General features: G+C 37.8%; 1 protein-coding gene across 4 annotated transcripts; it reads left to right on the top strand.

Annotated features, from left to right (window-relative positions):
* Positions 1-9490: 9490 nt before the first annotated feature.
* HEATR5A (HEAT repeat containing 5A) lies at positions 9491-105663 on the top strand. Of its 4 annotated transcripts, XM_052659443.1 has the most exons (38): positions 9491-9584; positions 11528-11594; positions 24482-24667; positions 25927-26138; positions 27063-27171; positions 30312-30461; positions 31120-31294; positions 37525-37685; positions 38933-39188; positions 39779-39934; positions 41327-41577; positions 42582-42693; positions 47120-47272; positions 48230-48329; positions 53861-53970; positions 56013-56176; positions 56387-56562; positions 61872-61977; positions 62601-62791; positions 64619-64775; positions 68633-68822; positions 69698-69867; positions 72355-72381; positions 74650-74788; positions 78954-79133; positions 80598-80837; positions 83370-83551; positions 84808-84876; positions 86398-86577; positions 88318-88540; positions 90704-90952; positions 92000-92127; positions 93602-93749; positions 94590-94862; positions 96635-96859; positions 102820-102974; positions 104077-104290; positions 104697-105663. In XM_052659443.1, the coding sequence occupies exons 3-38, from the start codon at positions 24542-24544 to the stop codon at positions 105002-105004; spliced, it is 6165 nt and encodes a 2054-aa protein (XP_052515403.1). In that variant the 5' UTR covers positions 9491-9584; positions 11528-11594; positions 24482-24541; the 3' UTR covers positions 105005-105663. The 4 variants fall into 4 exon arrangements, with proteins under 4 accessions (XP_052515403.1, XP_052515406.1, XP_052515405.1 ...); XM_052659446.1 differs by lacking the exon at positions 72355-72381 and having other exon boundaries at positions 102823-102974; XM_052659445.1 differs by lacking the exon at positions 72355-72381.
* Positions 105664-107362: the final 1699 nt, after the last annotated feature.

Here is a 107362-nt window from a genome sequence, read left to right as displayed (position 1 = left end):
AGTGAACTCCAGGACTTGGTGATGGACATGGAGGCCTGGCGTGCTGCGATTCATGGGGTCACAAAGAGTCGGACACGACTGAGCGACTGAACTGAACTGAACCACGTTATCTTGTGTGATTAATATTCCAGTGCATTTAATTTTTAGGTGGATGATCATCCATCATAAGTTTTTACATTCGAATGTCTGCAATTGGTGAATAAAGTTCTGGTGGGATGCCTCATATGCTACTTATAAAGGATGCTGCTGCTGCTAAGTCGCTTCAGTCGTGTCCGACTCTGTGCGACCCCATAGACGGCAGCCCACCAGGCTCCCCCATCCCTGGGCTTCTCCAGGCAAGAACACTGGAGTGGGTTGCCATTTCCTTCTCCAATGCATGAAAGTGAAAAGTGAAAGTGAAGTCGCTCAGTCAAGTCCGACTCAGTGACCCCATGGACTGCAGCCTACCAAGCTCCCCCGTCCATGGGATTTTCCAGGCAAGAGTACTGGAGTGGGTCACCATTGCCTTCTCCGTATAAGGGATGAAACATTCCTAAATTAAAGCACTAAATTCCTTTCTTAAGTTGCCTGTCTGTAGGTAAACAGTGTACCTGCCTAAAGAACTTGCAGCTGAAATTGAGGATTTGTGTAATATTCTTCTTCAGTCCTACCTCTGGCTTGACCTATCCTGTTCCTTGGGCTTTGGCTCATGTTTAGAACTGAGCAGCTAATGTCATTAAACTTTGCTCCTTCACCTTGATATATACTCCATGATTAATTTGGCTTATGATAGTGTTTCCTGTGGTTCCCATCAGGAACTTTCTGGCAGGGAAAAATTGACAGGCCGACCAAGGAGTCTTCTGATTCCTCTCAGCCCCACTTTTATTGATTCCCCACAGACACCTCCTTCCCACTTCCTGGAGTCAGCTCTGGATCCCATCATCGAGAGCCTCTCTCTCTGGCCACAGTGAGTTTGTTGCTGCTTGGTCCTCCCTCTTTCCACTGAAACCTTCTGGTCCTGCTGTTTACTTCTCCAGGGTCACAATCTGCCTATCTTCCAAGGTGAAAACTCTATGAAAGAAGTAGCCGGAAGAGGTCTCCAGGATTTTCTCTCCTCAGGATACAGCATTCAACATGGACTTCCTAAAACCTCTTTCCTTGTCTTTCTAATGAAAGCCAGAGGAATGGCTCCTAACCATGAGATTTTATTTATTTATTCATTCATGGCCATGAGGCCTGTGGGATCTCAGTTCTCTGACCAAGAATGGAACCTGCACCCTCAGCCATGGAAGCGCAGAGTCCTAGCCACTGAACCACCAGGGAAGTGCCTAACCATTTGATTTTAAAGTCAGATATGAAGGAAAAGGGTATCAGCAAACTACCGAACCATTTTAGGTCTTCATTCCTTGCCAGTTATGCCTCCCTATGAGAAGACAGATAGCAGTTTTCCCCCTCAAGTCCATGTGATTGACTGATACCAATCTCATACACAGAAGCTTATGTTTATATGGCCAGTGGTAACAAAATTACTATCAATACAAATTTGATGTGCCATATGAGTATGACTTTGCTTTAACATATGACAGTAACAGTTAAAAGAAAAGCAAATAAATGAAAATAATTTCATGGAGGTAGCAGGATCCTATCTTTGTTTCTTTGAGTTAAAAAAATAGTTGTATTTTCAAGATGATGCTAAAATTTTAAAATATGACTACAATTAAAATTTTTTATATGACTACATACCTATAAAAGAAAGACTTGTGAAGGTGTTTAACATATCTTATACAGTTTTTAATATATGTGGTACTATATTAAATATAGTGGACAAGATAACAGACAAGGATTCAGAAGACCTGGTTTTAAAATCTTACTTCTGGAATCTTGTTTCAAACATAGACAAATCACTTAGCTATCCTGGGGTTTGGTTTCTATTTCTGTTTACTGTGAAGGGATTTTTGTAAGAATAACAATAGAATATTTGAATTTTAAAATTGGAGAGCCATCCTGTAGTACAACATGCTTGTGTTCCAGAGGAGGAAATTGAGGCTCAAAGATATTAACTGACTTGCTTATAAAATACATGCTGGCAACGTTAGGACAAAACCATAAAGTTTATGCACATTTAAAACACTATTAATCAAATAATGAGAAGTTGAAAGAGATATTAAGGGTCCTAGTCAAGTATGAACATAATTTGCAGTCGATTCTTATGTAACAGCTATGTAGTTGCAGATTTACCTTTGCTCCATATTCCTGCTCAGAAATACCAACTCTGAATTTAACTGCTTCTTTCCAGGTTACCCTGAATCCCTTATGGCTCAGACAGCAGAGAATCTGTGAGTAATGCTGGAGACCCGGGTTTGATCCCTGGATAGGGAAGATTCCCTGGAGAAGGGAATGGCAACCCACTCCAGTATTCTTGCCTGGAGAAGTTCATGGACAGAGGAGTCTGGCGGGCTACAGTCCATGGGGTTGCAAAGAGTCGGACATGACTGAGCGACTAACCCTTTCATTTTCACTTTCCAGGTTAGATGGTCTGCTATTACCTACTTAGCCTCATGGATCAAGGTCTATACTATGTTGTAAGTACTTCTTGGCTGAATATTTAGAGTAGTAGATTCCCTACTGAAGAAAATCCTGTCTGTAGCCAAAAGTTCTTAATAGAAACTTAGTGCTAAAAGCAGTCACAGATTACAGCAAGCTCAGCAGTACATTGACAAATAATGCTTGATAGACCAAAAAGTAGAAAGCTGTATCACAAAAGGCCAGCAGATCTTTTGTTGGAGTGGGAGGTATCAGTGTCATTTAAGGCTTCAGATCACACTGAAATTGACAGAGTGGAAGCTGTGCCCAACCCATGAGTTTTGTGACATGAGCTTGCCACATGTATACTCCAGTCTCCTTGACGGCTTCATAAATATTGAGGAAACTCTGCTCCCAGGAACACTAGTTCTAAAAGATATTGGTGTGCATTCCTTAAAAAAAAAACACACATATTATATTCCATTGCCAAATAAGAGTGGGAAACACTGCTTGAAATGCAGCCTACTAATATGCCTAATGACTCTCTAAGAAACAGCTATAAAATGTTAACATATAGGTTTTCTCAAATTTATTTAAGAATGCCTTTTTAAAGGAACAATTGTTAACATCTTGAGGAGTACAATCTATAGCAGGACTGTAGAGCTTCATGGGTACACAAGAGTCCCATTGTTTGGGTAATACTGTTCTACTATCATTGAATTTTATACTCTAAGGGATAGAAGCAATCTTAAAGGGAATCTATCATTTCCAGTTTCCCAAATGTATAGTGGTTGGAACCTAGAGTTATATCAGATGGGTTTGAACAGTAAATTAAAGCAAGATATCACGTAGCTGGTGAAATGGGTAACTACTGGTTTACTTCTTCATTTTTACATGCACCATTAATCACCAACAATTCTACTTCTAAGAATGCTTCCTTTATTGTGGGGAAAATTATTCCTTTACAGAAAGCAAGAAAATATAGTATGATGCAAAAGTGCTACACTCAATATGCCAGCAAATTTGGAAAACTCACCAGTGGCTACAGGACTGGAAAAGGGCAGTTTTCATTCCAATCCCAAAGAAAGGCAATGCCAAAGAATGCTCAAACTACTGCACAATTGCACTCATCTCATATGCTAGTAAAGTCATGCTCAAAATTCTCCAAGCCAGGCTTCAGCAATACGTGAACCGTGAACTTCCTGATCTTCAAGCTGGTTTTAGAAAAGGCAGAGGAACCAGAGATCAAATTGCCAACATCCGCTGGATCATGGAAAAAGCAAGAGAGTTCCAGAAAAACATCTATTTCTGCTTTATTGACTATGCCAAAGCCTTTGACTGTGTGGATCACAATAAACTGTGGAGAATTCTGAGAGAGATGGGAATACCAGACCACCTGACCTGCCTCTTGAGAAATCTGTATGCAGGTCAGGAAGCAACAGTTAGAACTGGACATGGAACAGACTGGTTCCAAATAGGAAAAGGAGTACGTCCAGGCTGTATCTTGTCACCCTGCTTATTTATATGCAGAGTACATCATGAGAAACTCTGGACTGGAAAAAACACAAGCTGGAATAAAGATTGCCAGGAGAAATATCAATAACCTCACATATGCAGATGACACCACCCTTATGGCAGAAAGTGAAGAGGAACTAAAAAGCCTCTTGATGAAAGTGAAAGAGGAGAGTGAAAAAGTTGGCTTGAAACTCAACATTCAGAAAACGAAGATCATGGCATTCGGTCCCATCACTTCATGGGAAATAGATGGGGAAACAGTGGAAACAGTGTCAGACTTTATTTTTGGGGGTCCAAAATCACTGCAGATGGTGACTTGCAGCCATGAAATTAAAAGATGCTTACTCCTTGGAAGAAAAGTTATGACCAACCTAGATAGCCTATTCAAAAGCAGAGACATTACTTTGCTGACTAAGGTCCGTCTAGTCAAGGCTATGGTTTTCCAGTAGTCATGTATGAATGTGAGAGTTGGACTGTGAAGAAGGCTGAGCGCCAAAGAATTGATGCTTTTGAACTGTGGTGTTGGAGAAGACTCTTGAGAGTCCCTTGGACTGCAAGGAGATCCAACCAGTCCATTCTGAAGGAGATCAGCTCTGGGATCTCTTTGGAAAGAATGATGCTAAAGCTGAAACTCCAGTACTGTGGCCACCTCATGTGATGAGTTGACTCATTGGAAAAGACTTTGATGCTGGGAGGGATTGGGGGCAGGAGGAGAAGGGGACGACAGAGGATGAGATGGTTGGATGGCATCACGGACTCGATGGACGTGAGTCTGAGTGAACTCTGGGAGTTGGTGATGGACAGGGAGGCCTGGCATGCTGCGATTCATGGGGTTGCAAAGAGTCGGACACGACTGAGCAATTGAACTGAACTGAACTGAACTGATAGAATAAAGGGGCTTCCCTGGTGGCTCAGAGGGTAAAGCGTCTGCCTGCAAGTAGGAGACTCAGGTTCCATTCCCAGGTTGGGAAGATCCACTGGAGAAGGAAAGGGCAATCCAATCCAGTACTCTTGCCTGGAAAATTCCATGGATGGAGGAGCCTGGTAAGCTACAGTCCATGGGGCTGCAAAGAGTCACATATGACTGAGCAACTTCACTTCATAGAGTAAAGAGAAAGTATATAAAAGTCTCCCTTGCTTCAGCAGATAACTGATGAATGCCTTCCACGTGCCCAACAGGGACACCCAATAAGTTGACCAGCTGGAGCAAGTTGGGAGTAGAGAGGTAAGGTAAGTGCCCCAAAATGCTGCCTATCATTTGACAGTGGGCAACATGCCAGCTATTTCTATTATATTTTGAATCCTCAGTACACCTTAGAGAGGGAGATGTTGCTCTCATTGGAAAGGGAGGAAACTGAGATGTGAAGCAGTTTTTCTTAGATCAAGCCTACTAAGTGGTAGAATTAGGCAATGAACATGTTACCAGATTCCAAAGCTATATGATACAAGCTTCATCTTTATTGTGACTTAAAAATCTCAGCTTGAGATAGAACAAAGTATACTAGTATTTAGTTGAGAGGTGAAACATTTCCGTTTGGTTAAAACTAAACTCATTTTTCAGAATTCTGTCCTTGTTATTGTCTTTTTCTCTTTCATTGTGTTAGCTGTCCGCCCCATGTAGAAAAGTTCTGAATCTAGCGCTGTCATTCTGACCCCTCTCCTATGCTGTAGTCCTTTCTCCATTACTCCTTGGATGCTCTACTGTCACCTCAAATGTGGCATATTAATAATTAAACTTATTACTTCCTCCTCCTAATTTAATTTTCTTAGTCACTTGGGCTCAAAGTTTGTAGCCATCTTTGAATCTTTGGTAAAATTAGTTGTTGGACTCAACAATACTATTATGTATCCCATCCAGCTCTAAAATTCTAGTGTTGTTATTCTTATACCAAATACTCAGTCAAAATGAATCACTTTCTCTGTTTTGGCTCAAGAATAAATAAATTTGTGCTCAAACTGTTTTCTAGGATTATTTCTATATCTAACAGAGCATATTCTAGTCATCCATTCTTATGCATTCCCAAAGTCCATTTTAAATGCCATCTTCTTTTTTTTAAGATAGATAGCTGCTATTTAATGAACACATACTATGTGCCAAGCACTTGATATATTTTCACTTGTTTTATTTTTAGCTGTGCAGCACATCAGATCTTAGTTTCTCGAACAGGGATTGAACCCACACCCAAGCATTGGAAGCATAGAGTGCCAACCACTGGAGTGCCAGAGAAGTCCCTAAATGCCATCTTTCTTGGAGCCTCCCAATTGGACTTCACAGTATTTGCTCTCTCCTTCAGGATCTAGAATATCTTTGTACCTTTCTCAGCATAGTTTACAGTACCCCCCCCCCACACACACATGTGTTAAAATGTGTGTGTGTGTGTGTGTGTGTGTGTGTGTGTGTGTGTATCAAGTGGGAAAAGGAGGATGCTTGGTGAGGGATGGAGCCTGAACAGGGTGGGGAGGGCTCCACGACTGGGATGAGGATAGAGTTTGGGAGAAGGGGTAAGGGAAGAGAAAGAGGGGCTTGTGGTGGGCTTTCACACCTTAGTGGGGGTAAGGGCAGCATCCTCCAAAGGGAGAGATGGCAGCAGTGGTGATTGCTTAAATATAGGATAGGTGTTCAAACAATAAATATCTGAAAAATAGGATCTAGAATGTTCTCTGTAGTAGAAAAGAGTTACAAATGTGGAAGGGAGGATAAACTATGACTAGAATAAACTATGTGATGGCTAGATTGGAGGTATTACTGTGAAATACAGTTTTCAATATATGTTGTTAAAAAAAGAAATAACAGCTGTAAATGTATATGTGAGTACACATACACAGATGTACTGTATGTGTGTGTTAAGGTACAAGTATTCCCTAGCTGGAAACCCTAAGACAGCCTGAGTGGTGATACCCCAGTAATAGTGAGCATGCCTGCTGCTGCTGCTGCTGCTAAGTCACTTTAGTCGTGTCCAACTCTGTGTGACCCCATAGACAGCAGCCCATCAGGCTCTTCCATCCCTGGGATTCTCCAGGCAAGAACACTGGAGTGGGTTGCCATTTCCTTCTCCAATGCATGAAAGTGAAAAGTGAAAGTGAAGTCAGTCAGTCGTGTCCGACTCTTAGCGACCCCATGGACTGCAGCCTACCAGGCTCCTCCGCCCATGGGATTTTCCAGGCAAGAGTACTGGAGTGGGTTGCCGTTGGCTTCTCCGGTGAGCATGCCTAGTGTTTCTAAATACCTTTCTCCACTAAAAGGAACCCCAGGCTCCCAGATCAATGGCAGCCAGTGCTGGGATAAGATGAGGCTTATCTTGTGCCAGGAAGTAAGGGAGTGCACCAGGAATGATGCAGGTGTGTCAAAGGACACAGAATAGTAAAATGTTAATGAAGAATATGGAGGCTGGGATAAATGTTATATAAAACTTTTTCAAATTTTCCATATTTAAAAATTGTTTTACATTGTGAAAGGATTTAAAACACACAAAGACATAGGAGCCAGTGTGAATGGGTAAATCCCACTGACCAACCTTGGGACACATTGAACACCAAAGTAAACAATGATAAAAACAGATTATTACCCATTTAATCAAATAGGAAACTCTGAATTTATACTAATAGAAATAAATTAATTGAAAGTTTGATGAGTGGAAAAAACATAGTCTCAAAGAATTAACCCCACAAAGTAACTTATTCATTACAAAGAGGAAAAAAGTAACTACTGGAGAAGTCTTATTTTTGTTGTTTAGTCACTAGTGATAAGACTAAGAGTCACTAAGACTCTTTGTGAGCCCGTGGACTGCAGCACACCAGGCTTCCCTGTCCATCACCAACTCCCGGAGCTTGCTCAAACTCATGTCCATTGAGTCAGTGATGCCAATATTCATCTAATTCTCTGTTGCCCACTTCTCCCCCTGCCTGAAGTCTTTCCCAGCATCAGGGTCTTTCCCAATCAGTCAGTTCTTTGCATCAGGTGGCCAAAGTATTGGAGTTTCAGCTTTAGCATCAGTCTTTCCAATGAATGTTCAGGGTTTTTTCCTTTAGAATTAACTAGTTTGATCTCCTTGCAGTCCAAGGCTCTCAAGGTTCTTCTCCAGCACCACAATTTGAAGTATCAGTTCAGTGCTCAGCTTTCTTAATGGTTCAACTCTCACATCCCTACATGACTACTGGAAAGACCATAGCTTTGACTATATGGGTCTTTATCAGCAAAATGATGTCTCTGCTTTTTAATATGCTGTCTAGGATCGTCATTGGAAGGACTGATGCTGAAGCTGAAGCTCCCAGGCGGCCCTAGTCATAAAGAGCCCACCTGCCAATGTCAGAGAGATGCTGGTTAGATCCCTGGGTTGGGAAGATCCCCTGGAGGAGAAAATGGCAAGCCACTCCTTGCCTGGAGAATCCCATGGATAGAGGAGCCTGGCAGGCTACAGTCCATAGGGTCACAAAGAGTTGGCAACTAATGAAGCAACTTAGCAAGCAGGCATGTGCTTATTAGGAAGACATATAAAGTATTTAACCTTCCCTGGTGGTTCAGACAGTAAAGCTTCTGCCTACAATTCAGGAGACCCAAGTTCAATCCCTGGGCGGGGAAGATCCCCTGGAGAAGGAAATGGCAACCCACTCCAGTACTCTTGCCTGGGAAATCCCATGGACAGAGGATCGTAGTAGGCTACAGTCCATGTGGTCGCAAATAGTCGGACACAACTGAGCAACTTCAAAGTATTTAGGGACAATGTGGCACCCTCTCAGTAACTTAGATCTCAAATGGTTTGGGAAGGAAAAATGTTCTCTATACTAGAAGCACTTTTCTAAGCTTGCACTTATTTCAAAATAAAAATTGTAAAATTAGATTCAAAATGCTGAGTATGCTAGAAAAACTCAATTGACTTCGGGGCCAAGAGGTTGTTAATCCTAATTTTGCCCGTGGCTGGGGTGTGTGACCTTGAGCCAGGCCCCAGAGTTTCGGGCTGTAGGACTACAAAGCTATCTAGGGTCCCTTCCATGTCTACACCCACCCACCTACACTCCCTGCCTGAATTTCTCCAGGCTCTAGTCGTGTTCAGATGCCCGAAGGCTGTCCCCAAGGATTCTGGCTGGCGTTAGAAACAAACAAAAATGGGTGTGGTCAAGCTCTCCGGACTGCAAAACTGCTGCCCTGGCCTCAACTTGAGCCGCAGTCTCCTTCATCGCTCTTTCGGCGATGGAGCACTCACGCCTGCCAGAGTGGGCGCTCGATAGCTCGGCCGCCGGCTGGCGGGGCCTTGGTCGGCGGTGCGGTGCGGGGCGCGCTCCCAATCGCTGGCTCCCGCCGCACTCCAGGCTCCGAGCTTTCCGGCCCCGCCCCGCGCGAGCCCCTCCCGCCCCGCTGTCTCGCAGTCGCCGCCGCCGGCGAGTCCCGGTGCTACCCTGCCGCACTGTGGAGCCGACAGCGTGGCTGGGCTGGGACGGGCGCTGAGCCGTGGGGGGACGCCGGGGGCGAGCAGTCGGGAATCCCAAGAGTGAAGGCGGCTCCGGGCGCGAGGGGGCGGTGTCCGGGCTGCCTGCTGGCGGGGAAGAAACACACACCGGGGCCCTGCACCGTGAGTTGAGCTGCTTGGGGGTCCGCAGGGTGGGCGCGGCAGCCAAGAGGTGGAGGAAGTTGGGACCCCGGGAGCCGGAACGGGTCGAAGGATTAGGTGTCCTGGTCGAAGGGACTGGAGCCCGCCGAGGAGGGGATGGGCGCGGGGACGGCCGAATGGCCAGTGCAGCCGGTCCTTCCTCCTGGGCTCTGGGAAAGTGTGTTTCACCCGAGCACAACAGGTAGGCGTGGACTCTGGCCGCGCGGGCTGGAGCCCCTGGGCGTGCGGAGAAGGTCGGAAGGTCGGAGCCCGCCTAGCGCGCGCGCCGCTCCCCGGATCCGCCCTAGCGGCGCCCGCAACGTCGGGGTTTGGCTGGGAGCGGGGCCCCAACCCGGGCTTTGGGCGAGGTTCTCCGGGCTCCCGCGAGCAGCCCTGGAGGCGGGTTTCCTGAAGCAGTAGAGACTGGATACTTGATAGTCCTTCCTCGCAAAGAAAGCGAGGCTAGCTTTTGCCGGGCTAGCTTTTGCTTAGTACAAGGAAACATTTCTTACCCTACTTTCGGTCAGCGCAGCGTCATTGCAAGGGATTGTAAAGTCTTTGGAAACTTTAAGAAGCGCCTTATGATACTAGTCACAGTAATGCACCTCTGGCAAGATGATTTTCATAACTGTCAAGTCGAATAGTGTGTCAGATGATTTGACCTCTTTTATGGAAGGTCATAATTATACATTCTTTTTCCGTGCAGTCATTTATTCAGCAAATATTCAGCGCCTTTTATGTTCAGGCTGAGCGCCCTTAAGGACCTTAGAGCGTAGAAAAGACGTAAAAAGGAGGGAAAGGGGGGACCCGTAAGTATGGTTTAGAACTTTGTCAGAGAAAATACTCTGAAGAGATTAAAGTGGAAAGAAAGCAGAAGTGTCCTTGAAGCTGGGCATTAGACGGATGGGGAAAGGAGAACTGTCCTGTTTCGCAAACATTTTAGAAAGTATGTCTTTGAGAAAATGATTTTAGATCAGTATTGAAGCCGACAGTTATTTACATTTTAAACACTATGGATTTTTTTTTTTCCCTTTAATGAAATGGGTAGCAGGCAGGGTTTATAACATAAGGATAGGGACAGTTGGAAAAAATAGTTATTTGTATAGAGAGCTTTAGTGCTATAAGACTCCTGAATTGACAACAGACCTGAATTTTAGCTTAAGCGCCTCCAATGGATCTTAGCTTACTTTTCTCTTCTTTTCTTTTAATCTTTGTATCTGACTTTAGTAACAGAAAATACATAGCCAAACTACTGCGCAAATAGTACATTCTCTAAGAAAAAAAATTTAAGAATTTTTGTCTTTAGGCAATGCACATATCTTCCTTTTTTCAGCTTTATTTCGAAAAGAGGACTGAGACAGTTTATAATCTTCATGAACTTACCTCTCTCCATGTCTTTAGGTGGTTAGGTCTCTTCATACTCTAAAATTCATTTATTCTAAATCCTGATTAACTAGTTTAAAGACGTAGCCTTTTTTTTAAAAAAAGACTTCATTGAATTTTCTTTCATTAACTATCCATAGTATAGTTAATGAGTTTGAACAGCCCCTTAGTGGGACCTTAGTCCTCTCATGTAAAAGCATTTCTACATTTTAAGGAGAGTGCCAAAACTGGGAAACTGTTACTAAATTTCACTTAAGAAATGAATTAACTGAGGCCTGAGGAATTAGTAGAGACTTGTTTGTATCATTTAATTGAAGCTTTTGTCTAGTTGTAGTATTAAGTTCATTGGAATTACACTAGGGGTCAGTAATTGACAGGCTGTGGGTCAGATCCAGCCTGCTGCCAGTTGTTATAAAGTTGTACTGGAACATAACCACACTCTTTTATCTATTTATAGCTGTTTATGTGTTGTTTATGAGTAGTCGTGATAGAGACTGTGTGGTCCATACAGCCTAAAGTATTTACTCTCTGGTCTTTTACAGGAAAGAATTGCTGACCTTGGACTAGACCTCTACAAACTCTTAGTCACTGTATCTTTTGTGAGAGGAAGTAGGTTAAGTTCAGTTTTTATTATTTTTCTTACTTTCTTTGTTGTGTCAGGTGGACTCCTGCATCCTACAAATGCTTCTGGATCCTAGATGTGTAATGTTGGAAAAAGGTCATGGCTTTTCAGTTATAATTACCTAGTAAGTTTTAATTTCAGCATTTCTCGCCTTTCGGAAGGCTACAGAAAGGGAAGGATTTTTGTGTGTTTCTGACAACTTTGTAACTTCTAGTTTTAATTTGGATCTGGTGTGGACTGTTTTTTTTTAAATTTAGTAAGCTCTTTTAAATGTATCATTTCTGTTTTTCACAAGTAACAGTTATTTTTACTTAAACATTTTTTTTTTACCATGAATCTAGTGACATTGATTAAAAGACTGGACAGAAAATTATTCACAGTGTAACTGAGCATGAAGTCAAAGATATATCTAAGTATTTCTAGAAAGAAACATAATATAGTCATATTAAAGCATAATGTTATGTTTATGCTGCATAAGAAATTAGAACTAGTTATGTGACAGGAAAGAAGGTAAAGTATGAGGTGATATTTAAGTATTTAAAGCAGAGTATATACTTTTGCCAATTTTGAAACCATGGTTCTAACTTCTCTAAAATATTTTGTATATGTACTTCTTTCCTAGTTTATGCTTCTCTATGGATGTATTACAATATCTATCTATCTTTTCTGTTGCACTTGTAGATTTCTGTATGTTGAATTTATGCATGTTTTTGTGTATTAAATATATAGTCAAAACATTACCTCATTTATTCCGTACATTTTTATGTAAGTAAAATTATTAGGAAGTTGAAATTACCCATTGAAAAGCACAAACATTTTTTTGAGATATTTTGGGAGGAAATCTGAAAAGCAAAAAAAGAAAAGAGAAGTATATACAGGTACAGAATCCCTTAAGCTTAATTACAGAGTCCAAAAGGCACTTTTCTTAACTCATTTGGCAGCAGAACATGACCTGACCTGATAGGAAGCTGTTTATAGTCATTATTTATCCTTTATGTGAATATGTTTATATTTTTCTGCAGAAAAATCAGTGAGTTTGATTGTGGAGTGCTGCCCCAGACCAGCTGGGGGTTAGAAGTAGTAGATGGTGTGTTCACTATATTACTTGGGTGGATGTGATGATGGCAGGTGGAAAACAAGGGAATAATGGCGTTGTTCCAGGGAGCTACACTTGTGAAGTTAAGAGCCCAGTTAGGCATCTGGCAGGGAGTCTGCTAAAACAAAACAAAATAAAAAACCCTCAGGTAGGGCTCCAGGAAGGTCAGAACTGTGGCTAAATTCTGGGCGAGGCACTTCATAAGATTTGTAAATTAGAAGTGGGGACCGTGAAGAAAAGCCAAGATGTCAGACCATAGTGGGAATAAGGGTGACTCTGAGTGCTCACCAGGATAAAAGCCATGAAATGAACAGTTAGAAGGGGGAAAAGGAGGGGATTCTAAAGCAGGTAGAGTCTAATGACTAAAGTAGGAAGTCCTAGGTAGCAGATTACTTGAGCACAAATACAGTGATATTTTGGAAAATTGAGCAAGGATTCCTGTTCTCTGCTGAGCTGGAGGAATACAGGCATCTTACGCACTTTGCTCTTGAACTAAGTATCCCCATATTGCCTGCTTTTTAAAATGTTTATATTAAATAGTATTTTGGTCTCTTCCATTACTGTTAGCTTCCTGCTCCAGCTTCTTCATGCTCTCAATTAGTCTCCTCCTTCACTTTTAATATGGCGCTCTACCCCACTCCAACTAGAATCCAGATAGCTGGATTATCAGTCATGTCTAGACTAAACTAAGAGTCAGCAGGCCCCAAGAGACAAGAAACTTATGTCAGTAAAGTTGATGATCTTTGAAAGAGTTAATTGCTGTGTATTTTTTTTAACTTTTTTTGTTTGTTTTTTACTTCTTGTTACTGAATTCTTTACTAGATACCAAGTAGTGAGATTGCTTAGGTAGTGACTTTCAGATGAGTGTGGTGGGAGATATTAGGGTAAAATTTCTCTTTTAAAACTTGACTTCTGGCACTTCAGAGTGTCCAGAGTGATATCTTTCTTCCCAGGGAGAGGTGGAAGAGTTGGTTTGTGGAATGAAGAGTGATTAAAAATTGTCAAGAATAGCCAAGGACTAAGCTAACACTGTTAGTCGCTCAGTTGTGTCAGACTCTGTGATCCCATGGAGGAGTCCACCAGGCTCATGGAATTCTCCAGGCAAGGATACTGGAGTGGGTAGACCGCCCCTTCTCCAGGAGATCTTCCCAACCCAGGGATCGAACCCAAGGCTCCTGCATTGCAGGCAGATTCTTTACCATCTGAGCCACCAGGGAAGACTGATGGTGTTAGTGTGAGTTACTTAGGGATTTGCTGTCTTTGTGGGAAGGGCCGTCTGGAAGTTGATGTCTCTAGTACACCTCACATTTCATCAAAAAGCCTCAAAGTACTGGAGACCTAAGAGGAGAGTGAACTGATAAGAGAAAACAAAGTTATAAAGATTAGATGCTTCAGTGGGCACGATAGTAACTGTCAGTGATTACAAACTGTATGGAAAGGATATATGAAGTAGTTGAAGGAGCATGGACATTGAAACTAGACAGCTGTAGGTGTTACCTTCTTTCTTCCACTTCTTTCTTCACTTAAATCTTGGACAAATTTCTTAATTCTTTATCCTCATCTGTAAAATAAGGATGATTAATATCTGAGTTTTAGTGTTAGGGAGGGGTTTCCCTGGTAGCTCAGTTGGTAAAGAAATTGCCTGCAGTGCAGGATACCCGGGTCCAATCCCTGGGTCAGGAAGATCGCCTGGAGAAGGAAATGGCAACTCACTCCAGTGTTCTTGTCTGGAGAACCCCATGGACAGAGGAGCCTGCCAGGCTACAGTCCATGGAGTCGCAAGAGACAGACACGATTTAGTGACTCAACTACCACAGTAGTAGGGAGATTCAATGAGATAGTGCATTAAAAGGTTCTAGTAAGGAAATCCTGAAGAAATGTTAAGTCTCTTCCTATCATTGCCTTGTTAGAGTTGGTTCTGCTGCTCAGTCCCCTGCGCCCCTCCCACCATACTTCCTTTTACCCTCTAAGGTTTTCTCTTTTGTAATCTGGAGGGAGAATGCCAGAGCTAGCCTACACCAGAGGCCCCTTCTGGCAGCCTCCTTCACTGAATCCAGCTTCTGCCATTGTTCTCATCCTCAGTAGTAATCTGCAGCACTTGAAGGGACACTGAGGAAGGCAAAGGAAATTGCATACCTACTTCTGGCCCTTTCTTACCTCACTTTGTCCATTTCTGTATAACTCCTGTTTCTTTGCTACTCCATTCTAGCTTCTCTGTCTTGTAGGATGTGCTTCTTAATCAGTTCTTCGAGTTGAGTGAGTCTGCCTTTCCAACTGATGTGTATTATGCAGTGGTAAGAAGCAGGTTTCTCAGCATTTCTACCGCATTTGCAGGAAGTATTCTTTGAATCTAGGTACACTGAATGCATTTTCATTATATTGTAAAACAGGTTATTAGTGCTGTGTGCCTGGGTCATGTTGTCATATGACTTAAGAAACATTAATTAAATTGATTTTATGGGAATTGTATTCAGAATTCCAAAAATCAAATATTAACATTTATAGTATAACAAGCCATTTTTAGCTCAGAAGGGGTGTGGTGAAACTTGGTCAAAAGTTATGAATAACACAGATTTTTATGTGAACTGAGAAATCATTTGGTTAATTAAAAGTATTCTTTTTTTCTTTACTCTTCTTCCAGGAGTAGTAGAAAAGATTGTTTATATTTAGAATTCTGAATGTTAGATAATTTGATCTAAAATATTAACCAGAAATGGCTACTTTTAAGTAGAAATATGATATTGTCTTGTTACATATTCTACTTGTTATAAAAATCCTATCATAGTATAACTAAAAGGGAATTTAAAATTTTTTGAATTATAGTGGTCTCTAATGATTAGTATTTAAAGATTGTGCTCTATAGAACACTGAGTTCTCAGAATTCCCAGCAGGGGGAGGAAAAGAAAAAGATAGAAATGGGGCAAAGGTCAGTACTTAAAAGATGCGGAGAAACATCAAGTGCCACACACACACACACACACACCCCCCCCCACATCAAGTGACACACACACACACACACACACACCCCCTCTGGCAGTATATAATGTACATTACATATAGCACATATGTGGAGACCCTCTGTAGGAAGGAAGACTGCCAACATGGTGTTTCCCCAAAAGATTTGGATTCCGTTCCCTCACATACAACACGAATCCTCATTTCCTCGTTGTTTTTCACTACTATTCTACACAACACTTTTTAGGAAACACTGCTTTACCTGTTGGAATGCTCTCAATAGGTGAACCTGTTAAAATTTATGCACTTGCAGTTTCTACAATTACAGTTTTTAATGAGAGCCTGATAGTGTCTGAAAATGTCGAACAGTCATTTCTCTAATGATGGACTTGCAAGTTTTCAGTTTTCACCTCTCATAATGCTCTAATCAATGCTTTCACTTCTGATATTTTCCTTTTCCTTTCTCTGGCACGAATTGTCAAAAACTCATGCTTTTGTCAAGTGGTTTTGATGTTTTTATGACTTATTTATATTTTCCAAAAGAGTTGAACCTATTTGTACTGTCACTATAAATCTGTCAGCTTTTCTAAAATCTCAGTTTTGGCTGCGAAGTTTTTGCATTTATAATATTTAGATTTCATGTGCGTATATTGAATCACTCAGCTAAATTCTTACTGAGCTTAATCAATATTGTACACTTAACATTTTAAGTATTTGACTAATGACAGCTGGTTTATTTTAGAGTTATTACAGAGAATTAGAAAGTCTAAGTTCATATCAAGTAATTTCATAGATTTGAAGTTCATTGTCATTTTGCTGCTATTTTCTAAAGCAATTTCAGTTTCTTTGTGCTTATCTAAAAATAATAAGTTAAATCTTTCTTACCTAAGGTAGTAAATGAATTATAGGAGCATAGGGGTCACTCACCAGCTATTAAAATATCTATATTATCTAGTTTCAGTATTCTTTGTACATGAATAGTGCTAGTTTTATTTCTTTTTTTTTAAGCATTTGGTTATTTCTAGTTAAAGAAAGACATCCTTTTACAAAGAAGACAAAGTGAAGTCAAAAACAGAAGCAAACAGGGTGTGGGCTTCTCATAAGTTCTTGGTCCAAAACCTGGACGTGATTTTCTGAGTGGACAGTAGGGGTGACTGGCCAGCAGAGGGATGACTTTGAGGGGTGGGTGGAGCTGCAGCCTAGTCGCCTAGTCACCTCATCGTGTGAGGATTAAATGGAAACTCCCATTATCATAGCACCTCAGCCTCCAGAGATTCTGTTAAGTTGGTTTAGGCTCAAAAAACTTTGTATTTTTAAAAGCAACCAGAGTTGCTATTAACCAGAGTAGTCTATTTTCTTATAGGTCTACTATTTTGACATGCTCAGCTTCTTAAACAGTTTACCTACCTCATCTATGTTCTTCCTTTTGCTGTTTTCCCAACACTGCCTTTTCAATTGTTTGACCCTTGTCCCTGAAGGAGTTGGGAGGTAAAACTGATTTTGTGATTTACTGAAAGGTGTAGGGCGAAATATTGGGGCTTCCCAGGTGACACTACTGGTAAAGAATCCACCTGTCAGTGCAGGACCTGCAAGGGACGCAAGTTCGATCCCTGGGTTGGGAAGATCTCCTGGAGGAGGGCATGGCAATCCACACCAGTATTCTTGCCTGGAGAATCGCCTGGACAGAAGAGCCTGGCGGGCCACAGTCCATGGGGTCACAACGAGGTAGACACGACTGAGCATGCCCACATGCATGGGGAATTCGGTAGAGAGTGAGCCCCAAATATAAAGTAAGGCCCCACCTCCACCGCCATGCTCTGTTTGTTCTGCACTTTTGTCCCTTACATCTTAATATCAGAAATGCTGTTTTCCCTTTTTTTCCGGTGGAAAGGTTTCCTAGCACTGAGGAAAGAGAATGAGTTTTGTTCCCAAAGAGACCTGGGTTTGTTCTTCTCTCCTGTATACTGGCATCAAAGTTTTTTTGTTTTTGTTTTTCTGTAATATGGGGACCAGTAATACTTGTTTTCTTTCCTGTGATGATTAGAGATGATAGTAATTAAGCACCTAAAAAGTTCCTGGCTCAGTGAATAATAGCTGCTTTTCTGCAGGGCAGCGGTAGAGAAGCAGACAGAGACCAGACTTGTGGACACAAAGCAGGAAGGAGACGATGGGACAAAAGGAGAGAGTAGCACTGAAATATATCCATTACCATGTGTAAAATTAAGACAGCCAGTGGAAATCTGCTGTATGATGCAGGGAACTCAAATCTGGTGCTCTGACAACCTAGAGGGATAGGATGGAGTGGGAGGTGGGAAGGAGGTTCAAGGGGACGTGACTGATTTCATGTTGATATATGGCAGAAACCAACACAATATTGTAAAGCAATTATTCTCCAATTAAAAATCAGTAAATTTTAAAAATTAATGAAATTTAAAAAGAAAAAGAATAGCTACTGTCATCAGTTTGTGATTTGGGAATTAGTGGGAAAGTGAGAGGCATTGCCATGAACTGCAGCAGGTAATAGGTGTGTCCTTTCCACTTGTGTTACCAAGGTGATGCTAACAAATGGTATTGTGAATTATAAAAGTAAGGAATCAGTAGAAGTTCAGCTTATTTATTGGTTTTTAAGGGTTTTATTTTAAAAGTTTTAAAATCATAACAAATTTGGAGACTAGAGAAAATAGCATTACCCACAATGCTACTGCTTTAATAATCATTGCTAACATTTTGAATTAGAAAAATACCAGGAGCACGATTTAAACGATGGCTAGAGAAGCCCACCACTTTATGAAGCATATCTATAATCAAAGAAATCCTGTACCAAGCGAACACGATATTAATAGGGGAATTAATCTTGAAAGACTTCCTGAAGGATTTTTTTTTTATAAAGGTAAATTTTGAAATAGTTTATTGTAGGAAGAAGCAAGGTGCTTCAGATTTAAAAAATAAGATGCAGATAGGATTTTCAAATCAAGATGAAACTATTAACTCTGGAATCACAAGTGACTTGCTTTAATATTTGTTTTACTCTACAACCAGTGAAGACTGTTGTAGAGAAGGGTATTTAAAGTACAGTGACAAAAAGACCTTATTTGCTTTCTACCAGGGGCAGCCTTCCTTAGGCAACATCTTAATTATGACCTAATGCTCTGTGTGATTTGTGAGTTCCTATTTTGTAACCTATAATTGTGCAAAGCCTGAATCACAGGTCATAGGGAGTATTAGGTCAGTAAAAAATGATCTATCTTCTTTTAGATTAAATCTTGTAGGGATTCAGATCGAGCTGCCCAGAAGGTGTCACTTTTGCATGAGGATTCTTTTGAACCCATAGGTTCAAGAGAAAATATTGTCCTCCCTCAACTACTTAGAATAAATTGGGGACTTATCTCAGGGAAGAGTTGTTATTAGAGGTAAATTTTTTTTAAGTAGCCCCGTCTCTGTCAGAGCAAACATCTATTTACCAAACATCTACTCCCCTTAGTCATCCTGTGACTGTTCCTGTCCTCGAAGCCGCAGGCTCCCTCAGCTTAGAGTGGCATAATACTGCATTTTACCTTTCTGTCTCTCAACACTTCATGTATCTGGGGTCTTTGATCCACTTGTGTGGGGGGTTCCTTATATCTGGAATTGAATTTTTTCTCCTGTTTATCTGTCCCATGCCAATTTAATTCCTAGACCAGAATTCAGAAAAACCTAGAAGGGTAGAGGAAAGTTTCCTCCTTCCCCAACAAAGCTAATTACTGTTTTGTTTTTTCTGTTTGTTTGTTTTGAAAGGTATGGATTTTTAAGATTTATGTGTGTACCCTGAAATATGGGAGATTCCTGAGAGGTTTTGTTTGTTTGTTTGTTTGTTTTTTACTCTATGCTCTTTAAACAAAACTGAGAAACTGAAAGCTGGAGGCGGAGTTGCAGCTGCTGTGATGTCTTTTAAAGACTTGAGAGGCAAAGAAAAGTAATTTAAATTTGAGACATTCCAAAACTTTAACTGCTTGATACATTCTAGATTCAGTTCCATTTACTACTGAATGACTTGTTCATTTTGTAAATTGATCTTTTATTGCTCAGGAAAGAAAGAAAACCAATTTGTCAAACCTCTCTTATTTGTGCTTGAGGGGGTCTCTTTATTTGTGATTTTTTTTCTCTTTACATTCTTCAAAATGATATAATAAATCATTTTAAGAAACTAAAATGACCAAAAATATGAAGAAGACTTCCCCCCCCCGCATGAACTTGAGCATATATGTTCCCCCAAATGACATATGTTCTCAAAATAGTTATGTTCCCCAAAATAGCATGTTCCCCAAAAGTCCTTTGTAGATATGGTGATCATTTCAAATGTTAGTAAATGTCAAATCATTATGTAGTACACTTGAAACTAACATAATATTGTACATCAAGTATATATTAGTAAAAATGAAAGAATGAATAAAATGCCTGGCCTGTCAAGGTATTTGATAGGCTTGATTGGATAAAAGGGTGGCAGCATAATATGTAGTGGTTAGAGCGCATATATCTCGAGTTACATCACTTTAGTGTATGACCGTTTTCTGTGTAACCTTAGAAAAGTGACTCAGCTTCTCTGTGCCTCAGTTTCCTCGTCTTAAAATGGTGCTAATAAAAATAACTACCCATGGACAGTTCTGCAACTTATTCAAGAATATTTAAAGCTCTTAGAGCTGTGCTTGGACTATAATTCATCATCAGTAATAATTAGTGTCTGCCAAAAATAATGGTTGGCATTATAGTTGGTACAGTGGTTTGATGGCATCTTTTTTTCGAGTAGCATAACTGTACCTTGAAAAATACATTATTATACATGTTCACTTTTAATAAATTAATCACTCTGTAACCTCCCCCAAGAAGCGTAAAAATGGAAAATAAGAGAAAAATCAGACAAATAAGCATTCTCCAGGTATGTATAGCCATAGGGCTGTAGTTGAATTAAAACATACAGTAGGTTGACTGTATTTGTATTCATCATCCTCAAGTTACACTGTAGATTATAGCAGGGACATCTGTTGTTTGCAAAGTGCATTTACTTACGTCATTGATAATACATATGTGGAGGTCAGAGGCCATTGTAGATGTGGGGGTTTGGATGTGGGATTACCAGTGTTAATTGTCTACTTCTTTAAGAGTAATTTATATGAGGAATGTATTGAGGGCATGGGAGATAAACTTTATGCCCTGCTTATAATCTCAAACTCTTTACTGAATTATTTATTATTGCATTGTGTTAGCTATTTTGCTTCTTGATAGATCATTTTACACCACAATATTGCTTCTGCCTAAGGAAAAAAAATGTCTCTTCAGCAGTCCTAATGACCTCTAAAAAGGGTAATTTGATTCTTAAGATAGGGTTTTGACTTGCCCTGGTGGTTACAAGAAATTTTCTCTGTGATACTCAGGTTATTTTTTTTTTCCTCACACAACAGCAGATATTGAGTACAAACTTGCTTTTCTCCTTTGGTATACTTAGAATTCTTCAGGAAATTATTTCTGTAGCATTTATTACCTTTATTGTGCATATTTTGATCAGTTCACTTTGATAATTGAAGAAAGAAAAGGAGGGTTTCTTGCCCAGCCAGAGGGCGAAAGTAAGGTAAAGATAGAGTAGGAGCTGAAAACTTGAATACCCAAAGAAGTTGGCAAATAATGTAAATGAATAAGGCAGTCCAGGTGGCAAGTGTACTTACCTGAGAGTCCCTGCTCCCCTTAGATTCAGTCATTCATTGCTGTATGGGATATGGACCCAGATTTTTGTGTAAAATCTTGTGTTTAAATGTTAGTAACCTATTTTTTCCCCAGTACATATATTGCAGGTGAAATTTGGCCAGCAGTTCATCAATTTGTAACTACTGTCTTTTAAAGAGGCTTCTTTTCAGTTATATCACAATTTTTGCAGTGTTATAGTCTAGGTAATTTTATACCCATAAACTCTCTAGGAGAAAAAAGAAAGAAAAGCCTTCCTCATATCTCCCATCTGATTTTCTAATACTACTTACTACACATGCATGCTTGCTAAGTGGCTTCAGTCCTGTCCAACTCTTTTTGAGACCCTGTGAACTGTAGCGCACCAGGCTCCTCTGTCGATGGGATTCTCCAGGCAAGAATACTGGAGTGAATTGCCATGCCCTTCTCCAGGGGATCTTCCCAACCCAGATTGAACCCATGTCTCTTACATCTACCTGCATTGGCAAGCAGGTTCTTTACCACTAGTGCCGCCTGGGAAGTCCACATCTTACTGGCTTCTCTGCAAAAGATTGAGGTTTATTTAGGGGGAATATGAGTTATGTATTTTATATGGTTTAGTTTAATTACCTGTGGCATTCTGTTTGTATTTCTATGCATTTTGAATTACATGTTTCTGCTTAGCTTAACCAGTTTATTTATAATGTATTAGTTATTGTTTATACTTTAGTATGGGATAGATGTACCCACCTTATATGTATATGATACCTTCTCTGTTGTTTAATGTTCTTGATGATAGCTGTTACTCCTGGAAGTAGTAATGTGATTTATTTTTAAGCCAGCTTATGTTTTTAAAAATTTTCTCTTCTTAAATAATTTTTCCAACTTTTTTATTGCAGTATTTTAAAAACAGAAAAATTGAGGAATAACAAAATGATTGCTCACATATGTACTACCTACAGTATTCATCTGTTAACATTTTGCTGTATTTTATGGCTAATTAATTGATGTACTTAACCATTTGAAAATGAGTTGCAGACATCATACTGTTTTACTGACATATACTTGAGCGTGCACCTGGAAATAAAAAATCCATAATCAGAAATGCCATCTTGTAAATTTGCATATGGGTGTGTATGTATTTTACCCACATGCGTATATGTTGTATATATTCTAGAAAGGTACTAGAGTGTACCCAGGAGATGCTCATGAATCTAAAAACAAAACCTCTTCTATTGATTATTTGTTACAAGAGAAGTGAAGGCTGCATTGGATCTGGGTCATAGCAGATAATGATCTGTGTTCTACAGTCCTTGGATGGCATCTATCCAGGTGCCTTCAAAAACATGAGTTTGCTTTCATAACAAGGTTCACAGGGATAGGGAGACTATCTGTACTGGTTGAGATGGGATTTTTCCTAAAAACTCAGCAGTGGTCACAGGATTGGAAAAGGTCAGTTTTCATTCCAATCCCAAAGAAAGGCAATGCCAAAAAGAATGCTCAAACTACAGCACAATTGGGCTCATCTCACACGCTAGTAAAGTAATGCTCAAAATTCTCCAAGCGAGGCTTCAGCAATACATGAACCGTGAACTTCCAGATGTTCAAGCTGGTTTTAGAAAAGGCAGAGGAACCAGAGATCAAGTTGCCAACATCCACTGGATCATGGAAAAAGCAAGAGAGTTCCAGAAAAACACCTATTTCTGCTTTATTGACTATGCCAAAGCCTTTGACTGTGTGGATCACAATAAACTATGGAAAATTCTGAGAGAGATGGGAATACCAGACCACCTGACCTGCCTCTATATGCAGGTCAGGAAGCAATGATTAGAACTGGACATGGAACAACAGACTGGTTCCAAATAGGAAAAGGAGTACGTCAAGGCTGTATATTGTCACCCACTTATTTAACTTATATGCAGAGTACATCATGGAAACACTGGGCTGGAGGAAGCACAAGCTGGAATCAAGATTGCCGGGAGAAATATCCAAAACCTCAGATACGCAGATGACACCACCCTTATGGCATGGTGAAGTGAAGAGGAACTAAAAAGCCTCTTGATGAAAATGAAAGAGGAGAGTGAAAAGTTGGCTTAAAGCTCAACATTCAGAAAACGAAGATCATGGCATCTGGTCCCATCACTTCATGGCAAATAGATGGGGAAACGGTGGAAACAGTGTCAGACTTCATTTTTGGGGGCTCCAAAATCACTGCAGATGGTGATTGCAGCCATGAAATTAAAAGACACTTACTCCTTGGAAGGAAAGTTATGACCAACCTAGATAGCATATTCAAAAGCAGAGACATTACTTTGCCAGCAAAGGTCCATCTGGTCAAGGCTGTGGTTTTTCCAGTGGTCATGTATGGATGTGAGAGTTGGAGTGTGAAGAAAGCTGCGCGTCGAAGAATTGATGCTTTTGAACTGTGGTGTTGAAGACTCTTGAGAGTCCCTTGGACTGCAAGGGGATCCAACCAGTCCATTCTGAAGGAGATCAGTCCTGGGTGTTCATTGGAAGGAATGATGCTAAAGCTGAAACTCCAGTACTTTGGCCACCTCATGCGAAGAGTTGACTCATTAGAAAAGACCCTGATGCTGGGAGAGATTGGGGGCAGGAGGAGAAGGGGATGACAGAGGATGAGGTGGCTGGATGGTGTCACCGAGTTGATGGACATGAGTTTGAGTGAACTCCGGGAGTTGGTGATGGACAGGGAGGCCTGGCGTGCTGCAATTCATGGGGTCGCAAAGAGTCAGACACGACTGAGCATCTGAACTGAATATGTACTCACAACCCATTTTAGTGAAAAAGTGCTTATGTTAACAGAGAAAACTGAAAGTCTTCACACTTGAGTAATCTTACCTGTAAAATTTTCAAATTTTTAATGATATGTCTCTTGTTTGGCAAGTTTTGACATATGAATATGAGTAATCCTACTCTGTTCTGCCTATCTACTCTCTGAAAAAGGGGTTTTGTAGCAATAAGTTTACTATTGGGAATTTTCCAGTTTCACTTTAAGGCTGTTAGGAAAGATGTCTCCATTTGTTTATGCTTTGTGCATTTCTTTGGAAGATTTCCAGTACTGTGATTGCATTCCTTTTCATTCTTCCTTTAAAATATTCTCCTTTATTGTAGGTATATGACTAAAGTTGAATGAGCAGAATCGTGACCAGCTAGGAGACTTTTCTGCAAGGAATGGAATTAGCTCATAGCTTATTGCTGAATGAAGAGGCATACAATCAACTGGGTGAAGTTCAGAAGGCAGAGTTTATTTTTGATTGGTTGAGATATTTGGAGAAGCTGTTGGTTGCAACCAGCAGGGTGAGTAAAACTGCAAAAACTGTTTTACAAGGTTTTGTTTTGTTTTGTTTTTTTAAGTGCCAGATAATGTTTAATTCCTTTGGTTTACTTTTCTAGTTCTGTCCAGCATAACCTAAATTAGCTTTCAAAGGTTAGACCTTAATAAGATTTTACAATGAACTAGTAGGTTTCTTCTGCTTAAAAGAACAGGAAGAAATTAACCAATATTTATAATATTACTTTAAAATATGTTAAAAACTAACTACAGAGCACGGTGTGTTAAATTTCATCATTGTTATCTTCTTACCTGTGTCCCTCCATATGGATGACGTCCTGGAACAGTATTGCACTAGATAATGTTATGGGAATTTCACTAAAAAAAAAACAGGTGTGAACTCTTGAAGGGGAATATGAGCTGAGGAGTCTTGAGTAAACATATTCTCTCTTAAAAGTGTATAAAATAGGTACTGCAGAGAAGAAAGCCAATCATTCATATCCTTCCCTACATTCAACAACTGTTAACATTTTGCCAAGTTTAGTTGATTTACAGAGCCATGCGCGTTGCTACTTTATTTCTAAATACTTTCCTATCTCCTAAAAATAAAGGTATTCCACAGAATAACAATACCTTACATAATGCAAAAATGTTGCAAAGACACTACTCATGGAGACATTTAGAATTTATAAATGACAAAGGTCCATAGCCTAAATTAACAAGTATTTTATTGTGAAAATTGAAGCCTCAGGAAGCATCTGAATACCATTACCACTGTGATAATATTCTGGTCTCCTTTTTTAGAGAGTAGGTAAGTAAAATTGAGTCACAGCATGGCATCTACATGCAGAAAATTCCACTTAACTTAGAAAAAGATCTAAGTAAATCAGGTAACCATTAAAAGGTCAGCTCTGGTGATAGGTTGTTCACTGATGCAGATATGTATCAGGCAGGGACTTAAGAACTAAGAAGCACTAGTTAAGATATAAATTTGTTCTACGTTTCAAACCTAAGAAGAAAGAAAAGCAATGGAACCCTTGTCTTTGTTGCCAGACTCCAGTATATTGTGGTCCAGAATTTATTCTCTGGAGATACCAGCAGTGCAGCAAACTACTCGCTTGTGAGGTGTAATAACTATGCCACCAACTTATTTGTAATATTTAGTTAAAATAATTTTTCATTTTTCTGGAGGCTTTTGGTTCTTAATTACGTGAAAGCAAAATCATATTAGAGAAGTACATGTAATTGCATTGATGAGAATCTTCTTTGTTCACTTCATTTGTAGAGTGATGTAAGGGAGAAGCAGAAGACTCTTGTGGAACAGCTCCTGTCTTTGCTAAACAGCTCCCCAGGGCCTCCTACTCGTAAACTCCTTGCTAAGAATCTAGCCCTTCTTTATAGTATTGGAGACACGTTCTCTGTTTATGAGACAATCGATAAATGTAATGATCTTATTCGAAGCAGAGATGATTCTCCAAGTTATCTTCCCACTAAACTGTAAGTTAATATTGAAACTGAATATAAGAAATCTTTGTTGTATCATATTTATAAAGAACTCAAACTTTGCTGTATAGTAGAAATTAGCACAACCTTGTTAATCAACTATATTTAGTAAAATAATTTTTTTAAAAGAACTAAACTACTTGATAATTATTATAAAAATGAATACAAATTGTTTTCCTCATTTTCTTAAAAATATGTAGCTTTTGAAAAGATCTAATATTTTCCCATTGAGAAACAGTTCTTTTAAAAAGTTTAGACATGTGAAGCTTAGATTTGGGAATCAAAACCATCTGATTAATATTTTAGCAGTTGAGTGTTTAAGGAACAAGTATGTTAAATTCTTCATGTTTTGGATGTTCTTTCAGTTTATTAGTTCTTAGTAGTGAAGATTAATAGTAAATATATAGAAAAATACTATTCTAAGATCCTAAAAGAACAACTAAGTTTCTTTCTCCATAGAACTCAGTTCATTTTATCACCTGTTGTTTAGAGAAGGCTATTTACGATGTATGGCTGCACAGTACTAATTTTATAGAAATTTTTTTATTTCTTTAATTTTTAGCTTAGGATAGAATATGCTTTTCCATAAAATTTTGAGACTTGATGAGAACACTGTTCTTTTTAAGACTGTCTTTGATTATCTAATATGTGAAGCTCAGTTCTATTAAAAAATTTGGGGGAATGGAATCTTTGGGCTGAGATTTAGATTAGTTGAAGACATATCTTTTTAACATTCTTATATTGAAAATGTAATCATTTGATACTCCAATGTCATTCCTTATGACTTAACAGTGGAGTAGATTCTGGGAAATTTATCCTTTAAAAATAAAATTAAGTGGTCATCTTTACATGTCCTAAGAGCCTTTTTTTCTTGTTTTTTTCATTCTTGACTGATTTCTAATTGAAATGTCATTTCAGCGCTGCTGTGGTGTGTTTGGGTTCCTTGTACAAGAAGTTGGGTAGAATATTAGGTAACACCTTTACTGATACAGTGGGGAATATTCTCAAAGCCATGAAGAGTGCAGAGGTAAATACAGATTTTACAGTTTCTTGAGCTAATAAAAGAGCCTTATCTATGATAAGCATACATAGTATATATGTAAATATATCCATAAATGACATATTTTTAGGTAGTGCACCTATCTACTTTGTATATTAAATCTTTATTAGAAAAACAATAATGCAGTAAAATTTTGTGTGTTCAGATAAATTCCAGTGGACACAAACTAAGGTGTTTCTGGCAGACCCATCCCTGCTCCTCCTTCTTGTTTCACCTTTTCCATCTCATGCTACTTACTAGTGCCAGAGCAAGTGCTTGCCACCAAAGGTTCAGATACACAGTGGGTAACGACCGGCTATGTGATGCATGGATTAGTATTCTCCCTGCATGAGCAGGGAGTAAGGAATAAAATCAGGGTAGGAAAGAGTGTGAAGGACATAAGCTTGACTAGAACCCGGATAACCTTTTAATCACCAGGGGTGAATATATTCTCAGCCTTAGCCTCACTGATTTGTTGGTATCATTTACCATTGTAAAACACCCTTTGTCTTTATTAGACTGCTAAGATATACTGCAATTTTTTGCCAGCTGAAGATTTACCAATCTCATTTTGAGATTCAAACATTTGTATGTTTGTATGTCAAAAATTTTAAATCTATGGTCCCTCATATTTAAGGATAACTCAGCACCTTTAAGTATTAAAAAAATCGCACTAGTTCTTATTCTTACATTACTTTGAAGAAGTGTAGAAAATTTGTAAAAATGCAGGCCTGTCACACACCTTCCTTTAACTATATCAGGATAAAATATGGGAAAATTCAAGTATAAAATATGCCAAATTTCAAGAAGAATGTAACTGATTCTAGAACTTTACAGAGAAGTGAAATCCATAATATAAAACTGGTGAGAAAATCAACTCAGCAGATTACTTCTTAGCAGTAGTAGCTTTCACAAAGATTGAAGAAGGTGATTAAGGAGGAGAAATTGTTAACATCCAGAAACATGGTTTCATTTAAAAGGACGTGTCTGTAAAAACTTTCTTTTACTGAAGTGTGTCCACTTTAAACTTTTTTTTCTCTTAGCTCCATTGATAAAGCTATACTTTTTAGGGCTCATGGTTAACAGAGAATTACTTTATAAGTCTCAGAAAATTTTAAGTTCTTGCTAAGTATTTTATTGCTCCTCCACTTTATAACATTTATGATTTAGCTGATTCATCAGTACCACAATGTTTTGGAGATATCAAAAGGGATTTCTACCTTTGATATACACCCATAGTGATAGACAGTGTTTGAAACTGGCAGTATTTGAAAAAAAAGTTAAGTTTCCCATTAGGACTCATTTTGTTATGTCTACCTGTAATTACTCACTATTATGCCCGTTTGAACAAAAATTAATAACATTACTATGAAAATGATATTGATGTTACCTTACATATAGTAGCCTTAACTTCCTGAAATATACAAACAGGTACTATTTTTTGAGTGTTTACTCTGTGCTAGGCACTATGGTGAATGATTTCCCCACAGGGGCTTATTTACTGGCTCTGTGGGATTCATCTTATCCTCGTTTTATTTTTATTTATTTTTGGCCATGTTATGTAGCATGTGGGATCTTAGTTCCCGGACCAGGGATTGAACCAGTGCCCCCTACAGTGGAAGCCCAGAGTCTTAACCACTGGCCCACCAGGGAAGTTCCTTATCCTCAATTTATAGTTGAAGAAATAAGTAAGAACAGTTTAAAGTCACATCGTTGCTAAGGTTCAGAGCCAGGATTCACACCCAGATCTTTTAAAATCTAAATCCAGACTTTAAACTTCTGAGTTAAAATACTCAGGCCAATAAATGATAAAAATATTCTGAACATTTACTGTGTGTCAGGCACTGTTCTAAGTAGTTCAGTTCAGTCACTCAGTCGTGTCCAACTCTTCGCGACCCCATGGACTGCAGTACCCCAGGCCTCCGTGTCCATCACCAACTCCTGGGCTTTACTCAAACTCATGTCCATTGAGTTGGTGATGCCATCCAGCCATCTCATCCTCTTGTCGTCCCCTTCTCCTCCTACCTTCAGTCTTTACCAGCGTCAGCGTCTTTTCAGATGAGTCAGTTCTTCGCATGAGGTGGCCAAAGTATTGGAGTTTCATCTTCAGCATCAGTCCTTCCAATGAATATTCAGGACTGGTTTCCTTTAGGATGGACTGGTTGGATCTCCTTGCAGTCCAAGGACTCTCAAGAGTCTTCTCCAACACCACAGAGTCTTCTCCAAAAGCATCAATTCTTCAGCGCTCAGCTTTCTTTATAGTCCAACTCTCACATTTATACATGACTACTGGAAAAACCATAGCTTTGACTAGATGGACCTTTGTTAGCAATGTAATGTCTTTGCTTTTTAATATGCTGTCTAGGTTGGTCATCTTTTCTTCCAAGGAGTAAGCATCTTTTAATTTCATGGCGGCAGTCACCACCTGCAGTAATGACATGTAGTAATTCGTTTGATCCTCACAACAACCATTTAACAGATAAAGAAACAGATTTGCCCAAAGACATGTAGCTAGTAGGTGGCAGACCATGCACTCTTACCATGTTACCTCATTTATAACAACCATTTATTGAATGCTTAACAACATGCAAGCTTTATGCCTGGTACTTCCATATAATTTCATTTAATCTGCATGTCAACCCTATGAAATTTGTATTGTACTGTAGTATAATATATATTAATACAAATAGCACTTTAAAATAGTAAACACTGGGAATTCCCTGGTGATCCATTGGTTAAGATCTGCCTAGCAGTGCAGGGGACTCAGGTTCGATCCCTGGTCCGGGAGCTAACATCCCATATGCTCCAGAATGGCTAAGCCCTTGTGCCTCAACTACTGAACCTGTGCCACAATTAGAGCATCCTCGCACCACAGTGAAAGATCTGCGTGCCATAACGAAGATCTGATGCACTCAAATACATAAGCTTTTTTTTTAAAGGAAGCATTAAAAAAATAGTAAACACTGTATAAAATAGAAATTATTCATGTTTTTTAATGTCAGAATAGGTTGATTAGTTTGTATAAAAATCCTACTATTTCTCTAGTATGTGAGATAAATTTCAATGCTCATGCTGTTTTTCACAGTGAGTTTTTATTCCTGATCCTTAAATTTTTTCCTCTTTGATAGTCACAAGGTCGTTATGAGATTATGTTGAGTCTGCAAAACATACTGAATGGACTGGGAGCTGCTGCTACCCCTTGCCACAGAGATGTTTATAAAGCTGCTAGATCTTGCTTAACAGATAGATCCATGGCTGTTCGTTGTGCTGCTGCAAAGGTAAAACAGTCTAATAAGCAGAATTTGTAAAAATTAATATAAAGACAACTTAATCAGTTAATCCCAGTGAAAACACTAGTAACCGCTACATGATCTCAGAGCTGCTACCTTGGTATTGAGGTGAGACTGTCTCATTTTAACATATGAGGAAACCAAGGCTGCAAGGCTTATGTGCATTTCCCAGGGTTCTTAAAGTAGTTAGCAGCACATTGTCAGAAGTGGGGAGGTCAAGCTGTCAGGCTCCTAAGTATTCCTTCCATTCCACTGTCCTTCCTCCCCATAGGTGTGTAAAATTTACCTGTAAGGTTTGTGTTGTTTGAAAGTGACCTTTGTTTTTATCATGCTTTCTTAACATAGTGGGTTAGACAGTGTTTATGTTGGAATTAGTCTCACAACTGCTCATAGCCAACAGATACTTTCTAAAGACATTTTTCATACCCCACTGAATTAGAAATGGGTCTTTGTGGACACATTGCTTTTATAGCCTAATTATTATGGCTTTTAGTAAGTATTCACTTGTCCCTGCAGTCATTATTTAGAGACTTTGGATTTGTGTATTCTTTTTGTCAGCTCTTGATAGGTTCTTCAACTTATGTATATCCGAGCCTGACGTTTATATTTTGTTTTTCATTAATTTCTTTTTTTCCCAATTGAATAGTGTCTCCTTGAACTTCAGAATGAGGCCATCTTTATGTGGAGTACAGACCTGGACAGTGTGGCCACACTATGTTTTAAATCCTTTGAAGGCTCCAATTATGATGTGCGGATTTCAGTTTCAAAACTACTAGGCACGGTGTTGGCTAAAGCCATAATTTCTAAACATCCAGGAGCAGGTAAATTTATGTAATTGTTTTCATAATGTCTTCCATAACTTTTTCCCTGTTGACTTAAACAAACATATGTAGCATTACTGGGACCCATTATTACTTCTGAAAAGAGGCAGAATATCATACAGATTTTAGTTTGGAAACATTCGAAGTCCTCAGAGTTCATATTAAAACAATTCAGGGAAAGTTTGAGGGAAAACTTAAAAGAACTCTTAAATAAATGTGCTTTGTTCAGTCGTTGCCTTCCTCTACACCATGGCCTTTTTGTGTGTGTGTGTGTAAGTTAATTGTGGAGTGTTACTCAGTAAGAAATGAGATCTGATTCTTGAGAATTTTTTTTTAAGCAGCGTGCATCTGATTACATACATTTGGTTTGCCATCTTCTAGACTGGTATAAGGGAGCAATGATGTAAATAATTCCAAACAACAGATACTTGAAATTTGCTATATTTGGACAGTTTGGATAAGTTGCCAGGGATTTACGGAATCTTTTAAAGTTACTTCTTGAGAACTTAAAGGTTCATACCTTCATTTCCCTTGCCCATTCATTGTCCCACTTTCCTAACTGACTATTTCATACCTTCATCTTCTCCTATATTACTTTCATTTGATGGCCTATCTTCCATAGGCTCCCCCTACTAAATCTACCACCTTCCAACATCTATCTGCATACGCTCCACTGTTATCAAGACTTTCCCCCTGTTACCAAGATGAATTATCTTCTGTTAAAGCTTTATGTTCAGTATGTATTAGAGCTCATCCGCTCACCTGCTTGAGGACATAGCTGTAGGAAGTCTCCCCTCTCCTACATCAACTTTTCCCTTTCCGTTGGTTCATTCCCTATAAAACATGCTTTTCTCCCCCCTCTCATCTTTATTTTATCTTTTTTTTCCCCCTCTCATCTTTAAAATAATTTTTTTTCCTTGTGTCTTCCCAGCCAACTAGAGCCCCATTTCTCATGCCTTTGCAGCAGAGTTCCTCAGAGGGGTTCTTGATACTCAGTTTTTAGTTTCTCTCTTCTTTGAAACACACTTCAGTTAAGATTTTTCCTCAGTTGTCTGTCAAAAACTTATTTTTGTTAAGGTCGTCAATGACCTCCATGTTCATCATTTATTCAGTAAATAAACAAGTATTTATTGAGGACTTATACCGGGCCATGAACTATTCTCAGCATGTAAGAGGTGTTATTGAACAGAACAGATTAAAAGCCCCTAACCTTTGCAGCTTCCATTCTAGTTTTTAGTCACACTGAGCCAGTGGGCAGTTCTCTGCTGTCTTACTTGACAGCAGCAGTCAGCTTTCAGCAACATGTAACTCAGTTGATCTTCTTCTCATCCTCTTTTCACTTGCCTTTTAGGGCCTCATACTGCCTTGGTTTTCTTTCCTCCTCTGTAGAAATTCCTTTTCAGCCTTTAATGATTTCCTTATCTTCTCAAAGAAGTCACCGATTAACCTAGTCCTTGATCTTCTCTTTATGTGGGCTCACTCTTGTGATCCCAGCCAGTCTCTAAGCTTAAATACCATCTGTGCATCAGGGGTTCCTGGATTTATGTCTTTAGCCCACACTTCTCTCCTGGACACTGAACTCTCATACATACCTGCCTGTTTGAAATCTCTGTATGAATGTCTATTTGATGTTTCGACTTGTCCCAAGTGAATGTTTGATTTCCCCTCCCCGATATGTACATGTATATTCCTGCTCTCCTTGCAGTTGCAATCTTGCTAATCTAAGTTGATGACAGCTGCATCCATGTAGGTATTCAAGCAGCAATTTGGAAAGTCACCTTGAATCATCTCTCTCACACTCAATACCTATTCTGCTTATCAATATTAAAACTATGTATATGTGGGGCTCCATGGAGAAGTGGCTTATATGGTTGGGGCAACGATGATCTGAGAATGAGCCTGGGACATCTTGTTATGCCAAAAACGTAAGAGACGTCCAATGGCCAGCTTTCTGAAGACACTTCATCTGGTCAAATCCAAGACAATATTAGAATTAATAATGATAGAAATCGATTATAACATGTTAAATAAAAAAGGAATCTATGAGTCCGTAATGAAAATAAGTAAATAAAGGAGAAGGGAAAGGTCTATTTTTACAGTGGAATGCCAACCAAAAAATTTAGAAGTAATGAATGTTAGATAATGACCTTTTGCAGTCATTATAGGAATAGTTCATGCAGGTAAGAGTCTTCAGTGCATTCTGAAATGGGTTAGAGTTTATTTATAGCGTCTTAAAGTATCACTACACAGGTGGCATAGTGATAATAAAGAGAAAAATGGTATTTTACAGTTGATGAGATTGACAGACACCGGTTTCGTGTATTTAAAGATAATACCACCAATATAGGGACAGACTGACATCAAACCTGACATTCTTTCTGATATTATGTATTGAGAAATCTTACAGCATTACTTACGCAGTTGAGAGCTTTTCTGTAACTACAACTAGCCATATATGTAGGCTTCAAAAATGAGTAAGTGATAAGGAAGATATGGAAGCTAGGAGAAGGGCACATAAGAATTTATTTTACTCTTTCAGCTTTTTTGTGATTTTGAAATATTTTCTAATAAAAAATTTAAAAACTATATAAGTATGTATGCCAAGACTCCTGTTGTAACTACCTTGATCTAGCCTGTTATAAGCTACCATCACCTCTTGGTTATACTACTAAATCCTGCTAACGTTTTGGTTTTTTCTGCTTCCACCTTTGCCCCTCTATAGTCTTCTCTCAGCACAGAAGCAAAGTGACAGATGCTGTTACTGCTTTGCTTGAGGGTCTCCACTGGCACCTCACTTTACTCACATCATCATTATAATAATTGACAAGGTCCTGTATCTTCTGCTCTTGCACCATCCTCACACCCTGGCCTGTCTCCTACCAGAGAACTCACTGCACAAAAAAGATATCTGCTCTACATTTTTGTGTGGCTTTTAATCACTGTCTGACATACTATTAATTGACACTTCATCATTTGTTATATTTATTCTTGTCTCTCTCCTAGAATTTATGATCTGTGAGGGCAGGGATTTTGTACTGTTCACTAATGTTTCTTTCCATGTACCAGTATCGATATTCATCTGTGTCATCTTTAGGCTGAGAAATTTATTTTTTGTTCATCTTGACTTGGATTCAGTTCAGTTCAGTCACTCAGTCGTGTCCGACTCTCTGTGACCCCATGAACCGCAGCACGCCAGGCCTCCCTGTCCATCACCAACTCCCAGAGTTTACCCAAACTCATGTCCATTGAGTCAGTGATGCCATCAAACCATCTCATCCTCTGATGTCCCCTTCTCCTCGCGCCCTCAATGTTTCCCAGCATCAGGGTCTTTTCATATGAGTCAGCTCTTCGCATGAGGTGGCCAAAGTACTGGAGTTTCAACTTCAGTATCAGTCCCTCCTATGAACACCCAGGACTGATCTCCTTTCGAATGGACTGGTTGGATCTTCTTGCAGTCCAAGGGGCTCTCAAGAGGCTTCTTCAACGCCCCAGTTCAAAAGCATCAATCCTTCTGTGCTCAGCTTTCTTTATAGTCCAACTCTCAAATCCATACATGACTACTGGAAAAACCATAGCCTTGACTAGACAGACCTTTGTTGACAAAATAATGTCTCTGCTTTTTAATATGCTGTCTAGGTTGGTCATAACTTGCCTTCCAAGGAGTAAGCATCTTTTCTTTTCGTGGCTGCAATCACCATATGCAGTGATTTCGGAGCCCCCCAAAGTAAAGTCAGCCACTGTTTCCACTGTTTCCCCATCTATTTGCCATGAAGTGATGGGACCGGATGCCATAATCTTAGTTTTCCAAATGCTGACTTGAATTAACATAAGTTTATTTTGCCACTGCCTATGACTTATGTTGATAATGAGGATCAGAGCTTGTGACCATCATTTTTTCAGAAGAATGAAAGGGTGAAAAAAAAAATTTTTTTTTTAAAGGAGATACTCACAGGGAGAAACTCAACTGTGTCAAACTGCAGACAAAGTTAAAACATTCTGCCTAGCTAGGCTCTTAATTATTGCAGCCTATCCTGGAATGTGAGGTCAAGTGGGCCTTAGAAAGCATCACTACGAACAAAGCTAGTGGAGGTGATGGAATTCCAGTAGAGCTATTTCAAATCCTGAAAGATAATGTTGTGAAAGTGCTGCATTCAATATGCCAGCAAATTTGGAAAACTCAGCAGTGGCCACAGGACTGGAAAAGGTCAGTTATCATTCCAATCCCAAAGAAAGGCAATGCCAAAGAATGCTCAAACTATTGCACAATTGCACTCATCTCACATGCTAGTAAAGTAATGCTCAAAATTCTCCAAGCCAGGCTTTAGCAATACGTGAACCGTGAACTTCCAGATGTTCAAGCTGGTTTTAGAAAAGGCAGAGGAACCAGACATCAGATTGCCAACATCTGCTGGATTGTGGGAAAAGCAAGAGAGTTCCAGAAAAACATCTATTTCTGCTTTATTGACTATGCCAAAGCCTTTGACTGTGGATCACAATAAACTGTGGAAGATTCTGAGAGAGATGGGAATACCAGACCACCTGACCTGCCTCTTGAGAAATCTGTGTGCAGGCCAGGAAGCAACAGTTAGAACTGGACATGGAACAACAGACTGGTTCCAAAGAGGAAAAGGAGTACGTCAAGGCTGTATCTTGTCACCCTGCTTATTTAACTTCTATGCAGAGTACATCATGAGAAATGCTGGACTGGAAGAAACACAAGCTGGAATCAAGATTGGTGGGAGAAACATCAATAACCTCAGATATGCAGATGACACCACCCTTATGGCAGAAAGTGAAGAGGAACTAAAGATCCTCTTGATGAAAGTGAAAGAGGAGAGTGAAAAAGTTGGCTTAAAGCTCCACATTCAGAAAACGAAGATGATGGCATCTGGTCCCATCACTTCATGGGAAATAGATGGGGAAACAGTGTCAGACTTAATTTTTTTTGGCTCCAAAATCACTGCAGATGGTGACTGCAGCCATGAAATTAAAAGATGCTTACTCCTTGGAAGAAAAGTTATGACCAACCTAGACAGCATATTCAAAAGCAGAGACATTACTTTGCTGACTAAGGTCCATCTAGTCAAGGCTATGTTTTTTCCAGTAGTCATGTATGGATGTGACAGTTGGACTGTTAAGAGGGCTGAGTGCCGAAGAATTGATGCTTTTGAACTGTGGTGTTGGAGAAGACTCTTGAGAGTCCCTTGGACTGCAAGGAGATCCAACCAGTCCATTCTAAAGGAGATCAGCCCTGGGATTTCTTTGGAAGGAATGATGCTAAAGCTGAAACTCCAGTATTTTGGCCACCTCACGCGAAGAGTTGACTCATTGGAAAAGACTTTGATGCTGGGAGGGATTGGGGGCAGGAGAAGAAGGGGATGACAGAGGATGAGATGGCTGGATGGCATCACGGACTCAATGGACGTGAGTCTGAGTGAACTCTGGGAGTTGGTGATGGACAGGGAGGCCTGGCGTATTGCGATTCATGGGGTCGCAGAGTCAGACACGACTGAGCGACTGAACTGAACTGAACTGGAGGATTGACTGAGAAGTTTTAGTAAATATTAGCTTTGATTTCTTTAGAGACTGAGGATGTAACAAAAGTTGTACTTGGAATTGATCATTTTTAAACAACATGATGTGGTGGTTGCTTTAAAGTTTCATTAAGAGTTATAGAGCACTTAGAAAGATAAAATTATGAATTTTGGCCTTTTTAGTATTTCAAAAGAATTTTCAAGGTGTTGTATAAGTGTTTTCTGTTTATTTATTTGACTGTGCCAGGTCTTAGTTGCGGCGTGTGGGATCCAGTTCCCTAACCAGGGATTGAACTTGGACCGCTGCACTGGGCACATGCAGTCTTAGCCACTGGACCACTGGAGAAGCCCCTATAGCATTTTCACTCTTGGAGAACTAGGGCAGTTTATTTATGTTTCCCCTTGTTTTAGAAGACCGTTAGCCTTTTAACTTGAGGGCAAGAGAGCAGTAGGTCATAATCTCAAAGTGGCATAGACTTTAAGATGTCATTGACATGGTGCATCAGAGTCCATTATGATTTGGCCTCTTAACACGTTTGTGACTTTATGTGTTACTGTGTGTAATGTCCTGTAAATTCTGCCTTTTGTTTTATTTTTAGTTTTATTTTCTTTTCTGTTAACGTGCTGTTCAAGATTATGCATTAAAATTTAGTCTGTAAAACAAAATTACATGTTTTGTTTTGTTCTTTGTTATAGCAGCCTCACGTCAGAGCATTCGCAGAGTATCACTGGAGGAAGTTCTGGAATTACTAGGAACAGGGTTTCTACGTGGGAGTTCAGGATTTCTTCGAGCCAGTGGAGATATGCTGAAAGGAACCAGTTCAGTCAGTAGGGATGTTCGAGTTGGAGTTACTCAGGTTAGAATCACAAACCAGTATCTAAATCTAATTCTCAGTTGCCCGTGATGAAAGTTTTAGTATCTGACTCCAGGCAGAAGTGATACTGTGCTAGGTCACCACTTACGCTCTCATGTTTATAAATAGATGTGGTGAGGCCAAATAAATACTTTATAAAAAAGCTAGATTATAAGTAAGAGAAGCCTGTTTATACAAAGCCAGCGAAATAGGCTATTGCAATGTATTTTCAGTTCGTAATAATGGGAGACTTGTTTATTTCCTTTGAATCGTAAACACTTTTTTGTTTGTTTCCAGGCCTTGGGCTTCCATGTGTCTTGTGTTTTCACATGTTTTCCATTGTGTTTTTGTATGCTTATAGAGTTCAGATTTAAGCTGTTAGGTACATGATATTCAGCGTGGGCAATATTATATTTCTATCTAATATGGTTTCTACTTCTAAGTAAAGATTACAGAATTGTAATTTCTTTAAAGGCTTAAATTCTTGGTCCTAAATAAAACTTAAAAAGCTAAACCTTGGGAAAAGGGTCTTTGAATAAGAGAATATAGAGGTCTTTGGATTCTTTCTTTGAATTTTCTTATTTTCTAAATGCCATTGTGGTTCAAAGCAAACACACACATATATGTTTTTTTAATTCACATATAATCCTCATCGTTTTATACTGTATGATAGAGTTCATGAAAATATAATGTCCCAGCATAACTGTAAACTGTTTTTGAAAAACAGATTACATGAGATAACTACTCTCTGTATCTCTAGAGTAAGGCAAACCATTAACATTCATGAAGATAAAGAATATTGATTCATCACTATAAACTTTCTTTTCTGTTTTCTAGAACTGAACTCTCTTAGAGTTATGGTATTAGACCATAGTTAATTCTTACATTGTGTTTATTTGTTTGATTTGGGTTTTCTTCTTCAGAAGGTTAAAGAGCTTGAATACTTTGTTCAGAAAAGTCACAGGCAAGTTTTACTGATTAGCTAGCTACACTGGCTGTCCTGAAACCTTGCAAGTCTGACCAAAATAAAACACAGGCAGCATAAATGAAATCTCAGTTGAAAGACTAGGTACTTCAATTTTGGCTTAACAAGCAAAAAATTGTACAATATTTGTATAGCTAAAGTGGCTACATAAATGAGGAAAAACTAAAAAATATTAATAAATTCTGCATATTTCATGGAAGATAAGACATTAATATAGAATTGAAATTATTTCATTTTGAAGATAAAACTCATTTCTATTTTTTAGGCTTACGTGGTATTTATTTCAACACTAGGAGGAGCATGGCTAGAGAAAAATTTTGCTGCCTTTCTTTCTCATATCGTAAGCCTGGTTTCACAGTCACACCCTAAGGCCACCCAAACTCAGATTGATGCTGTCTGCAGTCGCCGTTGTGTTTCATTTATCCTTCGAGCTACTGTTGGAGGCCTTCTTGGAGAAAAGGCTCAAATTGCTGCTGCTAAGGATATTTGCCAGGCTATCTGGAAGTTAAAGAAAGTTATGGGTATGGATCTCCTAAGACAGTCTGTTTTAAAACAGTGCTAAAGAAATTGTGCCTTTGGAAAAGCTGGACTGGTATATAATTATGTTAATACAAAAGAAGCTACTTTTATAATACAGGTCAGTTTTTTCAGAGTAGAGCAGTCTATGATAGATGAGACATAAATTATCTAACTTGATAAGAACTATTATATAGATGTCCTGATCTTAGAGGATGGTGGGTAATAGTTCCTTAGAATTCAGAGTCTCTCTATACAAGTTAAGATACATTCTCTTTAAAACAGTTAGTTCATCTCAGTTCTTCTACTGTCCAAAGTCCACTCTGCTTATGGAGTTCTCCCTTTCAGGGCCACTTGCTAGAAGAATGATAAGGCATCTATAATCAGCTTGCTTGAACTAAATTGGTTATATTAGTTCAGTTCTTTCTCTGTAGATGCAAGTCCCATTTTAGTATTTTAGTTACTGCCTCAAGGATTTAATATATATCAAGTGGAGGTATTTTTTACCTTTATATGTTTCTACTCCTAATACTTACTGCCTGTAATACATTTTAATAAAACAGCGATGCCTAGTTAATTTTCCTATTTCTATCAGATGCTGTAATGAGTGATGGTAATTTGGAAACCCGGCTTGGCTCTGCAGATGTAGCTGCCAGCCAGCATATGCTGGTGTGTGCTTTACAAGAACTTGGAAATCTCATACACAGTCTCGGCACCACAGCTGCACCTTTGTTACAGGATTCCAGTGCAGGTATCTGTTGTTTGTGACTAGTCTGAATACTTTGTTTTCACTTTTCCTTTTAGACAACTTTTCTCTAAGAAAGAAAAGCTCCTTCATATCGCTCATTTATTATAGATTTATTAGGGTCATTTTACAAGATATATATAATCAAGATTATATAAAATATGTATATATTTGATTTTTTTTTTCCTTTTAGCTTTTGTAGCTAAAGGTTGTTCTCTAGGTCTCTTCCTTACTCTAACCCCCTTTCTGGAGATATTTAAGATAACGTGGAAAAATGGAGAAGTAATCCTGAACTTATATCTTTCATCTGCAGTGAAAGTATTAGTTTGTATATGGTACATGTAATTTACCTCCTCAAAGGTCTTCTAAGCATTCTCTTTTCTTTCTCTTTGAAAATTATTGAGAGATAATTCACATACTATAAAATTCACTGGTTTAAAGTACACAGTTCAGTGGTTTTGGCGTACTCACAAAGTGGTACAAACCCCACCACTGTCTAATTCCAGAATGTTTTCATCACCCCAAGAAGTCCTAAATGACCCATTAGCAGTCATTTTGCATTTCCTCTCCTTCAGCCCTGATAACCACTAATCTATTTTCTGTCTCTGGATTTGTCTGTTCTGGACGAGACTTAATATAAATAGAATCATATAGCATGAGGCCTTTTGTGACAGGCTTCTGTTATGTAATTACTATTAAAATTATCTTTAATGGCTTTTGTCCTTGGACTGTGATACACAATTCCTGCTGCCTAGAGCTTACATTATATTTGGTTTGTATGCAATTTATTGTAGGGCATATGTTGGTTAGGTAGCAGTCAACATGAACTGTTACACGTTATGATGAAGGTATATGTTGAATTGTAGCAGTACAGACTTTCTCCTTCCTGGTGGTAGCATTTGCATTTCATTGTCTTCATAGTGGTTTAGTAGCCTTCTGGGACCTAGTGAAGCCTTGATTTTGTTCAGCATTTTGTTCTCAGGTAAGAGCAATATGGTGGATAGGGAGAATACTAATTACATAGATAAATATGCCAGAAAGGACTTAAAAGGAAGCTGACCTAAGATGTGACATTTCTTCTCAACATGTTTTTGTTATTAATTTCTAGTACCACATTAATGATCTCAGATCAAGTAAGCAGAACATTGGCTTATTTAGGAAATAAAACTTTCCTTTGTCTACTGACTTAATTTAAGCCAATTTTCATGTGATATATTAGTAGAAGTAATTCTTAGGTACAAAAAATTATAATTATGTATCACTTAATTTTTAAAATTCTGACTGGCTTTTGATAAAGATAATATATATTAAATCCATGTGGCCACTTACTCTTTTTGCTCTTTGATGACAACTTTATTTCTGTAGCTGAGTCATTGTTTGTTTATTCCATCCTTGCAGGCATCCTTGACAATGTCATTTCAGTTACTGTTCATCCTAGCATTTCCGTTCGACTAGCAGCCGCATGGTGTCTGCACTGCATTGCTGTGGCACTGCCTTCCTACCTGACGCCACTCTTAGATCGTTGCCTCGAAAGGCTTACTGTGCTTAAGTCTTCACCCGAAGCAGTGACTGGCTTTAGTTTTGCTGTGGCAGCTCTGCTTGGAGCAGTGAAACATTGTCCTCTAGGAATTCCTCATGGAAAGGGCAAGGTAACGATTTCATTCTTCACGTATGATAGTGACATTTCAAGCATTTCCTAAAAGCCATCATTGTCTTCCTGTGTGTCACCCAGGAAGAGCCATTCAAGACAGGTTTCTGAGCTATCAGCTATGCTACTACTTAGTGTTAAGTATCATTAATGTAATAACTGTGAAAAATGAAGGGATAGTTAAAAATATCATATCCACACTTAAACAGGAGTTGGTTTTAGTGCCTTTTGTTAGAAATACCTCCAGTTAGTAAGATACTTTGTTCCTGAAGGCTTTTTTCTTTTTTGGGGGGGTTATATATTCAGCTCTGCCATTCCCTTCTCCAGGGTATCTTCCCGATGAAGGGATCAAACCTGGGTCTCCCTTATTGCAGGCAGATTCTTTACCATCTCAGCCACCAGAGAAACCCATATGTATCCTATAAGCATACATTATCCATAAATGTGAAATATCCTATTTCTCCCTTCTTTTGTTTTAAAACACTATTTCTTAGACTTTTAAAATATAATATTTTAAATTAATCCCACTATGCTGTGAAACTGCTTCATTGTGAAATTATTGAATACTTTTAACTATGGTTATGTAGTATACTACCTCTGGAAAGACTATTATCAGCCTCAGTAGTGTGCAGAACTTTAAAGTGTGTTTCCTGTAATCAAATTTTCTTTAAAGTAAAAGTCAATTTAAATTTTAGGCAGCTTGAACAGTTGTACAATGTTTTCATGTAAACTCTACAAAGAATTACAGGGTTGCTGTGTACAGAATTAGGGTTGCTGTGTACAGTCTAATATACCAGTGTTTATCCTGGGAACCTGACGTTTTCTTTGTTTCCTTTATGACATTGTCCTATGGTATAGTGTATGTGAATGATTATCTTTTATCATGTACTTTTATTACGTGTAAGAATTAATTTTTCAAGAGATTGTTTTTATTAGTTGCTATCATTTGTCATTACCTATAAACTGATATACTTGTTTTTACCATTTTCTTCTATACATCAATAGATTATTATGGCGTTAGCAGAGGATTTGCTGTGTTCCGCTGCTCAGAACAGTCGCCTTTCAGCTCAGCGCACACAGGCCGGATGGCTGTTGATTGCTGCGCTGATGACTTTAGGTAACAGTTTTGTGGAGGGCTTATAAAACTACAAACTACGTGGTGTTTTCTGAATATAAATATTCTGATGTATGATTTGATAAGACTAACTTAAAGTTGGATATATACCAGAATTTAAATATTCATATAAAAATTTTTCTCCTAGCAGTCACCGTAAGAAACCATATACTTCTTTTATCTAATTCTCAGAATGTTTTCAGATGTCTTTATTTGAAATTCTCTTTAAGACCAGTTTATGAGCCTTAGTTAGGATAAGCCAATTTGATCAGCTTTCACACTTAACTCTGGTTTTTCCAAAAATCATTCATATCTATCCTCACGAAAAAAATTTTTCCACAATTTAAAGATAGGCAAGAGAACATATGATAGCCCATGAATCCAGTTCTGTAATTGTTCTGAGAATCAGTGACACTAATAAGGTGATTACATTGATGAGGATAGGGTATATTTAAATTATATTTATTTAAAAATTAGTAATTATTTTATGATCATGACTATTATATTTACATCCAATAACTTTAAAACTCAGTTTATGACTTTATTAAAACTATACTCTAATTTTCTTTTTATACTTGTTTGGTTTAGTTTTAAGATATAAAACTTGATGGGTTTGACCAGCAAACCATTTTGACACTTCTGAAGTAATTTGATCTAAAAGGAGCTCAGTTAAAATAAGCAATCGTAAATGAAGAGCCACTTTAAGTAATGTTTTTGAGGTGATTAAAAAGACTTACTGGACGACATCAGAGTTCAGCAAATCTGGCTTGCTGCCTATTTCATACAGCCCATTAGCTAAGAATGGTTTTTATGTTTTTCACAGTTTGAAAACAAAAATAGAGTGTTTTGTGATACATGAGAAATACATGAAAGTCAGTTTTCAGTGTGCATAAATAAACTTTTTGTTAAATACAACCACCATTGTTAGTTTACATATTGTTTCTAATGTTCAGGCCCTGCAGTGGCAGAATTGAGTAACTGCAGCAGAGATGGTACGGCTTTCAAAGCCAAAACTGTTTACTCTCTGGGCCTTAATAGAAATGCTTGTTTGGCCCCTGGCATAGACAATGGTTTCACAATGTGATGGGAATAATGTGGTCAAGCTTTTATTTACTTCTGTCTAGGTGTTTCCTGCCTGCCATATTGATTGTTCTTGGTTAATTAAAAAAGAAAATAAACTACTTAATAAGTATAATGTTTTAATGAACAAAAGCTTTCAAAACAGGGTAATCCCATTGGAAGAAGACTACAAGAGAGCCTTTATATAAGGGATTAGGGCATCCAGTTTTGTGCATATTCATATTCAACATACCAAAAGGATAAAAAAATTAATGTTTTTTAATTGTTTTCTTGGGCTTTTAAAAAAAATACATTATTCTTTCACTTTATTATCTGTTTTTAGAGTGTGTTGCTGTCCTAATTTCAAAGATGAGTGAGATTTTGCTTTTAGGTATCATTATAAACTCACAGATTGTTATATATTTATGTGTTTCAATCCATTGCAGTCATTATTCCTTTGATCCTCAAATTGTCTTTGGGAGCCCCTGCTAGTTGGTTCCTGTGTCCTTTTTTTTTTTAATTTTTGGTTGCACTGGGTCTTTGTTGCTGTGCGAGGGCTTTCTCTACTTGCAGCAGGTGGGGGCTACTCTCTAGTTGTGGTACATGGGCTTCTCATCACAGCGGCTTCTCTTATTGCAGAACACAGGTTCTAGGTGCATGGGCTTCGGTGGTTGCAGCATGTGAGCCCAGTAGTTGTGGGTCACAGGCCTTAGAGCATGCGGGCTTCAGTGGTTGTGGTGCACAGGCACAGTAATTCTTCCATGACACGCGCAGTCTTCCCCGACCAGGGACCGAATCCATGCCCCCTGAATTTGCAGGCGGATTCTTATCCACTGTACCACCTGGGAAGGTCCCCTGTGTCCTTTTAACATGAACGTAGTGTTCTTTTGACAACAGCTTTATTTTTGACATGACAAGATGTCTCAGCTTTGACATCACAGTTTCTGCTTCAGCTTACAACCAGTTGTTTCTCCAAGGAGCTCTGATTATATTTGGTGGAGTGGAATTTAGGTGACAGTCTGTATATTGTCACCCTGCTTATTTAACTTCTATGCAGAGTACATCATGAGAAACGCTGGGCTGGAGGAAGCATAAGCTGGAATCAAGACTGCCGGGAGAAATATCAATAACCTCAGATATGCAGATGACACCACCCTTATGGCAGAAAGTGAAGAGGAACTAAAAAGCCTCTTGATGAAAGTGAAAGAGGAGAGTGAAAAAGTTGGCTTAAAGCTCAATATTCAGAAAACGAAGATCATGGCATCTGGTCCCATCACTTCATGGGAAATAGATGGAGAAACAGTGGAAATGGTGGCTGACTTTATTTTTGGGGGGCTCCAGAGTCACTGCAGACGGTGATTGCAGCCATGTAAAAGATGCTTACTCTTTGGAAGTAAAGCTATGACCAACCTAGACAGCATATTAAAAAGCAGAGACATTACTTCGTCAACAAAGGTCTATAAAAGATGCTTACTCCTTGGAAGTAAAGTTATGACCAACCTAGACAATATATTAAAAAGCAGAGACATTACTTCGTCAACAAAGGTCCGCCTAGTCAAGGCTATGGTTTTTCCAGTGGTCATGTATGGATGTGAGAGTTGGACTATGAAGAAAGCTAAGCACCAAAGAATTGATGCTTTTGAACTGTGGTGTTGGAGAAGACTCCTGAGATTCCCTTGGACTGCAAGGAGATCAATCCTGGGTGTTCATTGGTAGGACTGATTTTGAAGCTGAAACTCCAGTACTTTGGCCACCTGATGTGAAGAGCTGACTGATTTGAAAAGACCCTGATGCTGGGAGGGATTGGGGGCAGGAGGAGAAGGGGATGGCAGAGGATGAGATGGCTGGATGGCATCACCGACTCAATGGACATGAGTTTGGGTAGACTCCAGGAGTTGGTGATGGACAGGGAGGCCTGGCGTGCTGTGGTTCTTGGGGTCGCAAACAGTCAGACACGACTGAGCGACTGAACTGAGTGCTTTATTGATTTTTGCCTGGCAGTTTTAACACCTCTTATGCATTTTCAGCATTTCCTTCACCATTTATAGTTTTCATTGTCATTTTTAATATATTCACTGTTCTGAAGAACCTAAACTCAGGTAGACCACATTTAAATTTATTTCTCAAATGTGAACATTTTTAACCCCTTTCGCTGCACTTTTCAGTTTCTCTGATGCCATATTAGTATCTTTGATTCAATTGCAGGCATCTACATGTGTGTTTGGTTTTTGTTTGATCCAGTGTTATTCTTGGTGTGAATAAACTTACTCTTGTTTAACTTTGTAATTACTATAAACTCACATTTGTTAACTTACTTTACATACACTTCTGAAATAAATTATCCTCATACCTCTCTGAAAAGTGATGCTACTTTTCTTCACTGTTGAGTTAGTGAGATATCTTAAGGGCAGATACTATGAAACTTTTTGTTAACTGTGGATATTCCCAGTGACAGCATACCTGCTTTGTTTTTTGGTGTGTGACTAAATTTTGCATTCAGAATTTTCTCTGTTCCCACAGCCCACTGTATATGAGTGTGCCTGTGTGCACAGTCACAGAAACCTTTAAAGTCACCTATTCCTAATTGCCTTACTCCAGTTTCCTTATTTTATCCCAGTCCTAGGATGTTTTTAGTACTACTTCCTCAAAGAAAGTAATAAGCAAGGAGTGAATATGGCTTCTTTTACTGTATTCAGTTTATAAATATTGCTCTGAAATCTTTAAAAAAAAAAATTTGCCTTTGGATTTAATCATGTCTGATTTTTGACCTGGAGCAAGTTGCTGTCAAAAGTTAGAATTAGGGTACTTCCCTGATGCTCTAGTGGTTAAGACTCTGAGCTCCTAGTGCAGGTGGCCCTGGGATCGATCCTTCGTCAGGGATCTGGATCCCACATGCCACAACTAAGACCTAACACAGCCAAATAAATATTTTTTTAAAAGAATTACTCTCAGGATGCAGTGCTATTTGTTACCAAAACAGTAGTACTTTGCATTTATGCAGGCACATTAGTTTTTTAGGCTTAATTTAAAGTGCACATGTTGTTTGGCTCAGGACAAATCTTTGGAGATAAACAGTGCAGGTTGGTCTAGCTTCATTTTACAGTTCAAAGAAATTTTGAGGCATAAAGAGGTCACAGCAGTAGTAGAAGAGCAGACCCCAGAGCCCAGACTTTGCTGTCACTTCCTTGTTTTTCCTCTCTCTACTCCAGTGCCTTCAGATAGTCAGTGATCCAGTAGTACATTTGTTGGAACTAGAGGGACGAAGTAATCCAGCAGTAGTGGATTCAAATATGTTTCTTTTAAAAGGGAAGGGTTTTAAAGAGGAACCACTTCGGGTTCTTGTACAAACGACAAGTTGAATAAATTGCAGGTCCTGCGTTTGTCAGTCACCACCTTGCGCGAGTACTGCTCTTATGGAGGTGTGTCTTCCCAGTGTCTCCTAAAGACCTAGAAACAGAAAAGAGCCGAGGAGACTCCTTCACATGGCAGGTAACCTTGGAAGGACGCGCTGGTGCTCTCTGTGGTAGGTTGAGTTTAGTCTTTCTCTCCCTTTCCTCTGGCTTTTTCCATCTTTTAACTTCACGTGTATGTTTTAACTTGAGGGGGAGAATCTGCTTCTGGTGATTTTTGTTATTGAAATAATTGATTTGTTGGCAATTATTGTAACAGAAGTATGATGTAAAAAAACAAATTTAAGCATTCTTCTCTTTGGGATATTTTATTATAATATGATCTACCTGAGAAATGTCAAGATTGCTTTGTGTTAAGTGGGCATTCATTTCCCTTTTCAGAAAAACTAGGGTTGAAGTTAGTTAATATTGACTAAGTATGGTTTCTATTTAGCTTTTTATATATGTGAACGTTGTACCCTTCTACAACACACAGACCATTAAAAATAGTATCCACATTGAAAATTTGAGCTAAGGAAAAGACATGGAAGCACAGACTTTTTTCTGAAGCACATTTTCTTAAAAAACATCTTTTTTAAGAGTAAAAATGACATGAATAAACAAAACCAAAATCAGTGCTTCCTTGAATCTGAGTCTAAATTTTAAATATTCATTTTTTTCTATATATGTGATAACTCCTAATGAAAACTTGTATGTTTCAGGTAACATCTGTAAAACCTAACATGCCGACTTAAATTCGGCCAGGTTCCTCAGAACTAGTGTAGAATTGGTAGACTTGAAGGTCTACTTTGAGTTTAAGGTCTGAGTAAAACCCCAAGAAAGCAACATTTTGTTGATTTGGTTTTTGGTCTCCTTTAGTAATTCTAGGAAGTTTGATTTGTTTTTCTGTTTTTTCAGTTTCACTAGAAGTAGAAGCCACTAGGTTCCTTTTTTTACTAGAGTTTCAAGAATTTTTTTGGTTTTCACACATTTCTTTATTCTTAAAAAAATGCGAATGCTGTACCAAAATTGAATGCTTCCTTTCATGCTTCGTTACATTCTGCTAAGTCAGGGTCTGTTCTGTTTTTCAGCTATCAAGAGCTTTGTCGCCCACTGCGGTGATCTCCTTACTGAGGAAGTAATGCAGCATCTTCTTCCACCACTTCCTTGCGCTGTGGATTTGCTAACTCAGTAAGGATCTGCTGTTTAGATTTGATACAGATTTTTAATAGCAATCCTTTACCTGCTGGTTATGTAATATTTTATGAAGTACATTAATGAGGCCAAGTTTCTGTAGTTGGTGAATGATTTTCCATTTGTAGAGGAAGGCAAACATTTAGTTACATGATTTTTTATTTTTTTAGGGTAGGCTCTTGAAAAATACATATTAAAAGGGAAGGAAAGTTACTTGGTAGATAATGTATCTTCCTTAGTTACATTATTTTTTTTTTTTTAGGGTAGGATCTTGAAAAATACATATTAAAAGGGAAGGAAAGTTACTTGGTGGATAATGTATCTTCCATACAGTCAGATTTAACCCAGAAAGTGTATATTAAGCCTGTTAACCTTTTCAGGTATGCATTTTATTGGTTTGTTAGTGCTGTTCTGTGTTCGTAAGAACCAGATGTTTGTTAACAGTTTCAGTTTTTTGTTGTTCATATTTTTCATGTTTGATTTATTTTTTTTAAATATAATTTATGTCACGGTCACTAATAATTTCCCAATTAATGAAATGTACAGGTTAGGGAAAGATTTTCCAAAAAGTGTTTAATAATACAGCATTTTATGTATATGGCAAAATACTTGTGCAACTTCCTATGAAACTATAATTATTTTAAAGTACAAGGCTGAAGAAAATTCTAAAATAAGAAAAATACAGTTCAGATTATGGCTTATGAAGCAGAACAGTAAAGTGAACCCCTGTGAGTTCAGCTCAGCTGGTGCAGAGGTTAATGAATGTTAACAGACTAGAGAGTAAATATCGTAGGCTTTTCAGTTCAGACAGTCTCGGTTGCGCTTGCTTAGTTCTGTTGTAGCTTAAGAGCAGTCATAGCTCATCTGTGAATGAATGAATGCAGCTGTGTTCCAGTAAAACTTTATTAATAATAAGGGGAAGTGGGCCCAAATTAGCTATCCCTGGACTAGAACACTGATAACTTTTGAAGTTTATCTGTGTGCTCCTCTTTAATACCATTCTTTCTGCCCTACCTTTAGAGGTGATCACTATCCTGAATTTTAGAGCTGTCATTTTCTTGCATTTTTCAAAAGTGTATCACATGTACATGTTTCCCTAAACAGTTCCTTGTTTAGTTTTGCTTGGTTTTGATCAGGCAGATGGTATCATATTGTTTCTGAGGCTTAACTTGTTTTACTCAACATGATATTTCTAAACTTCCTCTACATGCAAGTATGTTCTTGTTGGTTGCTGTTTAATATTTAATTGAATATACAGCAACTTACCTTCCTGTTCAGTGAAATAACCAAACTATTTTCCAAAATTTTTTCGTATGTATATCCATAGTAAATGGGAGTAACCATCAATCTACTTGTTCAGCAACACTTACTCAGATATCAACTCTTGTTTAATCCAATAGGTATAAATTGGTATCTCATTATAATGTTATATGTATCTGGTTCCTGATGCTTTAAGTGTCATACTGTATGTTTATTGTTCCTCACTATTTCTATGAAATCCCTATCATGCATATATTTACCTATTTTTAGGTAAAATAATGATTTGATTAACAGACATTCTGTATTTTTTCTTGGCTGCACCACATGTCTTATGGAATCTTAAGTTCCCTGACCAGGGATCGAACCTGGGCCCCGCAGACATTCTTAATTTAAATGTCAGATTTATCAGGCTTTTACTTCTTGGTTAGTACTTCCTACCTTTTGATTTATAAAATATTCCTGCATGGTTATAAACATACTTTTTTTTTTCCCCTCTCTAAAATGTTTAAGGTTTTTGTCTTTCACATTTGTGTTTAATCAATCTGGAATTTATTTTTGTGTTTGGAATGACATAGGGTTCCAATTTCATTCTTTTTTAATATGGATAACACATTGTCCCATACTTTACTAAATAAATCCATGCTTCCTCTCTCTCGTAAATGCCAGAGCACAGTCTGTTTCTATATTTTCTTACCATATTCTATTGATGGGTTTGCCCATTTCAGTGCCCATACTACATTGTCTATATAATAATAATAAATTTTAGTGTCTCTTAGGGCAAGCTTTTTGGCCTTTTTCATCTTTAGGCATCAGTTCAGTTCAGTTGCTCAGTTGTGTCCGACTCTGCGACCCCATGAATTGCAGCACACCAGGCCTTCCTGTCCATCACCAGCTCCCAGAGTTCACCCAAACTCATGTCCATCGAGCTGGTGATGCCATCCAGCCATCTCATCCTCTGTTGTCCCCTTCTTCTCCTGCCCTCAACGCCTCCCAGCATCACAATCTTTTCCAGTGAGTCAACTCTTCACATGAGGTGACGAAAGTATTGGAGTTTCAGCTTTAGCATCAGTCCTTCCAAAGAACACCCAGGACTGATCTCCTTTAGAATGGACTAGTTGGATCTCCTTGTAGTCCAAGGGACTCTCAAGCGTCTTCTCCAACACCACAGTTGAAAACCATCAATTCTTTGGCGCTCAGCTTTCTTGACAGCCCAACTCTCACATCCCTACATGACCACTGGAAAAACCATAGTCTTGACTAGATGGACCTTTGTTGGCAAAGTAATGTCTCTGCTTTTTAATATGCTATCTAGGTTGGTCATAACTTTCCTTCCAAGGAGTAAGCCTCTTTTAATTTCATGGCTGCAGTCACCATCTGCAGTGATTTTGGAGCCCCAAAAAATAAAGTCTGACACTGTTTCCACTGTTTCCCATGAAGTGATAGGACCGGATGCCATGATCTTTGTTTTCTGAATGTTGAGCTTTAAGCCAACTTTCTTGCTCTCCTCTTTGACTTTCATCAAGAGGCTTTTTAGTTCCTCTTCACTTTCTGCCATAAGGGTGGTGTCATCTGCATATGTGAGGTTATTGATATTTCTCCTGGCAATCTTGATTCCAGCTTGTTCTTCCAGCCCAGGGTTTCTCGTGATGTACTCTGCATAGAAGTTAAATAAGCAGGGTGACAATATATAGCCATGACTTACTCCTTTTCCTATTTGGAACCAGTCTGTTGTTCCATGTCCGATTCTAACTGTTACTTCCTGACCTGCATACAGATTTCTCAAGAGGCATGTCAGGTGGTCTGGTATTCCCATCTCTTTCAGAATTTTCCACAGTTTCTTGTGATCCACACAGTCAAAGGCTTTGGCATCAATAAAGCAGAAATAGATGTTTTTCTGGAACTTTCTTGCTTTATCGATGATCCGGCGGATGTTGGTAATTTGATCTCTGGTTCCTCTGCCTTTTGTAAAACCAGATTGAACATCTGGAAGTTCAAAGTTCACTTACTGCTGAAGCCTGGCTTGGAGAATTTTGCGCATTACTTGACAAGCCTGTGAGATGAGTGCAGTTGTGCGGTAGTTTGAGCATTCTTTGGCATTGCATTGTTTTGGAATTTCTGTGGGATAAACTGTCTTTAAGAGATCTCATTTAGCAGCCCTACAGTGCATGGGCACAGCTCAACTGCAGGTTCTTGTGGTGTTGTTCCCACTCTGATTTTAGCTCATTTTTTATTTCAAGCGTTTTATGATCATTTATTTTGGCGGCTAGTGTGGGCTTGACCTTGGAAAAGTCTTTCTTCAAGTCTAGCAATGCAAATTATCTTTTATCCAAAATCTAAAGTGTATTTATAGAAGAAGGCCCTTTAGAGATTCTAATCTGCCCTACTTATAGTAGTAGAAATCCTTAGGAATAAGTTCTTTCTTTTATGTATTCATCTTATTTTCCTTAAATGGACGCACATGCACACAACCCTCTGAACTAAATTCTATTGTATTTAAACCAACTGAATGTTGCAGAATTTTTAAGAATTGTAATATCTTAGCGTCTTGCCAATACAATTTAAATATTTTTCGTGTAATCAGCCATAATCCCCCCATCTTATTTTAGAGGAATACAAAAATACAGTGGATTTGTTTTTAACTTCCATAACTAAAAAATTCTCCCCTGGTTATATAAATGTTGTTTACTAAGGTGAGAGATAGTAAATAGAACCAACTTTGTTCTTTTTTTTTTTTTTCAATAAAATGACAAGTCAAAAATAATTATTTGCACTTCCCTCATGGCTCGGTGATAAAGAGTCTCCCTGCCAATGCAGGGAACTCAGGTACCCTTCCTCATCTGGGAAGATTCCCACATGCTGCAGAGTTACTAAGCCCATGTGCCACAATTATTGAGCCTGTGCCCTAGAGCTCGGCAAGTAAAACTGCTGAATCCCACACGCCTTAGAGCCCATGCTTTGCAACAAGAGAAGCCACCACAGGGGGAAGCGCACGTCCTGCAGCTAGAGAAAAGCCCAAGCAGCACGAGGACCCTGCACAGCCAGTAAATAAATAAATGTGTTTTATTTAAAAAGGAGACTGTCAATCATAGTTTCTCTCTCTCAAAAAAGAAAAAATTATATATATAATTCTTTTTTTCTTTTAGAAACAAGAAACAGCATGCAGTATTTTTCTAGCAAACACACATGAATAAGCTTTACCAGGATTTCTTAGAATACCTGGAAACCACATGCCATAACAGCATAGTAAATTTATTCCAGTGGCACAGCTAAAGTAATTCCATTGAATTTTTGTATTGCTACAGGAGATGAAAGCTTCACTCCATTTGATCCCAAGGCAAAGTGTAGTCATCCTTTAATAAATATTAGACGAGTGAACATCAATAAAATGATGTTAATACCAGTGGTGAGAATGAATAGAAGATTGAAAGAGTACATGAAAGTGAATGAAAGACAGTGAAAAGAGGAAGTGATAAGAGCTTTTATGACTGGAGCTTTTGGGGAAACATTGGCTCCGCTTTTGCTTTCTCAAAAGTGAATTTGTTTTATGATTCTGTGTATTTTGATGATTATTGTTATTTGGTGAGTGCATTCCAGATGAAGTTTTCTACACTTGGATTTTTTCCCAGATCTTTGTGCCTCCTGTTTCTTTGGCCTGTTCCTTTTCTGCATAACAGAGTTTAGTTTTCACGAATGCAATGCTGTAAATGTGGGGGTTTAGTAAGAGTTTCAGCTAATAGCCAAAATAGTAACAACATTAGATATATATAGTTTTATGAGATATGATAGAAAAAATAGCTAAATGGTTTTCATATCTGACACTTGTAATTCCTCTTTTAACTTCAAGTCACACACTATAAAAAATAATAAATAGGGACTTCCCAGGTGGTTCACTGACTAAGAGCTCACATTCCAGTGCCGGGGGTGTGGGTTTGATCTTTGATCTGGGAGCTAAAATCCCACATGCCTTGCAGCCAAAGTTGATGTATGGCAAAACCAATACAATATTGTAAAGTAATTAACCTCCAATTAAAATAAATAAATTTATATTTAAAAAGAAAAAACAGAAAACAGAAACAGTATTGTAACAGATTCAATAAAGACTTTAAAAATGGTCCACAGTTAAAATTTTTTAAAATAATTTTAGTAAATAAAAGCATTAATGATCACATATATAATACATATTTTATCTTTATATGTCAATATGTTGAATATGTATACATTGTTATATAACTTATACACTTAACATATACTTTTTTTTTTACTTTAAGACTCTCTTCAATACTAAAAACCTATGGAAGTCCTTTGAAAACACCATCAGTAGTTTATAGACAAAGGCTTTATGAATTGTTGATTTTATTATCTCCTGAAACCTATGAAGGTAAGTGCCTTACACCTGAATGTTTTACTATTTGTGATTAATACAGTGCCTGAACAAATGGATCATATGGCATTTACTTTGTGCTTTGTGTTCAGGAGGTTTTGGGAGTCAGTCTTAACCCATGTGTTTACCATTTTATAGTAAACACTGTTGTTCAGTCACTAAGTTGTGTCTGACTCTTTGTGACCCCATGGATTGCAGCACACCAGGCTTCCCTGTCCTTCACGATCTCTCAAAGTTTGCTCAAGTTCATGTTCATCGAGTCAGTGATTCTATCAAACCATCTCAACCTCTACTGCCCCCTTCTCCTTTTGCCTTCAGTCTTTCCCAGCATCAGGGTCTTTTCCAGTGAGTCAGCTCTTTGCATCTTTGCGTCAGGTTGCCAAAGTATTAGAGCTTCAGCATCAGTTCTTCCAATAAATATTCAGGGTTGATTTCCTTTAGGATTGATTGGTTTGATCTCCTTGCAGTCCAAGGGACTCTCAAAGGTCTTCTCCAGCACCACAATTCGAAATCATCGATCAATTTATAGTAAATAAAATACATTAAAAAAGAAAACTGTTTCATGTCTTGCTGTCTTCTCTCTTTTGAGAAAAATGTCCCTAGTTTCAATATGTGAGAGAGAATGAGTCACAAAGATTAGTCTTGATTCTACTCCAGGGTTTTCCACAGAATATATAATGCTAGTCAATTAGAAATTTGACCATTCCCTGATTTCCTTCTAGAGTGCATATCTATTGTACACATTGCCTTGCATTATTCCATTCTTAACTCTGTCCAGATAGCACTTTAATCTTGAGTGGTATACCAAGGTATAATTTATGTTATAAAGTTTATAATAACTTTTCATCATGGTTATCCAACAAAAACAGAATTTTGTCACAATAGTTGCTTAATTTTCTTAAGTTTATGGAACAAAACTTGGGTTCCTAATATTTATTTCCTATCTTAGTTTTGTTATGGATCTGCATTCAAGTATTTTAATTTTCTCCACACTGAAAATTGCTTCTCATTAGCGTCAGAAAGTGGTGTATTTCTACAAGAGAAGCATATTTGCATTTTAAAACTGAATCATCTTGAAGTACTTTGTTCAGGGACAGTTAGGCGGCCAGCAGTTACTTTAAATGAGAAATGGAGATATACCACTGTTTCCACATTTAGCTGTAGTACCAAATATAGCTTGCATGTTATGCCACCAATAGAATTATTTTCTTGAGTATCACATACTGGTAACTAAACTAACAGACTCTTACTTGCTTCATTAAGCTTTTATTGATCCCTGTCCACTGTCTCCAATTCCTGTGTATAATCTCTCCTTTCTCTAAACATAGCTATACTCTTTTTTTCATCCTCTATGAAACTTAGTATTTCCTACCTTCATTTTTAGTTAACGTGTGTGTGTCTTGTGTCTTATATCTTCTTCAAGGGAGCATTGTCAACAGAGAAGTCCCTGTTTAGTAATTACTAAAACATCAAATTATGATAGTGAAATTGTTTAAAACATCCTTAACTCTAGTGATACACTGTGAAATATTTATAGATGCAAGTGATATGCTTTCCAGGGATTGCTCCAAAATAGTATGGAGGATGATGAGATAGTCAATTGAGAGTATAGGTGAACCGAGATTAATCTAGCTGGTTAGGATGAGTGACAGTCATTTGCTGGGGTGGTGGGGAGTTAGGGTGCCATACTACTACTATTATGCCTGCTTTGTCGGCCTTTGTTACTCTTTTTTCTTTCTGTTTTTCTGCTCCATGTCATTTTATTTTAAATGATGGTAGTAGTACTTATTTAGTGTATAAAATATACATACACATATACTTTGAGATGTTTGTTCTTATCCTGTGATCAGCAACACATAGTTGAGCTTTTCATCGGTAGGGCATTTCTCAGGGAGGAGAACAGATTAAAGAGGCTGTGATAGATTAAAGTTAGCTGATAATGTAAATTAACGTTCACCCTGGGCTCTTTAAACCCCGTTCTCAGACCTGTTAACTGCTATTGCCAAATTGCTAATTGCTCTTTTTCTGTGACTCAACAGGAAACCTCAGTGCTATCCTCAGAGAGCTGGCTGCTGACCTGACCGCCCCTGATGTACAGGTGGCAGCATCCTCATTTTTACTCCCGCCCCTCTGTCATCAAGATGATCTTCTAATATTAAGTCCTTTGCTACAAGAGACTGACCATAGATTTATTGAAGAACAGGTATGGTCATTTTTCAGTAACACTTGGATTGATTCAACCTATGAACAGTGGTTTAATTTGTTTTTTGTTGTTGTTTTTTTTAATTGGCTGCACTGCACGGCAAGTGGGATCCTACTTACCCAACCAGGGCACAGAGTGCCAACCAGTGGACCACAAGGAGGTCCTGAATAGTCGTTTTAAAATCTTATATGCAATTTCTTTTTCTTTTAGCTCCTGCTTGGTAGTGGTATTGCTTGTGGAAGTCTTGAGTATGACCCTTACTCTATTTACGAGAAAGACGTTGAGGGAGATTCGGTGCCTAAGCCCTTACCTCCAATGCTGTCAGTTACTAGCTCTGCCGTCAAGCTGTTTGGAGTCGTATGCGCTCATGTGGGAGAAGCTCAGAGGTAAACCATCTTCAGAGGTTCACTTAGCTGAAATGTGTTTCAGGTTTGGTAATTTGTTCAGTGAATGCATAATAGACTGGTAAAAAGGAGGTTGTCAGAAGTTCTCATTAATATAAAAGACTTCTTATAGATGACAGATGAAGGTGAGATTAAAGGCTCTTGTTTAATTATTCAGTGGGCTAAATATTTAATAAGAATTAATGAAGTCAGTGATTAGATTAAACTGAAAACTGCTAGGCAGTATCATGGATGCAATGCTTTTCCCACATTAACTTCTCATTTAGCTGAAAATACGAATATAAAACTCAGTGACACAAAAACAGTGATTTATGAGCCAGTGTTGCAAAGGGAAACACTGGTTGTCTGAATAGACAAGATCTCATACTATATCTTCAGTTTTGTGGATTTCAAAAATTAGATTAAAATAGATTAGTCTTCAATTTGGTGGATTCACTTCACTTGAAATGAACTTTGGTTTTTAAAAATTATAAAGACTGCTAATGATTTCTCATTGAAGGTAACAGGGTAATATTTTTCTTGGGGATCAAAAGCCACTACTCATGTCTAGTATCCAGGAAATTCTGTTTTTATCTGAGATACTGATGGGAACTGAATCTCTCCCATAGGCTGTGCTGGTTAACAATTTACAGAATATTAACTGTCTTCATTCATTCATGTTCATTCTCTTTGTTTCTTTTATGCTAGACCAGCAACAATGCTAGATCATAGCTTTTATATAATTTTATCAGTTATGTCTTCCAGAGAACACAAATTAGGTAAGGGATTTACTTTGGTCTCTTTGATGAAGAATTGCAAGAATATTTGAGTCTTGTCAGCAACACATTTCTGAAACAGGCTTTTGGATAGTCTACTTTCAGTGGATAGAAAACAAATAACATTTACGTTGATTTTTAATAACTTCATGTTGTTCTATTTTAACTGATAATAGTACTTACTCTGTATCATATGGTATATGCATATTTTGAGATTAATTTCAAAAGATGATTTGAAGTTTGTAACCTATAGTTCACTGTATACTATAACTATAAACTTATGGTTATACTTAAGACAATATGTGACTAAATTATAAATGAATGCTGTAGCACTAAAAGACGAGAGGAAAATCACAGTGGTCTGGAATTTTTAAAGAATTACTGATGGAGAGAAGATTTGAACTAGTCTGTAACTATATTAGTATATAGTACATACACTTAATTTCAAATACTTAATTTGGATTAATACCGTAATAACTGCAGCCTTATGGGCAGAAGATTTAAATTAAGCATGTTCTTGAAAGACTGTTAAACTCTTTGATAAGTCTCAGATAAAAAGTGGGGGAAAAAGCATACTTCTTACAAGCTTTCCTTTTAAAAAGTTAGTTTTATTGCTCTCCTAGAGAAGGTGATTTTCTTTTTGATTTTACCCAGATTTATTGCCCAGTTACAGTTTCAAGGAAATGGTTTCTTATTTCTGTTTTTTACAGTTTAATGAACTTTAAAATGTGCCACATTTCTTTTTATCTCACCTGGATAAAAATAACATATAGAATGAATATTCAGGGGAGGAGAGGTTTTGTTTGTCTTAATGAAAATGTTGTAACCTAGTAAAGAAAGCATATTCTCTTCGAAGTCTTAACTGAATAAAAATAGTAGGTGGTAGTTTGGAGAGTTTTAAAGGAAGCCGTCTGGCAGGATCCTACATTTAGCAACTATTAGCAATCTCCAGTGGATGCCCTTAGAGCACCACAGAGAAACAGAGGTAGCAAAGTTGAGTTTCTGGTTTCCTGTTATCCCAGAGATGTTACTTGTTTACAAGGCAGACCCTTCTCTGGGCCATACATTTGCATCTCTAGAAAAGAAAGGTCTTCAAGTACCTGTATTCAACAAGTGAATGTTTTCAAGTGCTTTGTTGTGGCGGTTATCTTTGTGTTAAAACAGTTTAAAAGAAACTCATAACATGAGGTTGTCCTGAAATTAGAAATAGGTTTTTATTACTTTATTTATGCACTTAGAAATTAAACTGTCTTTAAATCATTGATTATTTTGACTGTAGGATTCTAAAACTAAGAAAACTTTGCATTGATAATTTTAAAGCACTAAAATGTTGAAAGCTCTGGAATATCAAGATATTTTATACAGAGAATAAATTATTACTGATCTTATACGTATGTTATTTATGGTTACTTTCCAATATATTGGCACCTAATTACAAAGAATGGATTACTTAATTCATCTATATTAATGTAGGTTCTGATATAATAGTAATGGTATGCATACTACATTGGACATTAAAATTTTTTAAACTCCTTAGGTGATTCTGGCATGCAGAGAACAGTGCTAAAAATGCTATAAAGTAATGTAGAGTGTAAATTGATGGAGAGGGAGGAAAAGCATAGTTATAGCTCTCAGTAGTAAAAATTTTCCCCATTATATACCCTCTCTCTGAATGTATAAGAAAGGTAAATCAGCATTTTCAATATTTATGTCTTTCCTGTTTACTTAATTACTTGTATGTTTTCATTTCATCCAGACTCAAACGTTTTATTATCTAACTTTGTTCTGAACTAATCAGTTCAGTTCAGTGTCTCAGTCGTGTCCAACTCTTCGCGATCTGATGGACTACAGCGTGCCAGGCTTCCCTGTCCATCACCAACTCCTGGAACTTGCTCAGACTCATGTCCATTGAGTCGGTGATGCCATCCAACCATCTCATCCTTTGTCATCCCCTTCTCCTCCTGCCTTCAATCTTTCCCAGCATCAGGGTCTTTTCCAGTGAGTCAGTTCTTTACATCAGGTGGTGAAAGTATTGGAACTTCAGCTTCAGCACCAGCTAATTTTATTAATTATATTAATATGAACTAATAATTATATAATTGATACTACTTAGGAATACAAATTCAGTATTACTAAAAAGTGGTCATCTCCATCTTCCTGAAGAGTCAGAGTGTTTTCTTGTGATCCGTGTCAAAATATGGGAATAAAGGACGGGGCAAAAAGTTCGGGCTCTGCTAGTCTCATTTAGGGTCTTTGTCCTATGAATGTGGGCAAGAAAACAGTACAAAGGTCAGATTTTATTACAATATAACAAAATTCTCAAGCTCCAATCTTAAGTATTTTTTAGTACTTTCAACATGACACAGTTTCATTATAACAGGTGACTAGGATATGGTCTAATAATGATGTTTTAGGTTTTAAATTCATAAGCCTGACCATATGGTGACCCTTAATTTTTCTTCCTGCAGGGCAGGTTGGTTATAAATATTTTCTTGAAGCATAATGACTTAAATATGGTCTGGAAAACAGAAAAATTTTATATGATACATGTATTGTGTCATTTGTAATAAAAATTAGAAATGGCCTAAATATCCTAAGCTAGAGAATTAGTTAATTAATTCTAAAAGCAATTGAAAATTATTTCAGTATGTGTGGAATCTGAAAAATACAACGAACTAGTTAATATAATGTAAAAGAAGCAGACTCACAGATACAGAGAACAAAACTAGTGGTTATCAGTGTGGGGAGGGAAGGGGGATGGAGAGCAACATGGGGTAGGCAACTGCGAGGCACAAACTGTCGTGTATGAAATAAGCTACAAGAAGATGCTGTGCCATGTAAGGAATATAGTTGTTTTAAAGTAACTATAAATGGAATAATCTTTAAAAATTGTGAATCACTATACTACATACTTGTGACTTAGACAGTATTGTTCATCAGTTATACTTAAATTAGAAACAAAATCACACAAAAAAAGAAAAGAAAATCACAGGAGGTCAGGATAAAAAAGAGAAAAATAAAATCAGTACAGTAGTTAACAAGGTGGGATTAATGTTTAGGGAAATAAAGTTATTAACAAAGTATGTACAGTGTGAAACCAATTTTTAAAAAATGATCCATATATCTGGAGAGACTAGACCAAAGATGTCAAAATGTGGCTTTCTAAACGGTAGGATTTGGGGTAAATTTTATTTTTATTTCTTGTGTTTTTCTGGTTTTTATTTATTACGATGAACTGAATTAACCTTGAAATAGGAAATAGGCATTTAAATAGACTACTTAAGAGTTACTATGATTTTCCCTAAATTTTTAGTGATTCACTGTGTTTGTTCTCTGAATTGATTTTATATATAATGCTTTCCTCGAGTAATATAATGTAACCTCGCATACTTTCCTTTTTTTCTGACTTAACTTCTTCCACAACTGGGTTTATTTAAAAAAACGTAAGTTCCATATCTATTCTGTTTTGATAACAGAATTATCCTTTGGAGCAGAACTGTGTTTGGGCCTTTTGGGCTCAACAGAGTGATAGAGATTTAGTTAAGGGCTTTAGAAATATTATTGGAAGTACGGCAGAGTTGAGTAAAAGTATACCCACATGCCATCTTCAGCCAGTCATGCCTGTTTTCACTCACTGGGTTAACCCCTGATTTAAAGGGAGAGAGGGAGAGAAAGAAAATTCAGAGCTCTGAAGCAATGTTTATAAACAGAATAATTGGTGGGGAGAAAAGGGGGTGATTTTTTTCATGGTTAACATATCTTTAATCTCATCAAACGGATTTTAAAACTCCTATGTTATAAGAACATGAAAAACAACTCACATTGTTTTTTAATACATTAAAACCTAACGAGCACATTCAACCCCAGACCAAAAGTGATATGCACATTCATTATAGGTGGAATTGTAGAATTGTGAAAATAAGAATATTACTCTGCACTAGTAGGAGAATGGTTGAATAAACTGTAGAATGTGTATAGTAAAATTTGGCTTCCTGAAAATTATCTAAGAATAAAAATGATTTGAAAAGTGATAAAGAGGTAATGTTAATGAGAAAAGCAAGTGTAAAAACTATGTTATATATAGTATGATCCCCACTTACATGTTTAAGGTACAGTTGGGGTTCAAAAGGTTGTGCTTCTTCTCATAAACTGAAGTCCAGGCTGCCTTTAAATTGAAGCAATGTATTTGAGTCCAATAAGTCCTGTTGCTAAGAACAAAAATGTTGATGCAGGTAACTTTTAAAATACCCTTTGTTTAGAAAATAGTTGCTGAAATAGCCAAATTTTCCCAGGTAAATCTACTTCAAGTGATACATGTTATTTATTTTTTTCCTCCCTCAGTGTCATGACACATAGTCAAAATACTTTTGCATTGCTGTTAATATATTTTCATTTCCCAAAAGGCTTCAGTGTATTTGACAACAGTTTATCTCATTTTAGTAGCTCCAATAAAGATGCAACCAAACAAATTTAGTAGTGGATACTTAATATCGCCCTTTGACTTAATTTCTCTTTGAATCTTGTTTCTGATTTTAGGCTTCTCGTCTTGGAACAGCTTTTGGACAGTATAAAGCATACAAAGGGGGCTCGTCAACAAGTAGTTCAGTTACATGTTGTTTCTTCAGTTTCTAGTTTCTTGAAGGTAAGTCTATTTTTTAAAAAAAATTCCGCTTACTTTATTTTCTTTTTTCCCCTAATATGTGGCCAACTAAGTAGGTTGAGGGAAGATGTTTTTAAAAGACGGTTTCCCCTCCCCCCCATTTTTCTTGATGTTTCAGGATTTGTAATTCCCCTTTTACTTTTTCTCCATATAAAACTTGCTGGTCAGAAGTCAAGCCTATAATACTATTTTAGAAACATGCTTTAACCTACCAAGCCTAATATTGCAGACCTGGGATTGGCAGATTATGGCCTGTGGACCAAATCTGGCTCATTGTTGCATTTATGACGTACTGTTTCTAAGTAAAATAGGCTTCATTGGTCATTTATTTTATGGAAATCCCTATTAATGTTCTTTGAACACATATGTAGTACAGTGATATTTGATCACCATATTTGCCTGGAGGCTTAAAATTCTAAAGTACTTCATGAGAAAAATTAAATTACATTTGTATGTTCAGTGTGTGTTTCTGGTGTTGTGATTTCTTTTTTTTTAAGTAGTAATCACTGAATATGAACATATTTGGTTAACCAGAATATATATTCCAAACTGTATAAGAGAATTTACTACAGTTGTAAGTTTGGATTGTTTTTTACATATTTCAGTATGTGGCTGGCTCTAAGGGACATTTGAGTCCAGAAGAAGTGAGAAGACCTGTCCTTGCATTGGTGATGGGAGCCTTAGAAAGTCCCAGCCCCCTCTTGCGATGTGCAGCTGCAGAGGCATGGGCTAGATTAGCCCAAGTAGTTGATGATGGAGCTTTTACTGCTGCATTAGCTCAAGTTAGCTTTGACAAGTAAGTGAATGTCTTACTTAATATTCATGAGATACGTGTCAAAACTGTGTATAGCTTGTTGGAACTTAAGAAACTTCTGATTATAACTTTAAAAAACTGGGAAAGGCGTATTTTATTGTTGTTCAGTCAGTCAGTCATGTTCGACTCTTTGTGACCCCATGGACTGCAGCACACCAGACTTCCCTGTCCTTCACTATATCCCGGAGCTTGCTCAGACTATTGTCCATAGAGTCGGAGATGCCATCCAACCATCTCGTCCTGTGTCATTCCTTCTCCTCTTGCCTTCAGTCTTTCCCAGGATTTGGGTCTTTTCTAATGATTCAACTCTTCACATCAGGTGACCAAAGTATTGAAGCTTCAGCTTCAGCATCAGTACTTCCAATGAACATTCAGGGTTGATTTTCTTTAGGATTGACTACTTTGATCTCCTTGCAGTCCAAGAAACTCTGAAGAGTCTTCTCCAACACCACATTTCAAAAGCTCAGCTAGGGTTAGGGTTAAAGTGGAACCCGCCCCCCCCCCCCCACCGCTGCTGCCATGGACTGCTTATCTTGGAACATAAAACTATGACTAATATTTTTACTTTGGTTTTTGTTTTTATATAAGAAAGATCACTGCCTATATGAGTGATGTAATAGGCCACCAGTAGATTCTGGGAGTAAGAAACTTAGGGAGTTTCATCATATAAAATATAGATGATAGGCAGTAAAACAATCTACTGGAAAGAGAAACGGCTGCAGATCAGGAAGCATAAACTATATGTTCGTTCCTACTAGCTTTGTAACCATGAGCTGGCTGCTTAATCATCTTAATCTGTTTTTCTCTATTTCAAATAGAAGTTTATTAATGATGCCCTGCCTGCTAAGAATGTTAAGGTGAATGAGAAAATAAATATGAAAATAGTATGAAAAAATAAAACAACTGCAAATGCTCATGGTTATATTAGTTATATAGCCATGGTAGCAATGCAGAAGGCACTTTGACCTTCTAGTCTCCTGAGTATATATGTCTTGATTTGGTTATGAACTCTGTATCTCTCGTCAGATTGCTAACTTGGTTCTAATCCCAACTCTTCCATTTAATAGTTGGTTACTTCTTAAGAGTTCTTTGGCCAAAATGACTCAGTCGTTTTGATTTCCTCGTTTGTAAAAAGGAACTGATAATAGTATGAATCTCACGATTCCTGAGAGGATTAAAGGACCCAATATAAAGTGTTTAAATTAGAATACAATGAAAACTCCTGATGAATAATAAGTTCTCTTACTTTATTTCATTTTAAATCAAAGTTCTTGAGCTGGAACTCTATATGGAATTAGTATCTCCTCAATGAGTTTTTAAAGTATGACTTAATGATAAGGTAATAATGCACGTCATATGAATTTAGTGTGTATTTCTGAAAGACATTGAAATTGTTTATATTTAAATAATTATTATTAATAATGTGACGACATCTAAAATTTTTGAAATTCATTTATTCTTGTCTGTGCTGGATCTTCGTTGCTGTGTGTGGGCGCTCTCTAGCTGCAGCGAGCGGGGGCTGCTGTCTAGATGTGATGTGCGGTTTTCTCCTTGCAGTAGCTTCTCTTGTTGCAGAGCATGGGCTCCAGGGTGTGTGGGCCTCGGTCGTTGCAGCACATATGTGAAGACATTTTTATTTAAAATATTTTTCAAGATACCTTTCAAGTTATTTCAGAATTTTTTGTATCAGTTACCTGTAAATGTATTTCTGAATTTTGCAGCTCTTTATATAAAAAATTTCCCTAAGTGACTGTGCATGCATTGGTTTATTTCAGTAATTATCATTTATTTTTGTTTCCATAATCACAGACTGAAGTCAGCAAGGGATGCAGTTACCAGAACAGGACACTCACTGGCTTTGGGATCCCTACATAGGTACTTAGGAGGAATAAGTTCTCAACATTTGAATTCTTGTGTTGGGATCCTTTATACTTTGTCTCAGGACAGCACCTCACCTGATGTGCAGGTGAGTACCCCATTGATTTGTAGATAATGCATATTCTGTTGTATTAACCATTACTAATTTATATAATAATTCTTGCTCCATAATGAAATCAAAACCACTGTTAACCTCAGTGGATTTTTAAAATTCACATATCACTATCTATGCTTCATACTCAATACCTAAAGTCAAATTCAGTATCATTTTCTGAAAATGGATCTGCCTTCTATCTTAAAATAACATCTACTATCTTGTGGAACTTAACAGGTACCAGGCATTGTATTACATTTTTCTAAACATATTAATGTATTTAATCTTCACAGTTATCTAGGATGTATATTCCCATTATATAGAAAGAAACCAGGCTCATGGAACCTAAGTTACTTGCTCACACTTACAACCACTAATATATCGTGTAGTCAGGTGAAGAACATAAGTCATGGACTTTAAACTCATGTTCTTAACCACTTTACCGTATTATTATACATAACTTACTCATTTCTGCCAGGCATCATTCTCCTGAGATCTATTCACACCCTGAATGACTGCTGTACTTCCTGCTCTTCTGGTCCCCTTAGTGTATCTCTGTCCCCCTTGTGTGACCCTAATTACTATAGTAGTCTCCTACCTGGTCACTTTATTTTCAGGTTCTTTACAACTCTGAGACGTCCCTGGTGGCTCAGATGGTAAAGTGTCCGCCTACAATGCGCGGGAGACCCGGGTTTGATCCCTGGGTTGGGAAGATCCCCTGGAGAAGGAAGTGGCAACCCACTCCAGTATTCTTACCTAGAAAATCCTTTGGACGGAGGAGCCTGGTAGGCTACAGTCCACGCGGCCACGAAGAGTCTGACACGACTGCACGACTTCACTTTCACTTACAACTCTACCTAGATATGAAGCCAGAAATGTTTGCCTGGGAAATTTTCATCTTGCCACTTCCCAACCAAAAAGCCGGGGATACTGCTTATTGCTTCTTCAATTAACTCATTGAAGTCCCATAAACTGACTCAGAAGCTTTCTTGGTTATTAACCAAAAGTACTGATCTCCTAAAATGATCTTCCTGCTTTCCTCCCACACGTCATTCTCATGTCTGTGCTTGGGTTCTTCCTATCGCTCTTCTCTCTTTCTATTCCTATCTTATAATCCACATTTTTTAGTATTTTAAGACCCAGTTTAACCACCACCTTGTCAAACTTCAGCATCTAACATGGGTGTCATTCTTTGAATTACCATATTACTAATAGTTTTTTTTTCACATCATCTGTTACTTGAGTTGATTTATAAGGTATTCCATCCTTTTTTATTCCTTTAATACAGTACTTTCTGCTTCTATTTATTATATTTCTCCTCTTCCCCTTCAAAAAGTCTGTTCTGAACAGACTCCTTTTCTATTGAGTCTCTTGTGTTGATTATTAGATTTTTCGTTCTGTGGCATCCAGTGTCATCAGTCTGACTCTTCTTGATTTCTGCCATTGCTTACCTAATGGGAACTCATTATTGTACCATTTAAAAATACTGTAAGCTTTTCTTACATATTTGTTGATAAGAGGGTAAAACTTTCTTAGTTGATTTCCTAAAGGGAGAACTTTTCAGATACTTCTTATATAGGAAGTTCAGGCATACATAAAAGGAGAGAACATGCTGTAGTTCAGTTCAGTTGCTCAGTCGTGTCTGACTCTTTGCGACCCCATGAATCGCAGCACGCCAGGCCTCCCTGTCCATCACCATCTCCCGGAGTTCACTCAGACTCACGTCCATCGAGTCGGTGATGCCATCCAGCCATCTCATCTTCTGTTGTCCCCTTCTCCTGCCCCCAATCCCTCCCAGCATCAAGAGTCTTTTCCAATGAGTCAACTCTTCACATGAGGTGGCCAAAGTACTGGAGTTTCAGCTTTAGCATCATTCCTTCCAAAGAAATCTCAGGGCTGATCTCCTTCAGCATGGACTGGTTGGATCTCCTTGCAGTCCAAGGGACTCTCAAGAGTCTTCTCCAACACCAGTTCAAAAGCATCAATTCTTCAGCACTCAGCCTTCTTCACAGTCCAGCTTTCACATCCATACATGACTACTGGAAAAACCATAGCCTTGACTAGACGGACCTTAGTCGGCAAAGTAATGTCTCTGCTTTTGAATATGCTATCTAGGTTGGTCATAACTTTTCTTCCAAGGAGTAAGCATCTTTTAATTTCATGGCTCCAGTCACCATCTGCAGTGATTTTGGAGCCAAAAAAAAATTAAGTCTGACACTGTTTCCACTGTTTCCCCATCTACTTCCCATGAAGTGATGGGACCGGATGCCATGATCTTCGTTTTCTGAATGTTGAGTTTCAAGCCAACTTTTTCACTCTCCTCTTTCACTTTCATTGAGAGGCTTTTTAGTTCCTCTTCACTTTCTGCCATAAGGGTGGTGTCATCTGCATATCTGAGGTTATTGATATTTCTCCCGGCAATCTTGATTCCAGCTTGTGTTTTTTCCAGTCCAGAGTTTCTCATGATGTACTCTGCATATAAGTTAAATAAGCAGGGTGACAATATACAGCCTTGACGTACTCCTTTTCCTGTTTGGAACCAGTCTGTTGTTCCATGTCCAGTTCTAACTGTTGCTTCCTGACCTGCATACAGATTTCTCAAGAGGCAGGTCAGGTGGTCTGGTATTCCCATCTCTCTCAGAATTCTCCACAGCTTATTGTGATCCACACAGTCAAAGGCTTTGGCATAGTCAATAAAGCAGAAATAGATGTTTTTCTGGAACTCTCCTGCTTTATCAATGATCCAGCAGATGTGGCAATTTGATGTCTGGTTCCTCTGCCTTTTCTAAAACCAGCTTGAAGATCAGGAAGTTCACGGTTCACATATTGCTGAAGCCTGGCTTGGAGAATTTTGAGCATTACTTTACTAGCATGTGAGATGAGTGCAAGTGTGTGGTAGTTTGAGCATTCTTTGGCATTGCCTTTCTTTGGGATTGGAATGAAAACTGCCCTTTTCCAGTCCTGTGGCCACTGCTGAGTTTTCCAAATTTGCTGGCATATTGAGTGCAGCACTTTCACAGCATCATCTTTCAGGATTTGAAATAGCTCAACTGGAATTCCGAACATGCTGTAAGGAGCCTATTAAACCCACCATCCAACTTCACTGATGATCAGCGATTATTAGTTTTGCCTGCTTTTATACTTCATGTCAATGGAACCATACAGTATATACTTTTTTATGTTTGGCTTTCTTCAACAACATTGTGTTCCAAGAGATCTGTATTATTTCATTTAGTTGAGATATTGTTGAATGTTCTAAAAATTCGAATTTTCATTCTCTGTACAGATTAAGCAGTAAACGATTTTCAACACACTAGATCTAGTTCAAGCCATTAGCTAAAGAACCAAACACGATTCTGGAATTCTCAGTTCTGAGATATATCCATATGTGTGCATGCTAGCTAAGTCGCTTCAGTTGTGTCCGATTCTCTGAGACGCTGTGGACTGCAGCCCTGCAGGTTCCTCTGTCCATGGGACTCTCCAGACAAGAATATTGAAGTGGGTTGCCATGCCCTCCTCCAGGGGATCTGCCTGACCCAGGGATGGAACCCTCATCCCTTACGTCTCCTGCATTGGCAGTCAGATTCTTTACCACTAGCGTCATCTGGGAAACCCCTGTACCCATGTGTGCCATTCTCAACTGGACATTTGTCTCTCAGTTGCGTTTTACTGGTATTTACATTTTTTTTTTCAACTCCTGAAGTTCCTTGTTTCTCTCTCCAAGTTAGTAATAACACACAGTTGACTGTGATACTACTTTATCACTCATTTCAGCAAAAGAACAGTTCGTAGTGGTTTGTGTTTCTTAATGCTGCTATAACATTTTTAACTGTTTTTCTCTGTCTTCACAGACCTGGGCACTGCATTCTCTCTCATTGATAATTGATTCTGCCGGCCCACTCTATTATATACATGCAGAACCAACCCTTTCTCTTATTATGATGTTGCTGTTAAATGTGCCTCCTACTCATGCTGAAGTTCACCAAAGTCTAGGTCGCTGTTTGAATGCTCTTATTACTACATTGGGTCCAGAGCTACAAGGTATGCATAGCTGCTTTTGTGATATTTTACATAAAAATATATGCATAAAAATGAAAACAGTTCCTCTCATTGACTCAAACACTTCTCAATAAAGTGAAGTTTAGCAGAATGTTCTTTTCAAAGATATGGGCAGAATATTGAGAATAATCTTGGAAAGACTGACTTGTTAGTGATGACATAATAGGGAAAAAAAAAATGGAAATTTAAGCTTCACCAACCATTAGTTAGTCGGATGACTTAGAAAAATTCTCATCTCTCTAAGCTTTAGTTTCCTCTTCTATCAAATAAGAGAAGAGTCGCAAAACCCTTGTAATTGGCACGTAGTAAATGCTCAGTATATTTTGTTAAAATAAATGCCAATCAGATTACTCTTACCTTGAAAAGATGAGGACCATGTTTAGAAAGATAATGTCTTAAAAATACTTTCCTTAAGTTAAATGACAAACATAAAATGAAATAGTTTAAAAACCTCATCTCTTATAAGATATGAATGACTAAGCCCCAAAACTCAGTTATTCTGATCTATTCAAATGCAAAATACATGATTTTAATATATAAAAGCAACCCTCAACTAATACAAGCAGGGGTATTATTAGCAATTTCTCACTCTACTTTTCATGAAAATTTGATGTAAACTGCGGTCTTAGGTTCTTCTTTGCCTAATTATTTGTGTTGTCATAAACCTTTCAGACTAAAAATAACTAACATTATCTAAAAACTTATAACCTGGATTATCCCTCCTTCTGTAGAAGAAATTTACGTCCCAGAACCTCGTTTAAGATTAGAGGAAAAAAAAGAAATTTTAAGCCCAGTAATACGTGTTTCATGGGTAGTGATTTTATAGGCCAATTAAAAGCTTTCTGCTTTCATCTTAGGTAACAGCACTTCTGTTTCTACCCTAAGAAGTTCCTGTCTGTTGGGTTGTGCAGTGATGCAAGATAACCCAGACTGCCTTGTCCAAGCTCAGGCCATCTCTTGCCTTCAGCAGCTTCATATGTTTGCTCCACGACATGTCAACTTGTCTAGCCTGGTCAGCTGTCTCTGTGTGAGTATAAAATTGCATATTTCATTAGTTTCTCTTATTGGAAATGTAAATTTATTTCTGTTAATCTCCAGACCATATACAATACTTATCTTCCCTCAATTTTAGTCTTTTTTGGAGAGGGTGTGGGGTAACTTCATATAGTCATATCTTAAACTGCTCATATATTTATTCACTTTTCCTTCCATTAATGTTAAACTTAGTATTTGGAATATTGATTCATTAATACTGAGTGCTAACATCCCAGGTACTGTGTAAACGCTGTAGGACATGGAAATATTTATGTGGTAATAGCAATTTTTTCCCTACTTCTTCTTTTTCCTCTTTTCCAAACTTACATATAAAGTTATTTTCATCCCAGATGAAGTATTTTTCCCGAATATTCTAGCAGTGTATGCTTCAACATCTGGGTTCTAACAGTGTGTCTAATGAACATAGAAAGGTGAAGGTGATCAATAAAATGTTCGATTAGGTGGTTCATGATCATCAGTGGTTTTAAGATTTACTGTGAGCATCACCAGTTTCTATCTGGACTTGCCTGAAAAAGGAATTACAGTTACAATTGGAGTTAAAACTTACGACCATTGATTTTCAACTTTTTCTGCCCTTGTGATGTTTACAGCACCCTCCACTTAGTAACATGATAGTTGAGAATCATCACTGTAGACAAGACTGTTCATTTTCAAACTTGAGACAAAATATGCAGCATTTCAAACCTTGAAAGAACCTCAAACATTATTAAAACCAACGTTCTCAATAAAAATATAAAGAGCAAAGAGAGAAATATTTTGCCCAAGGTATCTAAGTATTCTAGCTTTGAGCCTAGAACCAGCTTTCTAAACTCCTTTTCCAGTCCTCATTTTGTTATTTCATGTTGACTTGGTAGTTATGGATAGCTCTTAACTCTGCCCGCTCCTAGCCCTGTCCCATAACCTCCCCCAGCCTCATCTATCCTGTCTGTAAAACAGAAGGATTACAGAAGATGCTACCTATAAAGGCATGGGTCCTTGACACTTAATAACCACTTAGTAAATTGCACTTGTTTTTATTTTCTTAACATACAACTTAGATATAGAATTTTATTTATCTTCATGTTGATTTTCATAGTCATAATTATCTAAGACTCTTAAGGAGAGAAGATGACTGACTTTCCTAATAGAAACTTTGGTTTCTGTCTGTATTAAACATATATTAGAGAATATAGCACCTGCTGGAAAAGAATTTTACTTTTATCATTCAGCAACTTTTCCCAGTAATATTGTTCTTTATATTCAAAGAACCATTGCCATTACTAATTATTGAAAGATAACCCACTCTTCAGCAAGTTGACCTAACTTTCTGCTCTTCATTTAAATATATCAATACTACCATTTTTTTCTTCTTGAATCATCATAGAAAATTTCCATTAATAACCATTTAAAATTTCTTCTTTAACTAATACATGAATTCATTCATTAAGTAGAGTTTATTGAGAAATAAAGAGCACAGCTACTGATTCCTAATGAATTAATTCTGATCACATTCATTACTCTTTTATTTTCCCAGACTGAGAAGGTTATATACAAAAAACAATAGAGACTGTTCTCAGATTTTTTTCTTTTAGGTACATTTATAGCCATTGAGAAAATCAGAAGTAACAATTACAAATCTTATTCATCTTACTCATAATACTTAAGCTATAAAATCATTTTTTTAATACAGAAATTAAATTCAAAAATTGCTGTCACTATAGTGTGTTAATTTTGAAACTTAAAATTTTGGTTAATAAAGCTTTTATCCTAAATTTATTATATTTTAAAGTATGTCCTGTAATAAGAAAATTGCTTCTGCTTTCCAACTTTATGTTCAGGTTTTCTTTTCTTCATAGAAATTAATTATTTAGCATGATGTGTTTTCATATTAACTGAAACTCTCTGAATATTCAGAATACATTTAATCATTAGGAAAGAATCTTGCTATAGAGGATTTTCTTCTAACTGCATGCTATTTAACTTCCATTCTGAACTTGGTCTTAGCTACACTTGCAATTCTGACTACTCACAGTTTTAAAACTTGGCTTCCAAGAGTAAAAAAATCTATAACTTGTGATGAGGTAAATGATTAACTGTGTCTCTTATGGGACACCTGTTCATGTGAAGGTAATCCAGATCACTCCTTTCACACTCATGTCTACTTGATCTGGTTTATTGCTAAGGCTTGATGAAAGATTCCAAAGGAAAACCTAATTACACAAATGTGCATTTTGAAATTACTGTATTTTTGTATATCTTTATATCTTGAGTTGACTGTTTTTAAAATCTTAGCTCAACTCATGTTTTAAGTTGGAAAATGAAGGATTTATGGCATATTTTTAAAGCTGAAGCTAAGCCAATGTGAATGATAGCTCTATCAACATGTGTATTTTAATGCTTAGCTGACTGTTGTCAGAGTCATCCTGGTGTGTATCTTTTGGTTTTTGTCATGACCAGTCTGTCATTTGTTTTTGTGCAGGAGATCTTGTTGGATAATTCTGTGTTGGTAGGTCCCTGACCCTCGATTCCTAACTTTATTTGAGGTTTGCAGTGCTATTTCTTTGTGTCCCCCGCCCCCCCCCCCCCCCCCGCCCTTTCGGTTGTAGGTGTTCTTGTTTTCCTCTGCATCTCTCTGTTTAAGCTAACCATTAATGCAAAGTCCAGTGCGTGTAGCATGTTACCTGGTGTTTATTTAATACCAATGTAAACAAATCCTCCCTAACCTTCTCCAGCTGGTGCACTCACTCTTTGCATTTAATTTTGCATCATTTTGATTTAATATATTCATTTCAGAAAGGAATTGAACATATAGTTTGATTTTAATTCCTGTATTTTGCTTGCTTGATTGTTTGCCTTAACCCACCCTGTTGTTCTTCCCAATATAAATGCTGGAGAATGACATGGAGATATTAAGCATCCCATTTTGTTTTGTGTGACAGTCTTTAATATTTTTCTACTGAACAAGTAGAGTACTTTTGAGCATGCTTTTTCTAAAAGATTGTATGACCAGCCTGAATAAATGCTGCACCTGCCTTGTATTATATGCTTGTATATGCTCCAGTTAATACAGCTAGTAGATTCATTAACTTTTCTTTAAAATTGTCTTTAGAGTGCTTCTTTGCTATTGTTGTTATATACAGCCTTAATCTTGGGCATGAATAAACTTAATCTTTATACATTTAAAGTTCTCTGTTAGCCTGTGTACCAGTTTCTAACAGCAGAGTTCTTAAACATGACTAGAATGACATAACCTTGAGACCTTGTGAATGACATGCCTGTCTTTCCTCTGTCCATGACGTGTACTTGAGGGCATAATAGAACATATTTATAAAGCAGACCTCATCCATGTATTTCACTGATAATATATTTACAGACTTTGTCTTTTAGCTCATGATAAAATTAAGGGTTTAGCCCTCTTTGCATAGGTCAGGTGCCAGAACCCCCTGCCACTGCCTTCTCTTTTCTCAGAAGTCTGCCTCTGCTCTTTTTGGCAAACGCACCTGCCTCAGTCATGCCTTTCCCACATAAGCCAGATCTAAAGGCCTTGTAAGAATTATGCCATTATTTCTCAAATGCTGCTTGGAAAATCACTATTGAAGACATTTATTGTCATAAGCCACACCAAACTGGTCTTTGTTTTCATAGTTAGAATGAAATAAATTTTAAAATCTTTTGGCTTTATTCTCCTTATGAAATCACCTTTGACTTGTTTTAATTACTCATTTAAGGTATATCACCATTTGTATTACCATTTACCCTCGGTAGATGCAGCTTATTGAGATTTACGTTGTTTAAATATTCTCAGTGAAAAGAATATGTATTGAGTCTGTCATTCGAGCAGAAATACTCTATATCACGAAGAGATTTAGATATCTGTGTACATATATGTATATCCACATATAAGTAGATATGCAAGTATAAAATTTGTTATCTGTAATGTCTCTAGAGAGCACTTTTGGTGAATATGTTTTCTGAGTTAAGACTCTTTCTGCCTTTATTTGAAAATGCATTTACTTACTCTCTATGGCATCTGCATAAACTATTGATAGAGGCTGCATTACTAATAGCTAACGTTTAACTGAGCATACTTACTATTTGCCAGGTACTGTGCTAAGCACCTTTGCATGTTTCTTTGTGTTGACTCTAAGGCAGCCCTGTGAGACAGGGGTAGTGTTATTTTCATATAACAAAGGAGGAAACTGAGGCACAGAGAATTTAAATAATTTGCCCATGGTCACATAGCTAGCAAGTCATGGATATAGGACTCGAACTGAGACAGTCTGACTCTAGAGCCTCAGTTTTAATCACTGTGCTTCAGTGCTCATACAGATTTATATAAACTTATACTTGGAGATTCATAAAACATAATAGTATATAGTTCCATGGACACGTAATAGTATATAGTTCCACATAAAACATAACAGTATATGGCTCCATGAGCACTTGTATATACAATAGTATATACAAGCTGCAAGTGAATTCTTTTTCAGTGGTATCCCTTTGTCTCTTACAACTGTTTTCCTCATATACATTTTATGTCTTCTAACATTGTCAAGAGACTTTTGCTTGGGTTTGTTTATGAATATTGCATAATAAGTACATGTATTACTCCTTAAGCTATTTCCAAGTTATTTAGTAAAAAATACGTGCTAAGATAGTTGAAGATATCTCTGTATATCTAATAAATCAGGAGGGGTCCAGTGAGTAATCTGTTAAACTTTTTGAATGTCACCAAGAATTTCGGTTCCTTTACTTCCCAAATGGTATTTTTCAGGTGAATCTCTGTAGTCCCTATTTGTTACTGAGACGAGCGGTGCTGGCTTGTTTACGTCAGCTTGTTCAGAGAGAAGCAGCTGAAGTTTCAGAGCACGCTGTTATGCTTGCTAAGAACAGCAGAGAAGAACTGACTCTGGGTAATTCTCTTTATAAATATTATCTCCAGCTCAGATGATTATTTTAATCCTAAAGCTTCTCTATAAGCATGAGTTTTTAAAGGGAAATTTAAAAGTTAGTATATAATACCTTAAACGTGCTACAAGTGGCGGTTGCTAAACAGTTGTCATTCCAACCAGTGATTTTACTGGTTTTCAAACAGGCTCCCAACAGCGGCAACATCCAGCTCACCTGGGAATTTGTTAGAAATGCAAATTCTTGGGCCCCATCCCAAGTCTAAGCCAGAAATGGGGGAGGAGAGCCCAGTGATCTGTTACTTATTCTCCAATAATGGTAATATGTTCTGACGTTTGAGAGCTATTGGTTTTGAACGAGTTTTTTTTTTACAATGGATTGAAATTACATTTAGGCCTGAAGTCATTTATCATATGTGCCTTTCTTCCCCTCAAATCTAATTGAGTAAAATTTCTCATAGATGAATCTGCTTCAAATTAAAGGATTTCTTTGCCCCTTCTGTGTTTTAGAGCTGAATTAAAAGATTTCTTAGCCAGGAAGGTTTTAAGTGTATCTCTTCATTTTAAAATTATATAACTAACACAAACATGTATATAAATTCAGACTACAAAAATAGAAATGATAATGTCTTACACTTTTAAAATATATAGTTTCCAAAGTGCTCAATAAAGGACAGAAATGGTATGGACCTAACAGAAGCAGAAGATATTAAGAAGAGGTGGCAAGAATACACAGAACTATACAAAAAAGATCTTCATGACCCAGGTAATCACAATGGTGTGATCACTCACCTAGAGCCAGAAATCCTGAAATGTGAGGTCAAGTAGGCCTTAGAAAGTAGCACTACGAACAAAGCTAGTGGAGGTGATGGAATTCCAGTTGAGCTATTTCGAATCCTAAAAGATGATGCTGTGAAAGTGCTGCACTCAATATGCCAGCAAATTTGGAAAACTCAGCAGTGGCCACAGGACTGGAAAAGGTCAGTTTTCATTCCAGTCCCAAAGAAAGGCAATGCCAAAGAATGCTCAAACTACGGCACAATTCCACTCATCTCACACGCTAGTATAGTAAAGTCATGCTGAAAATTCTCCAAGCCAGGCTTCAGCAATACATGAACTGTGAACTTCCAGATGTTCAAGCTGGTTTTAGAAACGGCAGAGGAACCAGAGATTAAATTACCAACTTCCGCTGGATCATGGAAAAAGCAAGAGAGTTCCAGAAAAACATCTATTTCTGCTTTATTGACTATGTCAAAGCCTTTGACTGTGTGGATCACAATAAACTGTGGAAAATTCTGAAAGAGATGGGAATACCAGACCACCTGACCTGCCTCTTGAGAAACCTATATGCAGGTCAGGAAGCAACAGTTAGAACTGGACATGGAACAACAGACTGGTTCCAAATAGGAAGAGGAGTACATCAAGGCTGTATATTGTCACCCTGCTTATTGAACTTCTGTGCAGAGTACATCATGAGAAATGCTGGGCTGGAAGCAGCACAGGCTGGAATCAAGATTGCTGGGAGAAATATCAAGAACCTCGGATAGGGAGATGATACCACCCTTATGGCAGAAAGTGAAGAAGAACTAAAGAGCCTCTTGATGAAAGTGAAAGAGGAGAGTGAAAAAGTTGGCTTAAAGCTCAACATTCAGTAAAGTAAGATCATGGCATCCGGTCCCATCACTTCATGGCAAATAGATGGGGAAACAGGTCAGACTTTATTTTGGGGGGCTCCAAAATCACTGCAGATGGTGATTGAAGCCATGAAATTAAAAGATGCTTGCTCCTTGGAAGGAAAGTTATGACCAACCTAGACAGCATATTCAAAAGCAGAGACATTACTTTGTCAAAAGAGGCCCGTCTAGTCAAGGCTATGGTTTTTCCAGTAGTCATGTATAGATGTGAGAGTTGGACTGTGAAGAAGGCTGAGCGCCGAAGAATTGATGCTTTTGAACTGTGGTGTTGGAGAAGACTCTTGAGAGTCCCTTGGACTGCAAGGAGATCCAACTAGTCCATCCTAAAGATCAGTCCTGGGTGTTCGTTGAAAGGACTGATGCTGAAGCTGAAACTCCAATCCTTTGGCCACCTGATGCAGAGAGCTGACTCATTTGAAAAGACCCTGATGTTGGGAAAGATTGAAGATGGGAGGAGAAGGGGACAACAGAGGATGAGATGGTTGGATGGCATCACCAACTCAATGAACATGAGTTTCGGTAAACTTCGGGAGTTGGTGATGGACAGGGAGGCCTGGTATGCTGCGGTTCATGGGGTCGCAAAGAGTCAGATACGACCGAGCGACTGAACTGAACTGAATTGAAAGTGCTATCACATTTATAGAAAGTCTCAGACTTTACAGAGCTTTCCAATATCTAAAGCTCTCAGATCCATAATGTGTTTTACTGTTATTCTGTGCTCTTTAACTTAGTTTTATTATTATATTAAAACCTTGGCTCTGACTTACTGTGTCAGCATTGCTGAACTTGTACGCTACTGCTAAGTCGCTTCAGTTGTGTCCGACTCTGTGTGACCCCATAGACGGCAGCCCACCAGGCTCCCCCGCCCCTGGGACTCTCCAGGCAAGAACACTGGAGTGGGTTGCCATTTCCTTCTCCAGTGCATAAAAGTGAAAGTGAAGTCGCTCAGTCGTGTCCGACTCTTAGCGACCCCATGGACTGCAGCCTACCAGGCTCCTCTGCCCCTGGGATTTTCCAGGCAAGAGTACTGGAGTGGGGCTGAACTTGTATGCTAGTCATCAAATAGGTTGAAGAACTTGTTTGCAGATTATTCTGTGGTCACTTAACCAGAGAAATTATAATCTTCTAACCATGTATGGTGTTCTCCCCACAGTGACCTTTAACTTATATTAACTGCTGAAACTGTATTTGTTGCTTTAGGATTTATTATGTTAATATGCTGGTACATAATTAGTGAATAAGTTATGTGGGTAAGATAGTAAAGGATTCATTATATCATTCCTTATTAAAATTTTTATTATTTTTCAAACCATGGAAAAGTAGGAAGAAATATGCACGTGAACACATAGACTCACCTACTTAGTATCTTTGTAACACTGACTTTGTGTATCTCTCAGTATATATACACACATAAACCTCTTGCCAAACCATCTGAAAGCAGGTTGCAGACATCATGACTCTTTACCCCTAAATACTTATCTGCATCTTTCAAGAAGGACATGCTCCTACTTGATTACACATTATTTCCAAACCTAGTAAAATCAACATTTATTATTTTCATAGAATATGTAGTCCTCACATAAATTTCCTGTATATTAAAAAAAAATGTCCTTTATAAATTCCTTTCCCCCCCTCACCCCCACACCCCACCCCCAAATTTAGGATCCAGTCATGACTCATATGTTACATTGAGCTGTTCTAACTTTTAGACCCATAATCAGAAACATTCCTGCCACCTCCTTCTGATCTTTAAAAGATAACTCTTCTTTTAAATAGTTTAACAGTAGCATAATCTTTAGAAACTAAACGCTTTCATAATGGCCAAATGAGTTAAATCCTCAGAAGAAAATGTACTTGTTCTTTTTATGTTTCCAGAGTTAGAGGAAATAGATACTAGATCAAGGCTTATATTTCTTTTTTGGGATGATGTATCACTTTGCAGTGAGAATATTGTGTAGTAATTTATATTAATTCAATAGTATTTTTAGATCCACTGTAGCTTAGTTATAGTAACTAAACACTTCTCCATTTAATAGTTGTTTTCTGAGTTTTACTCTCATGTTAATAAATTTAAAGCCTTTATACCAGAATAAGTAATGCTTAATTATGATTATTTATTTGAATTTACTTTAAAGAGAAGATAAAGTAATCATTCCAAGAAACACTGTATAAATTTTTAGAAGTATTGCATGCTAATTGGGTTAAAATGTTTACCTGATAAGGAAAACATATTTGTAAACTCAAAGATTTATCTTTTAATGACATTGTATAAAAAATAACTTTGCAGTGTTGTAAATAATAATCAAACTTTAGTTGTGAACTGAAACAGACCTCAGTAGACTGAGGGTGCCATATGTGGACCAGTTCTTTAGAGTGTATTTGCATGGAATATTCTGAGTAACCACTGAATGTGTGTGCTTCTCATATGGCAGTTTTGTTTTCTGTATTACTTAGATCATCGATTTTCTTCTTGTCAGATGCTAACATCAGAGAAGTGGGCCTTGAAGGGGCCTTACTGACCTTACTTGACAAAGAGACAGATCAGAAATTATGCCATGATATCAAAGAGACTTTAAATCATATGCTCACATCTATGGCAGTGGATAAACTCTCCTTTTGGTTAAAGCTTTGTAAAGATGTACTCGCTGCATCAGCTGGTAAGTACTGGCGATTACCAGCCAACATAATAAAACTGAAAGTAAAAGCATTACATAAAATTGTCTGCTAGTGCTAATTTATTAATTTGGATATTTGGGGTAAAACTGTTGCTTTTCTTTAAATGAAGATTCTAATGCTAGTGTTTAAGTCCAGTACTTAAAGCTTACTTTTTCTCTCTCTTACAATTGTGTTAGAGTCTTTAAAATTTGTATCTTTGGACTAAGAGAGACAGTGAGAAAGAAAGAAGATAGAAACCATTTCTATTCCAAATACTATACATATTATGTATCATGTACTCTTTTAACCATCTTAGGAGTAGGCAGTTTATTCCATTTTACATAAGGGAAAATTCAAGCCTTAGCCTGCATGACTTTAACATCAAACTTTTCATTATATTTCAGTAGCTCTCAACTCAGTTACTTAAGCCTTATAACTTAATGTAGCTCTGGTCTCAAAGGAAGAAAGGTACTATAAAATTTCTGGCTTTTTTGTTTTTAGTATTCTTCTCTGTCCACCTTTATTCTTGTTGGTACTCCTGTCTTTCAGTTACTTACACTTGCTCTTTCCACCATTACATTGTACATGTTTTCCTTTCTTGATGTTTTCTTCTGTCCCCACTACTTAAGAACTTAAAGGGACTTCTTTAAAAGAAGAACTACAAGTGCATAGATAGGTAACCTATCTTCTTTAAAATTTTATAGTCACTCTGTGAACTTAATACTCAATTTACTTCATTGTTTATTCTTTTTATCCTTTGTAGTTTACCTCTATCCCTTCTTATTAGAAAAACATACATTTCAGTCTCCATTGATGTTCTAAAACAGGGGTTTGCCTTTACTTTGTAACATCTTTGCTATCTGTTATATCACACTCAAAAGATGTTGACATAAAAGATTTAAGAAAAACAAGTTAGTTTATGTTACAACTTGCATTTTAAGTTGAGTTAAATAGTTAATAAGTTAGCAATTAGTATAATATTAAGGGAAAATAATTCCTTACTTACTGGCTCTAGTCATCTGGATAATTTGCGATTGTAAAGATACCAGTGAGTCTATCCTGAGGAAAGTATTTTTTGGACTTTTTTGTGGGTTCAGGAACCTTCTTAAATTCATTCAGGGACCCAGTGTTAACATATCTAGTTCTGTCCACCATACTCCCTACCACAGAATGCTGTGCTTCCTTGAGTATATCCATCTGCATACAGCAGACTGATAATTATTCTAGTATCATGTTCAAGTTTTCACTTTAAATAATTTAATGGCCTCGTCATTTTTTAAGAATAGTTTTTTTTAGCATTTCTGGAGGTAATCCCTGTTATCAGTAGTCATTAGACATGATTCTGTTACATTGTTAAAAGATGTATGATTGATGAACAGTAATTATGATCTGTACTTAAGGCCATTTGTGTCCCTTTATAAGTGTATCTTCCAATTGAAACTATGTGTATTCTCCCTTGATAAAAGATTTTGCAACTGTAACGTGTGTGGATACAATGCAAGAAGAGGAAGGAGATAAAGGGGATGACGCTTCAGTTCTGACCAGCAGAAATGATGGCAGACCTCACCCTTTCACCAATCCCCGATGGGCCACCAGAGTCTTCGCTGCTGAATGTGTCTGCAGGATAATCAACCAGTGTGAGAATGCACACAGCGCACATTTTGATGTTGCTTTAGCACAGGAAATGAAAAAGAAGGACTCGAGAAGTAAGCGGCTTAATAATGACAAAACCAAATGATACACATAGAGGCGCTGTGTGCCTGTAGTACATTTCTAATGTCCAAATACATTCTTAATGATTGAACTTCTTAAATCAGCATTCACTTTTGTTTCGTGGACATAATGTGATACATTAAGTTTATAGAGAATGGTCACGTTCTTGGAAGGTAGTATGTACATTCCCAAATTTTATTTTCTTAAGTTTTATTTTTATAGAACTATTAAATATAGCAAAATATAGCTATTTTGCTCATAGGTTATTTTGGTTCCATGGATATTACCTTGAAAACATCTGGGTCTATCTCAATGTAAAGTAAACCTACTTGTGAGACCAGTTTGACCTTTTATTGTTCAGTTTTATTATTTTTACCTAAATACATGTTGATTATGGTTTAATTCACTTAAACACGTATATTCAGACACAGTGCTCATATTTCAATGCCTTATAAATAGTCTTTACCCAACAAAAGAATCACAAGGCAAGATGTTGCTATTCCCCGCCTGAGACTATGGATTAGGTGTTTCTATTTTATTTTTCAACCAAGCACGTATTGAGTCTCTTGGTTGTCTTTCATTTGCTTAATTTTATTAAAGTGTTGGATTTACAGTGTTGTGTTAATTTCTTCTGTACAGCAAAGTGACTCAGTTATACACACATTTATATATTTATATACTTTTTCATTTTCTTTTCCATTATGGTTTACCACAGGGCATTCAGTATAGTTCCCTGTGCTGTCCAGTTTATCCATTCCATGTATAATAGTTTGCCTCTGTTAATCTCAAACTCCTATTTCTTTTCCCCTCTACTTCCACTCCCCTTGGCAACCAAGTCTGTCCTGTATGTCAGTGAGTCTGTTTTTGTTGTGTAGATAGGTTGATTTGTATCATATTTTAGATTCCATGATGCTGCAAATGGCATTATTTCATCCTTTTTGATGGCTGAGTGACACTCGACTGTGTGTGTATACCACACCTTTATCCATTCATCCGTCAGTGGACATTTTAGTTGTTTACATGTCTTGGCTGTTGTAAATAGTGCTATGAAAATAGGGGTGCATGTATCTCCAGTTTATCTTCAGTTTATGGTTTTCTCTAGATATCTGCCCAGCAATAGGATTGCTGGATCATATGGCAGGTCTATTAGGTTTTTAAGGAACTTCTGTATTGTTTTACGTAGCAGCTGTACCAGTTTATATTCTTGCCAACAATGTACATTCCTTTTCTCCATACCCTCTCCAACAGTTGTATTAATATTTGTAGGCTTTTTAATGATGGCCATTCTGACTGGTATGAAGTGGTACCTCAGTGTAGATTTGTGTTTCTCTAAGAATCAGCAATGTTGAGCATCTTTTCCTGTGCCTGTTGGTCGTATGTATATATAGTTTGGAGAGGTGTCTGTTTAGGTCTTCTGCCCATTCTTTGATAGTGGTGTTTGTCTTTTTGTTGTTTAGTTGTATGAGCTCTTAGTATGTTTTGGAAATTGAGTCTCTTATTTGTGATGAACACTAATACTGATAGGTATAAAATTAGTGTGCTTACTGACTCCTTTGCTTTTGATTAAAATTATAATTGGCACTTACTAAGATGAGCTGGTTTCTTCAGTATGACCTGTAACTAGTATACTTCTTTGAATTAGTCTCCAAGTTTTTTTAGGTAAAGGTTTGTTGTACCTGTAAACATTTTATTGTTGGAACACTATTAAATGATTGTTTTATGTCTCTCCCCGGTAGAATTATTATACCAAGTAATATGTTGTAGGCATGAAAGGAATTCTCATTTATAATTTTATAGCTAGAAATATTTTTGTTATGCCCCCATCTTTTGTGTGTGTGGCAGCACATGCAAAAGTAAGGTAATGTAGTCCATACGAAAGTGAAAGCGTTAGTCGTTCAGTCATGTCCGACTCTTTGTGACACCATGGACTGCAGCCCACCAAGCTCCTCTGTCCATGGGATTTCCCAGGCAAGAATACTGGAGTGGGCTGCCAGTCCCTTCTCCAGAGAATCTTCCTGACCCAGGGATCAAACCTGGGTCTCCTGTATTGCAGGCAGATTCTTTACCATCTGAGCCAACAGGGAAGCTCATAGTTCATATAAAGAACCACATAAAAAATCTTTAAAGGAATATTATCTTTTAGCTTCAACCTGACATGAAGAGAATGATTAATGCATAATTCATCAAAGCCCAAAGTTTCCTAAGTACTTTCTAATGTACTTTTACCAGAAAGTCTGAACAACATTTTTATTGAAAATACTATTAGCATTCTTTTAAAGGATGCTGATTCTGCCTTTAGTTTTTTCAAAGCTGTATTAGTATTTGATTTGGGATAGTTGTTTGTGTCTGAGTATTTGCACTGGTGCAGTAAATCTAGGTTTAAGGTCTGTAACAAACAGTAAAACTGTAAACGTACTTGAAAGTCTAGCTTATGAAATTAGGAGGAGGAAGAATGAGCACTTAGCATAACTCTTAGCTCCAGCATATTCCTTTTCTTGGTAAGATTTTCTGTTTTAATCTCGTAGGTGACTTTCTGGTGCTGCATCTTGCTGACTTAATCCGCATGGCCTTTATGGCCGCCACAGATCACAGTGACCAGCTCCGTCTCTCTGGCCTTGAAACACTGCTAGTGGTTATTCGGCGATTTGCAACGATTCCAGAACCAGAGTTTCCAGGTCATGTGATTCTGGAACAGTATCAAGCCAATGTAAGCACTTTGTGTTAGAGAATCTTATTATTAAACAACCAGGTTAGAAGTCTGTGAAACTAATTGGCATGTCACCTCTTAATACATAAATGTGTGTATCGGTTAATATATCACCAGTCTAATCAGTATATGTTTGAAGAAGAAATCTTCAAGTAAAAGCAAAATAATTCATGAAACAGGTCTTTTATAATGCTGAAAGTTAAGTCGCGTAATTAAAACCTTGGTAATTTATCGGGAATAAAGGGCTTTGATAATGAAATTCTTTACAGAATATCCAAATAACCTTAAGATAACACCAAATTATTAACATTACTAACATTCCATTTAGGCTATGTTTCATCTTCAGGTTACTACTCCTAGTCTAGATATAACCTCCTTTATTTCCCCTGAACTTAGAAAAGCATTCAAGATTCTTTTACTGGTTCTGTAATCTTTTTAACTGGTGTTTGTTTGACTGGTGCATTGAGCAACCTAGGAGGAACAAGGAAGGTAACAAAATTATCATGTTACATCACACACATCACATGTAGTCCTTCAGCAGTCATGCAAGGATATCTCTCATGATTCAGAGGCAACTTCTGTTGACTGGCAGTTAGGGAATCCAGAGCAATTCACCAGTTGGTATCAGGCTCCATCACATCTTCCCAACAGGTAATGTCAGTGTATGTTTAGGGAAAGAGAAAAGGAAGGGATGGGAGTTACATACAATTACATATTAGTCTAAATACTATATTCCAGCTTAAGGGGAGCTCTGTTATATTTTTACTCCTCTTAAAATTACAAATGATAGAAATAAAATTACCAGTCACTTAAGCAGAAAAGGAAGATTGTTTTGGGGAATCTTAGTTGGCTCTGCTTTCTCCTGCACCGGCTCTTTTTTCTAATTTGCCCTCTCCGAGTGGTATCAAAATGGCTCTCTTAGCATATAGAGTCTTTTAAAGACAGCACTTCTTTCCAAGTACTTCCAGCAAACATCTACAGGAGAGCTTTCATTATACCAGTGTGGGTCCCTGGAGCCAGACAGTACTGTTAGCTCCATAGCAGCCACATGGGCTGAGAGTTGGCGAGAGAGAAAGTTCCCCAAAGGAGAATTGAGATGCTCTTAACCCAAAACAGGGAAAGATACCCTGGGCTGGCAAAACCAAAAAGTGTTTATAATACCTATTATAAAGGGATAATTTTAAAATAACATTAAAAAGAGAAAAGAGTTTGTGCTATCTTATTGATGCTTGAATGAGCATATCCTTTCTTGCCAGGTAGGAGCAGCACTTAGACCAGCCTTCACCTCCGAGACGCCACCTGACGTCACTGCCAAAGCATGTCAGGTAAATAGTAAGCCCTCCTTTAGGGAGCAGCTCTGCAGATATTATTTAATGCCAAGGTTCGATGCTACAGTTGTCCACCCAGCCATTTATCTCAGCTGCCCCTTTTCTTCACCTTTTAAATTTACAGAACTTCTTTCTTGTAACTGCATAGTAAGCCAGTGTATGGGTATGTCACCAGTTCTCTAGTGATGGAAATACGGGGGCTCTTTTTTGTCTTTCGCTCTTACAGACAGTGCTGCAGTTAAAGACCTTCTTCATTTCACTGGGTCCAAGCATGTATGGGAGCTAAATTCCGCAAAACTGAATTGTTGGGTTAAAGAGCATCTTACAAGAGTTAGCCACTTTAAACTCTACCAGCACTGTATGCAAGTGCCTGTTTTCTCAGCAGCTGTGTGAATTGTCAAATTTAGATTTTTGTGATGGAGTAAAAAGATTTGTATGCCAAGTGAGATTGAGCATTTTTTCATATATCTAAGAACCACATGGTATACAGTTTTAAATAGTTGCTTTTCTTGATGGTGTTGTCAAGCATTCAATATCCAGCCCTGAATGGTCTGAAATAAAAGCAGAACTGTTATGAATTAAATTAATTATAAACAAAATGGCAAAAACTGATTTTACTCATTTCTTTCAACTTTTCAAATTCAGTTGTATTTAGGAAGTGTTTGAGTACCTTCAATATTCGTAGAATTTTGTTAACTGTTGTACTGAGTCTAATTTATCATTTTATTATATGTGTTCTTGCTATAAGCCACTTGAAATCTTTTGTGAAAGGAAATGTGAACTAAATAAGTAGACGGTAAAGGAAAAATAAATTTTCATGAAATATCGTGACAATCAGGAAAACCTTTATAGATGGCCCCTGGTAACTGAGTAAATTTTTTGCATTGGAGGATTATTAATGACGTTTTATTTTAAAAGTTAAAAATATCTTCAGAAGAATAAAAATCTTTACTGAGGTGCAATTAACCCCTGATTTTAAAATAGTAAGATGAAATAATTAAGATTGGAGATATAATTCAAATGTCAATCCAGACAATTATGCAAGTGGTGCCTTTCATGGCTTATTTTCTCTATGTTAATAACATGTAAAACTCTTTATTTACTTATTAGCACAGCTTCCTTTCTTCAACCTTATGATTTCATTCTTTTGATTTTTTAAAAAAATTTATTTATTTTAATTGGGCGCTAATTACTTTATAATATTGTAGTGGTTTTTGCCATACATTGACATGAATCAGCCATGGGTGTACATGTGTTCCCCATCCTGAACCCCCCTTCCCACCTCCCTCCCCATCCCATCCCTCAGGGTCATCCCAGTGCTCCAGCCCTGAGCACCCTGTCTCATTCTCTTTTGAAATGCTGGCTTTGACTATCATTATCAGCAGCATCCCATTGGGTTTCTTGATAGCAAGATGATTTAAGTGACCAGATTCCTGAGATATGGGTGAACTCTGCTGAACTCCCAAAGGGGGTGTTTATAGTTTTTAAATATAGTCTTTGATTTTCTTAAAAAACTAGGTTTGCAGTGCCTGGATAGCAAGTGGGGTTGTAAGTGACCTTAACGACATCCGAAGAGTTCATCAGCTGCTTGTTGCATCATTAACAAAAATTCAGGTTGGAAAAGAAGCTCTTAGTCACTTATATAATGAAAGTGCTTCTACCATGGAGATCTTAGCTGTGCTAAAAGCCTGGGCAGAGGTTAGTACGTCTCCGTTTATGACTAGAATTTTGGAAGTTGTTAATAAACATCTTAGGCCATAAGCTGAAATTAGCTGTTTAAAACACAAGTAAGTCAGTGTTTAAGGTTAACAGAAGACTCTCAACATGAGACATATTCATATGCTAATTGATATCTTGGCCAAGGATTCTGAAGTACCCCCTGGTGTCTTATCTGCTGTTTTAAGCAGGGGGCAGTCATAAGAGACTTTACCACGGCCAGTGGAAGTCAACTTTCACTGAAACCTGAATTTGAAATTGGAATTTGAATTGGAAATGTGGGTTTGCTCATATATTCTATCAACTGTAACACATGCTTTAATATTTCTTAGAGCTCTTTCTTTCATAAAATGACTTTTGAATGCTAAGTAAGTCATTTATTTCCTGAGGATAAAAAGATCTTAGAGGGAAGTACTTATGTGTTCTTTATTTATTTTTCTAATCAGTAAGAAAGCCATATAATTTTTTAAATTTATGATAGAAACATTTACATGTATACAGAAGTAAATAGAATACTGTAATGAACTCATATAAACCCATTATCTAGCTTCAACAATTATCAGATTTGGCCAGTCTTGGTTTATGTATCACTTTAGTTAGAAATATATGTAGTCTCAGATTGCAACTGAGTGTTGCAGCCAATATGTGAGAAAGGGTTTTCTTCAGTAGGGCTAATTAAAATCAGAAGATGGTTGAGTTTCTGTTTTTGTCATTACTTAGTATTGACAAATTTCAGTTAGAAAGTAGTTCTGCCTAGACTTAAGTTGGATTTAATGATCTTTAACAATGAACTCTAAATGGCTTAAACATATGCTTTTAGTAGAGCAAACAGATATTCTGTAATTTCTGTAACCTATTTTATAAATTTACTGTTTTATAATGTTTTTTATAATCATTTGAATCTTTGTACTCTTGCTTAAGCCATTACTTTTTCCTGTTCTCTCCTTAGTGGAAATAATGACTAGCCAACAAGCTCCATGTAATTGAGGTCCATAATTATTTGAAATCCTTAGAGCCAGATAAATTGGGATTTGAAATTTGGATGCATATTTCACGTATCCCTCCAGGATGTTTGGGATAATACCATAAAATCTGTAATCAAACAATTTATAATATGTGAAAATGTTTGAATAGTCACACTGTATAAATAGCCTCACATAAATTTTTTTGTGTTTTGTCACCAGATTGTTGCCCACAAAATTACATTTTACAGAGCCTTTGGATTTCAGAGCTATGGATAAAGAGATAGTACATATTATGTACGATGTTGAATACTTACCATTCTGTAGTCCTTGTCTATAGTCTATATAGGTAAATGTTTTGTAAGTCATTTAGTGGTAACATTGAAAGAAAATATTCAGTATTTCATCTTATTTAATTTCAGAGATGGCTGCCTGTAGCCATATATTGAAATGGATTACAAGGCCATAGCCAGGCTTAGTGAAAAAGGGTGCCAGGATCATTTAGTTACAGCTGTCATGGTTGTAAACTGCAGTGTGGCAGCATACTTGTCAAGTGTTTATTGTCCCTAACATATCTCGGCGAAGAGAATGCTTTCGGATCTTTCTGCCCCAGTTTTGAATGTGGTTCCACATGTGTACCTTCTTGGTATCATGTGCATTTCAAGTCCAGGAGGCAGGTTCAAGGTAAATCTGCAAGATAAAAATATTGTAGCACCTGTGGGTCTAAGATTTTCCTATTTATAAAGTAACCTTTATACAGGTCTACATAATTGCTGTAGAAAGGCATAAAAACCACAGGCAATCTTTGAAGACTCCTGCCTGTTCAGAAGAGAGCGTTGGGAACGGGTCGATTTCACCAGACGGGCTGCTTGAGTTAGTCCACGCAGACCTCGGCACATTGAGTCGGCTCTGGCTAGCTGCACTTCAGGATTTTGCTCTCCTAACTTTGCCTTCAGAATTTGCCTCTCAGCTTCCTGTTGAAGGTAAGGGGGTGAAATATTTACTGTAATTCCTAGAATGACAGTCAATAACATGCATTTTCAAAATTTCTCCACTAACAGGGAATGTTTATTTGAAACATTCTTTCAAGAATAATTTTCATGCATAGAATAGTCATGGTAGAGTTGCTTCAGGGTAGAGACCCTGCAGTTGACTTGTTCAGTCATGAGGCACGCTCTTCTTAACTCTCAAGATAATGGCCAAATGGTTCTCCAGCGTGATTACAGCAGTGTGTATGATCAACAACATGCCTCTGTTTATCTACATCTTCCGTCCATTATATGTTACCATACTTAATTGTTTTTCCCAATGTGATGAGTTTAAAGAATTTCATTGGTTTATTTCGTTGACTGAAAGTCTTTTCTCATCAGTTTATGGGCTGTTTAAGTTTCTTTTTCCGTAAATCACCCAGTCATCATCTTTGCCCATTTTCTACTTCATATTTGTCATTTTCTTACTGACTTGTTAATCCTTACATATGTTTAATACTCTTCCTTTGTGGTTCCATATCTGGAAGGTATCCTCTCTTAGCCTGTGGCTTGGCTCTTTTACCTTTTTAAAATTAATATAATCAGTTTTTTATGGTTTATGTTTCCTCTGTAATGCCTGATACTTTTTTTAAATTAAGACCACAAAGATATATAAGCTTTACACTTCTGCTTTTTACATTCTAGATTTTAGTCCTGCTGGAATTTATTTTTTGTGTGTAGAATGAAGATGGGGTCTAATTTTGTTTATTTTCATTGGAATATAGTTGCTTTACAGCATTGCGTTAGTTTCTGCTGTATAGCACAGTGAATCAGTTCACATATACATATATCCACTCTTTTTTATACATATATTCCCCCAAGGGAATCTAATTTTATGCTCTGTTATTAATATCACATTTTGTGGATTGGATATTTGGCAGCTGCTTTTACTCTTCATGTTATTCCAAAACAGCTATTATTTTTTTCACTCCTTGCTATGAATTTTAGGGCCAGCCTGCGAAGTTCTATTAGAATTTTAATTGGAATTATACACAGATATGCAGAGTATTTATTGGACTTTGTACCTTTTAATAGCATTAAAAATGGAAATAGGTTGATTTACTGAAAAAATTTTTATCAACAAAAATGAATGACACATGAATCAACATATGTAAATCTCTATAATGTTCAGGGGGAAAGCAAGTTTGAAAAGGATACACACAATATGAGGCCTTTTAAGTAAACTCACACTAAATAACAGCATCTATTATTTATGAATACAAACGTCTAGTGTGAAAGTTTAAGACCTGAGACTGATTCACAGTGACGTGAGGAAAGTGGTTATCGAAAGAGGGGCAAGAATTAGTGGTATATAAAGTTTTAGTGGTTTTCTTTGTTTTTTAAGAAAGAGATTTAAGAATGGCAAAATGTTAATCTTAGAGGTAGGTGAGTATCAGCATTTGTTTCATACATGCATATACATACTCTTGGCTTCCCAGGTGGCTATGTGGTAAAGAATCCCCCTGCCAATGCAGGAGACAAGGGTTTGATCCCTGGGTCAGGAAGATCCCTTGGAAGAGACAGCAACCCACTCCAGTATTCTTGCCTGGAGAATTCCGTGGACAGAGGAGCCTGGTGGGCTCCAGTCCATGGGGGTCACAAAGAGTCAGACACGACTGAGCAACTGAGCATGCACACACACACACCGTGGTTTCTCTTCAGACTGTATGAGCCTTTTGCATTCTGAACACACACAGGCACATCACATACTTGTTTAAAAATATTTTATGATTAGAAAGAAAAAGAGTTAGCCTACAAATTTCTTCTGAAGTTTTAAGGATACGTCAGCACTGTGACCAACAGTTGTATGCTCAGGAGAAATAAAGTCTGATAATAAAATATTGATAATATAGCAGCATGGGTGATCCATCTCTAAAAACATTGTTAAGTAAAAACTCAGTCACAAACAGTTGCATACTGTGTATTTTTCCATTTCTGTGAAGTCCAAAAATGGGCAAAACTAATCTGTGGTGATAAAAGTCAACAAGCAGTTGCCTTGAAGAGTAGGGTACAGGCTGGAAACGGTATATCTCTTGTAACAGATAAAAGGGAAAATGGAGTGTGAACGTAACTCTTCATTTATTCCTCCTGAAACTGTTTGCTTTCCCTTTTTTGTAGGTGGTGCTTTCTACACAGCAGAGACTAGTGAAAATGCAAAACTGCATTATTACAACTCCTGGGCGCTTATCTTGCATGCCACAGCGCTGTGGCTTACAAGCACAGGCTTTGTCGTTGCTGACCCAGATGAGGGAGCTCCTAATCTCTCAAGGCCTGTGACACCAACTTCCATGTGCCAGGGCTCATCCTCTGGACCTACAGTAAAGTCCCCTGAGGATGTCTACACCGAGAGATTCCATCTTATTTTAGGTCAGTAAAACACTTTTTACCTGCTGCCAACCATACAGTTTTTCTTGGATTGTGCTTTCTTACCTATCAGCTCTTGTGGCTGTTAACTTCATTCTTTATTAGGCAATAACAGTATACTGAGTCATCTACCCTTCCCTCCCCATTCTCAAGAATTACAAGGTTCAAGAAGGTGTATTCACAGGTCCAGAACTGCATCAATATTTAAGGTCAAAGATAAATGAGATTTTTAAATTTATGAAGTATAATCATTTTTTGGCTTAGAACTTCATTTTTAAAATGAGGTATCTTTCTAGATACAGTGAGTTTCTAGATTAAATGTTTTCCACACTTATCTTGTTCTGAGGAAGCAACCTGTTAGATTACCTATAAATAAGTTACTAACTGAAATGTGAGGTTTATAAAGGTCAGTAATTAACTAATAAGGTTTCTGATTCATAGAGCTTCTGTTATTCCTTCTGAAGCCAAACATGATCAGACTTGCTATATCCTTGGGTATATTAAAATTTTGTTTCTATTTGCCTTGAGAGCTTTTTAAAAAATTTTTATGTCATAAAGACTGGCAGGGCATAAGCTGTGCAGTTTAATTACCTTAGTTCAAATTCTTGGTGTGCCTCATTGTAACATTTAGCAAACTATTTAAGCTTTATGTGCTCAAAAGGAGTGGTAATAATAGTACCTATTTCCTGAGATACTGTGAGAGTGAAATGATATAGTTAAAGTACAATGCCTGATACATGGTAATCACTCAATAAATTTTAGTCAGAATAAAATTGTGAAACTCTACATGTTCTGGCACAGTTTTTTATTGTAATTTTTGTAGTAGTGTACAAGCCTAGTTGAGATTATTATTTGTGTACATGTTGATAAAAACAAAAACTGTTTAAGAGATTGCCTTACCACTTAATTGTTTACTCTTAAATTCATGGTGATTTATTTGCATTGCTTCTTTGCTAAGTTTATTTATATATCTTATCAAAATAGAAAATTCTTTAACATCAGAAACCAAGACTCTAAAGAAGCCCTGTTCTCTTTCTCTACTTTCTACAGGAATCAGTGTGAAGTTTCTGTGTTCCTTACGTTCAGATGCAACCATGGAAAGCATTACTGCCTGTTTACACGCGTTACAGGCCCTTCTCGATGTTCCTTGGCCAAGATCTAAAATTGGCAGTGATCAGGTGATTTCTTGTTGCTTGTCAGGCTTCTGTAGATTCCAAGGCACAGCAAGAGAAATGTGTTCAGGTTACTGTAGTGAGCAGCGGGTGAACACGGAGAAGTAAAAAGGAAACTGAAACACAGCGTAGCTGAGCTCTGAACTGACGCGCCGTCAGCACCGTGCTGACTCGGGAGCGGTCCCGCCGGTCTGCCGCTTTCTGTCTGTGCTCCTGCCGCGCTTACGTTTGCTGCCGCCAGCACACTGTGTCGCAGCTCTTCAGGCGCACTTTCTGCAGTGCCGGGAAGGTTCTGTCTTGAGCTATGCTTGTCTCTTGCCGCTTCGCTGCACTCTGCCCCTCATATGCATCTGTATCTTATGCCCCACTTCCCCAAGAGAGAATCCTCTTGCTTCATGCTGTTCGCTGTGAGGTGTGTAGTGGTCCTCTCGGCTCATTGCTCCATCAAGGTCTTTTTAAGAGACAACTGACTAGCCTGTGGGGGGAGTCAGACACTAATACCAGATCCAGGTGGGACCGTGATTTGAAGGATCAGTGCACAATGTACAGCACTTCCTTTAACTGCCCAGTGCATTGGGCAGGCACCCTCAGCATCATGTATTACCATATGCGTGAATACTTATTCGCTAAGTTGTGTCTGGCTCTTTGTGACCCCAAGGATTGTAGCCCACCGCAGCCCCCTGTTCATGGAATTTCCCAGACAAGAATACTGGAGTGGGTTGCCATTTCCTTCTCTAGGGGATCTTCCTGACCCAGGGACTGAACCTGCAACTCCTGTACTGGCAGGCAGGTTCTTGACCACTGAGCCCGCAGGGAAGCCGGTATTACCAGTATATTGAATTGTATATTAAATTGACTTTTGGATGTTAAGAAAAATAAATGGTATAATTTCCTCTCTGTATAGACTGTTATTTATTACCACTATCATTTATTAGGTTCAAAGTATAAATCAGGCTTCTGCCTGACTTGAATTGCACATGGATAAGTTTTAAACTTTTTGTGCTTGTTAATTCTGTATGTTGAAACAAGTATTATAATGACTGTTTCGCACTTATTTTCGAAGATGAAAGAAAGCCACAAGAGTGACCAATAGAACAGGGGGAAAGTTAAGTAGTATTCTTCTAGTGTATTTTCTTTTGAGTGATATTCATTCTATGCTTAATAACTTACACACTGTTAATATCATTTTTGCCACCATTTGTAAGTTTAGAAAACTTTAATATATTTCTGGGAATCTTTTATCTCGAATCTGGCAGTCCTTGTATACTCTGAACCATGTTATTTCCTTGTTTGTTATCTCAGTTTAGGACCTGTGTGAAAATGATCTTTTGTCATAGTGCCATCTCCTACAAGATTGGACAGAAATCAACCTGGAGATGGTTTAAAGTGGAGCAAGTGTTACTTAACTTTATTGCCCTAACACTTTATGATTTTTCAAGTATATACTTTTCAAAATGGTCTCACCTGTTTTCGGTCATAGGACTTGGGTATTGAGTTGTTGAATGTACTACATCGAGTAATTTTGACTCGAGAATCACCTTCCATTCAACTGGCTTCTCTTGAAGTGGTCAGGCAGATTATCTGTGCGGCTCAAGAACATGTGAAGGAGAAAAGACGAAGTGCAGAAGGTGAATATTAAACCACAATGCCAAATTAATCATATAGCATCATTACCTTTTTTAAAAAAAAAAGCTTTTTAAAGTATTACTTATGTGTCTATGTCTTCTGAGAATCTGCTGTGTACAGTACAAATGAAACATCTCTAGGTATGGCTTTAAAGTCTCTCAGTCATCTCTATGTGTTACCTTGGGTATTGTCAGTAGCTAAAGTATTTTTCCTTGGGAAAATTAGAATTTTAACAGCCCTGGAAGGAAAAAAAAAAATCCCTTATATGGATTGAGTACTTAAAAGTGTTTACCAGTGTACAGGGAAGGAATGACAATTTTTTTTACTGACTTAGTTTTATAAAGTGATTAAATTGCTCATTTATAAGTCTGATTTGGTATTGGTGAGTATATCATTTAAGATTACGTTTGACTACATGTAACAAAACCTAGAACGACAGTAGATTTAAAACACAAGGACTTATTCTCTCATCTACAAGAACTCCAGAGGTTGGCAGTCCTAGGCTGAGACGGCAGTTTCATAAAGACATCAGAGACCTCAGTACATATCTTTCTGTCCAGCCACTGCTTATGGTGGTAAAGTCAGTGCTGGAGCTCTAGCTTTCAGGTTCACATCTTAACTGCATGGAGTTAACCAGACAATATTGCAAGGCTGAGAAGGTCCCCGAGGATTTCTTTTGACCCACTACAATAAGAAGTCCAAATAAAGACAACTCCTTTTACCTCCATAACAGCTTTCTGTTTCATTAAGACCCAAGTCTTGACCCATTAAAATGTGCTACCTACAACAGAAGCAAAGCAAACGTGAAGTATTTATTCAACACTGTTCTTTTTGTTTTCCAGTCGATGATGGGGCTGCTGAAAAGGAAACCTTGCCAGAGTTTGGAGAGGGAAAGGACACAGGAGGACTTGTGCCTGGGAAGTCTTTGGTCTTTGCAACACTGGAGTTGTGTGTGTGCATTCTAGTTAGGCAGCTCCCAGGGCTAAATCCTAAATTGACAGGTAGCCCAGGAGGGAAAGCAACAAAGCCACAGATGCTGTCAGAAGATGGAAGTAGGTTGGTTTCAGCCGCGCTAGTTATCCTCTCTGAACTTCCTGCAGTGTGCTCTCCTGAAGGTATGTTGTGGTATGTGATGGCTTTACTTGACCCGAAAGGAGAGAAATGGTTTTAATAGATAATGGAGACAAATGGTTGCTAATCTTTTTTTCATTAAACAAATGGTGACCCAGAGATTTGGGTATTGTCTTTAATCCTTTACGATTAACGATATAGTAATTTATTTTACTAAAAGGATGAAAGTAAATATAGGGACAGCATGTAGTCTAGAAAAATAATGCTCTTCAATGGTGGTTTTTGTTTTTTGTTTTTTTTTTAGAAATATTTTAAACCAGTTGATGGCAATTACTCTCTCTGGGGCGTCTTTTGGTATACAGTATCTAATGGACTTTCCCTGCCTCAGTTTTGATAGAAGCTTCTCATCATATCCAGTTCTGTTTGGAATCAAGTCCATACTTTTAATATAGTGTCTAAGGCTCTCCATAGGGCTCTGCTGAGTACAGCTGCCTCCTGATACCTTCTGTGTGAACCACAAACCTAGGAGGTTCCATGCTTAGCCCTGTTCTGTGCTACTGCCAGTGGTGTTACTTGATCTGAAATGACACCACCCCTTCTCTTCCTTTTTAAAATTCTGCCTTCCTTTGAAATTCAACTCCAGACCTACTTCATTTGTGAAGGCTTCCCTAAAACTCTCATACTGAGTTTTGTTTTTCTCTGTGTGTGTGTGTGTGTGTGTGTGTATACAGCTTCCATATGTATATACATAGGTTTTTTTGTTATATATAGAGGCATTATATATAATCTGTTATTATATAGAGAAGATATATATATATATATATATATATATACACACACACACACACACACAGACATATGTCTTACTTCCAGCAAAATGTTTACCCTCTAGTACCCTAGCACATAATAAGGACTCAGTACTTAATAGATACTTCATTGGTAAGCATATTTCTGCTTAAATGTGACTTGACAGACTTATATGTAGACAGCATATAAGTCTTATAAGTCTCATATATATTATAAACTTAATAAACTTCAAGCTTCAGGTTGACTGAAAACCTTGTATTCCTTATTCACACACCTGCCTTATACCAAGAATGCAGAAAAAGTGACTAGCAAAGGATTAAGGGCAAAAATACACTACAGGAGTTTTGTGGATAGCCCCTGGGAAAACTTAATTGACCATTTTAACTTTAGCTCTTCCCTTTCCTTTTAAACAAAGTGACTTTTTAACTACTTAGTAGCCATGGAAACTTTAATTTTTTGTACTAACTCACTGCAAGTTGCAAGGCTTAATATAAAATAAATCCCCCAGATGCATAGTGGTAGTGAATGTACATAATGCCACTGAGCTATACACTTAAAAATGGTCAAAGTGGGACTTCCCTGGTGGTCCAGTGGCTAAGACTCCTTGCTCCCAATGTAGGCGGCCTGGGCTCGATCCCTGGTCAGGGAACTAGATCCCACATGCCACAACTAACACCCAGCACAGCCAAATTAAAAAAAAAAAAGAGGTTAAAGTGGTAAATTTTTGTTAAAAATATTTTACCACACTAAAAATAAATTCCGTGTTTGTCAACTACCAAATAAAATCACACAGCACAAGATAATGATACTGTGATATAACTTAAATAACATCTCCAATTAGAACCTAAATTTTATCCAACCTTTAAAATCTTAAGGTTATTAAAACTTATAATCGTTAATGAAAAAATAATCTTCAAAGCTAGAAATCTTTGACATAACTACTCATTTGGCAATTTCTTTTGAGGAACTACATATAGACTGAAACAGTGTTTTTCAAAATGTCTTACAGGAAGCATCTCAATCCTTCCTACTGTACTGTACCTCACAACTGGAGTCCTCAGGGAAACTGCCGTGAAGCTACCTGGGGGCCAGCTGTCCTCAACGGCTGCAGCTTCCCTGCAGGCTCTGAAAGGAATATTGTCTTCTCCCATGGCCCGAGCAGAAAAGAGCCATACTGCCTGGACGGGCCTCCTCCGTAGCGCTTTAACTACAATCCTTGACTGTTGGGATCCAGGTAAGTCAGGCTCTTTGGAAGCAGTTGTGCAGTTTGTTTTAAAAAGCAAGACGGACAGTGTTTTGAGAATATGCTGTTTACTTGATCGTGTTTGGCAGTCTCATCTAGAGGAGACCGTGTTCACTACATATTTAGAGGGTATGTATCATAGGTAGCAGATATCTGTGGTCTCATTTTAGTATCTTTAACGTTAATGCAAAAAAATGGCTAGAAGCCTGTGTGTTGTCAGTGAGAGACCTTCAAATGTAATAATATGTTAATTTTAAAATAAGGTGTCATCCATGTCAGAATTTTTTAATACACACAGTATAGTGAAAACTGGATCAGATATACATTATAATTCAAGACTGATCTGGTCTATATCCTCACTCCAGCACCAGTGCTAAGCGACTAGACAAGTTATCAATTCTCTGAGCCTTAGTTTTCTCATTAACAAAATAGGGAGATCGTGTTACAGGAAACTGTTAGATCAGTGACATGTATGAAAATTATTTCACTTTTTACTTGGCGTATATCAGTAAATGATAGCCAGTATTATGTTCAGTATCTGTTCAAATTAGTTTTTCTGTTATTGTTAGATAGGTTTTATTTTCGACATTGTCATTGTGATTGTAAAAAGTGTTTACACATATTATAATTAACCCTGGCTTTTTTGTTCTGTTTATCAGTGTCACAGTTCACCATATTCTGTTTCATATGGTAAAAAGATTTCAGTTGAATGCAGCAATTTATTGACCACACACTTTGTGCCCAGAGTTGGGAGTCTAGGGAAGTCTAGTACCTACAAATTGCCATTGGGTGTTATTTATACCATAGAAGCCCCTGAAGGCAACAGTAGTATCTTACTTACCACTGCATTTCTGGTATAATGAAACAGAGACCACTGGCAGAAATTAGAATGGTTGTGTTTGAGTGAACCAGGCAGAGTGTCACGGTAGGGTTCTGTGGAAGCGCATGCTGAGATGCATTTTGGCGAGCGAGTATCTTTGAAGGCAGTGGGGAAAGCAGTGGTAGGCAAAAGAAGTCATAGTGCAGTAAGAGTGTCCAGCAGAACTCAGCACACCTGCGGGGTCCTCTGAATACTGCCCATCAGTGCCTTTCAGAGGACAAGTGTCTGCACTCCAGCTCAGATGTGGCTGCCCCCAGAAGACTGATGTCAGTCAAGGCAGCTCTGGGGCTGAGGTCAACCTGAGGGAGTTGACCGCGGTCCTCACAGCTGGGCAGGACCTCCCACTATGGAGGGGAGCTCAGTGGTTCCCCTCTGTAACTACCAGAAGAGATTTTTCAGAAGAGTTTCTTAAAGGATAAGAAAGTATTCTCCATTCTCCACAGAGGCATCACAGAAATGTATTCTCACACATTTTGATACAAGACCAGGAAACTTAAATAGTATGGTATATTTGGGGACAGCAATAGTGTAATGAGTGATGTGGGTTTGAGGGGAAAGAGTAAGAAGGTAGTGAACGGTAATGAGTAAAGAGATGAAGTTGGATGGTACATGGGGTCAGATGGTGAAAGGTTTGGCATGATTGGTGATTTGGACTGCCTTTAATAGGCACGTTTGTTCTTAAAATGGGATCAAAGTGATAGGGTTTGCATTTCTAAAGACTCACCTGGCAGTAACACAGAAAAGAAAGCAAGACTGTTGGAGACAAGATTGTAGCAGTAAGGATAATGAGGGATGGGATAATGAAAACTAAAATGTTAAGCAAGTATTAAGAAAATTTACTGGTAGTTTGGTATAGAAGTTGAAAGGGTAAGGTGATTTGAGCATTCATGGTGCTCTTAACAGAAATACCAAAGGGAGAGTTTTCAGGGGAAGATAGTGAATTGATTTTGAAATGCCTACAGGATAATCAAGTGGAACAAACTATGAAGCAGTCAGGGATTCAAGAAAGGCTGGCTAGAGATGGTTTTAGACTGCATGTATTCAGGAGTTGTCAGTGCCACTTATGGGATGGGTGAAATCTCCTAACTTGGGTTTAGGCAACAAGATGGCAGGAGATTCTGAATATAATGCAGTAACAGAAGCCAAAGAAAAGAGTTTTAATGACTAGAGACTGGGCAGCAGTGTAAATTACACTCTGGAGATCATGCTTTACAGCGTTTAGGCACAGATGAGCAGTAAGGAGGGGAAGGATCACGCTCAGGCTTCTCTTGACCGCAAGAGAAGAAAGTGAAGGAAGATACAGGGTCAAGGAAGTTGGGTTTGTTTTTTTTTTTCAGATGAGGGTCTAGCATGAGTTCCTGCTAGTGGGGAGAAAAGGTGGAGATAGTGTTGCAGTTGGAGCTGTTAGGGAAGAAAGCAGCATCCCTTTTCTAGGCAGAAGAGGAAAAAAAAATTCACAGCACATTTAGAAGGATGAATCTCTGCCAATATGAAGACAGGGACGTAAGGATGTAAAGTAATAAGTGTAGGTTGTTAGGGTGAGTTATGATGAGCTTGCCTCTTTCATCTCACGCACAGGCACACAGATGGTTTTCTGTAGTCTATCGGGGAATGAGGTTAGGACATGAAGGATTTGGACTTGCTAGTGAGAAGAAATAAGGAAGGGGCTGATTGTGCTAGGGAAAACATTTACAACATAACAGATGGCTCCAAAACTTAGTGGCTTCAAAGAACAAACATTTGTTATCTGACAGTGTTAGAGGGTTAGGAACTGGGGAGTAGTGTAGCTGGATGGTTCTGTCTCAGGGTGTCTCATGAAGTTAGTGTTAAGATGATGGCCAGGGTCACAGGCAAAGAACCCATTTCTGGCTCGTGGCTGTTGGTAAGAGGCCTCAGTCTCTCACTGGCTGTTAGCAAGAGGCCTCAATTCCTTACCAATGTTAAGGGAACCTTGCGCCTTATTGTAGGTAAAAGAGAATTAAGAGGAACATTGGGCTTTCCTGGTAGCTCAGCTGGTAAGAATCCACCTGCAATGCATGAGACCCCACTTCTATTCCTACATCGGGAAGATCCCCTGGAGAAGGGATAGGCTACCCACTCCAGTATTCTTGGGCTTCCCTGGTGGCTCAGATGGTAAAGAATCCGCCTGCAATGTGGAAGACCTGGGTTCAGTCCTTGAGTTGGGAAAATCCCCTGGAGAAGGGCATGGCAACCCACTCCAGTATTCTTGCCTGGAGAATCCCATGGACAGAAGAGCCTGGCGGGCTACCCTCCATGGAGTCACACAGAGTCAGACATGACTGAGAGACTAAGCACATAAGGGAATTGGGGCATGAGTGGCAGAATAAGGAAATTTTAGAAGAAAGGGGAAGAGGAACCCAGGAGAGCATTATTTACGAAGAATAAAAAGAGATTTTTATACTACATAGACTAGCTCTTGTAGTTTCAAGTCACTGTAAATGACTAAAAATGACTTGGCTGTATGGGAAACACTGTGGCATTGTAAGTACCAATATATTCTCTGGAATCAAACTCAACACCTCACTAATAACTGTGATTGTGGCAAATTACTGAATTTCTGTTCCTCAGTTTCTTGTCCATAAAATGGGGGAAATGAGGAATACTTTCCTCATGATGTTACTGTGAGGATTACATATAAAGTGCTTATAATAATGCTTTCATAATTTTAAATGTTGGCCTTGCACCTATTTTACCTTAAAATTATCCAGATTATTCTTATAAATATATCTCCTTCCCAGCTATAATATTTTGCCTTCATTGCTGCCGTGTTGCAAGTGTCAATTCAAGTATTAATCTCCTCAAACCTTCCTCTGACTGCCCAGTGTAGCAACTCCTGGTTGCCGTAGACCTTGTGACTAGCTGAAATTAAATTCTTTATTTACTTCCTGGCATACAGTACATCTTCTCTGTAAATTGTATTCCTAGGGCCAAAAAGAATGCTGGCACATAAACAGTTTCTTCAGTATTTGATGAGTGAATGTTACCAAAGAGTATGTCCCTAATTTCTTCCTAAGTAGCAATCCATTCTTACACAATTTAATGAATTGAATTTGCCACACCTTTTCAAATAACATTGATTTTCCACAGCAGGTTTATTAAAATTATTTAATGAGAGTATGACTTTGGAAAATGAAGGTAAATTACATCTAGTAGAAAATTCCTTTAAATGATTGTGACACACACAGATTTTCACATTTTTCTATACTCTTAAGAAATAGGATATATAACAAAATGCTAAGTTATTTTCATTTGACACATGTATTATCAAAATATGAATACTTTAAACTTAGCAAAGAAAAGACAATTGTCCAAGCACCTCTGTATTTCTCCCCAATAAAAATAATAATAGTTAATTTATTTTGAGCATTTATGTACAACATGCTATTCTGAATGTTATATGAGGATAAACTCATTTAACTTATAAACTTCAGTACTATTACTCTCATTTTCCAGATGAGAAAACTGAAGACAGGGTTAACTATCCAAGGTCACACAACTAATAAATGCATATATCTAGTAAATGTATATATGTATTTACTGATCTCTTTACTTGTGAAGATTATAATTACTTTGGTAATTCTTGACTCTCAGTTCAGTTCAGTCACTCAGTCGTGTCCGACTCTTTGCAACCCCATGAATCGCAGCACGCCAAGCCTCCCTGTCCATCACCAACTCCCGGAGTTCACTCAGACTCACGTCCGTCGAGTCCGTGATGCCATCCAGCCATCTCATCCTCTGTCGTCCCCTTCTCCTCCTGGCCCCAATCCCTCCCAGCATCAAAGTCTTTTCCAATGAGTCAACTCTTCGCATGAGGTGGTCAAAGTACTGGAGTTTCAACTTTAGCATCATTCCCTCCAAAGAAATCCCAGGGCTGATCTCCTTTAGAATGGACTGGTTGGATCTCCCTGTAGTCCAAGGGACTCTCAAGAGTCTTCTCCAACACCACAGTTCAAAAGCATCAATTCTTCGGCACTCAGCCTTCTTCACAGTGCAGCTCTCACATCCATACATGACCACAGGAAAAACCATAGCCTTGACTAGATGGACCTTGGTCGGCAAAGTAATGTCTCTGCTTTTGAATATGCTATCTAGGTTGGTCATAACTTTTCTTCCAAGGAGTAAGCGTCTTTTAATTTCATGGCTGCAATCACCATCTGCAGTGATTTTGGAGCCCCCCAAAATAAAGTCTGACACTGTTTCCACTGTTTCCCCATCTATTTCCCATGAAGTGATGGGACCAGATGCCATGATCTTCGTTTTCTGAATGTTGAGCTTTAGGCCAACTTTTTCACTCTCCTCTTTCACTTTCATCAAGAGGCTTTTTAGCTCCTCTTCACTTTCTGCCATAAGGGTGGTGTCATCTGCATATCTGAGGTTATTGATATTTCTCCTGGCAATCTTGATTCCAGCTTGTGTTGCTTCCAGTCCAGCGTTTCTTGTGATGTACTCTGCATATAAGTTAAATAAGCAGGGTGACAATATACAGCCTCGACGTGCTCCTTTTCCTATTTGGAACCAGTCTGTTGTTCCATGTCCACCTCTAACTGTTGCTTCCTGACCTGCATACAGATTTCTCAAGAGGCAGGTCAGGTGGTCTGGTATTCCCATCTCTTTCAGAATTTTCCACAGTTTATTGTGATCCACACAGTCAAAGGCTTTGGCATAGTCAATAAAGCAGAAATAGATGTTTTTCTGGAACTCTCTTGCTTTTTCGATGATCCAGTGGATGTTGGCAATTTGACCTCTGGTTCCTCTGCCTTTTCTAAAACCAACTTGAACATCAGGAAGTTCACGGTTCACGTATTGTTGAAGCCTGGCTTGGAGAATTTTAAGCATTACTTTACTAGCCTGTGAGATGAGTGCAATTTAAAATGTGTATTTTGAAGCTTTATCATTTGCCAGGATTCTTAGTAAGTCACTATTTATTATCTGTAGCCCATTGGTGCCCAACAGAAATTGTTACTACCAAATTGGAGAAAGTTTCACAGATATATGAGACAGTAAATATGACAGTATCAGGATCTATTTTTCATAGATTACTTCTCCTTAGTAGATGGAACACACCAAGAACTTGACGAAGTCAGTCTGCTTACCGCTATCACAGTATTTATTTTGTCTACAAGTCCAGAAGTAACTACGATCCCATGCCTTCAGAAGCGCTGTATTGAGAAATTTAAGGCCACTCTTGAGATAAAAGATCCTATGGTAAGTGTCCTTAGAAGACAGATGTTTATAATAGGAATACATTTAGGCTTTTAAAAACTTTTCTTTGTGATTTTGTTGGTTCCAACAAAAAGTACCAGACTAAAGTTTTTATTTTTAGGTTTGGATTAATTCATATTCTTAGGGTAAAGTCAAATAATAATGGTCTTGTTTTTTGGCCCTGAGGATAGAATGTAGATAGTTAAAGATAAAGAAAGGATTAAAAATATCACCAACTAAATTTGAAATAGCGGCATCTTAAAATTGATACATTCCTAGAACTTCAGTGGGTTTTCTTTCAGAAGGGAAAGGAAGACTTCAGCACACGCCTTCAGTATATGACTGTAAAATAATGAGACCATTTTCAAAAACAGCACATACAAATTAATCCCATTCCTTTCTGATCCTTTTATTCACTTGGTTAATTTCCTATGTTTTTAGGTGCTACAGAATAAGTTTGTAGCACATGATCACAAATAGATAAAACTCCTAAAATTCAGGAATCAGGTTTTCTCTCGGAAAAAAAAAAACCAGTCATTCAGATATCATCACAGTGAATTAAATAAGGGATTATTTGTATATCTGATGTATAGTCATCTTTTATTCTTCTGCCCTGTTTATTTCCTCTATCCTCACAGGAGCTTTATGTAGCAGTCTCAAAGTCATGCCTCTGATATGTGGTGACGTATAATTAATACAGTCTAGACACAGTTCCCTGACACCTTCATTGCATCAAATATATGTGATTCTTCATCTAAAACGTTTCCCTAAATATTTTTCAAAGTTCTTTTTTTAAAAATATATATATTACAGAGAGACACATAAAGGGGGAAAATAGAAACTAGTCAAAAAAAGAACAATTAACTACTTTATTCCCACTCCAAGCTGTCACAACCACTTTTAGCATGCAAGCTTGAGTTTAGTGTTTGGACCTCCAGAATTGAAGATAAAATAGAAATAAGTTTTAAGTTTGGGGGTGGGGGGAGGAGGAAAACTTTTTTCTTTACATTTTAAAACTTTAAAAAATTTAATTAAAACTTACATTTTAATGTAAATGTAAATTTGTATTTATAGTTTATGCTTTTTTTGTCTCTTATCTGACTAGGTACAAATCAAGACCTATCAGCTCCTCCTTTCCATTTTTCAGTATCCAAATCCAGCTGTTTCCTATCCATACATTTACTCTTTAGTATCCTCTATCATGCAAAAGTTGCAGGAAATAGATAGGAGAAAACCTGAAGACACTACTGAGCTTCAGATCTTTCAAGAAGGCATAAAGGTCTTGGAAGCACTGGTGGCCGTGGCCGAGGAACAGCACCGTAAGTGCTAGCACTGAATGCATACTAACAGAGTCAGAACTTGAATGTTCTTTAAAGTATAAAACATTCCTCTGCTGCTGCTAAGTCGCTTCAGTCGTGTCCGACTCTGTGCAACCCCACAGACGGCACCCCACTAGGCTCCCCCATCCCTGGGATTCTCCAGGCAAGAACACTGGAGTGGGTTGCCATTTCCTTTTCCCTCTAGTCACTTAATATTGTATTTTCACACCTGCGGAAAGGCAGACGTTGATGTTAACCCCAAGTATTGATATTATTTAGTAACGGTCTGGGAGAAGAGATCGGAAGAACTGCTTCCCTTCAGGCTGGGGAAATAGGTTCCTGTCAAGTGTGCATGGAACATTTGCATCCCTGGAGCCAGCGCTTACACGGTCTGTGTCCTTTGCAGGCTCTCAGCTCGTGGCCTGTCTGCTGCCCATCCTCATTTCCTTCGTTTTGGACGAGAATGCCCTGGGATCAGCAACTTCCATAATGAGAAATCTCCATGACTTTGCTTTGCAAAATCTCATGCAGATTGGGCCTCAGTACTCATCGGTCTTTAAAAGTGTAATGGCTTCTTCTCCAGCCTTGAAAGCCCGCCTTGAAGCTGCTATAAAGGGCAATCAGGAAACTGTCAAAGTCAAGACACCAACATCAAAACATACTAAGAACTCTGGGAAGAGTTCAAGCATCCAGTTAAAGACCAACTTCCTCTGATTTTTTTTTTTTTTAAACTAGTAAGCACCTTAACACAATACTTGATCATTTCCTTCACTTTGGGGGGCAAAAGTGACATTTTAGACACAAGTGCACTTGAGGTCTGGCTATTTATTTTAATTTAAATAGCTTACTTTGGAAAGTCACAGCCAACTCACTTTTCATGGTTGTTTTTTTTTTTTCTCTTTCATATAATAAAACCACAGAGCTCAGTCAGAATTCTTGCCAGGATAATGTCAATAAAATGCTAAAGAACTAAACTTAGAAAACCAACCACTGCTTTAAAAACAAAATTTATTTCTTCTAACAGTCCATATACATATGGTATACTTACTACATTTACAGATATAGATTTGACTAAATTATCTGCATTTATATTGTATCCTAATTGCTAATTTAAAATTCTGCCTTACTCAGTAATTGTATTAAACTTTCTTGGAGTTCTCAAACAATGTAAGTGACTGGAAAGCTATTTAGGAAACTTGGCTTAGAAGTATCTAATATATATATAATAGTACAAATTAATTACAGTCCTGCAGTGTAACTTAAGATTCGAGATCTATAAATATCATGACATTTTATGATCTATTGGTTTTATTTGTATTGAGTTTGGAAAATTGATATTTTAATCATTTTAAATATAACCAGAGCATTTCAGTTTCTCCCATGGATTTTCTTTTACCTCTCCCATGGATTTTCTTTTACCTCTGTTCCTAACAGTTTTCTTCATTTTCATTTGTGGCAAACATTCATACCAATGCATTTAATATAATTCATATCTATATTTTAATTAACTATGGGTTTCTATAAATGTTAAATTTAGTATAAATTTAGATCATCAATGAATAAAAGTATGTTTTTTTAACATGAAACATATTTTAATATAGAAAAATCTGATGATGAAGTCATTTTGGTTGAAAAGTATTTTTTAATTGTTGATCATTGACTCTCCTTCCACTTCAGTGTTATACTGTGTGAATTAAACACTGTGTCAAAACAAAGCACTTCCCCATTAAAAATTAAAACCCAAAGTGAGAGGGGCATGTTCAGGATGGAGAGACACTTGGAGTCAAGCAAAAGCAATGTGATGTACTCTATTTTATTATGTTTGTATATAAATACACTTGTAAATTGTTCAGAATGAAAACATTTGACAAATTCTAACACTACAATCAATTTTTCTAATTTACATAAATAAAGCTAATTTTCTTTATCATTCTTGTATGTGAAATTATTTTACCCACAAAAGATGACTGGTTAAAGAGTCCAGAAAATCATTTCTGTGGAGCAAATAATATTTTCTCTAAAACTTAGCCTATTTTCTCTGCAGAGTCCTGTTTGGGCACATTCTTTGCAGTGGTTTGCATTCTTTGTCTTCCTAATTGTCTCTATGAATTTGTATACTTACTGTTTCCTTCACCTGAATGCCTTCTCTGCCTGTTCTATCTGGCTGACTTCCACTCCTTTTAGATCTGGTTTAAATGTCACTTTCCTTAAATAACTCCTTAAGGCTTCTTACCTTCCCCTCAGACCAAGCTATAACTGCTTCTTCATCTGTGTTCCTACAGTACTTTATATATTCTTCCATGCATTGAACATCACATTACATTTTAATATTTCCCTTTTAGACTGTGCCTCCTGAAAGAGAAATTTTGTCTTCTACAACTGCCTGTGTGACATCAACTAGACACTTAAAAACTGTTGAACATTTTAATGGCTGAGTAATACTCCGTTGTGTATATGTACCACAGCTTTCTTATCCATTCATCTGCTGATGGACATCTAGGTTGCTTCCATGTCCTGACTATTATAAACAGTGCTGCAGTGAACATTGGGGTACACGTGTCTCTTTCATTTGAATCAGTTCTAATGAGGTGGATGAAATGAGCCAATTATACAGAGTGAAGTAAGCCAGAAAGAAAAACAACAATACAGTATACTAACACATATATATGGAATTTATAAAGATGGTAATGATAACCCTGTATGCGAGACAGCAAAAGAGACACAGATGTATAGAACAGACTTTTGGACTCTGAGGGAGAGGGAGAGGGTGGGGTGATTTAGGAGAATGGCATTGAAACATGTATAATATCATGTGAGAAACCAATTGCCAGCCTAGGTTCGATGCAGGATACAGGATGCTTGGGGCTGGTGCACTGGGATGACCCAGAGAGATGGTATGGGGAGGGAGGTGGTAGGGGGGTTCAGGATTGGGAACTCATGTACATCCGTGGCAGATTCATGTTGATGTATGGCAAAACCAATACAGTATTGTAAAATAAAGTAAAAGAAAACAAAAAAAACTGTTGAACTGCATTGATATAGGATGAATTTGAACTCAGAAATGTATTCCTT

The sequence above is a fragment of the Budorcas taxicolor genome, chromosome 21 (assembly GCF_023091745.1).
Source record: "Budorcas taxicolor isolate Tak-1 chromosome 21, Takin1.1, whole genome shotgun sequence".
Classification (NCBI taxonomy): domain Eukaryota; kingdom Metazoa; phylum Chordata; class Mammalia; order Artiodactyla; family Bovidae; genus Budorcas; species Budorcas taxicolor.
Note: the sequence above shows the minus strand (reverse complement) of the source record. Positions and strands in the feature narration are given on the sequence as shown.

What these genes read in the sequence shown, in the direction of transcription:
- HEATR5A (XM_052659443.1), top strand. Translation starts at nt 24,542, where the DNA reads ATGGAATTAGCTCATAGCTTATTGCTGAATGAAGAGGCATACAATCAA. An exon ending in AGTTATCTTCCCACTAAACT is followed by an intron (nt 26,139 to 27,062) that starts GTAAGTTAATAT and finishes ATGTCATTTCAG; the next exon opens with CGCTGCTGTGGTGTGTTTGG. An exon ending in GCACCTCACCTGATGTGCAG is followed by an intron (nt 64,776 to 68,632) that starts GTGAGTACCCCA and finishes CTGTCTTCACAG; the next exon opens with ACCTGGGCACTGCATTCTCT.